At 41.6% G+C, this 138386-nt stretch overlaps 1 protein-coding gene and 2 pseudogenes across 1 annotated transcript; 1 reads left to right on the forward strand and 2 right to left on the reverse strand.

Moving 5' to 3' along the window:
* Positions 1 to 17977: 17977 nt before the first annotated feature.
* On the forward strand, positions 17978 to 18448 carry LOC126956162 (60S ribosomal protein L27a-like; annotated as a pseudogene).
* A 2409-nt stretch (positions 18449 to 20857) lies between these two features.
* On the reverse strand, positions 20858 to 21079 carry LOC126956427 (translation machinery-associated protein 7-like). Its single transcript, XM_050793390.1, has one exon. It carries the CDS (start codon positions 21052 to 21054, stop codon positions 20860 to 20862), a length of 195 nt encoding a protein of 64 aa, XP_050649347.1. The 5' UTR covers positions 21055 to 21079; the 3' UTR covers positions 20858 to 20859.
* An 8651-nt stretch (positions 21080 to 29730) lies between these two features.
* Positions 29731 to 98389, reverse strand: LOC126956163 (zinc finger protein 701-like; annotated as a pseudogene).
* Positions 98390 to 138386: the final 39997 nt, after the last annotated feature.

Raw genomic sequence — 138386 nt, forward strand, 5'->3', positions numbered from 1 at the left:
AAAGGCATTACAAAAGCTTACTGAAATGAAGAAAGTGGGTCTGAGAGTAAGAATGTATCATCTTCAGACTGTGTAGAGGAGAGATCTGGTCACCCCCACGGAGCTGTAGTCTGCATGATATCCAGAGGGAATTCTGTAAGAATGCAGCCACGCTGACTCGTTTACCTATCACCCATGCCTCTCTGCAACTGCAGAGTTGAGCAGTTCCAACAGAGATGGCTTGCAAAATCTGAAAATATGGACTATCCAATCCTTTACAGAAAAAGATTGCTGATCTTTGATAGCTATTAAAGGAGAAAGGTTACTCATCAGGCTACCATGGTCTGCTTAAAATATTTCTGAGGACTCTGTGATGCTCTTCTTCCATTTCATTCCTTTTTTCTTAAGCAAACTCCTGAATGTAATTAGATTTTCTCAACTATGCTCCCCTATTAAGGAAAGAATGTGCAGACTTACTAACAAGAATTTCCAATCATTCTTGACAGTTATATTTCTCACTGTAAATGACTAAATTGACTTTCCAGTACAGTCTCATAAATTCATATAGGGTACTACAGTTTTCAGCAGTCCAGCATCACTTGACATTAGGCTGTCAATGGGGCAGATCTGCAGGGCTAAAAGACCAGGACCTAAACTACTGCGCCCATGGAGTCAAAGCCCCATGAGGTCTGACCTCACATAACAGTTATACTTGCGTCCTTTGGGAGATCAGGAAAGAATTTGTGCAAGGAATGTCTTCGGTATATGCAAACTTGGATTTCTAGGCCTCTTACCACTGACCTCAAGAGAATTTGCAGGAAAATAATTGAGGCTATAAGTGACGAGGAGAGACTAAAAGCTTTTGCTCCCATTCAGGAAATGATGACTTTTGTGCAGTTTGCTAATGAATCTGATTATGGCATGGGGCTTCAGTTGAGAAAATGGACCTCTTTTGATATGACTCACATTATTTTCATAAAATTGCTGGCCAGCTTTTACCTATTGCATATAATCTGTTGAAGAGGAATCTGTTTGCAGAAATTATTGAGAATCATCCGGCAAACAGAAGAGAACTTAGACCAGCTTGCTGTATGAGTAAGGTGGCTTTGTTTGGTGTACAATGTTTCAAAGGATTAATATTAAACTTGTGATTTTTGCTTTGTTTTTAAGGAATACAAAAAATAAACATTTATTTAAAATAAAGATTTCTTGCTCTTACCTTTCAATTTTAAAAAATTTATTGGTCAGGCATGGTGGTTCACACCAGTAATCCCAGCACTTTGGGAGGCCAAGGCGGGCAGATCGCTTGAGCTCACGAATTCAAGACCAGCCTGAACAACATAGTGAAACTCCGTCTCTGCAAAAATACAAAACTTAGCCAGGCATGGTGGTGTATGCCTGTAGTCCCAGCTACTTGGGAGGCTGAGGTGGGAGGATGGCTTGAGCCCAGGAGGTAGAGGTTGCAGTGAGCCAAGATCACGCCACTGCACTTCAGCCTGGTAGAGCCAGACCTTGTCTCAAAAAAGAGAAAAAAAAAAAAAAAAAAAAAAAAGACCAAAATAATACATGAATAAAGATTTAAAACTCAAAAAGCACACAGCTGAGGCAAAAAATATGCTCACCTCCCCCCAGCCTTCCTGATCTCCAGTTCTCACTACCCAGAAGAAACTATTTTCAGCCCTTTTCATGATTTTTTATATCTGCCTTCATAATTCTAAATAACATGCTAAACAAAACTCCTTGCAATACAATAAAATACAGTTTGTATATTTTATTTTTGAAATCATCCCCTCGGAGTCATTCCACACTGATTGTTCCTGGGCTTGCTGCACAGCTGTAACCCCAGAGCTTCCCTTCTGCATTATTTTGGGTCTTCCCACAATCTCCTGCTAGAGGTTTCTGGTTTTCTGGATCCTGTGTCTTCCTCTGGGTGTTTCAGCCTAATTGATGGAGCACATTCTCCTGTTCCTTCATGAGAAAGAAGGAATAGAAGGTAAAATTTTTGTTACCCTGTGTGTTTGAAATTGTCTTCATTATATCCTCATATTTGGTTGATAGTTTGTCTGGGTATAAAATTATGGGTGAAAATTGTCCTCTTAGAGGTGGTGGGCATTGGGACATGGTCCTCTAGTGTCCTGTGTTGCTATGCCATTCTGATTTCTGATCCATTGTATGCTTTTGAAGTCTTCTTTATTTTCTCAGATGTCCTAGACCTTTATCGTGGTATACCTTGGTGTAGATCTTTTTAAAATTCATTGAGCTGGGCAGTCAGTGGTCCTTTTAAATCTAGATGCCCCTGAGGCTCAGTCTGGTAATTTTTTTTCTTTTTACATAGTTTCTGCCCTTCATTTTTTTTCTATTCTCTTTTCCTAGAGACCCTTTTAATTGAAAATTTGGGCTCTCAACGAATACTTTAATAGTTTTGTCTCTTTTGTATTTTCTCTGTCTTTTTGTTCAACTGCCTGAAAATTTTCTTTAATTGTACATTTGATGCCTTCTATTGAGATTTAAATTTCTTCTAACATTTTAAATTTTAAAAACATTCTTATCCTCTGCATGTAAAAAGAAAATTATGACATCCTGTTCTTTCATGTATTGCAGTGTTTTCTCTTCAGTCTCTGAACATTTTTAATTATAACTTTTAAAATGTTTTCTTCTATTCCCTATATTATCTATTTTGTTTGGTTCCTTTTTCACCTTTGTTTTAGTCTCTATGTTTTCTTTTGGAGGCTCCCACAATCTGGTAATCCATTGCTGGAAAGAATGAGACAGGTACTTGTTCTCCCAGTGACAAGAAAGTAAAATGACACAGAAGTACCGTCTCACCATAAACAATTAGAAAACTGAAAGAAAAAAAGAGAAGAAACTTTTTTTGGATATAGGCCAGTGGGAAGCATAGGGCTGTGATCATGGAGAAAAGGGGAGCAAGTGGGCCTCTACCTGGAGATAATGCCTAGACTGAGGTTCACAGAGGGTAATGTGGTTTGGATATTTGTGCCCTCAAAATCCCATGTTTAAATGTGATCCCCAGTGTTGGAGATAGGGCCTAGCAGGAGTTGTTTGGGTCATTGGTGGAGGATCCTTCATGAATGGCTTGGTACCATCCCTTTGGTGATGAGTGAGTTCTCAGTCTATTAGTTCATGCTGAGAGCTAGTGGGTTAAAGGAACCTGGAACCTTCTCCCCTCATTCTTGCTCTCTCTGTCACCATGTGACACATTTGCTTCCTCTTTGTCTTCTGCCAAGAATAAAAGCTTCCTGAGGACTCACCAGAAACTGAGTAGATGTTGGCGCCATGCTTCTTATACAGTCTGCAGAACTCTAAGCCAAATACATCTCTTTCTTTATAAATTACTCAGTCTCAGGTATTCTTTTATAGCAATACAAAACAGACTGATACAGAGGGGAAATCTAAACAGAGACTGTAGTTTGGTGAGGTCAAAGTGGCTAAATTTTTCAGGGCAGAATACCTAAAAGACAGGAATTTCACTGAATTCTGGAAATCTACATGGGGACTCTCTTGAGATTTAGGCTGAAGACCAATCTGTTTATGTATATGGTGAAGTTCCACTAGGCTGGACAAGAACAACCTCCAAGAAGGAAACAACCTCCAAGAGGGAAACCTTCAAGGAACTTTGAGACAAATAATCTCAGATATCACATAGCACTGAAAACCATTCAGGCTCCCGCCAGTTAGAGTAGAGAGGTCTTATGAATACCCAAGACCCCAGGAGGGCTGTGACTTAAAAGTAGAGCTAATTGCTTTAGGGTGACAGGCTCTAGAACTACCTTAAAAGAGAAAAAAACCTCAAAAGGATAAAACTAATCTAGAAGTAACTGAAACTGCCTGCCAGGAAAAGTTCAATACTCTTTAAAGGAATTCAAAGTTCAGCACTTGACAATATAAAATTCACCGTGTTTGGCATTCAGTCAAAAGTCATGAGCCATGTGCAGAAGAAGGAACGTGAGGCCTATGACTAAATGAAAAATACGTCATTAAAAACAGAAAAGAATTGTTAATGATGATGCAAGAACAAATGAAAAATACGTCATTAAAAACAGAAAAGAATTGTTAATGATGATGCAAGAACATGAAAGCAGCTGTTATAAATGTGCTTTCTATGCCCAAGGACATGGACATAATGAGAAGTGAAATGGAAGGTTACAAAAAATCAAATGGGAGATTTTTAGGGATGAAAAGTATCTGAAATGGAGACTTCCAGTTTCCATTCCGCATGTACAGAGCTTGGAAGTTGCCGCTCCATCCTAACAAGTACAAAACTGAACAGGCTGAAAAACCAGCTCTTCCTGGATCTGTAGGAGAGGGGAGGACACAGGGCAAACCACTGTCCTCAAGACTGGAAAGACACAGAGGCCACTGGAAGGAGTCACAGCTTACTGGGCAGAGACTCAAGAGCAGAAACTGCTGTAGGCTCCGGTCTTAGGAGGGAAAACCTGAACTGTAATTGATTAATTTCCGGAGGCTCGGCATGGACAAGTCTGAACGTTAAAAACTCCAGGAGGGGGCCGGGCGTGGTGGCTCACGCCTGTAATCCCAGCACTTTGGGAGGCTGAGGTGGGCGGATCACGAGGTCAGGAGATCGAGACCATCCTGGCTAATAGAGTGAAACCCCGTCTCTACTAAATACAAAAAACTAGCCGGGTCTGGTGGCGGGCGCCTGTAGTCCCAGCTACTCAGGAGGCTGAGGCAGGAGAATGGCGTGAACCCGGGAGGCGGAGCTTGCAGTGAGCCGAGATTGCGCCACTGCACTCCAGCCTGGGCGACAGAGCGAGACTCCGTCTCAAAAAAACAAAAAACAAAAAACAAAAACAAACAAACAAAAAAACTCCAGGAGGACCCAGTCATAGGGAAGTAGCCACACTTTTGTGAGTTTTACCTCCAGGAGCTTGACCATGTTCCAGCAGTAAATACTGGAGGAAAAAAGTCCCTTATGATTCTGGCAAGGGGAGAGGAAAAGGAACTATTTTGAAATATGCCAAAGCATTTTCTTCTTAACAACGCCTGCCCTCAGGAGAAACTATTTATCCAGATCCTTATATGCTGGGGTTCTTTCAGAGCCTAACTGACCTTGGAGAAGGGAAAGACAACTCTGGCCCGCTGTAGCCATCCTGTTCCATCTAACTGGGGAGAGGAACTGAGAAAAACTCAATTACATCTTTCTAACAGATAACAGTTTGTTCAAAATATAGTAGCAACAATGTATTCAATTGCTATTCTTATGTATGTATCTTATGTGTATATACTTGCTTATATGTAAGTAAAATGAATGACAGCAAAGATACAAGGGACAGGAGAGAAGACATAGGATTACAGTTTGAGTATCCCTTATCCAAAATGCTTGAGAACAGAAGTGTTTTGGATTTCAGATTTTTTTCAGATTTTGAAATGTTTGCCTTAAACTTACTGGTTCAGCATCCCAAATATGAAAATCCAAAGTCCAAAATGCCCCCGTGAGCATTTCCTTTGAGTGCCATGTCAGTGTTCAAAAACTTTAAGATTTTGGGGCATTTCTGGTTTCGGATTTTCGGATTTGGGATGCTTATTCTATATTTTGTTATTAAAAGGTACTCATGCTACCTGTGTAGTGTTATTTGAAAGCAGACTTGGATTCATTGTAAATCCTTTTTGCAAACTCCAGGGTAACCACTAGAAAAAGTAAATAAATAAGCGTAACTAAATGCCAAAAAAGGGAGAGAAAATAGAATAATATAAATGTCCGATTAAAATCATATAAAGGGCCAGACACAGTGGCTCATGCCTATAATCCAAGCACTTTGGGAGGCCAAGGCAGGTGAATCACTTGAGATCAGGAGTTCAAGTCCAGCCTGGTCAACATGGCAAAACCTCATCTCTACTAAAAATACAAACATCAGACAGAAATGGTGGTATGCACCTGTAATCCCAGCTACTCAGGAGGCTGAGACAGGAGAATCGCTTGAACCCGGGAGGCGGAGATTGCAATGAGCTGAGATCACACCACTGCACTCCAGCCTGGGCAACAGAGTGAGATGCTGTCTCAATAATAAATAAATAAATAAATAAATAAATAAATAAATAAAATAAATCACAAAAGGACTGACTCTGGGCACTATGGGTCATGCCTATCAGTTAGCCCTGCTCTGCAAGAAGTAATAAAGAAGATAAATAAAATACAATAAAATCACAAAAGGCAGAAAAAGAATAGAAGGCAGAAACAGAAAAAAAGAACAAGGGCAACAAATAGAAAATAATAACAAATATGGTAGATATTAATCCAACTATTTCAACAATTACTTTGAAAACCAGTGGTCTAAATACACCAATTAAAAGACAGATTGTCAAGGTTCGTCAAAAAAACAAGACCCAACTCTATGTTATCTATAAGAAACTGCTTTAAATATAATAGCACATACACACTAAATTTAAGTGAATGGAAAATAGCATATGAAGTTAACACTAATCAAAAGAAAGGAAGAGTAGCTATATTAATTTCAGACAAAACAGACTTCAAAGTAAGAAAAATTATCGGGGATTAAGAAGGGCAAAATGATAAAGGGGTCAGTTCCCCAAGAAGACATAACAATCCTTGACATGTACATACCTAACAACAGAGCATCAAGCTACATGAGGCAAAAACTGAGAGCTGCAATGAGAAATTGATGGACCCACTATCATAGGTGGAGACTTCAACACCCTTCTATCAGCAATGGACAGATCCAGAAGGAAAAAAAAATCAGTTGAGATATAGTTGAACTCTGTTATATATCTATAATGCTCTCAATCAACTAGATGTAATTGACTGTTTCATCCAACAACAGCAGCATATACTTTCTTCTCAAGCTTACATAGAACATTCACCAAGACAGGCTATGTTCTGATCCGTAAAACATACTCTAGTAATTTTTTTTTGAGATTGAGTCTCACTCTGTCACTGTATTAGTCAGGGTTCTCTTAGAGGGACAGAACTAATAGGATATATAGTTATATAGATATACAGATATATGGAAGGGCTGGGATTACAGGTGTGAGCCACTGCACTCAGCCCTTCGTTATCCTTTTAATGTCCATGGGATCTATAGTGATGTCCCTTCCCTCTTCCATTTCTGGTGTTAGTAATGCATGTCCTCTCTTTTTCTTAGTCAGCTTGGCTAGAGGCTTATCAAATTTATTGATCTTTACAAAGAACCAGCTTTTAATTTAATTGATCTGCTCTACTGATTTTCTGTTTTCAATTTCATTGATTTCTGCTCTAATTCTTATTATTTCTTTGGATTTACTTTACTTTTTCTAGTTTCCTAAGGTGGAAACTTAAATTACTGATTTTAGATCTTTCTTCTTTTCTAATATATGCATTCAATGCTATACATTTCCCTCAAAGCACTGCTTTTTCTGTAGCACATAAATTCTGATAAGTTGTGTCTTCATTTTCATTTGGTTCACAAATTTTTAATTTTTTCTTGAGCTTTCTTTGACACGTGTTATTTAGAAGTGTGTTGTTTAATTTCCATGTATTTCGGGATTTTCCAGTTAATTTTCTGTTACTGATTTTTAGTTTAACATTGTGATCTGAAATCAGGCATTGGTGTAAATTCTATTATTTTAAATTTGTTAGGCTGGGCACAGTGGCTCATGCCTGCAATCCCAACACTTTGGGAGGCCAAGGCGGGTGGATCATCTGAGGTCAGGAGTTTGAGACCACCCTGGCCAACATGATGAAACCTCATTTCTACTAAAAATACAAAAATTAGCTGGCATGGTAGCACATGCCTGTAATCCCAACTACTTGGGAGACTGAGGCATAAGAATCGCTAAAAATACAAAATTAGCCAGGCGTGGTGGTGCACACCTTTTCCCAGCTACCTGGGAGGCTAAGGCACAAGAATCAACTGAACCTGGGAGGCAGAGGTTGCAGTGAGCCAAGATCACACCACTGCACTCCAGCCTGGGCAACAGAGTGAGACTCTGTCTCAAACAAACAAACAAACAAACAAATGGATAATGAAGGAATACAATGAACAACTCTAAGCCCACAAACTGGATAATGTAGATTAAATGAAATAATTCCTTGAAAGACACAATCTGCCAAATCTCACACAAGAAGAAATACATAATATAAATAGCCCTATATCTATTAAAGAAATTGAATCAATTAATAACCTTCTAAAATGGAAAGCACTATGCTCAGATGGATTCACTGATAACCTCTACCAAATATTTAAGGAAGAAATTATACTAATTCCTTACAGGCGAACTAAATAAAAGATATTCCATATTAATGTACCAGAAGACCCAATATTGTCCAGATGTCAGTTCTTCCCAACTTAATCTATGCAATCCCAATCAAAATCCTAGCAAATTATTTTGCAGATATCAACAAACTCATTTTAAGGTTTATACAGAGATGCAAAAGACCCAGAATAGCCAACACAATATTGAAAGAGATGAACAAAGGTGAAGGACTGACACTACCTGACTTCAAACCTTACTATGAAGTTATAATAAAGTTAGTATGGTGTTGGCAGAAGGATAGACAAGTAGATCAAATGGAACAGAATCGAGAGCCCAGAAATAGACTCACATAAATATAGTGTACTGATCTCTGGCAAATGAGAAAAGGCAACAGAATAGAGCAACGATAGTCTCTTCAACAAATGGTGCTGAAACAGCTAGACAGCCACATGCACAAAATATATCTAGACATAAACCTTACATTCTTCACAAAATTAACTAAAAATGATCCTAGATCTAAATATAAAACACAAAACTATATAAACTTACAGGAGAAAATCGAGATAACCTTGGGTATGGCAGTGACTTCTTAGATACAACACCAACGGCATGATCCATGACAGAAATAATTAATAAGCTGGATTTCATTAAAATTTATAACTTCTGCTGTATGAAAGAAAATGTCAAGAGAAGGAGAAAACAAACCACAGACTGGGACAAAATATTTCCAAAAGACACCTCTGCTAATGGACTCTTATCCAAAATACACAAAGAGCTCAACAATATGAAAACAAACAACCCAATTTTTAAAATGGGCCAACGACCTTGACATACACCTCACCAAAGAAGAGACATAGATGGAAAACAAGCATATAAAAAGATGCTCCACATCATCTGTCAAAGGGGAAATGCACTACGTATCTACTAGAATGGCCAAAATCCAGAACACTGACAACACCATATGCTGGCAAAGGTGTGGAGCAACAGGAACTCTTACTCGTTGCTGCAATGCTGATGGGAGTGCAACATGGTCCAGCCACATTAAAAGACAGTTTAGCAGTTTCCTACAAAACTAAAAATACTCTTACCATATGATCCAGCATTGTATTCTTTGGCATCTACCCACAGAAGCTAAAAATGTATATCCATGTGAAAAACTGCACGTGGATGTTTATAGCAGCTTTATTCACAAATGCCAAAACCTGGAAGCAACCAAGATGTCCTGCAGTGTGTGAATGAATCAACTGTGGTATATCCAGACAATGGAGTATTATTCAATGCTAAAAAGAAATGAGCTATCAAGCCATGAAAAGATATGGAAGAATCTTAGATGTATATTGCTAAGTGAAAGAAGCCAACCTGAAAAGGCTACATACTGTGTGTTCCCAACTAAATGACACGTTGGAAACGGCAAAACTATGGAGACACGAAAAAGATCAGTGGTTGCCAGGGGCTAGTGGGGAGGGAGGGACAAATAGATGGAGCCCAGAGGATTTTTAGGGAAGTGAAACTATAGTTGGCCCTTTAACAATGAGGGATTGATATACATCGATATTCTTTTCAACAATATGCATAGATTGAAAATACAGTACTTGTGGGATGCAAAGCCTAAGTATATGGACTGCCAACTTTTCATATACGTGGGTTCTGCAGGGCTGACTGTGGGATCGGAGTAAGTGTGGGTTTGGTTATATGCAGACAGTCCTGGAATCAATCCCCCACATATACCAAGAGACGGCTGTACACTGTATGATACTATAATGGTGGAACACATCATACATTTGTCCAAATCCACAGAATATGCAACTCCATGAGTGAACCCAAGAAAAACTATGGATTTGGGGTGATCATGAAGTGCCAATGTTGGTTCATCAATTGCAACAATTGCCCCATTCTGTGGGGAATGTTGATAATAGGGGAGGCTGTGCAAGTGTGGGGTTAGGGGTATATGAAAAGTCTCTGTACCTTCCTTTTAATATTGCTGTAAACCTAAAACTGCTCTAAGAAAATCAAATCATATATATTTTGTTCCATATCTGAAATGAGAAGTACACTGGGTAAGATTCACTGATTAGATAATGCAGAAGAAAAGATCTGTAAACTTGATGATATAGCAATAGAAACTACCTAAAATGAAACGCAGAGAGACAAAAAGACAGAAAACATTGAATAGAGCCCCAGTAAACTGTGTAAAAATAGCAAGCTTTCTAACATACATGTCATGGCAGGGGTGGGGTGTGTGGAGTACAGAAACATATTTGAGAAAAGAATGGCTTTTTTTAAAGTCCCCAATTTGATTAAAACTATGAATACACAGATCCAAGAATCTCAATTGCAAGTAGAAGAAGCATTAAGAAAATCACAAATGGCAAAAAATCAATAATAAAGAGAAAAATCACAAAAGCAGCCAGAGGGGGGAAATTTACATTCAGAAACTGAAGATAAAAATTAAAGTAGACCTCGGCCGGGCACGGTGGCTCACACCTGTAATCCCAGTACTTTGGGAGGCCAAGGTGAGTGGATCACGAGGTCAGGAGTTCAAGACCAGCCAGTTTGAGACCAGCCTGGTCAACATGGTGAAACCCTGTCTCTACTAAAAATATAATAACAACAACAACAAATTAGCCGGTTGTGGTGGTACGTGCCTGTAATCCCAGCTACTAGGGAGGCTGAAGCAGGACAATTGATTAAACCCAGGAGGCAGAGGTTGCAGTGAGCTGAGATCGCGCCACTGCACTCCAGCCTGGGTGACAAAGCGAGACTCTGTCTCAGGAAAGCAAACAAACAAACAAACAAAGTAGACCTCAATAGAAACTACACAATTCATAAGACACTGAAGTGTATCTTCAAAGTAACCTAGGTAGTGGCCATAGTACCCAACAGGTGGTTTTTCAGTCCATATCCCCCTCCCTCCCCACTCTAGTAGTCCCCAGCGTCTATTGTTTCCATTTTTATGTCCGTATGTAGTCAATGTTAAGCTCCCAGTTATAAGTGAGAACATGCAATATTTGGTTTTCTGTCCCTGTGTTAGTTCTCTTAGGGTAATGGCCCCCAGCTGCATCCATGTTGCTGCAAAGGACATGGTTTTGTTCCCTGGTGTTTATGCACCTCGTTTTCTTTATCCATTCTATCATTGATGGACACCTAGGTTGGTTCCATGTCTTTGCTATTGTGAACAGAACTGTGATGAACATATGAATGCATTTTTTTTTTTTTTTTTTTTTGTGGAATGATTTAGTTTCCTTTGGGCATATACTCAGTAATGAGATTGCTGGGTCAAATGGTAGTTCTAAGTCCTTTGAGAAATCTCCAAACTGCTTTCCACAGTGGCTGCACTAATTTACATTCCCACCAACAGTGTATGAGTGTTCCCTTTTCTCCACAGCCTTGCCAGCAACTGTTATTTTTTGGCTTTTTAATAATGGTCATTCTCACTATTCACAATAGCAAAGACTTGGAATCAATCCAAATGTCCATCAGTGACAGACTGGATTATGAAAATGTGGCACATATACACCATGGAATACTATGCAGCCATGAAAAAGGATGAGTTTGTGTCCTTTGTAGGGACATGGATGCAGTTGGAAATCATCATTCTCAGCAAACTATCCAAGAACAGAAAACCAAACACCGCATGTTCTCACTCATAGGTGGGAATTGAACGTTGAGATCACTCGGACACGGGAAGGGGAACATCACACACCGGGGCCTATTGTGGGAAGGGGGGAGGGGGGAGGGAGGGCATTGGGAGTTATACCTGATGTAAATGATGAGTTGAAGGGTGCTGATGAGTTAATGGGTGCAGCACACCAACGTGGCACATGTATACATATGTAACAAACCTGCACATTGTGCACATGTACCCTAGAACTTAAAGTATAATAAAAAAAAAATAAAAATAATGGCCAGTCTGACTGGTGTGAGGTGGTACCTCACTGTGGTTTTGATTTTCATTTCTCTGATGATTAGTGATGATGACCATTTTTTCATGTTTGTTGGCTGCTCGTGTAGCTTTTTTAAACAACCAAAAGCAGAGAGAATTCATTGCCAGCAAGCCTGCAATACAAAACAATGTTAAAGGAAGTTCTTCAAGAGGAAATAAATTGATACCAAATGGAAATTTGAATTTACACGTAAGGATGAAGAATGCCGGCCAACTGTGGTGGCTCGTGTCTCTAATCCCAGAATTTTGGGAGGCTGAGGAGGGAGGATTGCTTGAGGTCATGAATTCAAGACCAGCCTGGCAACATAGCCAGATCCCATCTCTACAAAAAATTTAAAAATTAGCGAGGCATGGTGGCATGCACCTGTAGTCCTAACTATTTAGGAGGCTAAGGCAGGAGGATCCTTGAATCCAGGAGTTCAATGTTACTGTGAGCTATGATTGCACCACTGCACCGCAGCCTAGATGACAGAGTAAGACCCTGTCTCTAAAATAAATAAATAAATGAAAATAAAATGTACAAAAAGGAATGAAGAATGCTGAAAATTATAAATATGTAGGTAATTATAGAAGACTTTTTTTCTTATTTTAAATTTTATTTTGAATATAATTATTTACATTTAAAAAAAAGAAGTATTGCAGGGTTTAAAATACCTGTAAAGTAAAATTTATGACAATACTAACATGCAAAAAAAAAAAAATAAGGATATAGGCAATTTGTATAACACTCTCAACTGATTTGACTAATTGACAACTATAGAACATTCCACCCAACAACAGAATACACATTCTTTTTAAGTGAACATAAAACATTCACCAAAGTAGAACATATTCTGAGCCATAAAACAAGTCTTAATACATAAAAAAGATCAAAATTATACAAAGCATATTATCTGACCACAACACAATTAAACTTAAAACCAATAACAGAAAGATACCTGGAAAAACCCCAAATACTTGGAAATTAAGCAAACATACTTCTAAATAACCCATAAGCCAAGGAAGAAAATCACGAGAGAAATTAGAAAATATTTTGAACCGAACAAAAGTGAAAGCCCCACATAATTACATTTGTGGGATGCAGCTATCGCAGTGATTTAAGATAATTTTTAGCATTAAATGCTGCTTTTAGAAAACAAAAAGGGTCAAAAATTAGTGTTCTAAGTTTCCACCTTAAGAAACTAGAAAAAGAAGGGCAAATTAAACCCAAAGTAAGCAGAAGAAAGGAAATAAGATCAGAAATCAATGAAATAGAAAATGGACAAAGAATAGAGCAAATCAATCAAACTAAAAGTTGGTTCTTTGAAAAGATCAGGAATGAGGCACTTACAAGAAGGTGTTGAGGGATAGGTTTTATTAAAGTAGAGTTTCTCAGGCTTAGTTGTACATTGAAATCACCTGGGGAACATTTAAAACTGCTGAGTTGGGGCTGTACGTCTGACTAATTAAGTCAGAATCTCCAGGCATTAGCACATGTTAAAGCTTTCCAGGTGATTCTAATGTTTGAGCTGAGTTTGAGAACCATCTTTAAGAGATGAGGCAAGGCCCGGTTTCTTCACAGTGGAACACCACCCCACACCCAACTACCCACTTGTCGGGATCTAACTTGGACTGGTCAGAGGCTCCAAAGTCAAATTCCCTCATCTCCTGCATGGATTTTATATGCCTGGCTGCTGGTGCTCCGAGGGTGCAGCAGGAGGAGGAGGATGAAATCTCTTCATTTGGTATGTAGACTTTCACCCAGTTTCAATAGGGTGTCTCAGGCCTGGCTTGGATCCCTAAGTCTTCTCTGATTTGGTTTGTCCACAGAGTGAACCTCCAGTCTCCTGCCAGGATTGGGGAGAGGGCATCATCTGTTGTATAGGTCAAGGAGGAAATCTGGGAGTCTTGCTGCTCCCATTTATTTAAGCTGTCTTGTTTTCAGCCCTTCTCTGCACCCCTGCTTTCAGAGTCCCGGGTTCTGCCATGTTTGGCAGAGTGAGTTACCTTCTTGCTGCCTTCTCCTACGGCAGGCTTGGGGTTCTGTTTCCTTTGGTTTGATAAATCAGTCTGACATGCACATTCTTCTCTTTCCAGCTCCCAATTTTTTTTTCTGTTGATTTTTTTTTGTCTCAGTTGTCTCCATTTCCAATCCCTTAGAACTTGCGGTTTGCCTTCTTTCCCCCTTTACTATCACTTTAGTGGGATTTCATGAGAAAATGGAGATACAAGTAAGTGTCTAATCTGCCACATTTAACCAGAAATTTTCCAGAGCCTTTTTAAAAAATCAGAGCACTTAATAATTATGTTAAAAGAGAAACATTTGACAAATTACATTTAGTAGAGTTTAATTGGGCAAAACATGAATCAGGCAGTTCTCAGCACCAGAACAGTTTCAGAGAAACTGGGGCTCCGACGGAGTTTAATACTCTGTTCGAATAACACTTATAAACAGAAACAGAAATGCGATGTACAGGAAATGGAAGTGAGGTACTGAAGCATGGCTGCTGTGATTGGCCAAGACTCAGCTAGCTGTTACAAAAGCATACTCCTAAGCTGGGTTTTCAGTTTATTACATACTAAGTTTGGTTGCAGTTGTTATGTAAGGACTCAAATATGCCAGTATGGTGGCTTTTCTCAGGCCAAATTTAGTTTAACAATGGTAATCACTTTTAGCTCAGTTACCTTCACAGGAATGCAGAATGAGAGCTGTGCTGGTCTCCGGGATATAAGAGTACAATTACAGCAGACAATAATGGTTTTCCTGCTCATATTTCACAATTTTAATTCTCTAAATAAAATGAAATTGGATTGCAGAACTCCAAATCTAGTGCTTTTAGAATTGATTGCAAAGATTATTTTTTATATATATATATATATAAAGATAGTATTTTGTTAGTAAGAGTTAAACCTGCCTCATTAATACTCATGTGTTTTGTTCTTCCATAATGCTTCTAGTGGTAGCAATCCTACTATGTTGTATTGACCAGAAAAAAAAAAAAAAAAGAATATGTAACTTTCTGTCTTCTCATTAGGAAGTCATAGTAGGCCTGTCGTTTCCTGGATGTCAGAAGCGTGTCTGTACTGGTTCACTCTCAATACTCTTCCCTTGGGTTTTTAACCTTACGTTTGAACCAAGGGAAAAGCTGTTGGTCATTGAAGCCATGGACTTCACACCACAAAGCTACTGGCAAAGCAGTGGATTAAGCACGTACCCGGGATGGAGACCACCTGGGTTCTAGCCTGGGCATTGCCACTCTCTAACCTGATGACCCTGGGCAAGACAGGCCCCCTCTCTGGCCTTCTGGGTTTTGTAGAATAAAGGGGTGATTTGGATAACATCTCTGGATCTTTCTAGCTTGACAAATGTTGTCTATACCAATTCTTACTGAAAATAAATGTCCCCAGAAGGATATAGAAACGTAACCTGCTTTTATAGGGAAATGACCCAGAAGGGCTGGGCTGGGCCTAGCTCTACCTTCACCACCTCTTTCACTGGTGGTGTCCTGAGGGTAGTGATCACTTCTGGCATTTCAATGCTTATATAGAATTGGCCCAAATGTTGCTCCCTCTTCTCAGGTATCCCAGCCTGGGGCTAAAAGTATGTCTTTGTGCTTTTATGCCAGGTTCCAATCCCTGTCAGTTATGGTTTGTGGGTTTATTTCAAACAAAACAAATATAATGATTATATTTGGGCTTGAGGTCATTTTGGGGTTCTGAGATACTCCCCACTCATAACTAAGGCAAGGTCTGGAGCTAGAGGAAATAAACAGCCTTATAGACAAATTACGTGAAGCTGTGCAGATGAGCGGGCACCTGCCTGGCCCGGTTGGTTGTAATGTGCCGGGCATGCACTATATGAAACGGGCCACTTGCAGGGTATTATGGGTTGAATTATATCCCCCAAAAAAGCAATCTTGAAATCCTGACCCCATGTGACCTTATTTGGAAATAGAGTAATTGGATGTAATGAATTATGATGAGGTCCTGCTGGAGTAGTGTGAACTTTTAATCCAATATGACTGGTGTCTTTATAAGAAGATGTTGAGAAAATACAAGAGAAGGAGACACTGTGAAGATGGAAATAGAGACTAGAGTGATGTGGCTGTAAGCCAAGGAATGCCAAGGACTGCTGGCCACCACCAGAAGCTAGGAAGAGGCAGGGGAGGAGTCTATCCAGAGTCTCAGAGGGAGCATGGCCTTGTGAACACCTTGATTTTTGAGACTCTTAGCCTCCAGAGCTGTGACAGAATGTGTCCCTGTTGTCTTCAACTACCCAGTTTGGGTGGCTTACTTTATTATGGCAGCCGTATGAAACTAATACGTAGCCAAGGTCAAGTCACCTTTGGCCATCACTAGCTATCATTCCAATTAAAAAGGCATCAAAGAAATGTTTAAACCTGGTAAGCTTTGAATATAATCAAATGATCATCAATATTTAAACCCTCAAGGTAGCCAATGAATGAAATGAAAAATTTTATACTTTCCAAGATGAATCCCTGCCATCGACCCATCTATATTTAAAACATTGGACTTTGCTTCTTGGGTCTTATTGACATTCTGTCAACAAATGATTAAGTATGTATCAAGTGCCAAGAACTGTGCTAGGTGCTAGAGATACAGATATCAATAGGGAACAATATGTACCCCACTCCCTCCCAGAGTTCACATTCTTGTGAGAAACACGGACATTAAATATACTATTTCAAATAATAAATTGAAAGATTACATCCATGGAAAGGACCACAGTAGACAAGTTCAAGATGCCATGTCTGCACGTGATGGGAAATCTGACTGGCAGTGTAAATGTTAACCCCTGCTTTCCAAAAAGCCTCACTAAGCCAGTCTGATTTGTAGTCTTTGCTCAAATACTCCCACCATGGCTGATGTCAAGCTCTCCTGCCACCACAGCAGGGTTAGCTAGCACAGGATGCACACACAGTAGCAGGCCGCTCCATTCTATTTCCACCACACATTCCATTCTATTTCCATTGTGACCTCAGGAGCATAAATGTAGAATGTAATAAAATAATTAGAACATGAAAAGTTTTGAGTGTTTATTGCATTTGTTTTTATTATAACTTAATTGTAAATATATGCCACTTAATTTATAATGCAATATTTAACAATCGGCTTGCAAAATTCCACCTTTTGCCAGCTGGGAATAAGTTTGGAGCAGAGGGTTAAGGAAGGCTTTCCTGTGGAGGTGACACTTAAAATGATGAATGTATTAGAATTAGTGAAGTAGAGAAGAGAGGAAGACGACCATTGCAGGCAGGGACCATAGCAAGTGAGAAGTTCCTGGGATTTAAGAGAGCCTGGTATACCTGAGAAACTGAAGGCAGAAAAGGTGAGGAAAAATAAGGAAAAATGAGGCCAAAAGGAGGTCGGGGACCAAATCATGCATAGCCTTGTAGTCCATAGCGAGGATTTTGAACTTTATCTTAAATACAGTGGGAAACTATTGAAGGTGTGAAGCAAGGGATCATTATCAGATTTAGGTATTTAAAATATCCTTGTGCTCTGTCCATGGAATAAAACACTCAAAAGTAGATGTAAGATACTTAGAGCACAAGCACCAGAAGAAAAAGATGAATTGGACTTCAACAAAGTGGAAAACTTTTATACATTGTTGGGGCTCAAAAACCGATACCCCAAAGTATGGCGCTTTGACCTGCTGAACTGAGCAAGAAGCCTCAAGGTCTCTCTGACCTTCCCCCTGCCTCCTGCCTCTCGATCCTTCATCTCTCCCTAAGCTCAGGATGAAGTTCTCTAAGTTCTCAAATCTGCCTAAAGCCTGGACTCACCAAGGAAGAAAGCAATTGCTCTTTCATTCAGGCCGCCAACATGCCATCCAGACTGAGGAAGACCTGGCAACTTCGGGGCCACGTGAGCCACGGCCACGGCCGCACAGGGAAGCACCAGAAGCACCCCAGAGGCCATGGTAATGCTGGTGGTCTGCATCACCACAGGCTCAGCTTCGACAAATACCAGCCAGGCTACTTTGGGAAAGTCGGTATGAGGCATTACCACTTAAAGAGGAGCCAGAGCTTCTGCCCACCTGTCAACCTTGACAAACTGTGGACTTTGGTGAGTGAGCAGACACGGGGGAATGCTGCTAAAAACTAGACAGGGGCTGCTCCCATCATTGATGTGGTGCGATCGGGCTACTGCAAAGTTCTGGGAAAGGAAAAGCTCCCAAAGCAGCCTGTCATCGTGAAGGCCAAATTCTTCAGCAGAAGAGCTGAGGAGATTTAAGGTAGTCGGGGGTCCTGTGTCCTGGTGGCTTTAAGCCACATGGAGGGGGAGGTTCATTAAATGCTAACTACTTTTAAAAAAAGAAGAAGAAGAAGAGAGTAATTACTTCCGGTCCCTTCCTTGAGTTTTCATTAACTGAACTCACGTCGCAGAAAGACTGAAATCTGTTAACACACCTGGACAGACTTTTGTCACAAACCATTGTCGGCTCTGTGGGTTCAGCAGACTTTGTCCTTCAGACAGACTTTGTTCTTCAAGCCCATTGAATTCCCCTAAAAATCCGTTACTATCCCCACTAAAATTATCCACGATTCTTTGTCTCCCTTCCCCACTAAGAAGAAGAGAATGTAACTATCCGTGCCCCATTGTGGAGTTGGGCAATCATTCTATGGTTTTTTCCCATGCAGGCTAATAAGTTTGCATATCATTTTCCCTTATTAATCTGCCTTTTTTCAGGTGATTTTTCAGCAGACCTTCAGAGGGCAAAGGGGAAATTTTCCCTTGGCCCCTGTAGCATCAAAGGATACTACCAAGAGACTGAAAAGACAATTCACAGAACAGAGAAAATATTCACCAAATCACACATCTGATAAGGGTCTAATATCCAGAATATATAAAGGACGCTTACAACTAAAAACCAAACAATTCCATTTTAAATGTGCAGGTGGAGGCTGGACGTGGTGGCTCACACCTGTAATCCTCAGCCTTGGGAGGCTGAGGTGGGCGGATCACTTGAGGTCAGGAGTTCAAGACCAGCCTGGCCAACATGGTAAAACGCTGTCTCTACTAAAAATACAAAAATTAGCCAGGCATGGTGGCATACGCCTGTAATCACAACTACTTGGGAGGCTTAGGCAGGAGAGTTGCTTGAACCTGGGAGGTGGAGGTTGCAGTGAGCCAGGATCATGCCACTGCTCTCCAGCCTGGGTGACAGAGTGAGGTGCCATTTTTTTAAAAAGTAAGTAAAATGTGCAGCTGGGTGTGGTGGCTCATACCTGCAATCCCAGCATTTTGAGAGGCTGAGGCAGGAGGATTGTTGAGGCCAGAAGTTCAAGACAGGCCTGGGCAAAAGAGTTAGACCCGATCTCTACAAAAAATTTAAAAATTAGCTGTGCGTGGTGGCATTCACTTGTAGCCCTACCGACTTGGGAAGCTGAGGTGGGAGGATCACTTGAGCCCAGGAGGTTGAGGCTGCAATGAGCTATGATCATACCACTACACTCCAACCTGGGTGACAGAGCCCTGTCTCAAAAAACTAAAAATAAATAAAAATGGACAAAGGGCTCGAATAGACTTTCCTCCAAAGAAAAAGTGTATACAGTGGCCAACAAAGGAAATGATAAGATGCTGAACATCATGGGTCAGGAGGGAAATATAACTTAGAACCACAGTGAGATACCACTTCACGCCCACTAGGGTGACTATAATTAAAAACAATACCAGAAAATAATAAGTGTAGTGAGGATGCAGAAAAATTGGAACCCTCATACGTTGCTGGTGGAAATGTAAAATTATGTAGCTGCTGTGGAAAATTGTTGATTGTTCTTCAATAAGTTAAACACAGATTACCACATGACCCAGCAATTCCTCTCAAGTATATAACCCTGAAAATTTAAAAGAGATGGTCAAACAAAAACATATACACAAATGCTCGTAGCAACATTATTCACAATAGCTAAAAGATAGAAACAACCCAAATGTCCCTCAACTGATGAATACATAAGCAAAATGTGGTATATCCATACAATGGAATATTATTTGGCCACAAAAAGAATAGTACTGATACATGCTACAACATGGATGAACCTTGCAAACATCCTGAATGAAAGAAGTTAGACACAAATGCCACATATTATATGGTTTCATTTTTATGAAATATCCAGAATAGGCAAATCTAGAGACACAAAGCAAATTAGTGCCTTGAGCTGGAGGAAGGGAGGAATAGGAAGTGCTGCTTAATGAATATGGGACTTTCTTTTGGGGTGATGAAAAGATTCTAGAACTAGATAATGATGATGTTTGCATGACATTGTGAATGTGTTAAACGCCACTGAACTGTATACTTCAAAATGGTTAAAATGACCAAGTGTGGCAGCTCACGCCTGTAATCCCATCTCGACAAAAAATAAAATAAAGATTAAAAAGATTGGGAGGCTGAGGCAGGAGAGTCACTTGAACCCGGGAGGCAGAGGTTGCAGTGAGCCGAGATTGTGCCGCTGCACTCCACCCTGAGTGACAGAGTAACACCCTGTCTCAAGAAAAAAAAAGAATTTAATAAGATGGTTAAAATGGTAAATTGTATGTGTATTGTGCCACAGTTTCTTTTTAAGTTTTTTTTTTTTTTTTTTATAAAAGTTTATTCTTAAATGTACAACAGCTCCAAGACAACACTTAATTCCAGCTTTAGGTGGCAAAAGATGTTATGGCAGGGAATATAGACGTTTAAATAAGGATGAAATAAAGGGTACAGCTTACTTTTTGCCAGATTTCTTAATTCCACCTGTGGCCAAGGGCCCCTTCCCCACGGCCTTTGCTTTTAGCTCCTCGAGTTTCTTCTGCTCCTCTTTTTGTTTCTGCTTGAAAGCCTTATCTTCCTCGTCCATCTCCTTGGCCTGCTTTTTAGGCTGTTTCAGTGGCTTCTTCTTGCCACATTCGCGGCCAGACATGGTGCCTGCCGCCCCTTCCCCCGTGCCACAATTTTAAAAAAAATGAATGCAAGGAGCCTGCGAGGAGATATTTGGTAGGCAGAATTGTGGAGACTGGGAGTGAGAAGAGTCAGTCAGTGGTATCCACCAAGTTTCTGACAATAGCAACACATGGGTGGCGATGCTATTTATCAAAATTGGAAATTCCAAAGGTAGAAATGGAAAGACCTAGACTTCCTTTTTGGGCATGTTGTGACTGAATTGCCCGAGAAGCATCTTAGCAGAATTTCAGGAGGCAGTCGGCTACCTGCTATGTCTTCCTCATGCTTGTGACCTCATATTTCCAGATGGCTGCTGCGTTTCTAGGCTTCCTGTCCCTGTGCCATCAGAAAAGAAGGTGTGAGGGAGGAGTGCAGGAGGGCAAGAGAAAAATGTCTTCCCAGAAACTCAGCGTATGTCTCAGTGGTCAGGTGAGTGTCCCCTGGCCACCCTTTGCTGCAGGGAATGGGGTGGGGGAGTAATTTTACTCAGCACCATCCAAGGTAAATAAAGCTGGACACTAAAGTGGTAAGGACAGCTTTTAGCCCATAATATTACAATTGTAGTAGGGAAGAGGGTCCAGTGTGAACTGAACTCAACTCTGATTTGCACAGAAGTAGTGGGTATTTTAAAGGGAGAATGGGCCTGGTGCTGTGGTTCACACCTGTAATCCCAGCACTTTGGGAGGTGCAGGCAGGAGGAGTTGAGACCTTGTCACTACAAAAAAAATAATAATAATAAATTATCCAGGTGTGATGGCACATGGCTGTGGGCAACAAAATGAGACCCTGTCTCGATAAAAAATAAAGGGAAAGTGAGGCAGCAGGGAGGGTCTGAGTGGGGCTCAGTAGAATTAGGGTGAAAAATTACAAGGGTTGGTCAGTGTAAATGCCCATGAGGCAGCTGCATCTGCCACCTGGCATTTATCAAAGTTAGGATGCCACACAGGCTGGGAGACAGAGGCCCCTTCCTTCCTGACGATCATCATTGTAAAGGGATTACCTTCACATGCTTGAGGAAGACACCCCTGAGTTGCAGGTGATACCCAGACATCTCAAAGGGGCAGCGAGAGGATCCTCAATTGTAAGCCCTTTGTAGTAAATGCTCTGAAAGTGGTGGGGCTTATCCTCAGGGGTTGGCAAAAAACAAATAGTGAATTCTCCTCGAAGCCTTTTCTTTTCTCAGGCAGGTACTTTAAGGGGGCCTAGGGTCATCCTAGGGGTGCAGCCTGGAGCTGTTAGAAATGACCCTAGTGTCTGGTCAAGTCTTTTAATATGGAGGGTATGTTCCATTCTCCATAATGGGATTATTACGCATTATATGCCTGTATCAAAATATCTCATGTACTCCATAATATATGCACCAAGGTAAGTGCATAAGTATATGCACCTACTATGCATTAAACATAAAAATACATCTTGCAGTCAAAGATTTTTAAAAAATACATCGCCGGGCACGGTGGCTCACACCTGTAATCCCAGCACTTTGAGAGGCCAAGGCCAGCAGATCACAAGACCATCGTGATCCAGAAGCCAGGAGATCAAGACTATCCTGGCTAACACAGTGAAACCCCATCTCTACTAAAATACAAAAAAAAATTAGCGGGGCATGGTGGCAGGCGCCTGTAATCCCAGCTACTTGGGAGGCTGAGGTGGGAGAATGGCGTGAACCCAGGAGGCGGAGCTTGCAGTGAGCCGAGATCGCTCCACTGCACTCCAGCCTGGGCGGCAGAGCAAGACTCTAAAAAATATATATTTTATATATATATATTTATATATAATTATTTATATATATTTACATATATTATACATATTATTTATATATAATATATATTATTTATATATATAACTCTCTACCTATATTATAGTCCATATAAATATATGTATATGTGTATATATATATAGAGAGAGAGAGAGAGACAGAGTGTGTGTGTGTGAGTGAGTTTTCCAGGTGCAGTGGCTTACACCTGTAATCCCAGCACTTTGGGAGGCTGAAGTGGACAGATTGCTTTGAGCTCAGGAGTTTGAGACCAACCTGGGCAACATGGTGAAACCTTATCTCTCAAAAAAATATAAAAATTAGCTGGGTGTTGGTGGCTCAAGCCTGTATTCCCAGCTTCTCAGGAGGCTGAGGCTGGAGGACCACTTGAGCCTGGGAAGCGGAGGTTGCAGTGAGCTGAAATTGAGCATCTGTATTCCAGCCTAGATGACAGAGTGAGACCCTGTCTCAAATATAAAATACATATATATATGGAGGGTAAAGGGTGGAAATCATTTGCGCCAAGAGTCTGTCATTCTTATAGGCCAAGGCTGAGGCCTAACCAAGAAGAGGGCTCAGAGAGGCCTGGCTAGAGTTTGACCAGGGAAAGGATTTTTGTCAGGTTGTGCCACTGCCACTCCTAAACAAAACTGTTTCTGCTTTATGAAGAAGAAGCTGGAATGGATATCAGAGAGGCAAATATCAGCATCTTTCTTACCGTGTAATTAATGTTGTGAACAATTTCAGCAGAATTTGGACAGGAAATCTTGAAAATAATATCAGGTGGAGATGGAATATCTTCTTGTCTGAGGCTGAGTGATTTCAATTCCTTTCATCTTTCCTCATTGTTCGTTCATATTTGTCAAAAATGTAGTCATTTCAATAACTTTTCCCCAAGTCACTTTCACTTTCCAGCATCCCCTGTGAGCTCAGATTTGGAGTCACCTTTCTTGTAAAGGAAGGATAGTAAGGTAGGTGTGTAAGGTTCTGTAAGGTATGTGTGTTGGTGCTGTGCTCTAGGAAAGCAAAGTGAAATAACCACACAGGTGAGAGACTGAGAAAGACAAGAAACACCTGAGTAATGTAGTTCCTTTAAAATCATCAGGCCCAGCAAAGCATAGGAATGAGGCATCAGTCATGCGCCACTTCCCCACCTCGAGCTGAATAATCGTCTCTTGAAACTGCCTGCTGTGTGGACTCTAAACTGAGTGTCGCCACTTAGCAATGCCATACTCTGAACACCATAACTCATACCCTATAGTTTAACAATGTGTATAGCCAATACTGATGAATGTTATTTCTGGGAACCAATGAAAATTCTGAAAAACAACATTTGTAATCACCTCCTCTCCTGATTTGTCTTTTTTTCTTTAAAAACTCATGTCTGCCCTTTGTTCTCTGGAGCACTCCCCAAAGCAACTTGGAAGAGTTTCTCAGTCTTCAATCCCCACCCTTGGCCCAAATAAACTCTCTACTGTTAGGCAGGAATCTAGACCCAACATGGTGGCGTTACCCGGCATAGCAGGCCTTTTGTTAAAGACTCCCTTCACCCTTGTAGACACCCACAGACTCACATGTGTCAGAGTTCTGGTTGGGCAACCACACTCCCCCATGACCTGCAGCTCACCTGCATTTCACAAGTTCGTAAACAGCTGTTTCAGTTAAACAGTTTCCAAAGACCCCTTCCTCGTGACATTGCAGTTTCAAGACCCCCCAGGACTTGTTTTTGCACAACCAACTTCCCCATCGCTCAAGCTATAAAAGGTCCCTACCCTCCTCCCTCAGTTCGACTTCCTCGGCCCGCACTTTTGGACTGAGGAACCTCGCCCGTGAGTCCTAACAAAGGCTATTCTCACTGCCATTTGCCTTGTGTCTTCGTTCCCAGTTTGGCTCCAGCCTCAGTTTACCTTTACATCTACCTATATTAATTTTCCTCAATTTCTTTCTTTAGGTCAATGCTGTGTTCTGACAAAGATTCTTTGCTTGGAGAAATGTTAGGCTCCTAAACCTTTTAGAATCTATCAGTGTACTTCCTTGGAAAATCCAGTTTTAGCAAAGAGCCAAGCTAAGTCAGTTTCACAAGAATCCCCACCAACATCCACCCTTGATATCTGATCAGGTTCCTCATCCTCCACCATCCCCTAGGTGAGGTCTGATCACCCTGGCCTGTCTTCAGCAAGAATCCTGTTAGGCCTGTCTAGTCAGAATCCTCCTTACCCCTGATGTTCCTTCTTAGTAGTTTTCCATGCACTGGTCCCCACCCTCCTCCTTGGCTATAAATGTCCGCTTGCTCATGCTGTATTCAGAATTGAACTCAATCTTTCTCCCCCACTCCAAAACCTCATTGCAGTGGTCACTATACCTATAGCGAGGGCCTCAGTAAAGTCTTCCTTACTGTGCTTTAATAAGAAGAATTGAATAATCTTTTCTTTAGCAGTTCCTAACTTTTGTTTGACACATAGGATATTAATAGCATGTGGAACCAGGAAGGTTTCAGTTACCCATGACTTGGTGATAATAACATTCTTATTCTATCCCAGCTAGAATTTTCATTGTTTGGCCTCTGCTCAAAGATGGGAACATTTAAGGAATAAAACAACCTTTCAGCTCTTCATGTGTAAACCTAACCTAAACCAAATTTAGTTTTCAGTTATAAAAAACATGCCATTTAAAAAATGTCAACCAACACAAAATGACTGAATTTTTACACTTCACTTTTAAAATGTGAACACCCTTAGAAACATCAGGATTGCTATTCCAGGCACACACACATAGAGGAGTGTTTATTTCACAAAGGCGAGTGTTGACTACTAGAAATAAGTCATATATTTGAGAAGCATTAGGGCAAGTAGTGTCTCAAGAGGCCAGTGTTTAATGTTGGCTTTGTGACTAAGAGAAAATATCCCTTTCTCATCTGCACCCCAAGGCTCTGTTGCCTCATTTATAAAACAACAATTCCTCTAGGTAATTCTACTTGTGAGCATTAAATTCCACTCTGTATTTTTTCTCTTTGCTGTTTTAAGGAAGTAAAATTTAGAAATTAAAAATTGAAAAGGCAGACTGCGATATGGCGCACTGGAAAGAGCCCAGCTTTCAGAGTCAGGACATTGGAACACTGCAGCTCTCATCCTGCAGCTCCTAATAGATCTGCTGTGTCAGTCTGGGCAAGTCCCTCCATGCTTCTGAATTTCTGTTTCCTTATCTGTAAAGAAAAGGTCGGGGGAACGGCGGTGGAGTGGGGCAGGCAGGATAGGCTCTGAATGGCTGATCCTCAAGATCTCTTCAAGCTTGAATATTCTGTGACTTTTATTACATAAGCCAAGGCGTTGTATAGATGTAGTGGGAAGTTATGCTTCCAGCTGCAAGTAACAAAAAACTGACTTACTATGGCTTCATTTACTTTTTTTCATAATCAAAAGATTTAGAGATAGGAAGTCCATTGGTTAAGTGGCTCAGCGATGTCAGGGATAGCATCTTTTTTTTCTTCTTTTAAAAATAGCTTTAAAGAGGTATACTTGATATGGAATAAATGCCACATAGCGTGTGCGATTTGATAACTTGACATTTTTATATGCCCATAAAACCAACCCAACAATCAAGATAGTGAACATGTCCATCACCCCCAAAACTTTCTTGCTTCCCCTTTATAATCTCTCCCTCCTATCTCTTCCTGTACTCCTCAGGTGACCATGGACCTGCTTTCTGTCACTGTAGCCTGATTCGAATTTTCTAGAATTTTCTATAGAGTAGTATGTACTCTTTTCTGTCTAGCTTCTTTCACTTAGCATAGTTATTTTTAGATTGATCCATGTTGTAGTGTGTATCTATAGTTTCTTTTTATTACCAAAGAGTATTTCATTTATGGATATATTATGTTTTGTTTATCCATAAATGTTGCCCACTAATTGAAGGTCATTTAGGTTGTTTCCAGTTTTTATTATAAATAAAGTTACTAAGAACATTTGTGTAAAAGTCTATGTATGGCCATGCACAGTGGTTCATGCCTGTAATCTCAGCTCTTTGGTCCAGGATGCAAGGTGGGTGGATCACTTGAGGTCAGGAGTTTGAGACCAATCTGGCCAACATGACGAAACCCTATCTATACTAAAAAATACAAATATTAGCTGGGCGTGGTTGCAGGCACCTGTAGTCCTAGCTACTCAGTAGGCTGAGGCAGGAGAATAGCTTGAACCTGGGAGGCAGAGGTTGCAGTGAGCCGAGATCATGCCAGTCATTCCAGCCTGGGTGACAGAGCGAGACTTTGTCTCCAAATAAACAAAAACAAAAAAATGCTATGTATGAACTACATTTTCTTTCCTCTTCGGTAAACATCTAGGAGTAGGATGCCTGGGTCGTATGATAAATAAATATTGAATTTGTTTTAATAAAACCCCAGATGTTTTCAGTGTGATTCTACCATGTTACTTTCCTACCAGCAGTGTATGAGAGTTCCAGTTCTTGTACATCCTTGCCAGCACTTGGTATGGTGGTTAAAAAAGAAAGCTTTTAGCCATTCTAAAAATTATATACTGTATAATACTCTAAAAGTTATATACTGTATCTCATCATGGATTTTTATTTGTTTGTTTTTGTTGTTTTGGTTTTGGGTTTTTTAAAGACGGAGTCTTGCTCTGTCACCCAGGCTGCAGTGGTGTGATCTCTGCTCACCACAACCTCCGACTCCCAGGTTCAAGCGATTCTCCTGTCTCAGCCTCCCAAGTAGCTGGGACTACATGCATACACCATCATACCTGGATAATTTTTGTATTTTTAGTAGACACGGGGTTTCACCATGTTGGCCAGGCTGGCCTTGAATTGCTAACCTCATGTGATCCGCCCACCTCTGCCTCCCAAAGTGCTGGGATTACAGGCATAAGCCACTGTGCCCAGTGCATTGTGCTTTTAATTTGCATTTCCTAATGATGTTGAGATTCTCTTTATGTGCTTATTTCAGTACATTTTCTCGGTAAGGTGACTGTCCAAAATTTTGCCCACTTCTTTATTGAGTTGTTTGTTTTCCTATTATCAGGTCTTGAGAGTTATATATTATTTTTAATAGATGTATGACTTGCAAATATTATCTCCCAGTATGAGGCTTATCTATTCATTCTCTTGACTGTATCTTTCAAAAACACAGTTTTTAATTTCGATAAAATTCAGTGTATCAATTATTTCTTTTATGCATCATGCTTTTAGAGGTTTATCTAAGAAATCTTTGTGACCCAGAGTTACAAATGTTTTCTATATCTTCAAATGTTTTCTATATCTTCTAGAATTTTGTAGTTTTAGATTTTACATTTATATCTATGATCCATTTTGAATTAAATTTCGTAGATAGTGTGAGGTATGGACAGTCAGGCCTCTGAGCCCAAGCCAAGCCATTGCATCCCCTGTGACTTGCACATATACGCCCAGATGGCCTGAAATAACTGAAGAATCACAAAAGAAGTGAAAATGCCCTGCCCCGCCTTAACTGATAACATTTCACCACAAAAGAAGTGAAAATGGCCGGTCCTTGCCTTAAGCGATGACATTGTCTTGTGAAAGTCATTTTCCTGGCTCAAAGGCTCCCTCACTGAGCACCTTATGACCCCCACTCCTGCCCACCAGAGAACAACACCTCTTTGGTAGAACAACACCCCTTTGACTGTAATTTTCCTTTACCTACCCAAATCCTATAAAACGGCCCCACCCTTATCTCCCTTCACTGACTCTCTTTTCGGACTCAGCCCGCCTGCACCCAGGTGAAATAAACAGCCATGTTGCTCACACAAAGCCTGTTTGGTGGTCTCTTCACGTGGACGCGCATGCCATGGACCAGATTTCATTTTTTTTTTTTTTCCTACATGGATATACAATCTATCATTCTAGCATCTAGTTTATTTAGAAAACTATCATTCTCCACTGAATTGCTTTGCTTTTGCAATTTTGTGAAAAATCAGTTGTCAATATATGTGTGAGTTTATTTCTGGTCTCTCTGTCCTATTTATTTGTCTAGCTTTGTCAGTATTATCACTCTGTCTTGGTTATTGTAGTGAAAGGAATGAGGCACATCCCCCATATATCTCCCAACTTCCTGAGTCCAGCACAAACACATTCCTCCATATTTCTTTCAAACTTCAGAAAAACATTACCTGGGAGATCTCCGATAAGGAATGCTAAATGTATAATGTTAACCAATTGTAATGCTGTAACCAAGAGAATTACCTTGTTCCCTGTAACTTTACATATCCTGTTTACATCGGGCTATAAAAAGCAAGCACTCGCATTGTTCGAGGCCCTCCTGTATGCTGTGGAATGGAGGGACCAAGTTCGAACTTGCAGTAAAGATCCTTGCCGCTTGGCTTTGACTCTGGACTCTGGTGGTCTTCTTTGGGGAACAAACGGTCTGGGCATAACATCTGGGGGCTCGTCCGGGATTCCCCAAGCCCACCAGACCCCTAGTCAAGGGATCTACTAGGATCGATCTACTGATAGGTGAGCCGGCTCGTCTCCGTTTGTCTGTCTGTGTCTGTTCTGAATCTGAATCTGTGACTCGCGAGGTCTGAAACTGAAGCTGGCGCAGTCCTGGCGGACGTGCTATAGGACAGCCAGTGGAGACCAGTGGGAGACGTCCCCTGGCTCTCGTCTGATCTAGATTGCAATATGAGCTGCCGAGCAGCTAACTCTGACCCGGGCTTCCGGTGTGCGCTTGCGATCTGGGCTGCCGGAGCGTGATCGCAATCCGAGCAGCTAACTCTGACCCGGGCTACCGGTGTGCGCTTGCGATCTGGGCTGCCGGAGCGCGATCGCGATCCGAGCAGCTAACTCTGACCCAGGCTTCCGGTGCGCGCTTGTGATCTGTGCTTCCGGTGCGCGCTTGCGATCTGGGCTGCCCGAGCGCCATCGCGATCCCAGCAGCTAACTCTGACCCGGGCTTCCAGTGCGCGCTTGTGATCTGGGCTGCCGGAGCGCGATCGCGATCCGAGCAGCTAACTCTGACCCGGGCTTCCGGTGCGCGCTTGCGATCTGTGCTTCCGGTGCGCGCTTGCGATCTGTGCTACCGGAGCCGCTTGCGATCTGGGCTTCCGGTGCGCGCTTGCGATCTGTGCTTCCGGTGTGCGCTTGCGATCTGTGCTACCGGAGCCGCTTGCGATCTGGGCTTCCGGTGCGCGCTTGAGATCTGCGCTTCCGGTGTGCGCTTGCGATCTGTGCTACCGGAGCCGCTTGCGATCTGTGCTTCCGGTGTGCCCTTGCGATCTGTGCTACCGGAGCCGCTTGCGATCTGTGCTACCAGAGCCGCTTGCGATCTGTGCTACCAGAGCCGCTTGCGATCTGCGCTTCCGGTGCGCACTTGCGATCTGTGCTACCGGAGCCGCTTGTGATCTGTGCTACCGGAGCCACTTGCGATCTGTGCTACCGGAGCCGCTTGCGATCTGTGCTGCGGGGGATCGCTAGCGCGTTTGCGATCTGGGCAGCAGCTGTCTCTGACCCGGGCTGCCGGGGCGCGCTTGCGACTAGATATCATTAATAAGTCAGATCAGATTTCCTTTACAGGGATTCTAACCCACATTCCTTTACAGGAAGAGACTACAAATTATTACAGGATAGGTAATACCCAGAGCACTCCTCTATCTCTCCTTACAAGTATTTTCAAAGAAGTAAGAGCAAGGGGCCATGATCTTGGTATAGAAATCAGGAAAAGAAAGCTAATTACTCTGTGCCGCTCCGAATGGCCTGCCTTTGATGTGGGGTGGCCACCCGAAGGGACGTTCCGACTTGCTGTCATCACTAAAGTCCAATATTTTCCCACCTGGGCGTGCAGGCCACTTAGATCAAATCCCATATATCCTCATATGGCAGGACCTTGTTGAGAACCCGCCTCCTTGGCTGTCCCCTTTCCAATTAGCCCCTGAACCCTGTAAGGCACTGGTTGCTCGACCACTAAAATCCAAGCAACCAACTGCCCCCCCCATCCTGTTCTACCTGATAGCAGGGACCCACTGTTCACAGAACCCCCTCCATACCCCTCCGGGCCCCAGGCCCCAGCCCCCGGGGCTAAGCTGCGGGAGGGAGCAGGCGGACGGGAGGCGGCCGGCACACACGGGCCTGCTGAAAGGGAAAGTAACTTTGAAGGGGCCGTGGGGCGGACACGAGGGCACACTTCGCGGGCTAGCCCCCCCCCAGCCGCCTGACTCCACAGTGGCTTTACGCCTTCGGGAAATAGGACCCCTAGATGACACAGGAATCCCCAGGCTCCAGTACTGGCCATTCTCCACCAGTGATCTCTATAACTGGAAGACTCAGAGTGCTCGGTTTTCAGACAACCCCAAAGATTTACTGGCTTTACTGGATAGTGTCATGTTCACCCACCAGCCCACTTGGGATGATTGTCAGCAGCTCCTCCGAATCTTGTTCACAATGGAGGAGTGAAAAAGAATACAGATAGAAGCTAGAAAGCTGGCCCCGGGGGACGACGGTCAACCGACTGCCAACCCCGACCTCATAAATGCGACTTTTCCTCTGACCAGGCTGGCGTGGGACTACAACACGGCAGAAGGTAGGGGACGGCTACGCCTTTATCGCCAGACTCTAATGGCGGGTCTCCGGGCAGCTGCTCGCAAGCCCACTAATTTGGCTAAAGTATACTCTGTTCTGCAGGGAAAGACAGAGAGCCCAGCTACCTACTTAGAAAGATTAATGGAAGCTTTTAGACAGTACACCCCCATAGACCCAGAGGTTCCAGGAAGTCAGGCAACTGTTGTAATGTCCCGGAAGCAGACTTTTCTGCAGATCCCCAGGCCACAATCCACCTGACAAGTGAGGGAATTGCTGGGATCAGCGGGATTTTATAGACTATGGATACCTGGGTTCGCAGAACTGGCTAAACCCTTGTATCAGGCAGCACGGGGGCAACAGCCATTTAATTGGACAGACGAAGCCGAGTCGGCTATCCAACAGATCAAAACCGCCCTACTCTCTGCGCCTGCACTGGGACTACCTGATGTCACCAAGCCCTTCCACTTATACGTGGACGAGAGTAAGGGTGTCACCAAGGCGGTAATAACTCAGAACTTAGGCCCCTGGCAGAGGCCGGTTGCCTACCTGTCAAAGAAGTTAGACCCAGTGGCTGCTGGGTGGCCCCCTTGTCTCCGAATGATTGCGGCCACGGCTCTGTTGGTACAAGATGCTGATAAACTTGTCATAAGTCAAGAATTGCGGGTCGTTGCCCCACATGCCATCAAAGGTGTACTCAAACAGCCACCTAATCGATGGATAAGTAACGCCCGGCTCACCCACTACCAAGGACTATTACTAAATCCTATCAGGATAACCTTCCTGCCCCCAACAACCTTAAACCCTGCCTCACTGCTGCCCAACCCTGACCTGGACGCGCCACTCCATGATTGCACAGAGATACTAGCTCAGGTGCACGGAGTTCGAGAGGACCTGCAGGGCTGCCCACTCCCTGACGCTGATCTCGTCTGGTTCACTGATGGGAGCAGCTTCATGCATCAAGGCCAGAGATACGCTGAAGCGGCAGTGACTTCAGAGACTGAGGTAATCTGGGCGGAACCCCTGCCCCCCGGGACATCGGCCCAGAAGGCCGAGCTGATGGCGCTCACCCAAGCTCTTACCTTAGGGGCAGGGAAGAAGCTGACAGTATATACAGACAGCCGATATGCTTTTGCTACGGCGCACATACATGGAGCCATTTACAGGGAGTGAGGGTTACTAATGGCTGAAGGAAAAGAGATAAAAAAACAAGCAAGAGATCCTAGCCCTGTTAACAGCGCTATGGAAGCCAGAAAAGTTAGCCATTGTGCATTGCTCAGGGCATCAGAAACCAACCACTCCAACTGCTCAAGGCAACTTTCTGGCAGACCAAACTGCAAGAAATGTGGCAAAGGCTCCCAGCCAACTCCTTGCACTCCAGCTCCCTGACCTGGGCCCCCAGGACTTGCCATATTTCCCTGATTATTCAGAACAAGATCTCCAGTGGATTGACAAGCTTCCCCTGAAACAGATCCAGAATGGGTGATGGACTGATACTAATGACCAAACCATCCTACCAGAAAAATTAGGACAAGTGTTAGAACACATCCACCGAACCACCCACCTGGGTGCTCGGCAGATGATAGACCTGATCAGACGCTCTAAGCTCAAATTCAGACATACAGCCGAGACGGCCAGCAGCATCGTGACAAGTTGCAAAGTCTGCCAGCTTAACAACGCCTACCCCCAGTCCCAGGCTGCAGCGGGAACAAGGCTTAGGGGAACCAGGCCCGGTATCTACTGGGAAGTAGATTTTACTAAAATAAAGCCAGGAAAGTATGGGTATCGGTACTTACTTGTCTTTGTAGATACTTTTTCAGGGTGGACTGAAGCATTTCCAACCAAAAGAGAAACTGCTCAGGTTATAGTAAAGAAAATTCTGGACGATATCCTCCCCAGGTATGGCTTCCCCGTCCAGATAGGGTCAGATAATAGGCCGGCCTTCGTCGCTAAGGTAAGTCAGGATTTGGCTTCCATCCTTGGGGCAAATTGGAAACTACATTGCGCTTACAGGCCCCAGAGTTCAGGACAGGTAGAAAGGATGAATCGGACCTTAAAAGAGACCTTAACTAAATTGGCTATAGAGACTGGCGCTAATTGGGTGGTCCTTCTCCCCTACGCTCTGTTCTGGGCCCGTAATACCCCTTACAGACTAGGCCTTACCCCTTATGAAATCATGTATGGCAGACCCCCACCCCTGGTTCCCAGTCTAAAAGATGATCTGCTCAAATCTGAAACAGAAAATGTCTCTGAACTCTTATTTTCCCTACAAGCCTTGCAGAAAATTCATCAAGAGATCTGGCCCAAGCTGAAAGAGCTATATGAGACCAGTCCCCCACCGACACCCCATCCAGACCAGCCAGGAGACTGGGTCCTGGTTAAGCAACACCGACAAGAGACCCTAGAACCCAGGTGGAAGGGACCACTCCAGGTACTCCTGACCACACCCACCACCCTGAAGGTAAAAGGCATCGCGTCGTGGATCCACTACACCCACGTCAAGCCAGTGGACCCAACCTCTGACCTTCTGGAACCAATCATGGTAGCAGCTGAAGCACCAGCCACGTGGACTGTGGACAGAGCTAAGAACAACCCCTTAAAACTCACCCTGCACCGGCAATATAGCTCACTGCAGACATGCAGTTAGGTAGTCTAGCCCTAACGTTAGCCGCCCTAGTGGCCGCTGGGGAAAACACCAATTCCAGCCTCTGCAGCGTCACTGCAGTGCCCCCTAATATCACCCTAAGGGCTCCGCCGGGCATATTCTTCTGGTGTAATAGGACATTATCTAAGGACCTATCTAGTCCCTCTGTTACCAACCTACTGTGTCTTCCTGTCACATTAGTTCCCCGGTTGACTCTACTAACTGCTGGCGAGTTCCTAAGGTACACCGGTAACTGGACTAGCACTGCTATTCACCCAGTCCCTAGACCGAGACCTGCACGAGCCATATTTCTCCCCCTCATTGCAGGAATCTCCCTCACCGCATCCCTCATTGCGGCCGGGATGGCAGGGAAAGCCCTAGGTCACACCCTCATGGAAAGCAACAAGTTGTACCAACAATTTGCCGTTGCTATGGAGGAGTCAGCTGAGTCCCTTGCATCCCTTCAGCGGCAGCTCACGTCCCTAGCTCAGGTAACCTTGCAGAACCGGAGGGCCCTAGACCTACTCACTGCTGAAAAAGGTGGTACATGTATGTTTCTAAAAGAAGACTGTTGTTTCTACATAAATGAATCAGGGCTTGTAGAACACCGGGTCCAACAGTTACGCAAGTTAAGCACTGAAGTAAAAACACGGGAGTTTGCTTCAGCTGCAGACCAATGGTGGAATTCCTCTATGTTTTCTCTGTTAGCCCCCTTCCTTGGACCCCTGCTAAGTCTACTATTTCTGCTAACCGTAGGACCTTGTGTTAACAGAATTTTGCAGTTTGTCAGAGAAAGGTTTGACACTGTTCAGCTCATGGTCCTCAGAGCCCAATACCAACCTGTAAACGCTGAAACAGAGTCAGACTTATAAGACCCAAGATTGGCTCTAGAGTTACCTGAAAAGAAGGGGGGAATGAAAGGAATGAGGCACATCCCCCATATATCTCCCAACTTCCTGAGTCCAGCACAAACACATTCCTCCATATTTCTTTCAAACTTCAGAAAAACATCACCTGGGAGATCTCCGATAAGGAATGCTAAATGTATAATGTTAACCAATTGTAATGCTGTAACCAAGAGAATTACCTTGTTCCCTGTAACTTTACATATCCTGTTTACATCGGGCTATAAAAAGCAAGCACTCGCATTGTTCGAGGCCCTCCTGTATGCTGTGGAATGGAGGGACCAAGTTCGAACTTGTAGTAAAGATCCTTGCCGCTTGGCTTTGACTCTGGACTCTGGTGGTCTTCTTTGGGGAACAAACGGTCTGGGCATAACAGTAGTTTTATCACAAGTCTTGAAATCCAGGATGTAAGCCCTACATTATTTTTTTCCTAAAGATGTCTAGCTATTCTTGGTCCTTTGCATTACAATGTGAATTTTTTAATTAGCTTGTCAATTTCCACACACAAAAAAAAGCCTCTTGGGATTTTGGTTTGGATTGTATCAAATCTATAGACTGGGGAGGAATGACATTGTAACAATATTAAGTTTTTAGTTTCATGAAAACATTTTACCTGTTCATTTACGTTTTTAAATTTTCTTTCAATAATGTTTACAACATACAGACATAAAGATTTTTTGTTAGATTTATACTTAGGTATTTCATGTATTTTATGCTATTGTAATTTGTATTTTTTAATGTCAATACCTGATAGTTCTGTGCTAGTGAATAGAAATACAATTGATTTTTTAATGTTGTATAAACGTCCTACAACATTGCCAAACTAACTTATTCATTATAGTAGCTTTTTTGTAGATTCCACTGGATTTTCTGCAGTTTATGCTGTCTATGAATAGACAGTTATACTTCTTTCTTGCCAATCTGGATGCTTTGTATTTCTTTCTCTTCCCTGATTGCCCTAAGTAGCACCTTAAGGACAATACTGAGTAGAAGTGTTGAGAACAGTCATCCTTGTCTTGTTCCTGATCTTAGAAGGAAAGCATTCAGTCTTTCATCATTAGGTACATTGTTAAGTACATTTTGGTAACCGCTTTTTATCAGGTTATGGAAGAGTCTCCCTATTTCCAGTTTGCTGAGAGTTAGTATCAGGATTAATGCTGAATTTGTTAAATGCTTTTTCTGCATCTATTGAGATGATCATATGGAGTTGTTGTTTTTTTGTTTGTTTATATGGAGAAATACATTGATAGATTTTTCAATGTGAAACCAACTTTGTATTCCTATTATCCATTTAGAATTTTTGCATCTATATTAATATGGCACATTAGGCTATAGATTTCTTTTCTTATAATATTTTGGTTTAGTTTTCATATGAGTAATAGTGGCCTCGTAGAATGAGTTGGGAAGTATTTTCCTCATTTTCAATTTCTTAGGAAGAGATTGTATAGTATTAGTATTGTTTCTTCCTTAAATGTTTGGTAGAATTTATGAGTGAAGCCATCTGGAACTTGAGTTTTATTTATTGGAACATGTTTAATGACAAATTCAATTTATTTAATCCATATAGGGCTATACAGGTTGTCTATGTCTTTCTGAGTAAACTTTGGCAATTTGTGTAATTCAGGGTCTTTTTTTCCTTTTCATCTCAGCTGTCAATTTTATTGGCATACAATTATTCATAATATTCCATTATCCTTTTAATATTTCTAGAATCTGTATCCTTTTCAAATTTGTAGGATCTACATGTAGAATCATGTAGAAATGATATCACCTATATAATTTCTGACATTGGCAATTTATATCTCCTTCCTTCCTTCCTTCCTTCCTCCCTTCCTTCCTTCCTCCCTTCCTCCCTTCCTCCCTTCCTTCCTTCCTCCCTTCCTCCCTTCCTTCTTTCTTCTTTCTTTTTTTTGAGATGGAGTCTTGCTCTGTCACCCAGACTGGAGTGCAATGGTGTGATCTCGGCTTACTGCAAGCTCTGCCTCCTGGGTTCAAGTGATTCTCCTGCCTTAGCCTCCCCAGTAGCTGGGATTACAGGTACACACCACCACACCCAGCTAATTTTTGTATTTTCAGTGGTCATGGGGTTTCAGTATGTTGGCCAGGCTGGTCTCAAACTCCTGATCTCAGATGATCTGCCCACCTTGGCCCTCCAAAGTGCTGGGATTACAGGCATGAGCCACTGCACCTGGCCTCTTTTTGTTGTTGTTGTTGTTGTTGTTGTTTGTTTTTGAGACAGGGTCTCACTCTGTCACCCAGGATGGAGTGCAGTGGCATGATCACGACTCACTGCAACCTTGACCTCCTGGGCTCAAGAGATCCTCCCACCTCTCAGCCTCCTGAGCAGCTGGGACTACAGGCACTTGCCACCATGCCTGGCTAATTTTTTGTATTTTTTGTAGAGATGGGGTTTTGCCATGTTGCCTAGGCTGGTCTGGAACTCCTGGGCTCAAGCAATCTGCCCACCTCGGCCTCCCAAACTGCTGGGCTACAGGCATGAGCCACTATGCCCAGCCTCTTTTTCTTTTTTTTTTTTTCCTTATAAGATTTTTCAATTATATTGATCTTCCAAAAAGCTGTTTTTTTATTTCATTGATCTTCTCTATTTTTCTTCTGTCTTCTACTTTATTGACTACTATTGTAGTAGCCAAGGGAAAACTCCCCCTTCATCCTCTGAAAGTTCACTGAAAATCAACTGACAAAAGGCACATTAATTGGAGAAAAGACATACAAATTTATTAACGTGTACACAGTAGTCATACAAATATAAGAACTCAAATGGTCAGATGGTTGGCACTTTTATACCATCTTGAGATTACAAAAAGAATAGGGGCTTAAAGCATGGCAAAACAGGTTATGGTGGCCAGTCAGGTTATAGGAGAGAGAAGAGGAAAGCCCTGGCTAGCAAGGGCAGTCTTGCTAGGCAGATGAAACCTCAGAGATAGCAGCCCTCAGAATGAATAGATGGTAGCCAGTGGGAAATGTTCCCATCAGACCTTTAAAGGTTTCAGACTCTCATTAATATTTCCTAGATCTGGACAAGGGGCCTTCAGAGAAAGCCTGTTTGCATCTGTCATTTGCTTCCTCTACAAATGCAAATCACCTCCCCTGCCCACGAAAGATAGCTCCGCAGGGCTACTTCTGTTTGCAGGCCTTTAGACCAGCCATTTCAAAATATGTTGAAGAAGTCTATTTTGGGGTAAAATATTTTGGTTTATTTCACTAATCTGATCTTTATTATTTCCTTTCTTTTGCTGATTTTGGGTTTTATTGGCTTTTTTCTGTGTTTTGTTTTGTTTTTGAGACAGAGTCTTGCTCTGTTACCCAGGCTGGGGTGCAGTGGCATGGTCTCGGCTCACTGCAACCTCCACCTCCTGGGTTCAAACAATTCTCCTGCCTCAGCCTCCAGAGTAGCTGGGATTACAGGTGCATGCCACCACGCCTGGCTAATTTTTGTATTTTTACTAGAGATGCAGTTTTGCCAAGTTGGCCAGGCTCATCTTGAACTCCTGGCCTCAAGCAATTTACCCATCTTGGCCTCTGAAAGTGCTGGGATTACAGGTGTGAGCCACCATGCCCAGCCTTTTGTTGTTGTTTTGTTTTGTTTTAAGATGGATGTTGAGACCATTGATTTGAGACCATTGATTTTAAGATTTTTCTTCTTTGCTAATACAGTTTAGTGCTATGGTTTTCCCCTTAAGCACTGTTAAAGTGACAATTCATAAAATGTATTATGTTTTTTCCTTCTTACTCTTTTTTAAGTTCAAACCACTCTGTAATTTTCCTTTTGATTTCTTTGATCATAGTTATTTAGTTTCCAAATATTTGGAGATTTTTCAGAGATCTTTCTGTTATTAATTTTTATTTTAATTCCATTATGGTCAGACAACATCCCATAATCCATTTGGGTGGTTCCCTTCCTGGTCTTAGGTGGTTTCCTCACATGCATGTGGTGATCAGTACTTGGCTGAAGTTCAAGGAGGGCCCTCTGCAGATCTCTGGATTGCTGGCCGTGCACAGCAGTTTCTTCTGTGGTACTCTGGCCTGCAAGATTTAGCGGCGTTGTTCTCAGTGGCTTGGCTCTGTCATCTCAACTCAGTCTGCTGGCCTCTGCCTGGATTGCGCCTCCTCCTCCACAGCCTGAAAACTCTTTCAAGGCGGTAATCCAGGGCAATCATAGGGCTCACCTTCCCCACCTCCACACCCCAGCCCTTTTGTATCTCTATTCTTCTTGTCTGATGTCCCAGTGTCTTAAAAAATCTGTCATTTCATATATTCTGTCATCTTTTATGTTCACTTCAAGCAGAAGGATAAATCTAGTCTCACTTTGGCCAGAAAAGAAGTCCCTGAGTGGGCTAGCATCTTAATCCTTCTCTTGAAAATTTCCCTCATGCTTAGGGCCTAATAATCCCAAAATGGCTGCTCTACCACTAAGCATTATATTTACATTTAATGCAGATTTAATGCTAATCATGCTTGTCCATGTCATTATAAATGCAAAATATTTTCCAAAATGTTACCCAACAAACTTACTTATGTAGCTCATTGGCCACAAGGAGGTTACCTGGCCATCCTTATCTGCAAGGAAGTCTGGGAAAACAGGAAACAGTGTTGTCATGATTGGTTTCTGTGTAAGTGTGATTTAACACTGACATATTGCCATCCCAAAAGAACTAGAGAAGGAGGGGGTGGGGGTTATAGGATACTGGAGTTCTGTAACCAAGGCAACCAACCGGGTCCTCTTCAGAAAGTAAGACCAGCTTATCTCTCCAGCTGGATCTTTTTGCCCTGGGTACAGTCCACCCAGGTTTTTCTGACAATTGGCTGCTTTCCAACCTTTCTATATTTGATAAGGGTTTCTGTGTCTTGAGGGCTAGCAATAACATTCTAACACCCTTTAGAAATTATTTCTCACCTTCAGGGAGATCTTTGAAGCTCTAAAATATCAGACCAAAATGAAATCACCAATTAAACTACTAATGTTTAAGCCTCTGTATTTCCATTTTCTGTTATTTGCTTTTAACTAAAGTTAAAAGAGCAGGCCGGGCGCAGTGGCTCACGCCTGTAATCCCAGCACTTTGGGAGGCCGAGGCGGGCAGATCATGAGGTCAGGAGATCGAGACCATCCTGGCTAACACAGTGAAACCCTGTCTCTACTAAAAATACAAAAACATTAGCCGGGTGTGGTGGCAGGCACCTGTAGTCCCAGCTACTCAGGAGGCTGAGGCAGGAGAATGGCGTAAACCCGGGAGGTGGAACTTGCAGTGAGCCGAGATTGTGCCACTGCACTCCTGGGTGACAGAGCAAGACTCCGTCTCAAAATAAAATAAAATAAAATAAAATAATAATAAAGTTAAAAGAGCAAGTGGACTTAGAATCCAAGTGAATTCTACTCCACTAACTTTAAAGGTCAACTCAGTAGAGCACATCTAAGGGTCCATTGCTTTATTGATTCTGCCTAGTTCACTCAGAGGTGATTGGAGAAAATAAAGATCCAGTTGTTTCTAGCATTCTTCCTAGCAGTTGTGGCCGAGAAGTGTGAAGTTTCATGTAGATTGATGGAGCAGTTCAAAAACTGCAAGCCTAACTTCTAGACGCAAAGAGGCATTTTCTTTGGCCAGGGAAGGATCATTTTGTGCAAATGGTTGAAGTTTAAGTTTGGGTCACTGGCAGAGTCTCTAGGCACTTAGGTGTTAACTTTACAGTAGAGGAAAAAGCAATTATTTTTACGCCAACATTTTAAGTCCTAAGATTAACTTTAGAGGTGTCAGGAAAAGGGGAAAGTAGTTCTTATCTTCACCTAGTAAAGACAAACGACCTGCTTTTTAATTTAGTCATGTAAAAATACATTATGTGAAGACAGTCAAATATTCTCTCTTCCCTGGACTGAGACTAATTCTCCATGAGACTTTATTTGTTTCATGAAACAATTGGATAAATTCTCAGAAGAATGAACTGCTCAGGCAAATGTGGCTTGAGAAACCTTCCTGAGTCTGTACCCAAACCTCTCCTAAGGTTTAGGTGATTAGAAAGTCTAAAGATGGGTTGGCTGTGGAAGAGTATTAGAGGAGAGAGGACTAGCTTGTAAGATAGTGTCTGGCTGGAAGAGAGGTAGGATGAGATCTAAGAAGAATTGACAGGCACTCCATTGGGCATTTCTTATATTAGTAAGAATGGGCTAAGTCATGCTGCAGTAACAAGCCCCAAATCTCAAAGGTTTGACACAATAAAAGTTTATTTCCATCTCATGCAATGTCTTTTGTGGGTCAAGGCAACTCTCTAGGGCAGTTGTCCTCTGTGTGGTACCCGAGTTATCCAGGCTGCTTCAATCTTTTGGGTCTTCCATCTCAGCATACAGTCTTGTCTGTGGTTGCCTATGATGGGGAAGAAAGAGTTGGGAGAATCACACTGTCTCACCTGGAAATGATGTGTGTCATTACACTGGCCACGATAACTAGTTACATGGCCCTATCCAACTGCAAAGAAACTGAGAAGTACAGTCTTCCATATGCCTAGGATAGGAGAAGGAACAGATATTGGTAAATATAGTGATATCGAACATACTACTTTAATTCACAAGTCTTGTCTTAAAGACGAATTTATACCAAGTTGTCCCTGAGTTCAGAATGTCTTTCCAGAAGGGGTTCAGGGGCATCTTGTGGCTAAAAGAGGTGTGAAAGGGACTTATTTTTAGCTTAATTTGCATATCAAGAAATAAGTCTTTCTTTAGATTGAATGTTTATTTCAGTCAGCTTTGGGGGATGCTAATGGAGGCTATGTAGAAGTGAGCAAAATCCTCCAATCCCACCTCCCTCCCCTTCCCTGCCTTGGCACTTACAGCATCAGAGTTTCTTTGTAAGTGCTGTAAGTGTGATACAGTGAGCAGTTGCACATTTGGTACCAGCCAAAACCCCAAATGGGCAGGCCACCAATGGGCTACTGGTGGCAGGGAGGCCTGGGAAGCAGTGGCAGGCTCCCTACAACACGGTACCTCAGTCTGTGTTGATATCTTGTTCCAATCGGTTTCCTGTAAACATCAGCAACTTTCACACCTTGCATCACAGTAACGTGTCTTCTGAGAAAAAGCAAGCAGAAAAGCAAAATCAGTCAGATTATTGCTGCAACTCTTGGAGCTTATCTCCTATTATGATTAAGACTGTGCATTTGTGTCTGAACAAGAAAGTGAATAATAAGTATGCATGCAGTTTTATCAGTGGGAATATGCCTGCTAAGCATTTACCTCATTCAGTGAGCTGGGAGAAGGGCAGACAGGAAGACATGCAGTCAAATAATTCACATCCCTTTGACACTAGAAGGCTCTGATCAGTCTAGGGAATCAGAAATCATGCTGTATAAGGGTCAGAGATTGTGAGAGTTTTATCATCTGAAACAGTCACATTGGCCCTTCAGGTGGCATAGACAGCCATTTTCCAATCTGCCAAATATGATAACCCGATGCAGGCATCGTGCTTTGTGTCATCTCAAGGCTCAGCCTGCGTGGCATGCCAAGCTGTAGTATTTTATGAGTCTGCCTAATCGAAACTAACAGCAAATACATTTGTCTTTAGTGGTCCCGATGGTAGTCCCCAGATGTGCAGAGCGTTCCTCCTGCTCTCTGCTGACTCACTCGGGACACCTCTGGTTATGATGCCCAGTCTTGAGAATTCCTCTGTAAATCATCCTGTATTCATTTTATTCTCTTAGCTAATTCTCTGTTACTCTGAAAACTATTGTGGTTAGTAGATAATAATTAACAAGTTTTCTGGCTTATCAATTAATTAATTATTCAAATCAATTCATTATAATTCTTCAAATGTGTCAATCCAGCCATTTATCTATGTTTTCCCCTCTAGTCAACAAATATTTTTTAAACAAAATATGGAAAGTATGCCGTTGGTGACATGGAGGATTTGGGGGGAAAGGGAGTGGTCAAACAGAGCTAGTAAAAGTACCTAAGCTTCTGGGCAGGACACCAACAGCAACCACTTCAGGAGGCGACATTTAAGCAGAAATTGGAATGACAAGAAAAAGCTGGTCACATCAAATACAGAGGAAGAGTGAGCTTGGCAAGTCTAGGGCCTAGAAGTCTAGGGCCTTCACCACTGTAGGAGGTGAAGCTCTAGAGAGAGTGGTGTCAGAGACCAATCACACAGAACTTTGTCAGCCCAGAAAGGCTTTCAAACGACATTGGTGGTTTTAAATCGGGGCACATGATTGAATTCTGGATTTTTCTGATGTGAGCCCATCTCTGGCCTAAAGTTGCTTTCCATTTATAGTGTGACACTAGTGTTAAACAAAAATTATGGGAGGCCATTTTTTAGGCTGAGCTCTAGCACTAGGACCCAACAGACCAGTCCAAACCAAAATGAAGTCACTCATGCTAAATGCCATGTAATCAAACTGAAACTTGAAGGAAATAGATACATCCCCACGGCCCTATTTTTGCTGAAAGCAGGAGATTCCAGTCTACCTGAGTTGCATAATAAGGAAGTCCCCTCTGTTTAACCCTTACCAAAAAAAGTAACCGGAAGTTGACTAATCACCTTTTTTTCTTGTTCTGTTTTCTTGTCCCCACCATTCTGCCATTGCCTGGGATGGGGGTAGCAATGGGAATGGGGGACTCTGATTCCATTCATGAATTACAAACAAAAGCCAAATTCAATCTATAACTAAATTTGTTGGAATTTTGTCTGACACTAGTTCTTCTACTTAAGATCATAATATAAAGTGTCCTTTTAAAGTAAATACATTTAAGGAAACAGAGCAAGGCCTTATAAAAATATTAAGTAAATAATACAGAGATAACTGAACCGTAAAGGTAGAAACACTGCCCTCAGGCAGAGCAAAATGAAAGAATCTTTTGGGGTCCCAAACTGCTTAGGAGATCGTATGCCCAGTGCTTTGCAAGCATTTGAGAAGCCAACAAGCTAGAGAAGAAGGCAGATGGTGTTCTGAAAGACCCAAGGTGTCAACATAAAGTTAACACAGAATATTCCTTATGCCCTGGGTCACCTGACTGATGGCCAGGAAGCATCAAGGCTTCCTGTATCTTACACACACACCATTCAGAATGCTGGTTGTCTCTTTCTAACTCTACACTTTAATTTACCTTTTAAGTTGCTCTTGATAATTATTTTAAACAGATTTCCCCAGAACAAAATATTAGGGGATAGGGAGAAGGGGATGCACAGTGTAATTTCTTCTCAGCCTTATACCCTGTTAAGAATGGCCTCAAGATTACAGAAACATAACTCTGACAATTTAATATCCACTGACACACAGAAATACAATGCCAAGAATTACATTTGTTTAAATGCCAAGTTTTCCTTAAGATTTATTTTAAAATCTACATTTCTGAAAATATCTGCACTTCTGAAATCAGATTCAGTCTCACAACATATGTTAAAGAAGAAAAAAAATCTTACCAGGATATACAGAAACCTGATTTTTTAAAATATGCCTTGAAATTATGATATAAATTTAAAAGAAGTAAGAATCTCAATCTCATTGTTAAAATGAGTCATAGCATTTGGTATTTCTATCATGCATGTGATAGAAAAGTGCTAATAATGCTTTTCTGACTTGACACCAATCTTACAAGTATACAGGTAAGGACACAGATGTCAATGTATTAGTACCAAGGTAGCAAATTATTAAGACAGTTATCTAAGTCTGTTCCTGCTGCTATAACAGAATACCTTAAACTGGGTAATTTATAAACTATAGAAATTTATTTCTCACAGTTCTAGAGGCTGGGAAGTCCAAGATCAAGGCACCAGCAGATTCAGTGTCTGGTAAGGGCTTCTCTGTGCTTCACGGGTGCCACCCCACTGCTGTGTCTTCATATGGCAGAAGGAGAAAAAAGGGTCAAACTCCCCCCAGCACTTTCATAAGGACACTAATGTCATTCTTGAGTGGAGAGCACCCATGACCTAATTACCTGCCAAAGGCTCCACATTTAATACCATCATTTTGTGGTTAGGTTTCAGTATGTGAATTTTCGAGGGACAGAGACATTCAAACCATAACAACAAACAATCAGACTTGCAGGTTTCCTTTGGAGATTATTTTTTTACAGGACATGGCAAACCTTTCTAAAGTCTTTAGAGTCTTACAAGATTCCTTTATTCAAATCATGCCTTCAAGGTCCAATTACAATTATACACCTTCATACAAGTCTTCATGTTGCACAGGACAACAAGAATAAGGGTTCTTGCAAGGTTTTACATTCTAATTCCTTATCAATACTGATTCTGTTAACTGATCTATGGCATAGATGATCCTCTCCCACTGAAGCTTCAGGGGAGAGAGACACCTTCATCTTTTTATGAGCCTCTTTTTGTTCATTATGAGATGTTGCATTTTAAAAGCCACGTCCCAGAATTTCATCAGTTGGCTTTCAAAACAATAGTCAGGCCTGTAGAGCCCAATTGTATTTTCTCCAAAATATTTTATTGTCTCTAAAAACAGGGACAGGGATAAAAAGAATTTTACTGAATACGATTAAATAGAAGTATAGAGCATTAACCATTCATAGTACTGGTAGCACAGGTGCAAAAGACCCCAGAAGCACAAGAACTGGTTAAGCAAATCAGGGAGCTGGTGTTTTGTGGAACAAAAAGTGATTCAAAGGAATCTTTAGACTGAATGTGAATAGATTTAAACTCAAACCTTGTTTATAGTACAAAAGAAAAAAAAATTGAATTTGTGTGTTTGTGTGCATATACTATTGACATTTACTAAGACAAAAAGGTTCTTTTAATATAGTTTTCTTTTTTCTCAAAAAGTTGTTATGAAACCAATAATGTATCTTCAATTGAAGGAATCTCAGAACTAAAGGAATGTGGCACTTCTGTTGTCAAGGAACTATGTGTTAACATGCTGGTCCTGGCTCTGAAAGTGTGTTGCCAGCTCTCAAGTTAGACAAGGGAAAATAAATCAATATGGCCTGATGAAATGGCAGAACATAGAAATAGTTACCATAAACACTAAATCAATTCATTGACTTTATTAGAATTGTCTCAGGGCAGGGCATTGCCTTTCTGATAAATTTTTATTAAAGGAATATTTTTCAAGTAATATAGTGCACTGTAGAATCTTTGAGTCTAAAAGGGCTGAGGATGATTCTAATTCAGGTGTCCCCTCTATATAAAGCTCCTGAGGATTGTGATAAAAATCTACAGAGACACTAGTTCTTTATAAGTTTCTTAATAGAATATGTAGGGCAGGTTGCATTTCAGTTCAGAAAAAAATAACTAAGGTCCAAGGCCTCTAGATGGGTTTTGATTAGGTTGACTGAATCACAAAGATCTAAAATAAAAGCAGTTTAAAGAAGGCAAATATTTATTCACATACTGTTCTGGCAGTTTGGTTCCATGAAGCCCTCAGACACTCAAATTCCTTCCAACCCAGAGTCTCACCATCTTCTGGGTATAGTCCTTTTCCTTATGGCAAAAAAAAAAAAAAAAAAAAAAAAAAAGAAAGAAAGAAAAAAATTGGTAGTTAGAGCTCCAGCTGTCATATCTGCATTCCAGGTGGTAGGGTATAAGACAGGCAAAGAAGAAATGAGCAAAGTGCACATTGTAGTAGCTGTTGCTTGAAGAGCCTTCTCAGAAGTTGCCAAAAGATATTTCAAGATACATGTATTGACCGGGATTTAGTCACATGGTTATGCCGAGTTGCAAGGGACCATGCAATACTTTTATTCTGGGGCACTACAGTCCAGCTAAAAGTTGGAACTCTGTTAATATGGAAGAAGAGAAGGATGGATAGTGAAGGGAAAACCGTATTCTCTGCAAACTTCTTAGCTACCTCTATTAAAACCGGTGGTTGTTTGATAATTTTAAAAGTCAGTTAAAGCAGGGAATCACAAAAAAATACATTACATATTAATGATATTTACCTTAAATATTCCTTTTAACTTCTAACAAATCAGACTACATTCATTCATCACTTTCTTTGAGTATGAGGCTGATATTTGTAGTCTTGCATTCTCTAAGTGGACATCATTTTAACTTCCTTAAAGAGAAGCAGGAACTTAGAGAATCTTAAATGCTCTAAGGAGTAAAGTGTTTCTACCATCCCCCAAATCTATAGTTCTACACCTAATTCTATGGAATCTTTTTAATTATTTTGATATGGGTTTTTTGTTGTTGTTGTTGAATTTGTTTTTTTGTTCTTCTTAAACAATTGACTTAGCTTCCATAAAAATAGCTCCCTTTCACACTCCCATTTTTCCCAATTAAGTGATATTTCTAAGGTGGATGTTAAAATGGAACATTTCCATCATCTCAATTTTTTCTTTTTTTTTTTTTGAGATAGAGTCTCGCTCTGTCATCCAGGCTGGAGTGCAGTGACTTGATCTCGGCTCACTGCAACTGCCACCTCCGGGGTTTAAGCAATTCTCCTGCCCCAGCCTCCCGAGTAGCTGGGATTACAGGTACCCACCACCATGCCCAGCTAATTTTTGTATTTTCAGTAGAGATGGGGTTTTGCCATGTTGGCCAGGTTTGTCTCGAACTCTTGACCTCAGGTGATCCGCCTTGGCCTCCCAAAGTGCTGGGATTACAGGCGTGAGTCACGGTGTCCAGCCTCCATTATCTCAATTCTGACTGACACCCACAGACTAAGCACAAAGTTTACTAAGCACCCACACATTCTAAAGAGACGACCCAGATTATCCTTATAGAACTTGCTAAGGAATATGACCAAAAATTTCCAACATTATTTATCTTGCCACCAATTCCCAGGCCACATAAGAGATAGGGAAGAGCAATGAAAAAGGCTGATAAAAGGAATTTCTTTGAAGTTGGGGTCAGGGAGATCTTTACATGAATTGCCAGAAGAGCATAATGTGGATCCTTAGAGTTGAAAGTCACCAGGACTAGAAGCTGGATTGTACCTAGAAGGGTTTAAAGGTAAGAGGCTTCCTCTGGCTGCAGAGGAGGAGACGGTAGTACAGTAAGAACACCATTGTGCTTCTAGCAACGTTGGGCAAGGATGTGTATTTCCCACAGGCCAGTGTGGACCCTGAAGACAGCTGGACTTGATCATTTTGAAAGGACTCTGTCCAAGAGATCTGCCTGCCAGGGCAATGTACTCCTCAGAAGTTAAGAGCTCAGGGGATGGCTGACGTGGTGGCTCACACCTGTAATCTCAGCACTTTGGGAGGCCGAAGCCAGTGGATCACATGAGGTCAGGAGCTCGAGACCAGCCTGACCAACATGTTGAAACCTCATCTCTACTAAAAATGCAAAATTAGCGGGGTATGGTGGCACATGCCTGTAATCCCAGCTACTTGGGAGGCTGAGGCAGAAGAATCTCTTGAACTTGGGAGGCGGAGGTTGCAGTGAGCTGAGATCGCATCACTGCACTCCAGCCTGGGCAACAAGAGTGAGACTCTATCTCAAAAAAAAAAAAAAAAAAAAGCGCTGAGGGGAGAGGATAGTTATAACAGCCAACCAGAAGGGCATTTCCTGCATGGAGTAATGGTGAAGGGGAAGATCCATGTAGTGTTAGCGATGGTGGGTGGATTCTGAAGGACCCACAAAAGTGCCCCACGAGAGAAAGAGCAAACTTCAGGGCATGTGCCACTCAAGGGCACTGGTGCCACATTACAAAGTCACTGGTCACATATGTTCCTTTCTCTTTCGCCGCCCACTTTCATCCCTGAATATCTGGACACAGCAGTGCCTGAGGGAGGAGGCATTAAGAGTAAGATGAAGGGATAACAACCAACCAACCAGGCCCCCCGTGGGATTCTGAGCCTGAGTCAGGCCCAACTTGGAGGAGGAGGTGAAGCTTTGATATTAAACTGGGCGGCACCTTTTAACAACTAAAAGTGGGGCCATTTATTAAGATCTGAAATTGAATGGAAATGCTATGGGATCTGCTGGAGAGATCACCCAATGGCAGGATGGAAAATTCAATGCAGCACATTTGAGAAAGAATAAAGTTGATATTTTTTTAAAGTTCACATACCTCCAACTTCTTAATATATTAGGTACATATTTAATGAAATTACATAATTTTAAGACTTGGTACAACAGGCACAAACAGGTTTGGAAACAGACATAACTGACTCCTGGTAAGTGTACAATTAAATAAGTGGGAAAAGAGCAGCTCATGTGTTGTAGAGAGAGGCAAGGACATTCATCAACTTGGTTAACAGAGGGGAGAGATAGCATCTAGTGAGTACCTTAAATAGAGGCCTGTGAATATTACCATTTCCTTCTTTGAACACCTATCTTTATAAGAGTAAAACCCACTTAGGGATGATACATGAAAAAAAAAAAATCCAACATATAAATGAATACAATGAAATATACTTTAAAAAGGACTTAAGAGATCATTTCAAGTATTAGAGTTGGGTAATAACTGAATAACTCTCATTTATCCTCTTCTTTTGTGTGGTTGAAATTCACTCTGTAACCAAAAGCGGGTCCAGTTGATTGCTGCTTACAGAGTCCAATTAACAAGAATTGAGGTCTGCTAGAAAGTGCCTTTATTCCAGAGTTTAGCTGAGGGGAAGAGTTACAGGCTCCTGCCTCAAGGGTGTGCTTCCCCTTTCAGGGCAGAAAGCAGAGGCTTTAAGGGAGAACCTGGCATGGATGGCACAGAGGGGAGGAGACAAGGAAGTGACTTGTTGGATGTCTTATCTAATAGGTAGTCTGGCTGGCACCATCGCAGGCAGAGCTAGGTAGCAGACTGACCACAGACCCCGGCAAGCTGGTTGGGAAAGTCCCCTGGGAGCAGAATTTATGTTGTAAATTAGCTGTTGCCTTGAGGCTATCTTCTGGTAGGGGAGAATCCTGAAGGGTGCCTGGTTTGGTTCAACATTTGGTTCTTAGAATTTCTAAACTAACGTATAGTTAGGTAAGCTCGTAAGGAGTGTCTGGTGGAGAGAAGGTAAAGGTTATGGTTGCATTCCTAAAGAGCTAAGTAAGAGGTGAACACACAGGGAAAAAGAGAAAAAAGATAAATTTTTAGGAAAATGGGGTGCATAATAAGATTTTTTTTTTTAAAGTTATCTATTGCAATCATTATTGACGCCTCTTGGGTCACTAACTCCTTTTAAGAATTTGATATCAGCTCTAGGCCCTCTCCATAGAAAATTTTAGATAGGGCTACTCACGAAAATCTTGCATACGGCTTCAGGGAATTCATGAAATTCTTGAAGGTCATCCGGAGATCCCACAAGAATCCATTTTCTAGTCCATCCACTTTAGCTCCCAATGAGGAAACTAAGTTCCTGGAGGTGAGATGATTTGCCAAAGGTGATGGGAGGAGTCAGTGGCCCCAGAGCTGCTGTCTGCCTCTGTCATTCACATTTATATTATCCTCTTAGAGAGGAGGGGACATCCCAGAATGCAGCACAGTGCCATCAACGAGGAATCTCTATAGGGACAATCAAGTGTTTGATCCGTCTGCCCTTCTGGATTTTCTGATTTCTTTAAATGAAGCCTCCATTCACCTAGTCACCCAGATGTGAAGCCCCATTTCCCCCTTCTTCTTCCTCACCCTCCATATCCAGTCACCAAATCCTGTGACTCCCACTCTGTGTGACCTCTCACCTCTGGTCCCTCCTTGCCTTTCCTCCCCATCCTCACAGCTCTGCCTGCACTGTGGCAACTACCTTCTAATTAGCTTCCTTCTCCCATGTCTCAGGCCTCAACCCATCCATATAGACCCACCAGATTAATCACTCAAAAACATGCCTCTTACCCATGCTTCTGTCCTCAAAAACCTCATGATCCATTTCCCAAATGAGGCCACTGTGGCCCAGATCAATGACATATCTAAGCCAAACCTACACAGCTAGGAAATGGAACCCCCTGCCCCCGGAACCCTGGAAATTCAGGCCTCTCATTTAAATTCAATGCCCTCAAAGGGTAGACCCTAGATAAGCAGCATCAGAACCAACAGGGCAGTTTGGCAAAAATGCAATTTTCCAGGCCCCTTGCCAGATGACTCAATCAGAATCTCCAGAGAATCTGTATTTTCAGCAAGCTCGGAAGGTAATTCTAAGAATCAAGCTTGGGGATTACGTCTTGATTCACTGGTTATCTAGTACTGCACATATTAGTAAGATTTGGTTTAGACATTCTTGCTACTTTGGTTTACTTGTATATATCATTTCTCAGAATAAGTAGTCTGCATTGTGGCTGTAAACCCTGAAAACCAAAGTGGCTGGTGTTTCTTTGGCAGGTTGGTGGCATGGACTAGGACTGCATGACAATATTTATTCTTCATCCAATTATACTTAGCAAGAAAATAAAGCTATAACTAATGTTTCAGCACTACCTCTGCAGAGTTGCTGAATCCACAACTGAATGATAAGATTTTCCCTTACTATAATTCTCCCCATGAATCAGTGCAAACATCCCTGAATCTCTTTCTGCTGAGGTTTTTATATGCTAGAGTTATCTTTCCTTTTCTCCAATTTCAGACCCTTCAAATGAAGGGCAAGCTTGCAGCATCCTCCACAGACCTCCAGAGACCATGAATTTCAGATCTAAAAAGTTCAGAGTTTCAGAGGAAGCTCAAGCATTTAGAAAAGCTAAGATAAGAAAAATGCACAAACTAAAGAGAGTGGGTGTAAGTTAAAAGGATGAATGTACACAGGTGGTCTGAGTTTTCTACTTGAGAACAAATGTCCCCAGAGATGTTTGGTACATTGTAGGTTCTCCAGGCAGGCTGGTTGATCCCAGCTGATCTGAACAACCTGCTTCTTCAGATAAACTCTAGATCTCCTAGCCACGGTGAATATCTAGTGAAGATCCCAGCAACTTCCTTACTATATGCCAGACCTTTGGTCCTCAGTCGTGGAGGACAAAGCTCTTGGTAAAATAAGAGGCAGAGGTCTGGAGGAGCCCAGCCTGCCAACAAACAGTTCAGTTAAAATCAGTTCAACAATCAACTACAAATGGCATGAGAAAATGTTGGGGGGTGATGGAAATGTTCTATGTTTTGATGTGGTTATACACTTCACCCATTTGTCAAAATGCATTGAACTGTGCACCTAAAGGGAATGAATTTTTTATGCATATAAGTTATGCCTCAGTAGAACTGACTTTATATATATATTTAAAACAATTTGAATGCTTATAAGATTAAAAAAATACTTAGAAGACATATAGAGATACTTGAGTGAAGTAAAACATAATCAAAAGAGCACATTTTCATTTAAACTTTATGTAGTAACTTCAACATATTTTTATTCATGTAAGTGTAAGAAAAACACGCTAATCCAGAAATTCCTAATTATTATACTATTTTGTTTTCTTTCTTGTTTAGTGTCTGTCTTGCTCAGTAAATTTTCAGTTCTGTTAGGACAGGGACCATGTTTATGTTTTCACTAAAATAGCTCCCACCACTTGCTACATTTACACACTACTTAAAACACAGAGTTCAATACATATTGGATGGAACCTAATGAAACCGCAGCTTTGGTGGATAAAAATTAAGTATAAGCCATTTCATACAGTCCAGTCTAATATGTGTGGAATAAATAAACTTTCTCAGATAAAAAGTAGAGGGGCACAAATAACAAATGTCTGGGCGTGACTCCATAAGGTGAATTTGTAAAGGCATAGAAACACATTCCCTCAGTGTACCTGTGTATTGGTCCACTGCCAGTATTATAAATCCTGCCTTGGCACATTTCTAACTTGTTTCACCCAGAGTTTTCATAGACTGGAAGGGACCTGCAAGAATTCCTTTCTTGTTTATTGTCACACCGAAGTCTCATATTACTGGAGTTTTAGAAGTTTATCCCAACACAGATTTCATCGTCTCTAATAGCAATATAAGTTCATTTTCTATCATTCTATCATGACTGAAAATTGGAAAGCTGGCCGGCATTCTACACTTTCTATGAAATGTAGAAGGAAGTATTTAACATCTGTCATGAGCCAGGATTGTGGTAGGGACTATCAGGCATGTGAAGATGAATAAGGCATAATATCTGCTCTCCAGGAGCTCACTGTCTAGTAGGAGAGGTAATATTTGATGCAAATTTATCTTTCCAGGCAGAAAGAGGAAGAAGGTGATAAATTCCTCAAATAAGGCTTAAAGTATTACGGGATATCTTTATGGGAGAAGATAATTAGACTCTTACAGACAATAGGAAATCCATACACATTGAAGATTGTGTGTGTGCGTGTGCTTTGGCAGAAAACAGCAAAGGATGCCTTTATAATTTATAGTCCAAGCAGGCCTTTCTTCCTGAAGAAGGCACTGCAAAATCCAAAAACAGTAAGTAGAAAAAATTAACACAAAAAAATGAAAACTTCTTTATAATGAAAGGCATCATCACAAAGTAAAAGGAAAGGTGACAACTTTCTGACCAGCAATTTCACTTCTCAGGAATCTATCCTACAAATACACTCCACTGCACAGATAAAAAATGAAATAAGCAAAAACTGATTTGTTTTGTTTATAATGATAAAATAATTGTAAACAACCCAAGTGCTCAGCATCCACCCGAGTACCATGCAGCTGAAAACAGAGTGAAGAAGATCCCTATGGACTGATATGGAGCAATTACCTGGATATCAGTAGTTTATATTAAGTCAATATTAAGTGAAAAAAATATTATCAGAACATTTGTTTCTCTTTTGTGAATTTATTTTTTGTTTGTAGATTTTGTATTCTTAATTTTTAAACATTTAAACAATATGAAAATACCTGATAAAGCAGAAATCACCTGAAACCTTGCCCACTCCAAGATAAACACCTTTATGCATCAATTTTATATACATATATGAAAAAATATAAATACAAGAATGGGGTGATGTTATGAGTACCGAAAACAGAAAATTTCTATTGGACATGGTAAGTGTAATTCCACTTATTGGATAAGTGAATACACAGGGTATTACGGGAGTGAAGAACTGGGTTGAGGGTGGGTCAAGAAGCACTTTCTTAGAGGAGTTCCTGAAACATTCTAGATCTTTTTGTAGATCTTTTTCTAGATCTTTTTCCTATCCCTCTTTTTTGGGTAGATTTGCAGCGTTTCTTAAAATTTTTTCATTTTTGTGGGTACATAGTAGGTGTATATATTTATGGAGTACATGAGATATTTTAATACAGACATACAACGCAAAATAATCACATCAGGGTGAATGGGGTATCCATCTCCTCAAGCATTTATTCTTTCTTTTTGGTACAAACAATCCAATTACACTCTTTTATCTATTTTTAAATTTAAAATAAATTATTGTTGACTATGGTCACCCTATGGTGCTATCAAATACTAGATTGTATTTATTCTATCTAATTGTATATTTGTCCCCTTTTACCATCCCCGTTCCCCACCATCCCACTATTCTTCCCAGGTTCTGGTAACCATCATTCTACTCTCTATCTTCATGAGCTCAATTATTTTAAATTTGAGCACCCACGAATAAGTGAGAACATGCGATGTTTGTCTTTCTGTGCCTAGCTAATTTCTCTTAACGTAATGACCTCCAGTGCCATCCATACTGTTGCAAATGACAGAATCTCATTCCTTTTTATGGCAGTACTCCATTGTGTATGTGTACCACATTTTCTTTATCCATTCATCTCTTGATGGATACTTAGGTTTCTTCCAGATTTTTTATCATGTGCTACATTTTATGTTTTAAAAATAAAGGGGAGAAAGACTATACAGGCATTTTTGCTTATATCTACACAATGAAGCACAGAAAAATGGTTTCATGTAAGGGAGAGGGAGGGACAGGTGGAGGGACAGAGGTGGAAATGCAACTTCTGTGTGTTTACCTTTCGGTATAGGTTTGACTTTTGAATCTTGTAAAATGTATTATCTACCCTTACATTTTAATAAAATAAAAAGATAACACTCTAGAGAAACTACGTAGAGGATTAATAGCCATATAAATAAAAAGCCTACACAAATCAATAAGAAATTTCTATCTAATAGAAAGATGGCAAAGGTCATAGATAATTTATAGAAGAAAAACAAATGTGCAATAAACATAATGATCTCATTCTCAGCAAAAACCAAAGAAATTCTAATTAAAACAATAAGATATTTTTACGTAACTGATTATCTTTTTTTTTTTTTTTTTAGACGGAGTCTCGCTCTGTCGCCCAGGCTGGAGTGCAGTGGCCTCATCTCAGCTCACTGCAAGCTCCGCCTCCCGGGTCTACGCCATTCTCCTGCCTCAGCCTCCCGAGTAGCTGGGACTACAGGCGCCCGCCACCTCGCCCGGCTAGTTTTTTGTATTTTTTAGTAGAGACGGGGTTTCACCGTATTAGCCAGGCTAGTCTCGATTTCCTGACATTGTGATCCGCCCGTCTCGGCCTCCCAAAGTGCTGGGATTACAGGCTTGAGCCACCGCGCCCGGCCTGTAACTGATTATCTTAAATTTAAAAGATAATATCAGTGAAGAGTAAGAGGGTGAGGAAACAGGAACCTTCCTATAAAATGGTTGGTCTGAATATAAACTGGTAGAACCTTACAGGAATACTTGAAAAATTCCAAATCTAGGAATTTATGCTGAATACTCACTTACAATGAATACCAAGAAAATATACTGCAATGATGTTAATTGCTGTAGTGGCTGTAGTAGCAGAAAAATAGAAACAAATGTCCATTATATTATGATATAGACATAAAATGAAGCACTAGGCAGTCATTATAAGAATCAAGTCGCAGGCTGAGCGTGGTGGCTCACGCCTGTAATCCCAGCACTTTGGGAAGCCGAGGCAGGCAAATCACCTGAGGTCACGATTCAAAACCAGCCTGACCAACATGGAGAAACACCGTCTCTACTAAAAATACAAAATTAGACCAGCGTGGAGGCGCATGCCTGTAATCCCAGCTACTCGGGAGGCTGAGGCAGGAGAATTGCTTGAACCCAGGAGGCAGAGGTTGCAAGTGAGCCGAGATCATGCCATTGCACTCCAGCGTGGGCAACAAAAGCAAAACTCCATCTCAAAAGAAATAAACAGAGAATCAAGTTGTTCTATATGTACTGATTTAGGAGTATATTTAAGATGTATTATCAAGTGTATAAAGCAAATTGCAGTAAATTATGATCATATTTTTGTAAACTGAGAGATTAAAAATTTTATTATGGGCCAGGCATGGTGGCTCACACCTATAATTCCAGCACTTTGAGAGGCTGAAGCGGGAGGATTGCTTGATTCTGTAGTCCCAGCTACTTGGGAAGCTGAGGTGGGAGAATCACTCGAACCCAGGAGCTCAAGGCTGCAGTAAACCGACTACACCAGTGCACTCAAGCTGAGTGAAAGAGTGAGACCCTGTCCCAAAAACAACAACAAAATGTTATTATATATGTGTATATATGTATATGTAGATATGGAATCTACATATATGGCAAAATCAAGAATAATATGCACCAAACACTAATAATGGTTATTTCTAGGATGTGTAGCCTATATTTATCATTTGAATTTTTTTAACAGTAAGCTTGTGCTCCTTTTAACACCTAAAAAGAATTTGTTTTCATATTTTTTATTTATGTATTGTTTTGAGATAGAGTCTTATCTGTCACCAAGACTGGAGTGCACTGGTGCAATCTCAGCTCACTGCAACTTCTGCCTCCTGGGTTTTTGCCTCAGCCTCCCAAGTAACTGGGACTACAGGCGTGCGCCACCATGTCTGGGTAATTTTTGTATTTTAGTAAAGACAGGGTTTCACCATGTTGGTCAAACTGGTCTTGAACTGATGACCTCAGGTGATCCACCCACCTCAGTCTCCCAAAGTGCTGGGATAACAGGCGTGAACCACCGCACCCAGCTAAAAAGAAGTTTTTAAAACTCCAATTGGAAAGATAGAATTGACTTCATGGAGAAGCTGCATTTCATGCCGTCAAAAACTCTCTGAGCTGAAGGAAACCTCAAAAGTCAACTAATTTGGTGCTTTCCAAATGCTAGTCTCTATTCTAATTGCATCAGAAGCACTGGGGAAACTTGTTTTAAAGTACAGATTCCTAATCCCCATTTTCCAGAGATTCTGATGCAGAATTTCTGGAGTGAGGCCTAGAAACCTATAATTTTACAGTAGTTTCCAGGAGATTCTGATACCAAGCCAGGCATAAGAATCACTTAATTCAACCTCTCACCCAATGCAGTAACCCTCCTCTGGGCAATAGATGTTCAATACACCCATGAGAACTGTCTAGACAGAGGCCAGGTGGGGTGGCTCACACCTGTAATCCCAGCACTCTGGGAGGCTGAGGACATAGGATTTCTTGAGGCCAGGAGTTTGAGACCAGTCTGGGCAACATAGAAAGACCCCATCTCTACAAAGCATTTTAAGAAGTAGCTGGGCATGGTGGCATGCACCTGTAGTCCCAGCTTACTCTGGAGGCTGAGGCAGGAAGACTGCTTGGGCCCAGGATGTGGTGAGCTATGATCAAGCCAATCCTCCAGCCTGGGAAACAGAGGGGAACCCTATCTCTGAAATAACCAACCAACCAAAGAACCTTCTAGAGAGAAGACTCCGAGTTTTATTGATCAGATATAGGTGGGAATCCCTTTCCCCTGCAAGAGCTAGATAAGATTGGTTCAAATCCTAACAATTTCATAGAATGTTAAAGTTCTGCTCAAGTCACCCAGACTAAATATTTTTTCCCCAAAAGCTTTCCCCACAGATACTTCCCAGGCTTATCCCCTCACCTCATCGAGTTTCCCGCTCAAGCATCATTTCAGAAAGACCTTCCCTGACCAACTGCCACTCAATTGCTTTCCTCAGCTCTGTTTTTCCTCACAAGACTACTGTGAGTTGACACATTGTATACTTATTTGTGCTAGTATATTGTCTGTCTCTACACCAGAATGTGCCCTCCACCCCAAGAGTAGGCATTTCATCTACTTTATTCACTGTCCTATCCCCAGTGACTACAATGGCACCTAGCACAGAGGTCTGAATACTCAAAAATATAGATTGATAAATGAATGAATGAAGAATGAAGAGATGTTTCTGTTTTTGCAAAGCCGTTCCATCATCTCTGACCCTTCTCCTAGCTTCCCACTTCTTACCAGCTTCCCTCTCCCCTCTCTTACTTTTCTGTTCACTATTCTCTCTCAGGAACACAACAAATTCCCCTCCTTGCCTCTTGATAGGAATTTCCCTGACCTCCTCTAATCCTATAAAGTCTGACAACATTCCTGCTCCAGCAATCTCTCCAACACAAATTAGAGTTATCAAGGCATTTTCCGCAATCACAAACCATATTCTCCATAACAAATTCTATGTCAGAGATTTTTAAATGATGTTTATATTCATCCAAAATCCTACTCTCCATAATTTCCACTTGATGGCCTTAGTTTGGCCCTCAGGAGCAGAAGAAAACGTTTGTGGTGGCTTGACGTGGCCACCTGGTTTCTGGTTCTATATCATATGGTTCTTTGTGTAACATGTTTTCCAGAACTTTTCTTCATCCCCCTGATGCTCTTTACGTGGAATCCCTCCAGTTTTCAACGCCCTCCTTAGAATGCAGCACATCCACATGAACACACTCCAGAGAACAGTGGGGTTATTACTTTCAAAGATGTGGCTATGATATTCCTATTAATGGAGTGACTGACTTGGAGCAAAAACGTGTCTCTCTTTTTCTTGACCTGAGTTCCAGGTGGTTGGGATTTTAGCAACATGCATATATTTTGTGGGGAAAAGAAAGAGAGATCAGCCTGTTACTGTGTCTACATAGAAAGAAGTAGACATAAGAGACTCCATTTTGTTCTGTATTTGAGATGTTGTTAATCTGTGACCCTACCCTCAACCTTGTCCTTGACTCAAGGTTTAAAGGATTTTGGGCTGTGCAGGGTGTGCTTTGTTAAACAAGTACCTGAAGGCAGCTTGCTGGGTCTAGAGCAATGCTGCTCTTTATGCACTAAAAAGATTTATGGAGATGTTTACATATGCATATCAAGACACAGCACTTTTCCTTAAACTTATTCAGGTCACTTAAACTTATTCAGGTCACTTTATTCATATGTCTTACTGCTGACTTTCTCCCTATAATGATCCTATTATCCTGCCACTTCCTTTTCTTGAAGATGGTAAAGATAATTATCAATAAATACTAAGGGAACTCAGAGACGGGTGCTGGCGCGTGTCCTCTGTATGCTGAGCGCCGGTCCCCTGGGCCCACTTTTTCTTTCTCTATACTTTGTCACTGTGTCTCATTTCTTTTCTGAAGTCTCTCGTTCCACCTAACGAGAAACGCCCACAGGTGTGGAGGGGCAGGCCACCCCTTCATATTTGTCAAAGATTAAACAACAGGTCAGATAAGGGTAACGAGATAATCTTATCTTTTCCCTCAGATGACCAATAGTTCAAATTCTAAACTCAGTTCTCAACTATGCAATTATGGCCCTCTGGGAAATTCAGGCTTCATTTTCCAGATCCAGGAGCTACCTGTTCCTCTAAAGATTGTATTTTTAAAGGAAGCTAACACCCCCTCAAACAAAGAATCTCTGTGTTATTAAACTTTCCAATGAAGCCTCTGCTAAGCACATACTCCAAATATGTTAGCAGTTGTTTTCAATGATTTCATAGGGTAACTATACTGTTCTCCTCCAAAAATAACTTACTCCTTTCTAAGTCAGGCTCCCCTCTCCGTTTTTTCCTTGAAGCAAGTTTGAGATGCCCAACATTGTATTAACTTTGTTTAGGATCCACCATAGTCAAGTAGTGGACATCTGCGAAGGCTGTTTGGAGCAAAAAACCTGGACTCATGCATCTTTCTGAAACATGGTCTTTGTAGTGGACACACACTGGGCTGGCTTCTGACTCAGCATCATCCTGGCTGTGCATTCAAGCCTGGTCAGGGCCGGGTGTCCAAGAGTAGAAGACATTGACCCAGATTGGGCTCATCAGAATTTGAATAGAATACACAGAAGACAGGCAGAGTTGAGGCATCTAATGCTGGTGACATGGAAGAGTCTAGGAGCTGGAAGAGTCTAGGAGCTCCAACTGCTGCCTGGGATCCTGCCCTTTCCTCATCCTACCCTTTCTACTATTTAGAATCCTCCCATAAATCTGTTTTGTATTATGTTGGCTAAAGTTGAATGTTACTCAGTGTTTTAAACTTGGGAGGAGTCTCCAGGGTATTATCATAGAACTCTATCACTAGCCTGGTGTTCCTTGTCACCTTTGTTCAGAGCCTTAGATCAAACATTAACACTTATCATCACCTGAAGCCTGAGCTCTGCATTTCTTTTCTTTTCTTTCTTTCTTTTTTTTTTTTTTTTTGAGACAAAGTCTCACTCTGTTACCCAGGCTGCAGTGCAGTGGTGCAATCTCTGCTCACTGCAACTTCTGCCTCCCAAGTTCAAGTGATTCTCCTGCCTTAGCCATCCAAGTAGCTGGGTTTACAAGCGTGTGTCAACACACCTGACTAATTTTTGTACTTTCAGTAGAGTGGGGGTTTTACCATGTTGGTCAGGCTGATCTCGAACTCCTGACCTCAAGTGATCCACCTGCCTCTGCCTCCCAAAGGGCTGGGATTAAAGGCATGAGCCACCAGGCCCGTCCAGAGCTCTGCATTTCTAACAGTTCCCACGTGCTATCTATGCTGCTGGTCTGCAGACTACATTTTGAATAGCAAGGCCTTAGAATACATAGAAGCTATGGTTATCAAATCTGCAGCTGCCACCAAGTTTAAAAGAAAAGCTATCACGGAATTACTGAATCTGGGCATTTACATCCCAAATTAAGATTAGATTAGAAATGGCAGGACTAATAATAGCTAACATTTATTGTAATACATACTGGCCACTAGACTATGTTCTTCTGTATTCTCAAGGCATCATCCTAGCAAGCCTTGAGATGAGCGGTATTATTATCCCATTTTAGAAATGAGTCAAGTAAGGATGTGTCCAAGACCATGGTTAGTAGGAAGTTTAGGCAAGGTGAAACACAAGCCGTCAGATTCCAGAGCCCTTGATACCATCACACAGCAATGCCGTTCTGAGGTATTCAGGCTGAAGCCAAAGAACTGCATGTTTGAACATGTACAGCATGATATAGAGAGCCCTTCTGCCTCAGGCAGGTTGGATTAGATGACTTCCAACCTCCCACTTAACCAAGAGCCTGGCCTTTCCAAGTGGAACACCTCCATTCCTCTTGTCTCCTCTCCCATCAACTGATACTGAAATGGAGAAAATGATGTGTGTATTGTGTGTGTGTGTCTATGTGTTGGTATGGAAAGCGAGAATTACAAGGGATACGCTTATGTGATTTTGGAGGCTGACAAGTTCCAAGATCTGCAGTCAGCAAGCTGGAGACCCAGCAGACCTGATGGTACAGTTCCAGGCTGAAGGCCAGTAAGCTCAAGACCCAGGAAGAGCTCATGTTTCAGTTCAAGTCCAAAGGCAAGGAAAAAAATGGTGCCCCAGCTCAAAGGCAGTCAAGTAGGAAGAACTCCCTCTTAACAGTGAAGAATCAGCCTTTTGTTCTATTTAGGCCTTTAGTGGATTAAATGAGGCCCAATCACATTTGGGGGACAATCACATTTACGCTATCTATTGATTTAAATGTTAAACACATTCAAAAACACCCTCACAGAAACACTCAGAATACTGTTTCACTAAATATCTGGCCATCCCATGGCTCAGTCAAGTTATCACATAAAATTCACCATCCTCCACACTTTCTCTCAAGGATCTCCCCAGCTGACATTTTCTCTTGCTTGTCATGGGCTGAAATGGCCAATTTCACCTGGGACTGGCCCCACTTGACACAGACTACAAACTGGGATTTCCCCCTACCTGCAAATTCCAATCAGCTTTTTAATCAATAAATGGAATTCCCTCAGTAAAGGATTATTCTGGTTACTCTTCTTTAGAGTTAAATGGATTATCTAGAAGCCTCTAGATAACATCTCCATCTTCAAAATATAAGCATTTATGATTCTGAAAAAAAAAAAAGTATCAGTCTTTTGAAAATTATGTTGATGAGTTCAACTCTCCATCATTGTAAGGAGCATTGTGTAAAGGGACTGTGCATGCTCACATCTGAATCACTCACTTGGAGTCACTAGAAAGATTGAAACAAAAGCGTAAATAAGCAATAGATAAATAAGCAAATAATCTCTCTCACATCCACATGCAAACCTCTCTTAAATAGCACTGGAGATGGCATCTGAAACTGAAGAGAAAATTATATCCAGTGAGGCAGAGAAGTCATTTTACAGTAACTCTTTCTTGTTAGCAAAGTTTAGTGGATAATATTTAAGTAACAAGAGCAAGAAGTGAGTCACCATAATCATTATTTTTTTATGCTTGTGGAATGCCATCAGGCATCTTTGTTCCAGAAAACTATGCATAAACACATTTCTCAAGCAAATAATTTACAGTGAGATAAGGCAGAAAAGGCAGAGATAGCAGGGTACAATCTATGGAATTTTGTTAATTCAGTACAGTGAAATTACTCATTTTTTTCTTTTCTTTTCTTTTTTTTTTTTTTGAAACAGGGTCTAGCTCTGTCACCCAGGCTGGAGTGCAGTGGTGCGATCTCAGCTTACTGCAGCCCCAACCTCCTTAGTTCAAGTGATCTTCCCATCTCAACCTCCCCAAGCAACTGGGACTACAGGCACGCGCCACACCTGGCTAATTTTTCACAATTTTTTTGTAGAAACGGTAGTCTTGCTCTGATGCTCAGGCTGATCTTGAACTCCTGGGCTCAAGCTATCTGCCAGCCTTGGCTTTTCAAAGTGCTGGAATTACAGACATGAACCATTGCACCCAGCCAAATTACTCTTAATATTATTAGCTGACTTATTTGCACAGAAGTATGAGTAATTTTTGTCCCAAATACATTGTGTAATTACTATCTCTGTCTTGTGATATTTAATCTTCTTGGAAATGCCATGATTCAACAGACCAAAGGAAGTCAGCTTTCGGGACAGAGCAGGAAGCTGCCAGGGCCTGGTTCTCTCTGACCCCAAGCTGGCCATCACCATGACTAAAGTCACACTTCAAGGATGCTGATGCTATGAAGATCTGCCTCCTTGATAACTCCATAGGTGGCAGACAGACACAGAAGGTGGCTATTGGGGCACTGTTTGGCCTCAAGCAACTGCTCAGGAATGGAGTCCAAAGTTGGTGGTTCAAAGGCTTCCCACTACCTTCACCATAAAGAACAAGTCGTAAGTATGGCTGGGCCTCCTCCAGCCCTTGTCTACTTTGAGTCCCAGGATGTGCAGTGCTCCTTTTCCTTCACAGGGCCTCCCCCCATGCTGTTCTTATCCCCCATTACATGTTCTCCTCTCCTCTTTCCTCTTCTGTCACTGAGTCACAGGCTTCCCTGACCTAATCAGGCAATTTCCCCTTTCCATATTCCATCTTCTCACAGTATCTTGTTCCCCTGCCTCACAGCTCTTGTTGCAGCTGTAAGTTTATGTGAGTGTAAATTACATCCTCGCGTTGGTGTCTCATGGGAATCGTAGGCCCCGTAAGAGCAGGGGTTCCCATTTGGTTTTGATCGCCACTGTGTCCTCGGTGAGGATGTGGCACATGGTATGTCCTCAATTATGAATATTTGTTGAATGAATGATTGCAAGAATGAATGATAGTGAGGGTGAGGGATGTTGGGCCTCAGGCTTTTTCCCAGAGCTAGGGAAGGGCATGATCACCATAAGTTCCATACCCTTGTAGTTCTGTTTTTGGCTCAGTCCTACGCATGCATTGTATATTATCATGGGACTGGTGAAAGGAAGGGAGTGGTCCACATCACAACTTAAAAGCTCAGCCCTCAGGTCAGACCCTCCTGGTGTAAAATGTTTCAAACAACCTTGGGCAAGTTACTTTAACTCTGCTTCCTCAGTTTTCCATATGAAAATAGGGTCGGGGCCAGCACAGTGGCTTACGCCTGTAATCCCAGCACTTTGGGAGGCAGAGGCGGGTGGATCACGAGGTCAGGAGCTCGAGATCATCCTGCTTAACACAGTGAAACCCCGTCTCTACTAAAAATACAAAAAAACTAGCCAGGCGTGGTGGCGGCTGCCTGTAGTCCCAGCTACTTAGGAGGCTGAGGCAGGAGAATGGCATGAACCTGGGAGGTGGAGCTTGCAGTGAGCCAAGATCGCGCCACTGCACTCCAGCCTGGGTGACAGAGCGAGACTCTGTCTCAAAAAAAAAAAGAAAATAGGGTCAGGAATAGTACCTGACCCCACTTCCTCTGCAATTACATGAGATCGTGCAGGAACATATTTATATATAGTAAATGCTCAGTAAGTGTTAGCTGACATTATTAGAGGAAAGACTCCAAATCCTCAAAAACTCCCCACCACCTTGATCACGATAAATCAGGTAGGTACATGGAACTTAACCTGGAAGCAAGAAGACATGTTAGAATATCTGATAGCTTATCATACGAGTTTTTTGGTACCAGTAATTCTATGGGAGTTGGTGAAGAGTGAGATTTAAGAATGAAGCATTTGTAGCAAGTAATCACATGAAATGGACATTTGACCTTGGGTTAAAAAGCAGGGACAATATGTTTACAACACCTCCAACATAAACTTTCAAGGGAAAAATATGGCATAGCCAGGATACAGAAGCCTTTGGGAGAGGTCCCTACTCGGTTCCTTCCACCGGCCATTTCCCTGGGGCTCTTAGGATGCCGGGATCCAGGCCACCTCACCTATCTTCTTTGCTAAATGGTTCTTGCTCCCTATGAAGGTGCCCTCCCTGAGGAATGGTCAGTTCAGCTGAAGTCCAGTGCTGGGTTGTTGAAGCAGTCCCTGAATTTTTATTTGATTTCTATTAGGGACAGTTTTAGCCTGAGGCCCCTAGCTGTGAAGTCACAGCCCTTTGGGGAGTCTCACCCACCCTGATTAGTGGGCTGCTGAAGAACCACATTTGTTCTGAGTCCCTGGATTGTTCCCATCCCCTTGAACCTAAATGATTTGGTTGCCTTTTTTTTTTTTAAACTATGAGTTAACAAGAGGGCCTGTGTTAAATATAGCCAATGACAGAAATAGAAGTCATTCTTATCACTCATTCTGGTGAACAGGCAAGATTCCAACCACTTTATTTGTGCAAGTACAAACAGGATTGATGTGATAATCAAGATAGAATGAAAAAAACAGGATGACTGATTATTGGGATAGGTCCAAAATGCTGGCTTGCCTTCAAATAGGCCCCCTACTTAGTTCATGTTAAAATACAAATTCCCAAGGAAGGAAAATGCTTAATAATAGGAAATCACATTTAGTGAGCCATTCCCATTTGCCAGCCTCTGTGCTGGGAGCTTTACATGAATGATCTCATGTAAATATCACTACAGACCCAGGACTACTGTCATTTTACAGATAAGGAAACGCACAGAGGGCTTCCATCTGTATGGTGAAGGTTACTCAGTGGTCAGAGGGGCAGCCAGGGTGGGAACCTGGGCAGCCAGGCTCCAAAGTCCATCCTCTTTACTACCACCCTGAACAATCTCCCAGGTGCTTCTATAAGATTCATTCATCCTTTAAAGCTTTATGCCTGATGCTGTGGATAAAACAAAACTTAAACACAAAATATGCAGAGCCAACCAACAAGTAGAGAGGTGAAGACCGAGGCAGAATATTAATAACAAGCTTTTAAATAGGACTATGTTCTAGGCAGTATTCTAAGCACTTTGTGTATATTAATTCATTTCATCCTCAAAGTTTGTGGTGGATATTGTTGTTAACAAATAAACTGAGGCACAATGAAATTTTAAAGAGTTCAGTTGAGCAAACTACAATTTGCAAGTCAGGCAGTTCCAAACCAGAGGTGGTTGGGGAGATCCACCAAGAGAACACAACGGGGAGGCTTTTAGAGGACACGCACAGAAGTAAAGCAAAAAAGATATTTTATTGGTTACAGTTATGCAGTTGCTTTATTTGGTCTATCTTGTTGGAAAGCTTAGTTATATAAGTTCATTGGCTGCTTCTGATTGGTTGAGCTTACATTGTGTTTTTCTTTAATATAGGCACCTACAAGAAATAGCTCAAGGTAGGTTTTGCTTATGTTTGCAATTCAAGCAAACCCAAGCTCCTAAAGGGATGAAAATGTTGAGCAGAGCAGAAATAAAGACAGTGAAGGTGCTCTGGTACAGATGTGGTCACTCAGCCTACTCAGCACGTAGCAATCTTTTGGGTGTGCTTGTTCAGCCAATGGCAAATTCACCCAGCATTTTTTTCATCCTTTCTACAGTGCTTCATTTTAAATTCTTTCATTCAACAAATGATCACTGGGCACCTGCACTGTGCCAGGCCCAGGAAAGCCCACTGGGATGGAATGATGGAATAAGTTAAGGTACTCATGAGGACCCGTGAAGAAACAGAGGACAGGCATTCACACTAGACTAGGGAGGTCAAAAATGGCTGGCTCAGTAGTCTTGAAGGATGGGTGAAAAACTGCCAAGCAGACAAAAGAAAAGACATTTTAGTCAGGGGGATAACCAATCCAAAGACCCAGAGTTGTGAAGGAGTGTTGTATCAAGAGAGCTACATGGGCTGGGTAAGGTAGCTCACACCTGCAATCCCAGCAGTTTGGGAGGCCCCAATGGGAGGACTGTTTGAGGCAAGGAGTTTGAGACCACCCTGGACAACATAGTGAAACCCCTGCCTCTATGAAACATAAAATAAATAAAAATAGAACTACATGGAACTGAGTGTGGTTGGAGCATTGGTGATAAGCATGATATATAGGAAGAGAGAAAGAGATTGGGTGAGAAGGTAGGGAAGGTAGGCACGGGCTAGATCATGAGGATGCTTAAGTGATGAACTAAAGAAATTTACATTTTTCCAGCAGACCACAGAAAGCCACTGGAAAAGTTAAACCAGGATGGTGAAATGATCTGATTTGCACTTTAGAACTTTGGTGGCTGCAGTGCAAAGGATGATTGGAAGTACAGGTCCAGATAGAGGCATTCCAAGGCTTTCTAGTGACCAGGGATGGGGATGTGAAGCCCTCAGGAAGGCCAAAGGAGTTCAGAGAAGACCATGTCTCGTGTTTTGCTGAAATCAGTTTCTTCTGTGTCTGGCATTTCTGTTGTTCCAATTATTTTCCCCTATTTAATTTTGTTCCTAAATGTATTACACTTAGATGCAATCTTAGCGTCACTAAAAGTGGCACAGTCAGGCATTAAATGTGTCAGAATATGATGCAGGAGGAAGTACCTGGCACCACCCATGAAAACTCTTGGCTGGATCACTCTCTTAGTCCAACCAGCAGCCACAGGAAATGTGGGGACTAGAGGAACAAGCAACCATAAGGAAGCAATTAGCCAAAATTGGAATGTGGGACATTCTACAGGACAAATGATCAGCTTCTTCAATAAATTGCTGGCATGAAAGAGAAAGAGAGGGTAACCATTATGGAATAAAAAAAGATTTAAAGTAATAGCAACATAATGCCATGTTTGAACCCTCATTCAAGGAAACAAACTGTAAAAGCCATCTTTCTCCATTGGGGAAACTTGAATATGGACTTGGTGTCAGATGATATTGAGGAATTATTAGGATTTTTGTTAAATGTGATGATGCAGTAGTTATGTTTTCAAAAATATGTTGGGCTATTTCAGGTGAAAGGACATGGTCTCTGAAATAAATACAATGAAAGAAATTTTATTTAATTAAAATGAAAGAAGATTGGCAAAACACTGATAATTTTTGGAGCCACTGAGTACTTAAATTATATTACTAGTCCATATGTTTGAAATTTTCCATAATATGGTCGGGCACAGTTGCTCATGCTTATAATCCCAGCACTCTGGGAGGCTGAGGCGGGCAGATCACAAGGTCAGGAGATCAAGACCATCCTGGCTAACACAGTGAAACCCCGTCTCTACTAAAAATATAAAAAATTAGCCAGGCGTGGTGGCGGGCACCTGTAGTCCCAGCTACTCAGGAGACTGAGGCAGGAGAATGACGTGAACCCGGGAGGTGGAGCTTGCAGTGAGGCAAGATCGTGCCACTGCACTCCAGTCTGGGCGACAGAGAGAGACTCTATCTCAAAAAAAAAAAAAAAATTTTTCCATAATATAAAGCGTGTGTGTGTGTGTGTGTTTATGTATGTATGTAGTTCACTCTGCTCATTTTTTCACTATAAAATTAACATAAGCACTTTAAGGGAAACAAATATATATATATATATAAAAGGATTAATTACATTCCTACCACTCCTCTAATGCAACTACAGTCAGTATCCAGTAAATTTCCTTACATATGTTTTTCCTATGCACAGAATGTTTTTTTACATAGTTGGTGATAATTTTGTATTTCAAATTTTATTCTTATTTTTTCACATCTTTCATTTTACCAGCTGGGCTTTATAACAGTGACATGCTGGCTCTTGGGAGCTGACTGTGAACACTTTTACTTCCTCCCAGCTCTGCATCCAATGCTGTCACATTGGTAGTTTGTAATTAATCATAGTGGAAATATTTAAACCATGAAAATCAGTAAACATTACAAGTCAGAGCTTTTTTCCTAAAGAGCTGGTTGTTAAACATTTACCAGCACATGGCTATTTATAACCATCTTTTTTTTTTTTTTTTTTGAGATGTAGTCTCACTCTGTCACCTAGGCTGGAGTACAGCGGCATGATCTCAACTCACTGCAACCTCCGCCTCCCGGGTTCAAGCAATTCTCCTGCCTCAGCCTCCTGAGTAGCTGGGACTACAGGCACACGCCACCATGTCCAGCTAATTTTTTTATATTTTTAGTAGAGATGGGGTTTCACCATGTTGGCCTGGCTGGTTTCAAACTTCTGACCTCAGGTGATCCACCCGTCTCGGCCTCCCAGAGTGCTAGGATTACAGGTGTGAGCCACTGCGCCCGGCCTAAAACTGTAATTTTTAAAAGTGACCTATTCTAATAGCCCATGGAGTGACATAGTGAATTTTAGTTCTTACTGCATGCCAGGTACTGAGTACTTGACTCACATTAACTCACTTAATACTAACCATGGACCCTATGAGGTAGGTGCTATTATCATCTGCATTTTACAGATAAAGAAATGGAGACAGAAAGAAGTGAAGTAAATTCGCACAGCTAAATGGTAGCAAACTCAGATAGTCTTACTGCAGAATCTTAGCCACCACGGTGCTGTGCTGCTTTGTACCCCTGCTCCAGTCAACGACTGGGCAGCCACCCTCAGAGGCCAACACCACTGCTCCATGTATCATCCAGCAAGTGCAGAGAACTGCAAGGCCAGTATCCATCATCCCCTTTCTGCAACCTGAGGGCATGACTTGAGTCCAGCCCCCAGTAGCAGTTTGGCTCAAGTGGAATTTACATTATCCTTATGGAATGCTGCTCTTCAACATAGCAAATGCACCTGCCTGTTCTGCCTGCTGCTTAGCAGTCATAGCCTTTCTAGGGTCACTTTCAGAGTTGAGGTGTGTTTGGGGAGGATGGCGGCACACTCCAAGCCGCAAGAACTGTTATGACTTCAGAGGCCAGGTGAGCTTTTGTTTTTTATCAGGGACAAGGACTTCATGGGGGACTTCTTCCTGCTTCCTCCTGTTTGCAATGTTTTATGGTCCTGCTTGAGAGAGGAGTACTAGGCAGGATTCTATTTTTGGTGTAGCTGTTCAGTTACTGAGTGATGACGGGGGGAGTCATTTGACCTCAGCAATGATCCTTTTGCAGAGTAGAGGCATCATAAGACCAGAGAGTTTTCAGAGCATTCAGAAGCTCTTGCAGGCAAGATGCTGTGTATGCAATTTAGCTGACAGCCTACTCTCCTCTCTCGGGGACCAGATTTCACCTGGGTGGGGCTAGGAGCACCCAAAATTCCTAGTTCTGCATTCTCATATCACAGTGACAAGTAAGTGGTAGAAACAGCAATGGGGTTGTAACTAAAATGTCTTTGACGCTTGTCAGCCCAGCTTTGGATAAAGAGCTGACATTAATCCAAGAATAGACTGTTTCATCAAGAAGCAGGAGAGAAGAAAGGTTGTCTTAGAGGGAGTGGGGATTTTATTATTAAATGACTAAAATCATCAGTGAAACAGAAAAAGTTTACATTCTCTACATGCAAAGCTTTGCAACACCACAGGGACTCAATCAATATTTATTGAATAAATGTCATTTTCACTCTAAGACCAAGGGAGAGGGTCTTGTTCTGTCCAGTTTAGGATTTCCCCTGATCTTTCAAATTCTCTAACCCATTAAAGTACCAAATAGGGATCTGAGCAGAATTGGAACACAGCAGCAAATCTTAGGCCTTTTTCGGAGAGTGCTCCTGAGGAAGGACCTCAGGATGGGTAAACACAGGAGACAGAGGGAGGAAGAAAAAGAAAGACTCCAAAGGGTTTGAAAGGAGCTATTTACACTTAGGATGTGCTCCCCTCTCTGGACTCAGATTCACTTGAATGTTTTTGATGCAAGGGAAAGAAGAACTGAATGCTTCTGCGATACCAGATTACTCCTTGGAATTGGAGGTGTGGTGAGGACTAAGACTCTGTGCCCCTACCCAGAGAGAAGTTAAGGAGAAGAGATAGATTTGGGGCTTAAAAGGCAGCTCCCTGGGCTCCCCTGTAGCACACTACTAGTTAATAGAAAGAAGATATAGGTGAAAAGCCCGGAATATAAGGTCTATATTGCCATGACTTGTTCTTTAGATGTTTAAATCATGTCTGATCTCTCCAGGTAGATCCATACCCTATTCTTTGAAATTTCCTATAGCACTAACAACACATTTGGGCATTTTCTGGAGCCTCCTTTTCCCAGCCTGTGCTCTCAAGTGATGAGGAAAAATTATGAAGACAATACCTTTGCATTTGCCTTTTCTTTTTTGATGAATGACTTTAAAAGACCAAACTTGAGTTCACCTACAGTACAGTGATGAATTTTACACTTACGTGTGTGAACTTTGCCATCTTGTTCTCACATTGGCTCAGGCACCCCAGGTCTCTCAGAATGTCTACCAAATGATTCTCTTGGGCAGCATGATGGCTGACACATGGCTAGCATTTAGTGGGGGACTCTGAGCGGAATCCTAGGTCATCAATTAGTAATGATTGGCAGGGCTGATGTTTGACTACAGCTAATGGCCCTGAGTTCTCCAGGACTCAATGACTCATTCTCACTCTGACCTTTGCACTCTAGCAAACATGTTTTGTGTTTAATGGCAGTATTTCTACAAGTCATCCAGAACTCACGCCCTGCCCATTTTATACATACATTTTTTTCATTGATAAATACTATTTGTACATATTTATGGGGCATATGTAATATTTTGAACATGCATATGATGTGTAATGATCAAATCAGGGTCTTTACGGTATCCATCACCTCAAACATTTATCATTTCTTTGTATTGGGAACATTTCAACTCTTCTCTTCTAGCTATTTAGAAATATACACTGTTGTTAGCTATAGACACCCTGTTCATTTTAATAGCAAACTGGGTTATGTTCCAAACCACAGGGTGTCTTCTCGCCTCCATATCATTGTAGTTTTTGCTGTGATTTAATTACACAGCAAGATTTGATCTCAGTTGAATTAACTGAGAACCTCTGACTCCAGGCTTGGCCCAGGGAGATGGACCATCCAACCCCTCAAGCCTAAGGTAGTTTTTAGTCAGGGTTCCAAGGAAACCCAGTCAAAAGAGGCATAATCTTTCAGCTGCTACTGGAACAGAGAGTGAAGTGTCAGAAGCATCCTGGAAGGAGTGTACTCTTTTCTCAAGAGGACATGTGATGAGTCTTTAAAGTATTAATGTTGTACCCCGCAGGTCAATGGGTCAAACCACTTCCATTAGCTGGGCAGTGTAAGTTTGGCATCAGAGCATAAGGTTCTGATTGAATGCAATGATTTTTCCCTCTCTTATATCCCTTTGGACTGGTGAGTATTACCACCTGGTGGTGGAATCCCTTCACCACTTCCTCTTTGTTCTGGTCTCCAAGGGCTCAGTGTTTCAATCTGCTATTGTGACATTCATGCATTTTTAACCTCAAGTATGGAGTGCACTGATACACTGAGCGCCCTCCCCGACCACTGCCTGCCAACACACTTGAAACAAGTTTCAAAACTACACTCTGATAGTTCTCATTTTATATCTCTACTCTTCCTCCTCTTTTGATGAATTTTCAAAACCAGTCAAGACAACAGTATTTTCTGACTTACAAATAGATCACCTCTCATGGCTGCTATCTACCCCCACTCGTTCTTTGTGATGTTTTCATCGTCTTCTAGGTCTTACTCCTTCTTGTGCAAAGTTTTTGATTTGTCAATTACTTTGAAATAATTTGGAATTGTCATATATATATATATATATATATATATATATATATTCCTCAAAGGATTTCTCAAAATATCACAGTATTTGATATCATCTCTGCCACTTCATTTCTTTTCTCTGCCTGAAAGCTATTACCATATAGAAAACATTCTGAAAAGATAGTCACCAAAATGCAAATTCTATCCTTTCTGGAAAGTGGAATTGCAAGTAATTTTTTTAAATCTATATTTTCTAATACCTACATATTTTTGTATAAAAATAATATGTTTTAAAATGACCATCACCATATTTAAGAGGTATTAGAGCTCAGAGCATGATACCCCAAAGTCTGGTACTTTGGCATACTGGATACTCTGAACTGAAGGAGGCTGGGAGGGCCTCGGAAGTTAAGGTGTTAAAATATGATATTCTGGCACGTTGACTGTTTAAGTTAAAGACACCTGAAAAACAGCAGATGCCGGAAGATCACTTTGACCTTCATGCTGTTTCTTAAGAGCTGAAGATGAAATTCTAGTGTGGAAGACACTCTCCCTATACTAGGAGGAAAGACAGCATCCTTATCTTCAAGGATGAAAAGTTAAAACCAAGAGAATACTGCAGACTTTGACAGAATAACTCTTATCTTTTAAAGCCTCTCCACACAAGTTAGTTGCTTCTTCACAACTTATAATTCCTTGTCCAATTCAGTATATAAGTAACTCACTCTAACTGCTTCTTTGGGTCTTCATTTATCTATGAGGGCTCCCCTGCCATGTAAAACTTATATTAAATAAATTTGTATGCTTTTCACCTGTTAATCTGTATGACATTAATTTAATTCTCAGACCCAGCCAAGACCCTAAGAGGGTGGAGGTGGAATTTTTCCATCCCTAGAAGAGCAAAAAATTCTCTCTGACCTTCTCCCATCTTCCTTCACTTTCCCTCATTTCTCTCCTGAAGTCAGTCATAGAAAGTAGAACTCCTTTCCCTCAAAGCAAGAAATTACTGTCTGACTTTCTCCCTTCTCCCCTAAAGGCTGCCGAATGACGGGTGTTCTGCCCTCAACCCCCAAAGGAAGAAATGCTCCAGATTGGCGAGGAAGAATCTGCACAAACAGGGCTTAGTTCCCTCTCAGTTCGTTTTCATTCAATCGTTTGTCCAATCGCGTTTCTACATGCCTGTCCCTTCTCCGTCAAAGAAAAACAGAAATCTACACAGTTTTCCTTGGATCTTTGGGTCTTCATTTCAAAAGCTCCCATGTCACATAAAATTTGTTAAGCAAATGTGCTGTGCTTCTCTCTTGCTCACCTGCCTTTTGTTGTAGAAGTATCTGCCAGGATCCTGGCGATGGGTAGTAAAAAGGGATTACCTTTTCACCCCTACAGAGGCTGCTAGAGCTTGTAAAAATGCTGGGAAATACTTTCGCAGAGTCCTACTAATGTTTTCAATTCTTTTCCTAAGTTATTCTCATTCTTTTTGAAAGATACTTAACTTTTTCTATGGTTTGTTACTGTGGGTTTATAATTACATTTATTTTTTCCTTTTCCAAAAAATAAAACGAGTGTGATTTAAATAATAAAGTTTTTCTTATTAAATATTCTCAAATTGAGTGAACTAGATATGGGTTAGTGTTTACAAATGAATTCACAAGCAAAGGAAGTTTGAACAGATAGAACTCAGTTATCTGCCTTTGAAAGACATCACTGTTGTGCAGTGTTTTTTTTTTATTTTCTTTTATCATCCTTTTCTTCTTCTCTCACAGGTATCTTTCCATTCCCTTAAGGTGTATATGCACACATATGTAATCAGTTTGTTAGTGTCAATCATCAAGAATCAGTTCATCAACTGGCCAACAAGTGATAGGAAACTGTTGCTCATAGTTCTTATATTTTGGTAACAAATTATGTCTATCTTCGCTGGAGGCTTCATAATTCAGCAAAGTTGTCAAGCCTCAAGGCGTAAATTGAGTTTGTGTTTATTCTTTGTCATATCTAGACTAATTGACTGATTTTTAGTTGTATATTGGCAGTGAAATTTTTTATTAAGTATAATCTATATGGACTTTGTGTTCCACTTGACTGTTACCCATTTCAATTTTTAGATTACTGTTGGTTATTGTATGTGTCATGCGTGCCTGTGTGAAGAGACCACCAAACAGGCTTTGTGTGAGCAATAAAGCTTTTTAATCACCTGGGTGCAAGCGGGCTGAGTCCAAAAAGAGAGTCAGCAAAAGGAGATAAGGGTGGGGCCGTTTTATAGGATTTGGGTAGGTAAAGGAAAATTAGTCAAAGGGGGGTTGTTCTCTGGCCCGCAGGAATGAAAGTCACAAGGTACTCAGTGGGGGAGCTTTTTGAGCCAGGATGAGCCAGGAAAAGGACTTTCACAAGGTAATATCATCACTTAAGGCAAGGACCGGCCATTTTCACTTCTTTTGTGGTGAAATGTCATCAGTTAAGGTGGGGCAGGGCATTTTCACTTCTTTTGTGATTCTTCAGTTACTTCAGGCTAACTGGGTGTATACCTGCAAGTCACAGGGGATGCGATGGCTTGGCTTGGGCTCAGAGGCCTGACAGTTTGTATATTTCTTTGTTATTCTGTCAAAATAAAGGCATCGGCCAGGTGCAGTGGCTCACGCCTGTAATCCCAGCACTTTGGGAGGCCGAGGCGGGCAGATCCCTTGAGGCCAGGAGTTCGAGAGCAGCCTGGCCAAAATGTTGAAACCCCATCTCTACTAAAAATTAAAAAATTAGCTGGGCAAGGTGGCACATGCCTGTAATCCCAGCTGCTCGGGAGGCTGAAGCATGAGAATTGCTTGAACGCAGGAGGTGCAGTTTGCAGTGAGCCGAGATCATGCCACTGCACTCTAGCCTGTGTGACAGAGTAAGACTCCGTCTCTAAATAAAGACATAAATAAAGGCATGGACTACAACCTGTGGACAATTACTAGATCAAGTTAATTTTTCAACCTTCAAATATATCCTCTTTATATAATTTGTGACCCTGCCTTGAAGATTTCCTAAGGCAGGAAGTATGTGGACCTAAGAAAGGACTAGGTAAAGGCACAGAGTTGTACCTTTCATAGTGTGCCAAGTCTTCCTTCACTCACTCCCTTGGAATGCTGAGCACTCTACTGTTACCTTGAAAGCCTTTGAAGCTCTCCATACTCACCTCCGGTGTAGAAGGCAGTTAATTGAGCCTGTAGAGAGCCAGTCGGTGAAAATTATCTTATGCTCCACCTTTGCCAGCCTCTGAATTTATTGGTTGAAATGTTGAACAAAATTTAGTAACAGAAGCAGAATGTGAATGACTATCTCCCCCAACAGAATTTTTAAGTAAGCAGACCTCTCCACTTATTAGAACCCCTACCCCAGAGCTCCCTCCAGTGCAACTCCTTTCTGTGGCTGGGTGCTCAGCAGCATCGTGCTGTTTCCTGTGCCTCACCTCTGTATTCTTGTCTAATTCTGAAGCTTTCAGGGCTGTTGCCCTTTTCCTGCATGTTTAACTGTTCCATTTCTATTCCCTCAGAGTTAAATGTATGTGAAGGTGATCTTGAGATCTGAGTTGACCACCCACTTAAGAGCCAAGGGTGTGATATGGCAGCTATAGAAGTTCTGAAGAAGTATACCATGCTTGGCTGGGCACGGTGGCTCACACCTGTAATCCCAGCACTTTGGGAGGCCAAGGCAAGTGGATCGCCTGAGGTCAGGAGTTCAAGACCAGCCTGACCAACTTGGAGAAACCCCTTGTCTACTAAAAGTACAAAAATTAGCCCAGCGTGGTGGCACATACCTGTAATCCCAGCTACTCAGGAAGCTGAGGCAGGAGAATCACTTGAACCTGGGAGGTGGAGGTTGCAGTGAACCGAGATGGCACCATTGCACTCCAGCCTGGGCAACAGGAGTGAAACTCCATCTCCAAAAAAAAAGAAGTATACCATGCTTGGGTTATATGGCTGCCCTCGCTGTGCACAAATTACCCACCTCCCAACTAAGTTATGACTTTGGAGGAAGCCTGACAATCAAAATTGGCTTGTATTAGGCAAGCACATGTACCCAAAATAATCAAGAGAAGGGTTATAGTGGCTGGCAAATTCTGAAGGATTCTTTTCTGTTCATTTCCTAATTCCTCCAAATCATTCCACATCTTGACTGGGGGCTGCGTGCACCGGTAATTAGATCGGAACAAAACAAGATAGGGATTTTCACAGTGCATTTATATACAATGTCTGTAATCTATAGATAACAGAACCAGTTAGGTCAGGGGTCGATCTTTAACTACCAGGCCCAGGTTGCGGTGCTGGCCTGTCTGCCTGTGGATTTCATTTCTGCCTTTTAGTTTTTACTTCTTCTTTCTTTGGAGGCAGAAATTGGGCATAAGATAATATGAGGGGTGGTCTCCTCCCTTATTCCCCCCTTTTGAGACTCTCACTCATTTTATTATTGGGAGTTCTCACTTTTATTTTCACTACCCATGCCTTCTTGCAAGACAGATCAATAGTGATTTATATAGTACATTTGTGCTGAGGCATTTTGGCGAACTAAGGTAGCAATGAAGCTTTTAATCATTTGAGGAACTACAGATGTCAAACAAGGGAGCAGTAGGCAGGTTCCTATTATTATTATAACTCCTATTATAAGAGTTTTAAATCCTTCTAGCACTGGGAACCATTTTCCAAACATGGCCCCAGGATCAAATCCATGCCACACTTGCATGGACACATGTGCCAGTTTTGTCATATCTCTAACTATGTCTTCAACTACTTGCCCTTGGTCATCAATGTGTAGACAGCAATTAGTAAGGTTAAATTTTCCCTTCTTCAGCTGCTAGCAAGTAGTCAAGAGCCAATCTATTTTGATAGATAGCATTTCTCATCTGAGTTTCTTGCCAGGCCAGAATAGTCAAGGCTGTGCTGGTTTTATTAGTGATTATTTCTAAGACAGATTGTAACTGTATGATTCGGTTGATCATGTAAATGTGGGTCCAGTTTCCCCATGAGCCATCTTGTGCCCGAGTAGCAGGCCCATAATATTGTATGATTCTCTCAGGGGCCCATTCATCATCTTTCCAATTTCCTATAGTTATGCTTCTCTTTTTATGAGAAGCATAGACAGGGAAGCCCAGGAGTTCAACTGTTTTTATGGGCAGTAGGAAGAAAGATGGCTTAATAGTGCCAATAACACAACTACCTGCCCACTGGTCAGGTAATTTGACATAAGCTCTATGCCCGCATATCCAATACAACTCAGTGGGGGCTGTCCAGTCCCGGTGGGACTCCGGGTGGGTCCACACGGTTTGCAACTTTGAGAATTTGCTAAACGGATTCCTCTCTGTTTGATTGGAACTCCACCAAGTGACTGTTTTTGTGGTACCATTATACAGTTTCTGTCCCAGACAACTAAGTCATCCTACAGGGTGAGTGAATTCTTTTCCTTCTCTAGCTATGCAATATTGTCTAATAATTGAGGCTTTTAGGACCCAGGAATTATCAGGGTGATTCTTTTGAGCTGGGAATTCATCAGGAACTGGGTCTGTAGGCACTAATTCTTAGGCTTCCAATGGCCACTGATCTCCTATTATAGTTCCTCTACATACATAACATGAAGTGACATTGAGAGACTGGGCTACATGGTCGGCTAATTGCAAAAACAAATTTCTTGTTTTTCCTGGAATTTCTGGTACTGGTACATTTAGTTCATCATAGAAAGTTTGAAACAGTGGCTCAGGAGAGCGTTTGTAAACTTCTCCTCGAACCAAGATATTTACTCGAGGATCCAGTCTGGCCCCATCAATTCCGATGGTCACACACTTCTCTTCTTTCCAGCAAGGATCAAGGGGATTGGTTATTACTAGCTCTAAGGGGTTACATTGTCCCTTAGTACAGGAAGGGCCATTTTTTCGTTTCTGAAGGTGGACTGGATCCTTTTCATCTTTCTTTTCTTGTTGTTGTTGTTGTTGTTGTTGTTGTTGTTGTTGAGATGGATTCTCGCTCTGTCGCCCAAGCTGGAGTGCAGTGGCCGGATCTCAGCTCACTGCAAGCTCCACCTCCCAGGTTCATGCTATTCTCCTGCCTCAGCCTCCCGAGTAGCTGGGGCTATAGGTGCCCGCCACCTCGCCCAGCTAGTTTTTTGTATTTTTTTAGTAGAGACGGGGTTTCACCATGTTAGCCAGGATGGTCTCGATCTCCTGATCTAGTGATCCGCCCGTCTTGGCCTCCCAAAGTGCTGGGATTACAGGCTTGAGCCACGACGCCCGGCCCATTCTTTTCTTTTATCCAAGTGGCCTAAATGACACAAGACCAGTATTTACATTTATTTCCACACAGTCCTAATTTATGACAGATGTACTTATTTTCTGCCATATAGCCTCTTTTCTAATTAAGAGAACCACACCTTATTCCTAACTTACTACTATTAATGACAGCACAGGCATCAAATTTTAAGGTGATTTGTTTGGGCACCCTTTTTTTTTTTTTTTTGGCTAACACTTTACTCATATCATTTATGAACTCCCACCAGTCCTTAGTCCTTAATCTTATTTTAAGAATTGTGGTCATGGGAGGCTCAGATGGGTCATAACACACATCAGGTTGGTCATTTCCTGGGCTACATACCTTGTATAGAATAACATTATACAAACAAGTTCTTTTTAGAGTTCCAGTACACTTATAATAACTGTAAAATAATAGGACCTTAGCAACCTTTTGTCCTACCTCAGTGACTTGATGTATACACTGGGAACAGCCCTCAGTCTGAGGAAGGTCAGTTGAAGTCCTTACTGTACAAGTCCAAATTTTAAGGAAAATGAGTCCTGTAATGAGTTTCCTCATGCTTCAGCCGTGCATGGACCAGTCAGCTTCTGGGTGTGACTGGAGCAGGGCTTGTCGTCGTCTTCAGAGTCACTTTGCAGGGGTTGGCAAAGCTGCTCCCGTCCTTGTACCACTTACAGTCTACTAATGTTTAAGGATGGTCTCAGAAGTTGGGCCTGCTAGAATAAACTGAGTCTAACACCTCTACACAGTTATGTTCAACTGGGCTCTCTGATACTGAGAACAAGGTGGTGGGGTTTAGGGTTTTGCAAACTTCAGTGGTTATGTGGGGATTTTCACACAGCAAGCTTTGGTACTTGGTTATTCTAGCATTTGTTAACCATTGATGTTCTTTGGTATTTATTAAAGTTACCACAGCATGAGGGGCTTTATATTCAGGTTTTGCCTAATGGTTAGTTTATCTGCTTCTTGTGCTAACAGGGCCTTTGCTGCTAGGGCCCTTAGACCTGGGGGCCAGCCTTTTTTAACTCTGTCTAGTTGTTTTGAGAGATAGGCCACTGGCCTTGGCCAGGCCCCACAGTCTGGGTTAAAACTCCAACTGCCATTTTTTCTCTTTCTGACACATAGAGTGTAAAGAGTTTTGTCAGGTCAGGTAGCCTCAGGGCTGGGGCCGACATGAGTTTTTCTTTTAACTCATGAAAAGCTCATTGCTGTTGGTTGTAATAGATGTAGTTTATATAATCTACATTTTTATTAACCATCACCTACTAAAATATTGACTCAAATCCTGCAACTATTTGATTTCAAGCTTTAAATTGATCTGGTATTCCTCGTGGGACTCCAATTGCATCTAAATAGACATGAGAGTTGAAAAACCCGTAAGGGGCTTCTCTCGCTTTATGATATCTTATTATTATTTTTCCCTTCTGGTTGATGAAATGCCAGGGTGAAAGGGATAGCCAATTGGACTAAAGTACAAGTGCCACTCCAGTTATTCAGCAGAGTGCCTAGTAAAGGTCCACCACAATACCCCACCACACATCTGCTCAAGGATGAACAAGGGCTGACTGATTGATAAGCTCTTGAAAATTCTTAAGCTCACTGCATCCTTTCAGGTCTCCAAGGAATGCTAAGTTTCCTCCCTGCTGTGAGAGACATGAAGTGAACTTAGTGTTGGGAGATGGAAGCTGGATGGCCTTCAGGGGCTGACCTGCAGGGACTTTGGGATATAGCAGAGAGAGCTTGGCATGACTTATTACTCCAGGCTGTAGAGTCCTGGAAAAGAGCTATCATGCAGCCTACACCTGGTCGACTGGAGGACCACCTTAGTGGAAGGGGGACAATCCGGGCCTCTGGCCTGCCATGTGCACAAGCATAACAATTGCTTTTGTTTAATGTGCAGATGGAATATTTGATCCATTTTAACCAGGCGTTTGCATCTTGGTATCCTGTCTTAATTGCTAAAGTTTTTTTAAGTCTTTAACTTCTATGATCCTCTAGTAAAATGAATGTATGGTTTTAGGGAAATTACAAAATCAGTTGTGGCAGTCCATCCTTGCTCTTTAGTGGTCCACAGAACGTTGGACCAACTATGGCACGAATGCTCTACATCAGGGGGCAACACTCCTGGTTGGCACTGGGGTCTTTATCAAAATCTCCCCAGATTAAATGGTCCTAGTTTACTAATGCCCAGCCTGAGGAGAGTCAGGAGGGACAGAAGTACTTTTCTGAAGTAGAAAGCTGTCTTTGACTTGGCAAGTCCTCACAGGGTATAACAAGGCAAGCATTAAATGCAATAGTTTGAGGTGAAATTGACTTGGTTATATCAATAACTAGATGGTCAGCAATAGAACGAGGACAGAAGAAAGAGTAATAGAATAGATTAAAAGAGTTAAATTTTTCTTAGCTTTAGTTTGGTAGGGTTTTCCCCTGGGACTATGGCCCATGACTCTGGAGGGGGTGGTGCTTTCTTGACTCGGGTGTGATGAGCCCATCCTTTTTTTGCTGTATGAACAGCAGTCTTGGTGGTTAGCAGCACAAGGTAAGGTCCTTCCCAGGCTGGCTCAAGTTTTTCTTCTTTCCACCTTTCGATGAGAATGTGATCTTCAGGCTGGTGCTGGTTTGCTGGAAATTCTAGGGGTAGTACATGCATTAAAAGACTTTTAGGGTTTTTTTTGGTTTTATTTTGTTTTTTGTTTTTTTTTTGCGAGAAAGGAAAGTTGAAGATAAACCAAGTATATAATTTTTAGAGCCTTTTTACTGATGAATTTCCTTTAGCACCTATTTTTATTAGTTTTAAACCAAGGAAAGCCAAATACCATTTTACATTTAACAGTGCTTCTCATATGATTTCTATACCACATAAGCTAAATTTTATCTTTATATTTGTGTGTTATTAATGTTAAACCTAATTTTAACAAAACCTTGTGGACATATTTATTTAATTTTTGATGTTTGACCACAAGGTAAGATTTTATAGACTCTTTTTAACCTTTTACAATTTTTGCTAAAGAGCAGGTTGGTGCTTTAAGAAAAACCTGTTATGCTTTTATTTTAATGTCCAGTTCACAGAAAAACTGGATGATACTTCTTTAACTTTAGCTAATATGTTTACACACAGAATGTTCTTTACAATTAACATTTTAAACCTTGCTTAAACCTTCAAAACAGTAATTTTTAACTTTTTAATGTAGGTAAAAATATACATTCTTATGCCTCCTTATAATCCTTTTACCAATGGTATATTTTGCTTTCCTTACACACCTTGCACAAAAACTGTTTTTTTTTTTCTTTCAATAGTTTTACATTCAGGAGGCCTAGTTACTTTTAAATTATACAATATTTTTTGCATAAATTCTTTTTTTAACATACTTTTTTTTTTTTTTTTGACACAGAGTCTCGCTCTATCGTCCAGGCTGGAGTGCAGTGGCGCTATCTCGGCTCACTGCAAGCTCCGCCTCCCGTGTTCCCACCATTCTCCTGCCTCAGCCTCCCTAGAAGCTGGGACTGCAGGCACCTGCCACCACGCCTGGCTAATTTTTACTTTTTTGTATTTTCAGTAGAGACGAGGTTTCACTGTGTTAGCCAGGATGGTCTTGATCTCCTGACCTCGTGATCTGCCCACCTCAGCCTCCCAAAGTACTGGGATTACAGGCATGAGCCACCACGCCCAGCCAACACACATTTTTTTATAACCTTTTTTTTTTTTCTTTCACAACTTTTACAGGCAATTTTTTTTATATGCCTTAACTTTCTGACTTATTACAAACATTTCTTTCTTTAAACAACCAGTTAATTTATTTCAGGACAAGAATTTACCATATAACACTCTTTTTATATAAATTCCCCCCCCCCTTTTTTTTTTTTTTTTTTTTGAAGATGATAACCATTCTTTTTCTTTTCCAAAGCGAACCTTTTTTTATGTCTGTGGACTAGACTGTCTAAGGCCACAAGAATAGAATTACTATAATACATGTTACACTGTTAACTTTTAGCAAACTTTACTTTTGTTGAAAACCTTGTAAGTTTGGGATTTTAATTATCTTTTGCTATCAATAAGACCTTGTTTTGTCCAAATTAGCATTGGTATGATGACTTTTAAAGGAATAGGATACACTTTTTTTTTTTTCTTAACTACTTATATATCTCTCTCTTTCTTTCTTTCTCTCTTTGACTTTCCTTTTGCCTCTGTCTCTTCCTCTCTCTCTGCCTCTTTCTCTCTCTCTCTCTCTCCTTGACACCCTCTTTGTCTGTCTCTTCCTCTCTGTCTCTTCCTCTCTCTCTCTTTGCCTCTGCCAGCCGCTTATGCTGCTGTTCTCTCAACCACTGTGTGTTGGGGGCAGGAGATCTAAAACAAGCTGGTCTGGGTTTCCTGGCTTACAGGTTACCTTGTGCCATACCTTTGAAACAAGGGACCTGTCCACTCTTCCTTCTAATGGCCAACCTACCTCTAATGCTGGCCAGTCTATCTTACACAAAGTTTTTTTTTTTTTTTTTAATTTATTTATTATTATTATACTTTAAGTTGTAGGGTACATGTGCATAACGTGAAGGTTTGTTACATATGTATACTTGTGCCATGTTGGTGTGCTGCACCCATCAACTCGTCATTTACATCAGGTATAACTCCCAATGCAATCCCTCCCCCCTCCCCGCTCCCCATGACAGGCCCCTGTGTGTGATGTTCCCCTTCCTGAGTCCAAGTGATCTCATTGTTCAGTTCCCACCTATGAGTGAGAACATGCGGTGTTTGGTTTTCTGTTCTTGTGATAGATTGCTAAGAATGATGGTTTCCAGCTGCATCCATGTCCCTACAAAGGACACAAACTCATCCTTTTTGATGGCTGCATAGTATTCCATGGTGTATATGTGCCACATTTTCTTAATCCAATCTGTCACTGATGGACATTTGGGTTGATTCCAAGTCTTTGCTATTGTGAATAGTGCTGCAATAAACATACGAGTGCATGTGTCTTTATAGCAGCATAATTTATAATCCTTTGGGTATATACCCAGTAATGGGATGGCTGGGTCATATGGTACATCTAGTTCTAGATCCTTGAGGAATCGCCATACTGTTTTCCATAATGTTTGAACTAGTTTACAATCCCACCAACAGTGTAAAAGTGTTCCTATTTCTCCACATCCTCTCCAGCACCTGCTGTTTCCTGACTTTTGAATGATCGCCATTCTAACTGGTGTGAGATGGTATCTCATTGTGGTTTTGATTTGCATTTCTCTGATGGCCAGTGATGATGAGCATTTTTTCATGTCTTACACAAAGTTTTAAGTGTTCCTGGTGTCATAGTACTCCATAGTCTCCCTTAAATCCTTTTTTTGAAAATTTTCCACATAGTTCCTAGTGGGGTGGGCTTACTTTGTTCCTCACCCGTGTTTCCTCTAGACAAAACACCACGCTCACACCACACGCACACCACAAAACAAAGAACAGGTAAAAAGGGCACACACACACTTTTGTAGTTTACACCAAACCAAAATCAAAACCAAAATCAGAGTATCCAGAAATCCAAGCCAGGTCAAAACCAAAACCAAAGTATCAAGCAATCCAAGTCAAGTCAAAAACAAAAACCAAAGTGCCAGTACAGGCACGCCGTGGGTGATCAGGCCACGCTTCCACTCAAATGGAGTGGGCAAGTTCCCAAGACCAGTCCTGTCAAGCAATTCAATCCAAATCAAAACCAAAACCAAAGTGCCGATAAAGGCACGCCTTGGGTGATCAGGCCACGCTTCCACTCAAACAGAGTGGGCAAGTTTCAAAGACTAGTCTTACCAAGTTTTAGATGTCCAGACTCCAAGTGCCTGTTCCTTCCCAGTGTTCAGCCACTGCGTTGATCCTCCACAGGGGCCTGCCACACACTGCTCTGGCAAGGAGTCCCACCGGGGCAAATGCCTACCTGGGAGCGCTCCCAGGATCCGCGTTGCTTGGGCTGGTCTGAGTACTCTGCAGGATGTTCCACAGGGCAGGCTTAAGCCGCCTAAGGAGCTGCCTCAACCATCCACCATTCACCTCGCTTCCCGGTCAGGGAACCAAGAAATGTAGCAGGACAAGCAGCAGACAAAACTCCTCAGACACCGAGTTAAAGAAGGAAGGGGTTTATTTGGCCAGGGGCATTGGCAAGACTTCAGTCTCAAGAGCCGAGCTCCCTGAGTGAGCAATTCCTGTCCCTTTTAAGGGCTCACAACTCTAAGGGGGTGCATGTGAGAGGGTCGTGATTGATTGAGCAAGCAGGGGGTACGTGACTGGGGGCTGCGTGCACCAGTAATTAGATCAGAACAAAACAAGATAGGGATTTTCACAGTGCATTTCTATACAATGTCTGTAATCTATAGATAACAGAACCAGTTAGGTCAGGGGTCGATCTTTAACTACCAGGCCCAGGTTGCGGCGCCGGGCTGTCTGCCTGTGGATTTCATTTCTGCCTTTTAGTTTTTACTTCTTCTTTCTTTGGAGGCAGAAATTGGGCATAAGACAATATGAGGGGTGGTCTCCTTCCTTATTAATATCAGCTGCAGTCACTGCTTTAAATTTAATTTTTCAGTTATAAGTGGATGGTTCGGCCGGGCACAGTGGCTCAAGCCTGTAATCCCAGCACTTTGGGAGGCCGAGACAGACGGGTCACAAGGTCAGGAGATTGAGACCATCCTGGCTAACACAGTGAAACCCCGTCTCTACTAAAAAATACAGAAAACTAGCCGGGCGAGGTGGCGGGCGCCTGTAGTCCCAGCTACTGGGGAGGCTGAGGCAGGAGAATGGCATAAACCTGAGAGGCAGAGCTTGCGGTGAGCTGAGATCCGGCCACTGCACTCCAGCCTGGGCGACACAGGGAGACTCCATCTCAAAAATAAATAAATAAATAAATAAGTGAATGGTTCTTACATTTATGTTTCCAGCACAGAACTCTACTTTGAACTCCAGACCTCTGTGTCTATTGCTTACATATCTCAAATTTATTACAGCTGCATGAGCTTCTAATAGCCCTCTGAACCAGTTGCTCCTACAGTCTTCTCTTTCTTAGCTAGTGGCAACACCACACCTCTCACTGCACAGACCAACAACCTTGGTGTCATTCTGATGTTTTTCTTCTCCCATACCTTGGATTGGGTCTACCAGCAAATACCATCAATTCTACCTTCAAAATATATGTCCTAAATGTGATTATCCCCACTGCCATGCCCTAATCCAAGTCTTCATCATTTCTTGCCTGGATTACTGCATCATTTTTAATTTAATTTAATTTTTTTATTTGTATAAATTTAAGGAGTACAAGTATAATTTTGCTACATGAATATATTGCATAGTGGTGAAGTCTGGGCTTTTAGTGTATCAGTCACCCAAATAATGTACATCATGCCCATTAACTAATTCCTCATCATTCACCTGCCTCCCAGCCCTCCATTCTCCCAAGTCTCCGGTGTCTATCATTTCATACTTTATGTGCATGTGTACACATTATTTAACTTCCACTTGTGAGAACATGCAACATTTGTCTTTGTCTTATTTGTTTCACTTAAGATAATGGTCTTCAGTTCCATCCATATTGCAACAAAAGATATTATTTCATTCTTTTTAAATAGCTGAATAGTATTCCGTTGGGTATAGATACCACATTTTCTTTGTCCAATCATCTGTCGATGGACACTTAGTTTGCTCTATATCTTTGGTATTGTGAATAGTGCTGCAATAAACATATGAGTGCAGGTATCTTTTTGATAGAATGATTTCTTTTCTTTTGTGTAGATACCCAGTAGTGGGATTACTGGATTGAATAGTTCTATTTTTAGTTCTTTGAAAAATCTCCATATTGTTTTCCATAGAGGTTGTAATAATTTGCATTCCTATCAACAGTGTACAAGTGTTCCCTTTTCTCCCCATCCTCACCAACACGTTGTTTTTGTCTTTGTTAGCAGCCATTCTGACTGGTGCAAGATGGTATCTCATTGTGGTTTTAATTTGCATGTCTCTAATTATGAGTGATATTGAGCATTTTTTCATATGTTATTAGCCATTTGTATATCTTCTTTTGAAAAATGTCTTTTCATGTCCTTTGTCCACTTTTTAATAAGGCTATTTGTTTTGTTGTCGTTGTTGAGTTGTTTGAGTACCTTGTAAATTCTGGATATTCATCCTTTGTTGGAAGCATAGTTTGAAAATATTTTATGCCATTCTGCAGGTTGTATGTTTATTCTGTTGATTATTTCTTTTGCTGTGCATAGTTCTTTGTTTAAGTCCCATTTGTCTATTTTTGGTTTTGTTTCTTGTGCTTTTGAAATCTTAATCACGAATTCTTTGCCTAGATCAATGCCCAGAAGAATTTTCCCTAGGTTTTCTTCTAGTATTTTTATAGTTTTAGCTCTTACATGAGCCTTTGAGCCATCTGGAATTGACTTTTTTATATAGTGAGAGATAGGGATCTAGTTTCATTCTTCTGTATATGGCTATCCAATTTTCCCAACACTATTTTTTGATTGCTCTGGCTATTTGGGTTCTTTTATTTTTATTCATTATGAATCTCATGATTTTTTTTTTAATTTTATGAAAAATGACAGTATTTTTATTGGAATTACATTGAATCTATAGATTGCTTTGGGCAGTATACTCATTTTAATGATATTAATTCTTCCAATCCATGAACATGGGAGGTTTTTCCATTTGTTTGTGCCATCTAAAATTTCTTTCCTCTGTGTTTTGTAGGTTTTTTTGTAGAGGTATTTCACCTCCTTGGTTAAATATATTCCTATGGTGGTTTTTTTTTTTTTGCTGTTATTTGTTTTGTTTTGTTTTGTTTTAGCTATTGTAAAAGGCATTGCCTTCTTGATTTGGTTATCAGCTTGATCATTACTGGTATATAGAAATGCTACTAATTTTTGCAGTTTGATTTTGTATCATAAAACTTTACCTAATTTATTTATAAAATCTAAGAGTTTTTTGTTGGAGTCTTTGGGGTTTTCTAGAAATAGGCTCATATCAATGAACAGGAATAATTTGACTTCCTCTTTTCTAACTTGCATGACTTTTATTTTTTTCTCTTGCCTGATTTCTCTGGCTAGGACTTTGAATACTATGTTGAATAGGAATGGTGAAAGTGGGCATTATTTTCTTGTTCCAGCTCTTAGAGGGAATGCATTCAACTTTTTCCCATTCAGTATGATGTTGGCTGTGGGTTTGTCATATATGGCTTTTATTATTTTGAGGTATGTTCCTTCTATGCTTAGTCTGAAGGCTTTTATCATGAAGGAATTTCAGCAAATGCTTTTTCTGCATCTATTGAGATGATCATGTGTGGTTTTTGTGCTTCTCTTTATGTGATGAGTCACATTTATTAATTTACTTATGTTAAAACAACCTTGCCTCCCTAGTATAAAACCACTTGATCATGGTATATTATCTTTTTCATGTGCTGTTGGATTTGGTTTGCTAGTATTTTGTTGGAGATTTTTGCATCTATATTTACCAGAAATATTGGTCTTTAGTTTTTTTTTTTTTTTTCCTTATGACCTTGTCTAGTTTTGGTATTGAAATGGTACTGGCCTCATCGAATGAGTTAGGAAAAATTTCCTCTTTGGTTTTTTAAAACCAAAAGCAAGCAGAGGCTGGGCACAGTGGCTCATGCCTATAATCCCAGCACTTTGGGAGGCTGAGGCAGGCGGATCACGAGGTCAGTAGTTCGAGACCAGCATGACCAACATGGTGAAACCCCGTCTCTACTAAATTACAAAAATTAGCTGGGTGTGGTGGCACAGGCCTATAATCCCAGCTACTCAGGAGGCTGAGGCAGGAGAATTGCTTGAACCTGGGAGGAAGAGGTTGCAGTGAGCACTCCTGCCTGGGTGACAGAGCAAGACACAGTCAAAAAAATAAATAAATAAAATAAATAAACAAATAAATAAATAAATAAACCCACCACCAAAAGCAAGCAGGAATAGCTATACTTACATCACATAAAACAGACTTTAGGACCAGGCACAGTGGCTTACACTTGTAATCCCAGCACTTTGGGAGGCCAAGGCAGGTGGATCACTTGAGGTCAGGAGTTCAAGACCAGCCTGGCCAACGTGGTGAAACCATGTCTGTATTAAACATACAAAAACTAGCTGGGCATGGTTGCAGGTGCCTGTAATCCCAGCTCCTTGGGAAGCTGAGGCAGGAGAATCACTTAAACCTATAAGGTGGAGGTTGTAGTGAGCCAAGATTGTACCACTGCACTCCATCCTGGGTGATGGAGCAAGACTCTATCTCAAAACAAAACAAAACAAAACACACACACACACACACACACACTTTAAATCAAAAACAGTTTAATAAAAACACACAAAGAAGGTCAATATATAATGATAAAGGAATGAATTCAGCAAGAGGATATAACAATCTTAAATATATATGCACCCAACACCAAAGCACCCAGGGTCATAAAACAAATATTAGCAGACACACAGAAAGAGATAGACAGCAATACAGTAGTGGAGGACTTCATTACCACAGTCATAGCACTAGACAGGTCATCGAGACTGAAAAATAACCAAAAAAATGGACTTAATTGTTCTTTTGACCAAATTGACTTAGAATGTTATAGACTAATTTGCACACCAACTGTAGAATATGTGTTCTTGTCAGCAAGTGGAACGTTCTCCAAGACAGACCATATTTTAGACCACAAAACAAGTCTCAACAAATTTTTAAAAATCAAAATCATAACAAGTATCTTGGCAAGCTACAGCAAAATAAAACTAGAAATCAATAACGAGGAATTCTTGAAACTACACAATACCTGGAAATTAAACAACATGTTCCTGAATTATCATTGGGTCAATGAATAAATTAAGATGTAAATTTAAAACTTTTTTGAAATGAGTTAAAACAGAAACACAACATACCGAAACCTCTGGGATACAGCAAAAACAATGCTAAGAGGGAATCTTATAGCATTAAATGCCTACATCAAAAAAATAGAAAGATCAAAAATTAACAACTTCATGTTGCATCTCAAGGAACCAGAAAAACAAGAACAAACCAAACCCAAATTTGCCAGTAGAAAAGAAATCACAAAGATCAGAGCCAAAGTAAATGAAATAGAGACACTAGTGTTATTCCCCAATAACCCTGACTCTATCTCAGCATTTACTTATTGGAAGACCCAAATTGACAGCAAGTTAGTCTGTAGATTAAATGATACATCTAGCAGAGTGCCCACCGAAGAATTAAATTTTGTATAAGTTAATCTTGCCATCTTCCGACAAAATAATAGAAATGCAAATAATCCCAAACAGTGAATGATCTGACGCTACCTAGATTTAGGTCTCAGATCCTGACTGTACACATTAACATAGGATTAGTTAGCTTTTTCTAAGTGTGCCAGCACATCAGAGGTGCTCAGGGAATGCATTGTGAGGGACATGGATTTCTAACCCCATCAGTAAAATGGAAATGCCAAAATATCACTTTATCTCCTTCTGGTAATTTGATTGACTAATTCGATGTTAAATTCTGGTATCCTGACAAACGTAGCATTAGCCACTTACTGGGATGATTTCCAGTGCTTGAGGCAGGAATGCCTTATTTCTGATTTAGCAAGTAATGTGACCAGTGCATAAACACTTATTAAGGGGTAATGCAGCATTTAATCAATGAGGGGAAATTTCCCCTGAGAGTGCATAGAGGAGATAACCCAGAGCACAGAGGAGTGTAAGAATCTAGAAGGGACCTGACACACTGCGCCAAAGCTGCATGGGGTTTATTGGATCCCAGCTCATCCCGGCTCCCTGCAGTGTTGGCAAATTGAAGCCCTCCGGAAGGCATCTTTGGTTTAACCAGCTGGAATTGTTTTGCTCTTTCTGATTTCCACCGAGGATGAGAGGAGTGGGCAGAAATCAATTGAATTTGTTTTGTGGTAAGAGTTTCTACCAGGAAATGACTGCTTTGGGTTCCCACCAGCTTCAGTAGGAGGGTTAATTAAATCATTATCCTGCTGGCTGGCATTTAGTCAGTGGACGTCTTTAATCCACAAGGCAGTTTCTAAAGTGTTCAGTTGAAAACAAAGATGCTGTCTACCCCAGTCTCTAATGGAGCCCCAACCAGGGTCATTAACCGTCAACACTGACAGATACCGGGTCAGCTTCAGAGGAGCTTGCATTAGCTATGCCATTTCCTTTGGAGCTTGACTGGGAGTCATTGACTTTTTTCACCTCATTTCCCTTAGCACTGAAGCAGTTCCGTTGGTAATAGCTGGCTCAGGAAACCCGGGGAGCTGCCTAGTGGTGATAGCCATGCCTTGTTTTCCAGAAGCACAAGCCACAAATGGACATATGCCATCTACTAGTTGTACTATTGCTGATTTGTATTTATTACATCTCAGAGTAAGTAACAGGCTATGCAGAGCCCTCTAGTGTTTGACTCCACAGAAATGGTGTTGATCTGTCAAAGTTTCTTTACTTATCAGTATGAAACAGTATTGTGTAAGTTCATTGCTCCACAAGGCCATTATGAAAAGAGGCAATAACAACATGGTATGCCGGACTTGATATGCCCAATGCCTCTTGCTTTGCAAGAAAAGACTAGATGGCGAGGTCGCTAGTAGACACAGAGGTTCTCGCCAGGATTTTTAATGGCCAATTGTATAAATAATTAAGTGAAGAAGAGTAGAGAGTATCTTAGCGTATTCATTTCCTGCTGCCACTGTAACAAATTACCACAAATTTAGTGCCTTAAAGCAATACAAATTAACATCCAGTTCTAGAAGTCAGAAATCTGACTGGATCTCACCGGACTAAAAGGTGTCAGCATGGCTGTGTTGCTTCTAGGGGTCTAGGGGGCATCTGTTTCCTTGCCTTTTCCAGCTTCTAGAGGCTTCCTGCATTCCTTAGCTTATGACCCCCAGTCAGCAATCCTCTGCTGCTATAGTCACATCTTCTCTGACTCTCCTGCCTCCTTCCTTCCCTCCTAAGGACCCTTGTGATAATATTGGGCCCACTAGATAATCCAAAATAATCTCCTCCAATACAAATCTCTTAATTTAATCACATCTGCAAAGTCCCTTTTGCCATGTAAGGAACCATATTCCCAGGTCCCAGGGAAAAAGACATGGATGGCTGTGGAAAGTCATTGTTCTGCCTACCACACCTATTAAGGTAATTGCTGTTTTCTCCTCTCAAGATTAGAGTTGTTTCAAGTTCCTTTTGCCATGGGAAGACAAAATAGCAATGTAGATATAGTCCCTGAGAGACACAGAATCTCATCTTCCATTGTCAAATGCAGTTTCAATTACTCAGGCAACGACCATTTTCAAGGACCATAAAAGATAATGGCACCTCCTGGCTGAACAGATGGCCTCTTAGCACATTTCTGAGTTAGATGTGATAACAGTTTCATGGCTGGGAAGTGAGTGGGGCAGGAGATGGGGCTGTTGGAAGGGTAAGATGATCTCTGAATTGAATCCTCTGTCTTAATGTCCCCTGAGTTTCTGGGTTATCTGGAAAACCCTCCTAGGAGAAGTCAAGAAGCCTCAAAAAGCAAGAACACTCTCTTCTTTAACTGCACTCTCCACCCTGAAGAGTTGAGATGTGACAGAATGAAAAGAGCATGAGCTTTGGAGTCAGACAGAAAGGAATTTCAATCTCTGTGTGACCTGCAGCATGTTTCTTAACCTGTCTGGGCCTTATTGTCCTCACCTGTAAAATGAAAATAATATCTACCTCTTAGGGCTCATATAAACATCAGAAACAATGTATGTAAAGTTCAAAGGATGCTGTTGGGCTTGTGGTAGGTGCTCAAAAATAGTAAGTACTATTATTATAGTAGTCATCGTTGTTGTTGAGGATCTGTTGTTACAACAGGAAGTAGAGATTGGAGTCAGAAGTCTGCCAGGAAAATTTTAACTGGTTGGTATTTCTCACATTAATAACGCCACTAGACATTTGACCAAAGCAGGTAAGACAACTTGAGGGCAAGGATGATAAACAAAAATGACTCACTCTCTCTACATTTCCACCCCCGATTTCCTGTGCTCTCCCTATCCAAACACTCCTCTGGAAGAAGTCTTGATAGTACCTTCTTAGGCTGTATGGAAAAGAATTGAACACAGTAATATCCCCAGCCTTGAAGATGTTCAGATTTACCCAGTGGGAAACAGTTTCATTCCTCAAATTATTTGGTGAATTAATCTAATTTTATTCCCATCCATCAAATTTTCAGGTTGGAAGAGGTCCCATCTGCTCTTCCAGTGTTGAGAACTAACTGATATAGCGTCATATTGGTGGAGCTCAAAATGTCACTGGCAATGCTGATGGGAGATCATGACTTTAGATCTATAGCCACATGGGCTTACCTTCAACCCAGCCCACTCCGTTCCTGGAATAGCTGGACAAGTCAAAGACTCTCCTAAAGAGTGGGCCCTTTAGTCTGGCCAAAAAATAGATTAGAGTAGAATGTCTGCCTCCTGAGGATTAACCTGCTCCAAAATAAGCCCAAAGAAGCTAACTGACCATACTTAATTCCTTCCACTAAATTTACCAACCAGAAACTCCTCTTCCTCCCAAGGGCAAGAATGGGTGGAGGTGATGAAATAGGCTAGGAAAGTTATAGTAGCAGAAATTCCTTTCTCTGTATCCAAACCTGAGTCCAGGATCACTCACAATGGGGGAAGCCAGCTGCCATGTCATGAGACTCTCAAGAAACCCTATGGAGAGGTCCTTGTGGTAAGGAATTGCAGCGTCCTGCTAACAACCAGCACTAGCTTGCCAGGCATATGTGTGAGCCACTTTGGAAACAGATCTTAGTCCCAGCCAAGCCTTCAAATGCCAGAGCCTATTGTGAGGCATAGGGTTTGTCAGGCAGATCAGATCTGCATTTGACAAGCAGCAAATCAATGAACTAGATACCTGCACAGCTGAAAGTGGAGGAAGAAGATACAATTGATGTGTTCGGCAGCAATAATGGAGGCATCTATTTAAAAAAGAGTACTTTCTAGCCAGGCATGGTGGCGCGTGCCTGTAATCCCACCTACTCGGGAGGCTGAGGCAGGAAAATCACTTGAACCCGGGAGGTAGAGGTTGCAGTGAGCTGAGATCATGCCATTGCATTCCAACCTGGGCAACAAGAATGAAACTCCATCTCAAAAAAAAAAGTACCTGCTACTTGAATCTAGAACTGTTCTACACAGACAAAGACACGTTCTTAGTTGGAAAACTACAATTTGGTTCCAGGATACCCTAACAACTAGAGTTTAGTTTTCTTTATTCTTTCATTTTCTCTTTCCACATTAATTTGTATGTCTGTGTACAAGTACACTGCTTTTGTTCTGGGGTTTATTAAATTGTTTTTACTAAATAGCCAGTGGTATGTTTTGATTGGCATCAGATGGAAGTGGGGTGGGGGAAAACTGTTCTTGTTAAAATGCTCCTTTTCTCCATTAATGGCATGGCAATTTAACTTTAATTTTTTTTAATGAAAAGTCTCACATATTTATTACTGAACCCAGACAACCAATGTGTTCATAACTGATTCAGAGAGAAAAAATATATTCCCAATAAAACATGTCCAACTCTCCAGGTAATGGTGAAATTTTCAGCTTGATATGGTAATGTGATTATGATGCTCACACAACATAAATATGTGTGTCATCTCATGTGCAATTACTAATAGACGCAGCTTAGTTCTTCTCCAACGTCTCCTTTTAGAGTTGTACCTGATTTTATTATCCGAATCCACTGGGGAATGGGACAATTTTACTTTTATTTCTTGGCCATGAGTCGCTTAATCCTGAAAGTCTTGTGAGAAGATCTGGTGAGAAGCAGAGTCAAGTACACACCACGATGGCAGAGAAAAAAAGAGAAGGGGCTTGACACCTTCTTTTTTCTTTTGAGACAAAGTTTTGTTCTTGTTGCCCAGGCTGGAGTGCAATGGTGCCATCTTGGCTCACTGCAACCTGCTGCCTCCTGGGTTCAAGCGATTCTCCGGCCTCAGACTCCTGAAGAACTGGGATTACACGTGCCTGCCACCATACTCGACCAATTTTTGTATTTTTAGCAGAGACGAGATTTCACCATGTTAACCAGCCTGTTCTCAAACTCCTGACTTGTTTCTGCTATTAGCTGTCAGTCCTCTTCATTGCGGTATGAACAAGATTAATTTTTGTGTGTGTGAAACTGATGTGGATGGTCCGCCTGCCGCTCCATGCATCAATTTCAACACTGTCTTGTCCCAACTCAAAATGAGTTCTCCATTTGCAAACTGTTGATTTCTTTTGGGCATCGTCTCCACAACCTTTTCATAAAGCATCAATGATTTCATTATTCCTCTACCCAAACTTTACCATAAGTATTCTTTTTTTGAGACAGTATCTTGCTCTGTCACCCATACTGGAGTGCAGTGGCATGATCACAGCTCACTGCAGCCTCGACCTCCCAGGTTCAGGACATCTTCCCACTGCAGACTCCACAGTAGCTGGCCCTGCAGGCATGTGCCACCATGCCCAGCTAATTTTTGTATTCTTTGTAGAGAAGGGGTTTCACCATTTTGCCCAGGCTGGTCTTGAATCCCTGGGCTCACGGGACCCACCTGCCTTGGCCTCTGAAAGTGCTGGGATTACAGGCCTGAGCCACTGCATCTGGTCTCATTATAAATTTGATGTTTCTGCTTGTTTCAATTTTAGCAGACTTTATATTGCTTTGATGGCGTCTCTTTTCAGACTCATGTCTTACCCTTCTGAGTGCCTCAAACTAGAGTCTGTTCAGATATAACAGATTTGTAGCAATTTATTTTGGTGCAAAATGTGTGGAATTCATGCACAATTTTCTCATAATACGTATTTTTCTATGAGCTTCTTGAAGACCCCTTGTACTGGAAAACGGTATTCAAAAGGATATATAAAAGGATGGTAGTAGATATGCAAGTGCCACTTACTTCTGGGATGCAAGGATGATTCAACATATTCAAGCAAATCAATATGATATACCACTTGAAGAGAATGAAAGATGAAAACACATCATCTCAATAGATGGAGAAAAAGCATTTCACAAAATTCAACTTACAGTCATCATAGAAATCCTAAACAAAATAGATAGAGAAGGAAATTTACCTCAACAATAGAAATAACCAAGCAGGCAAAATGGAATGCTTTTCCTGTAGGATCTCACATGATGCAAGAATGCTTTCACTGTTTCTATTCAATAAGTACTGGCTGTCCTAGCGAGAGTAATTAAATAGCAAAAGAAGTAAAACTCATCCAAATCAGAAAGAAAGAAGTAAAATTATATTTGCTTGTAGATGACATGATATTCTGTGTAGAAAATCACAATCAGCCAAAATACTACTGGAACTAATAAACACATTCAGTGTGTTTGCAGAATAAATTATCAGCACCAAAAATTAGTTGAATTTCCATATATAACAATAAACAATTTTAAATGAAAATTTAAAAACACTTCCGTTTGCTACAGAACTTAAATAAACACTTAGGCATAAATGTAAAAAGCTGAGAATTTCCTACCTTGAAATCTACAAACATTGATCAAAATGATTAAAAACATATATAGAGATACAACCCATGTTGATGGTTTGGAAAAATTAATATTGTTAAATGATTGTATAACCCAATGTGATTTAGATTTAACACAATACCCATAAAAATCCCCATCAGTTTTTGTTAAACAAAAAACAGGCTGGGAAAAGTGGCTCATGTCTTTTGGCCAGGCTGGTCTCAAAGTCCTGACCTCAAGTGATCTACCCACCTTGGCCTCCCAAATGCTGGGATTACAGGCGTGAGCCACTGCGCCTGGCCCAATCCTCTTAACATAAACACCTTAATGTCAATTAATGCTTGAACTCAATGTTTTAAGTCAACTCAAACTCAAGTCAATGCTGAATTGACTCTAAATTAGTCAATTAATCCTTGCTATACTCATTGCATTTGGAACTATTACCTCAAAAATGAATTCTCTGATATTCTGCAAGTAATGACCTCAGACTGAAGACCTTACCACACATATGACATTTGTAAGATTTCTGCCCATTATGGATTCTCTGATATCTACTGTGGTGTGAATGTGAAGTAAAGCTTTTGCCACAATCATCACATTCGTGAGGTTTCTCTCCTGTATGAGATCACCAATGTGGCTCAAGCCTGTAATCCCAGCACTTTGGGAGGCCGAGACGGGCGGATCACAAGGTCAGGAGATCGAGACCATCCTGGCTAACACGGTGAAACCCCGTCTCTACTAAAAAATACAAAAAACTAGCCAGGCATGGTGGCGGGCGCCTATAGTCCCAGCTACTCGGGTGGCTGAGGCAGGAGAATAGCGTGAACTGAAAAGGCGGAGCTTGCAGTGAGCTGAGATCCAGCCACTGCACTCCAGCCTGGGCGACAGAGCAAGACTCCGTCTCAAAAAAAAAAAAAAAAAAAAAAAAAAGAGAGAGAGATCACCAATGAACTGCAAGGTATGAACGATGTCTGAAAAATATGCCACGTTTATTACACTTGTAAGACCTCTCTTCATTATGGATTCTCCAGTGTTTTGCAATGGTTGTAGCATTACTGAAGACTTTGTGACAATCATTACATTAGTAAAGTTTCCCTACACCATGGATTGCTTGATGGTGAGTAAGTGTTGACTGCCCATTAAAGGCTTTGTCATACTTATTACACTTGTACAGTTCCCCTCCAGTGTGAATTCCAGTATGTTGTACCAGGTGTGAATCACACCCAAAATCCTTGTCACAAACCTTACATTTCTATGGTTTCTCTCCAGTATGAACTCTTCTATGTATTTCAAGAAGTGGTTTGAAATTGAAAACCTTGTCACATTCTTCACATTTGTAAGGTTTCTTTCCAGTATGAAGTCTATGATGACATGCAAAGTTTGATTGTTGCCTAAAAACCTCGCCACATTAATACACTTGAAATATTTCTTTCCAGTATAAAGCCTATGATGACATTCAAGGTTTGATTTTCTATTAAAAACCTTGCCACATTCATTACACTTGTAAGGTTTCTTTACAGTATGAAGTCTATGATGACATGCAACGTTTGATTTGTGATTAAAAACCTTGCCACATTCATTACACTTGCAAGGTTTCTCTCCAGTATGAATTGCCTTGTGAACTAAGAGGGCTGAATTGTGACCAAAGGTCTTGCCACACTCATTACACTTGTAAGGTTTCTCACCAGTGTGACATCTATGGCATGCAAGGTATTGCTTCTGGTTAAAGACCTTGCCACATACATTACATTTATATTGTTTCCTCTCCTAAATGGATTTTCTGATGTTTTTTTAAGAGTGAGCTACAATTAAAGGCTTTGCCACGCTCATTACATTGGAAAGATTTTTCTCTCATGTGTACTTCCCATTTTTTTGTAAGTAATGAAGAATGGAGGGAATTATTCCCATACTTATTTGAAATACGGTTTTGGGGCCTACAAGAAATTCTTTGGGATGCTGCAACTGAGAAAGCATCGTTGATAGACTTCTCAACTTGATTACCAATTTTCCCTTTGGGCTGAAATAGGTGCAGTTCAGTCAGATGCGAATGAAAGCTTGATCCAAGCTGATCTTTAATAAGCTTGTTTCCAGCATGCCTTTGATCATATCGGCCTGTACTACCCGTCAACTTTTTTATTTCTGTCATGGGTGCTTCACGGCCATTTCTTTTATCTTCTTGCCACTGAAACACAAAGTCATGAATATCTTTCTCAATTTCCTGAAAGCAAAAATCTCCAATGTGATGACTTACATGTCTTTGCAGTGCGCCTGTGCGGAGCACTTCTGTGTTGCCTTGCCCTGTTGATGACAACTTCTTCATCATGCATTTGGAAGAGATATCCAGGGAGATCAGGTTCCTATAATTCTCCAACATCACATCTCTGTATAAAGTCCTCTGAGCAGGGTTCAGGCATTTCTACTCCTCCTGAGAGAATTCTATGGCCACATCCCTGAATGTCAATAGACCCTGAGGAAGAGCCATCCCTGACCCCTTTGCTTTCCTCTTCCTCTTCCGGGTTTCTTCCTCATTTACCAAGAGTCTTTAGAAGTCAGTTCACTGCAGTGTGACCTTCACTCCACGGGATTCGCTTCCTGGTCCAATTTAATTTTAATCTTTACATGCTTTGTATTTTTAATGAAGAAAGTGAGGAATTATTATTATTATTATTATTATTATTTTTGATATAGAGTCTCACTCTGTCACTCAGGCTGCAGTGCAGTGGTGTGATCTCTACTCACTGCAATTTCTACCTCTCAGTTTCAAGCAATTCCTGTGCCTCGGCCTCTCGAGTAGCTGAGACTACAGGCATGGGCTATCATGCCCAGCTAAGTTTTGCACTTTTAGTAGAGAGATGGGGTTTCGCCATGTTGGCCAGGCTGGTCTTGAACTCCTGACCTCAAGTGATCTGCCCACTTTGGCCTCCCAAAGTGCTGGGATTACAAGTGTGAGCCACCATGCCCAGCCTGAAAGTGAGGAATTTAGAATAAGCTCTGACTCCTGTAGAACCATAGTACCTTAAATCCTAAAGATGAAAACTCAAAGAGTAGAAATAATAATAAATTATCCTGATTCTTGTGATTTAGGTTTTTGTGTGTCACTTGCTTGGGCAGTTAACCCATCATCTTCAAGAAAACTGATAGCAAATGTCCATATAATGTTGAAGGTCTAAACCCTGAAACAAATGAAAAACAAACAGCAATGACAATGAACCTGATATCAAGAAAGATGCTGGGCCCAGTGAGATGGCTCATGCCTGTAATCCCAGCACTTTGGGAGACTGAGACAGGAGGATTGCTTGAGCCCAGGAGTTTCAGATCATCCTGTGCTACATGGCAAAATCTCAAATCTCAAATAATAATAATAATAATAATTTATTTTATATAATATATATTTATATAATAATTATATATATAATTATATACATATATATGGAGAACCCACCCCCAATATTTCAACATAGGTTCTTTCTATTTTTCATAAGTGTTGGCCGGCTGAGGAATAAAGAGAGACAGTATAAAGAGAGGAATTTTACAGCTGGGTCACCAGAGGTGACATCACATATTGGTAGGACTGTGATGCCCACCTGAGTCTCAGACCAGCAAGTTTTTATTAAGGGTTTCAAAAGGGGAGGGGATGTAAGAACACAGAGTAGGTACAAAGATCACATGCTTCAAAGAGCAAAAAGCAGAATCACTGATAAGGCTCTAACAAAGATCACATGCTTCTGAGGGAACAGGGCAAAGGGCAAAAGCAAAACCACTGATAAGGGTCCAACAAAGATCACAGGGCAAAGGGCAAAAGCAGAACCACTGATAAGGGTCTATGTTCAGTGGTGCGCATATTGTCTTGATAAACATCTTAAACAACAGAAAACAGGGTTCAAGAGCAGAGAACGAGTGTGACCACAAATTTACTAGGGTGGAGTTTTCCCAACCCTAGTAAGCCTGAGGGTTCTGCAGAAGACCAGGGCGTATCTCAGTCCTTATCTCAACAGCACAAGACAGACATCCCCAGAGCGGCTGTTCATAGACCTCCCCCTAGGAATGCATTCTTTTCCCAGGGTACTAATATTAATATTCGTTGCTAGGAAAAGAATTTAGCGATATGTTTCCTACTTGCACGTCCATTTATAGGCCTTCTGCAAGAAGAAAAATATGGCTCTTTTTGCCCAGCCCCACAGGCAGTCAGACCTTATGGTTGTCTTCCCTTGTTCCATAAAAATCGCTATTATTCTGTTCTTTTTCAAGGTGCACTGATTTCATTGTTCAAACACGCATGAGTTACAATCAATTTTTACAGTTAACACAATTATCACAGTGATCCTGAGGTGACGTACAACCTCAGCTTACGAAGATAACAGGATTAAGAGATTAAAGACAGACATAAGAAATTATAAAAGTATTATTTGAGAACTGATAAATGTCCATATTAAGATGAAATCTTCACAATTTATGTTCCTCTGCCATGGCTCCAGCCAGTCCCACCATTCAGGGTCCCTGACTTCCCGTAAAAAAAAAATACAAAAATTAGCCTGGTGTGGTAGCATGCACCTGTAGTCCCAGCTACTGGGGAGGCTGAGGTGGGAGGTTCGCATGAGCCCGGGAGGTCAAGGCTGCAGTGAGCCATGATTGCACCATTGCACTCTAGCCTGGGAGACAGAGTTAGATCCTGTCAAGAAAAAAAAAGGGAAGGGAAGGGAAGGGGAAGGGGAAGGGGAAGGGGAAAAGGAAAGGAAAGAAAAGAGAAGGAAAGGAAAGGAAAGGAGAAAAGAGAAAACAGAAAGAAAAAGAAAAGAGGGAGGGAGGGAGGGAGGGAAGGAGCAGGGGAGGGAGGGAAGGAAAGAAAAGGAGGAGGAGGAGGAGAAGGAGGAGGAAGAAGAAAGAAGGAAGAAGGAGAAGCAGAAGAAGCCACAACTGTGAAGGCCTCCTAACATTATAACTGAAGGGACCCTTTGTGAACCAGAGAAATAGGCAAAGACAAAACAGAATATACAGAAAGGAAAGAAAACAAACAAGAGAAAAAGACAGTTAAGAAAATAGCTCCTAACTGATTATATGCTACATGCTAAACAAACATTCCTAACATCTCTTTGGAAAACAATCTGACTTCAAGCCAGCCACAAAGTGCCAATGTTGTTTAGTAAGAATGTCATCCATTAGCTCAGATGGGAGGATGAGGTACTAAAGCTTTGATAGCTACAGATGGAGTTTATGTATTACCGTATCACCAACATACCAAGAATGTGGTCAAGCAAACGAAAGGTGATTAGACTAGAAAACATCAACAAATGGCTTAAATACATTTTTTATAATTTATTTTATTTTATTTATTTATTTATTTATGAGATGGAGTCTCGCTCTGTCTCCCAGGCTGGAGTGCAGTGACAGGATCTCAGCTCACTGCAAGCTCCGCCTCCCAGGTTCATGCCATTATCCTGCCTCAGCCTCCCAAGTACCTGGGACTACAGGTGCCCCCCACCACACCCGGCTGATTTTTTTTTTGTATTTTTTTAGTAGAGACAGGGTTTCACCATCTTCCACATGTTTCTACCAAAGAAGGAAGACAATTGCTATAGAACCAATAATAACAACCAATCTTGGATGTCACAAGTCTATCTTTCAAAACTTGAGAAAATTTTGTTGCTTCATATAGAAGCATGCTCTAGCTTCTTTAGCAGAAGCTAAACTCTATTTCATTTAATTCCTCCAGAATTTGTATGCACAGCAAAGCAACTTGGGTACTGTGGTTCAGGAAGATGCCATCACATTTTGTTTATGAATTCTCAAGCCTCACAATGTTAGGAATGACAGTTGGAGAGGTAATTTCCACGAGTTAGAGCTTCCAGTGCGCGAACCATTTCAGTGGATGTGAGTGCAGTGTTTATCTGCCTTTTCTCATAAAGTCATATAAATGTAAATTTCATGGTTTCCTGTATTTCCCCTGCATCAAGTCAAGTAGTGCATATTAACTACTTGATGAGTTCCTCCCCTCACCAGAGGAAAAAAAACAAAATCCTGGCTCATTTCCCTAGTGAACCCTGGCTCATAATATTTAGGCCTATATTCTGGGGCTACCCAGAGCAACTGTAATCACATGTAACGCTTCATAAAAGCAACATGCAGCCACCCTCAAGTCTGTCTGAGTCAGCAGTCTGAAGAGACTTCAGGCCTCCCAGAGCACCTCTATTAATTAAAAGGATGGGTTTCAGCACCTCACTTGGTTACCCAGGGAAGAAAGAATGTTGGAGGAGAAATGCCTTGTAGGACAGGAATCTCCTCCTGGACACACGGTGGTAGTGGACACACACACCCCCTCAGGAGACGAGACACTTGGGCCCTCCTGACTCTTCCAGGTGGTGCAGGGTTCTAGCCTCCTGGAGGGCCCCACCTTTCCCACAGCCCTATGCCCCCTCTTCTGAGGGAGTAGGAGAAAAAGAACAATTTCCTCTCCCTCCCTTTCTCTGTCTGTCTCTCTCTGTCCTCCTCCTCTTCTTTTTTTTTTTTCTCTCTCTCTCTATGCACACATACACACATACGCACACACCAGATTGTGAGTTAAGACGCTGATAGCCTCCTCCAGGCTATACGCATTTTGAGGCTCTGTAAAAGCTGGTTAAGAGGAGACCCAATACAAATGAATCCAGAAATGTGCGAGTGGGAAATCAATTGACCTGCAAGTAATAAGCTACAATTCACTTACATGTTCACACTGCTGAGCATGGAAAGTGAAGTATCTGGGATAATGAATGCCCCTTATCCTGTCCATATAATTCTGTACCAACACTGGTATCATTTCGGCAACACTCAGTGTTAGATTTTTATTCATGATGGTTTTCGTCCCCAGTAATATACACAGATCTTATTTTATATCTTAGAGCTTCAAAAGAAAACATATTGAGACAAGCTTCTTCATGGCTAGTCATCTAACATGCTCTCCTTTATTTCTAAGGAAACAAAGTACATATTTTCTCCAATGCTACTGAAATTTCAACTCCCGTTATTTTCTTTTAGGGCTTTGGGGAGTCAGTGTTAGTCAAATACTAATGATAGTCAAAAGAGCTAGAATTTGTTATATAATTTTCCATTTAGCCGGGCGCGGTGGCTCACGCCTGTAATCCCAGCACTTTGGGAGGCCGAGGCGGGCGGATCACAAGGTCAGGAGATCGAGACCACGGTGAAACCCCGTCTCTACTAAAAATTACAAAAAATTAGCTGGGCGCGGTTGTGGGTGCCTGTAGTCCCAGCTACTCGGGAGGCTAAGGCAGGAGAATGGCGTGAACCCGGGAGGCGGAGCTTGCAGTGAGCCGAGATCGCGCCACTGCACTCCAGCCTGGGCTGGGCGACAGACAGAGCGAGACTCCGTCTCAAAAAAAAAAAAAAAAAAAAAAAAAAAATCCATTTACAGAAATGCAAATGATATTTAAAATCAGAATAATTTCAGAACTAGTACATTGCTTTCTTGAAATAATCTGTTCAAAACCTCATAGTTCAAATCATATACAAACGCAAATTTACTGGCATATATGAGTATCTAACATGAAATTTTTTAAATGTTGGAACCTTCAGATTCCAGAGAGATAAAATATTCTGTAAAATGCTCAACCTCTTGGAATTGTCTTCAGTCAGGTCTGTGGTTCACATATATAAACTCACTCAGCTGGGATGGCATAGATATTATTGTCTTGGTTGCCCCAGACAATATGATCCCAATGTACTTTGAGGGTCTTTAGGGCTTGTCCCCAGAATATTGTTTTTAAGACCTTATTTCAGTTGGCTAACAACTGAAAAATAGAATTTGTGGAACGGCTTCTTGTCAAAATCACATCAATTTCTCCTTAATTTTTGTCCTAGACCAAAGTGTTATACAGATACAAATTTCCTAGGGAAATGCTTATAGTAGGCATTAGTTGGTTAAGATTTCAAACTCTGAGCTATCTCATCATTTTCCAACATATGCTCAAAGTGGAAAATATGGCCCTTTACTTCTTCACATTTAGAAGTGATACTTTGAATTATGTAGAAGATAAACTGATGGCATTCCATATGCTCTGAGAGAGAGTTCAGGGTCAATCAGCAGTTGCTAAGTTGCCACTGAAGGACAAACATTGCCCTCAGGAAAGCAGAGACAACTCCATGGATGAGAGATACTGGCTGTGTTAGGCCATTCTTGCATTGCTAGAAGTGCCTGAGACTGGGCCAGGCGCGGTGGTTCATGCCTATAATCCCAGAACTTTGAGAGGCCAAGGCAGGCAGATCATGAGGTGACGAGCTCAAGATCAGCCTGACCAACATGGTGAAATCCCTCTCTACTGCACAGGTTGCAGTGAGCTGAGATTACACTACTGCCCTCCAGCCTGGGCGACAGAGCCAGACTCCATCAAAAAAAAAAAAAAAAAAGTGACAATTAGGAGCATTTAGTAAAATTGGTCTTCAATATTTATTAAGACTTGTATAGGTCATAGGTAAGTGTATTCATAAATAAACTAAGCAAACTGTGATAAATAAGGCCAGGAATGCCTTTTATATAGTTACACAGGAAAAGTAAACCTAAAGGTATTAGGAATCATCTCTCATAGCTAAACCCTGACAAACAGAAATTACTTTTAGTGTGCACCATCTAGAGTTGAAAAAAAGAATTCCCAATTTACCCTACAAAGCTTTCAGATTTTTCTCTTTTTTTTGCTCATGAGGTTGCTAGCTGTCTTACAAATATTTGATTTTTTAAAAAATCTTGCAAGAGTAGAAATTCAGTATACCACCTTAGCCACTTGATGTCTACTTTGCATCTGTTAAAAAGGGTTGGGGACAAAGTTGCACTCAATGACAACAAAACACTACCATCAACGTAAATACCTCAAAATGAACTTCTGATTAGAAGGATTTTTTGGCTGGGAGTGGTGGCTCAGGCCTAGAATCCCAGCAGCACTTTGGGAGGCCTAGGTGGGAGGATTGCTGAGGCCAGGAGTTGGAGACTAGCCTGGCTAACAGAGAGAGACCTCACCTGTACAAAAATTACAAAATTAGCTGAGCATAGTGGCACACTCCTGTAATCCTAGCTACTTGGGAGGCTGAGATAGGAGAACTGCCTGCGCCCAGAAGTCCAAAGTTGCAGTGAGCCATGATCACACCACTGTACTCCAGCCTGGGTAACAAAGTGAGAGCCTGCCTCAAGAAAAAAAAAAAAAATTCTAGCATGGTCGTCGTGGTGCTTAGATTGTAATTGTAACGCTTCTGTCATTATTAGTCATTTTATTATGTAATTTTTAGTTAAAATAATTTTTTCCCTAAATTATTTTGGCTCACTCTGAAAGAATTGAAGCTTATACATTTTGAGCATTCTTGTGTATATGTGTTTGAACATCCTTGTCTGAGCAAGCACCCTTATTGTAGGTTGTGGGGAAAAGAAAGATATCAGACTGTTACTGTGTCTATATAGAAAGAAGTAGACATAAGAGACTCCATTTTGTTCTGTATTTGAGATGCTGTTAATCTGTGACCCTACCCCCAAACTTGTCCTTGCAAGAGACATGTGCTGTGGTGACTCAAGGTTTAATGGATTTTGGGCTGTGCAGGGTGTGCTTTGGTAAACAAGTGCCTAAAGGCAGGATGCTTGTGAAAAGTCATCACCATTCTCTTTTTTTTTTTTTTTTTTGAGATGGAGTCTCGCTCTGTCGCCCAGGCTGGAGTGCAGTGGCCGGATCTCAGCTCACTGCAAACTCCGCCTCCCGGTTCACGCCATTCTCCTGCCTCAGCCTCCCGAGTAGCTGGGACTACAGGCGCCCACCACCTCGCCCGGCTAGTTTTTTGTATTTTTTTAGCAGAGACGGGGTTTCACCGTGTTAGCCAGGATGGTCTCGATCTCCTGACCTCGTGATCCGCCCGTCTCGGCCTCCCAAAGTGCTGGGATTACAGGCTTGAGCCACCGCGCCCGGTCATTCTCTTAATCTCAAGTACCCAGGGACACGTACACTGCCAAAAGTCACAGGGACCTCTGCCTAGGTAAGCTAGGTATTGTCCAAGGTTTCTCCCCATGTGATAGTCTGAAATATGGCCTCATGGGAAGGGAAAGACCTAAGTGTCCCCCAGCCTGACACCTGTTAAGGGTCTGTGCTGAGGAGGACTAGTATTAGAGGAAAGAAGGCCTCTTGGCAATTGAGATAGAGAAAAGCATCTGTCTCCTGCCCGTCCCTGGGCAATGGAACATCTCGGTGTAAGACCCGATTGTACGTTCTGTTTACTAAGAAAGGAGAAAACCGCCTTAGGGCGAAAGGTGGGACTTGCTAGCGCAATGCTGCTCTTTATGCACTAAAAAGGTTTATGGAGATGTTTGCATATGCATATCAAGGCACAGCACTTTTCCTTAAACTTATGTCACAGAGAACTTTATTCATATGTCTTACTGCTGACCTTCTCCCTACGATGATCCTATTATCCTGCCACTTCCCTTTTTCTAAGATGGTAAAGATTATGATCAATAAATACTGAAGGAACTCAGAGACCAGTGCTGGTGCGGGTCCCCTGGGCCCACTTTTTCTTTCTCTATACTTTGTCTCTGTGTCTCATTTCTTTTCTCAAGTCTCTCGTTCCACCTAATGAGAAACACCCACAGGTGTGGAGGGGCAGGTCACCCCTTCAGTAGGTAAAACTTTCACTATAGTAGTTTTTTTGTTGCTTGGTTGGTTGGTTGGTTGGTTTTTTTGAGATGGAGTCTTGCTCTTGTCACCCAGGCTGGAGTGCAATGGCGCGATCTCGGCTCACTGCAACCTCCGCCTCCTGTGTTCAAGTGATTCTCCTGCCTCAGCCTCCCAAGTAGCTGGGATTACAGGGGCCCACCACCATGCCCAGCTACTTTTATTGTATTTTTAGTAGAGATGGGGTTTCACCATGTTGGCCAGGCTGGTCTCAAACTCCTGACCTCAGGTGACCCGCCCACCTCAGCCTCCCAAAGTGCTGGGATTAGAGGTGTGAGCCACCATGCCCAGGCATGGTAGGATTTTAATTATAACCTATATATGCATCCTCCAAGTTATTTTGTGCAAGATCTAACTGTGTGCTGTCTACAACAGACTCATTTTGGATCTAAGGGGCACACATAGGCTAAAAGTGAAATGGTGAAAAAATGATATTTCATGCAAACAGGAACCTAAAGAGAGTAGGGTGGCCATAATTGTATCAGACTAAATAGACTTTAAAACAAAAACTTGCCTATTTCCGTGGAGTATCTTTATCCACCCTTAAAAAAAAAAATCCATTCAACCAATCCATGTCTTTTAATTGGCATGTTTAATCTGTTAAAGTAATTACTGAGCCAGGCACAGTGGCTCATGCCTATAGTGCCGGCCACTTGGGAGGCTGAGACAGGAGGATCACTTAAGCCCAGGAGTTTAAGGATGCAGTGTGCTATGATCTGCACTCCAGCCTGGGCAGCAGAGCAAGACTCGTTTCTAAAATTAAGTAATAACAAAAGTATCCATAGACAGATGAACAGATAAGCAACATGTGGTATATTCACACAATAAAATATTGTTTAGCCATATCAAGATTGACATTGTGATATACACTACAATGTGAACCTTGAAAACATTATGCTAAGTATAATACGCCAGACAAAATGGCAAGGACTGTATGATTCCACCTCTATAAGGTATCTAGAACAAGTGAATTCATAGAAAAAGAAAATAGAATAGTAGTTTCCAGGGGCGGGGTGGGGACAGGGAGATGGAGATTATTGCTTAATGGTTACAGAGTTTCTGTTTCAGGAAATAAAGTTTCAGAAATAGTGGTGATAGTTACACACATGGTGAATATACTTAATGCTACTGAATTGGACACTCAAAAATGGTTAAAATGGTAAGCCTCATGTTCTGTATAATTTATCACAATTTTATTTATTTATTCATTCATTTATTTATTTATTTATTTATTTATTCATTCATTCATTCATTCGTAGATGGAGTCTCACTCTGTCACCCAGGCTGGAGTGCAGTAGCGCGATCTCCTCTCATGGCAACCTCCGTCTCCCGGGTTCAAGCAATTCTCCTGCTTCAGCCTCCTGAGTAGCTGGGAATACAGGTGTGTGCCATCACTCCCAGCTAATTTTTGTATTTTTAGTAGAAACGAGGTTTCACCACGTTGGTCAGGCTGGTCTCAAACTCCTGACCTCCTGATCCACCCACCTCGGCTTTCCAAAGTGCTGGGATTACAGGTGTGAGCCATCACACCCGACCAATTTACCACAATTTTAACAAGACAGCAGGAATTCAGATGGTTCAGGGAGGAGCTGATGCCCTCGGGAGAGCTGACATCTTCAGCCCTCACTCCACAGTTCTCTGGGCTCCTACCCTTGTTTCATTTCCCTCACTTTTACCGACTCAGCCACATGTGTTTTTTAAAATTGTATTTTATGTAGCATTTATATTTTTACAGCAGAAATAGTTTTCAAAATATCTATCATATTGCCAGAAATGTAAATATTCCCAACTTTTTTTTAGTTCTGCTGAAGTCTTATTACGTGTTTTTTTTTTTTAAGTCTACTAGATATACTGTTATATTTTGTTAAAATCCCATGGCATTAGAGAGTGTGTATATAGTACATTCCCACTTGTGTTTTAGTAAAGGGGGTCAGAGACAGATTTGGACTCACTATTTTTATGCAAATAATATACTAGTGGAGTACATCAGTAACTGCTAACAGTTTCTTCTGGAGAGAGAGAAAAGAGACCTAGGGAACAGTGGTTTTTGGATTATTTTACTGTATGTGTGTGTGTGTGTGTGTGTGTGTGTAGTTTTCACTTAAAAAAAAAAAACAAAAAAACTATTTTTGGCCAGGCACAGTGGCTCACACCTATAATCCTGGCACTTTGGGATGCTGAGCTGAACAGATCACCTGAGGTCAGGAGTTCAAGACCAGCCTGACCAACATGGTGAAAGCCCAGCTCTACTAAAAATACAAAAATTAGCTGGGCATGGTGGTGAGCCTCTGCTAAGCTACTCAGGAGGCTGAGGCAGGTGAATCACCTGAAACCAGGAGGCAGAGGTTGCAGTAAGCAGAGATCACACCATTGCATTCCAGCCTGAGCAACAGAGTGAGACTCCGTCTCAAAAAAACAAAAAGAAAAAGAAAACTAATCGTTTGAAAAGGACTCCAACTTCCAGTTTTCCACAGAAAATACATTAAATACTGTACATTTTATGTGAGCTTTTGAGATTGCTTTTAAAAAAGAGAAAAAACGTACATTTTGTTACAAGTTACATTTTGTTATAAGTTACAACAAAAATTTACATTTTGTTACAACCATGCTGCTTTAGGTTTATACAACTTTCTCTTTTAAGGAACTCATGAACCTGCTGAATTCTAACCTGCAAGCCTCAGGGAGGTGAGCTTGAAAGGGTTACCAAATCATGGGCAAAGGTGGCCATGAGTGCCCTGCACTGCACGTCTTCATCTCCAATTCTCCCTCAGGTAGCTTTTTCTAAGAGATAAGCTTGCATCCTCATGAGAGAGGAAATGGCTGACCTCATCACACTTCTCGTATCCTCTTTGGTGGAAATAAGATATTTCCCCTGAAAGGATGTATCTGAAACTAAACTGATAGCAACAAATACATTTTCAGTTTAAAATAATGATCTTTTTTTCTAAATAAAAATTAATATGCCGGGCGAGGTGGCTCACGCCTGTAATCTCAGCACTTTGGGAGGCCAACGCAGGTGGATTGCTTTGAGCTCAAGAGTTGGAGACCAGCCTGGGCAACATGGCAAAACCCAGTTTCTACAAAAAAAATACAAAAGTTAGCCAGGCATTGGTGGCTCAAGCCTGTAGCCCCAGCTACTTGGGAGGCTGAGGAAGGAGGTTTGCTTGAGCCCAGGAGGCCAGAGGTTGCAATGAGCCGAGATTCCGCCACTGCATTCCAGCCTGGACAACAGAGTGAGACTCTCTCAAAACAAAACAAAACAAAAACAAGTGAAAGTTTATCAGAATGAAAAAAAAAATATGTATTTGAGTGAGTCTAAACTGTAAAGCCTGAGATAGAACTATCTCCAAAAAATACAATGAGAAAAACTAGTTTTAGAACAATATCTATATATAGTAGAGCTCTAAGTTTAAAAACATAAAATCCAAACTAATGTTTTATAATAAGACTATGTCTATATTACTTGTTTAATTTTTTGATGGAATATTTATTGTCTAAATTTTGGTAAATGCAGAGAAGTTGAAGGAAGGAAATTGAAAATGGCTCAATACATTTCCCCACAAAAATAATGCCTGTTAACATTCTGGTAGATTTCCTTCCAGCTTCTTTCTTTCTTCTTTCATATCTTTCCTCCTTCCTTCCCTTTCTTCCTTCCAACCTTGCTTCCTTCTCTTTCTTTCCTTTCTTCCACCTGTCATGTATACATATAAATTACAGTTGTAATTGATCTATGTTCTGCTTTACTCCCTTTGCATATAAGTATTCTGCCATGTCAGCCGGGCACGGTGGCTCACACCTGTAATCCCAGCACTTTGGGAGACCAAGGAGGGCAGATCACAAGGTCAGGAGTTCGAGACCAGCCTAGCCAACATAGTGAAACCCTGTTTCTACTAAAAATACAAAAAATTAGCTGGGTGTGGTGGCGGGTGCCTGTAATTCCAGCTACTCAGGAGGCTGAGGCAGGAGAATCACTTGAACGTGAGAGGCGGATGTTGCAGTGAGCCAAGATACCACTGTTGCACTCCAGCTATGGCAACAAGAATGAAACTCCATCTCAAAAGAATAAAAAGTATTTTTCCCTGTCAATAAATATTAATTGAAACCACAATTTTAAGTAAATAATATCAGTTTATATGAATATATAATTTACTGAACTATCTTTTTTTTTTCTTTTTTTTCTTTTTTGCTTGTTTTTTCTACTATATAACTTGATGAAAATCCTAATATGTGAAGCCTATCTGTATTTTCCATCTTTCCTACTGGAAAATTTCCTCGAAGTGGAATTACTGGGTCAGGAAGTGTGAACATTTTAAAGAAAGTGTAAGGCCTAATTTTTTTCCAAAAGTGGTTGTACTAATTGTTGTGTCCATATCCACTCCCACGAAACATACAGGAATGCCTGTTTTCCTCATCTTGACACTGGGAATAGTCCTTTTTAAAATTCTTTAACACACGCACACCCTTTAATTTAAATTTATTTTTCTTTTAGAGATGAGGTCTTGCCCTGTTGCCCAGGCTGGAGTGCAGTGGCATGATCATAGCTCACTGCAGCCTCAAACTCCTGGGCTTGAGCAATCCTCCTGCCTCATCCTTCAAAGTAGCTGAGACCACAGATGCATGCCACCACCACCACACCAGGTTTGTTTTGTGTTTTCTTCATTTGTTTGTTTGTACAGACAGGGTCTCACTTTGTTGCCCAGGCTGGTGTTAAATCCCTGGTCTTGGATCTTCCTGCTTTGGGCTCCCTAAGTACCGGGATTAGAGCCATCATGCCCCACCTAAATCTCTTTACAAGAGACATTGAAAAATTTTAGACATTTATCAAATGTTTGTATTTTTACATTTTTAACATTTAACATGTTAAAAATATTTCCAAATAGGGCCAGGCGCGATGGCTCAGGCCTGTAATCCCAGCACTTTGGGAGGCCAAGGGGGGCAGATCACAAGGTCAGGAGATCGAGACCGTCCTGGCTAACATGGTGAAACCCCATCTCTACTAAAAATACAAAAAATTAGCCTGGTGTGGTGGCGGGCGCCTGTAGTGCCAGCTACTCGGGAGGCTGAGGCAGGAGAATGGCGTGAACCTGGGAGGCGGAGCTTGCAGTGAGCTGAGATCGTGCCACTGCACTCCAGCCTGGGCGACAGAGTGAGACTCCGTCTCAAAAAAAAAAAAAAAAAAAAATATATATATATATATATATATATATCCAAATAATAATAATTATTTCACTTTGAAGTGTGTGTGTGTGTGTGTGTGCATGTGTGTGTGTGCGTGCATGCATGCGTGTGTGTCTATTTCTAGGTGCTGAGAGATGAAGTATACAGAGTTACCACAAGAGGGCCCTAGCACACAAATTATATTGAAATCTTAAGACTTCTTGAACTTAATTCCCAACAAGCCAGGATCTCCATAACTGGATAGGTTCATTAATTCTGAATTTTAAGGGCTCCCAACAATTGGCAACAATGTGCTGAAGAGAACAAGGGACCGTAGCTCAGCAATTCAGAAAGTGAGGTTTAAGCAGTGGTTTATTCCTCTGCACGCCACCCTGGCCCTCCTTCCTTTCCCCACCACGACCTCCTGTAACTTGATTCTTGTCAGATATCCTCACTCTGAAATTTCAAAAGAAATAATCACTTTATGTCTGGGATACCCTTCAGTCATTCATTTGATTGTTTATCAAATGTTTATTACTCTACATAGTTAATCATTGAATGATGGTTTTTATTTTCTTTTAACTATCAAAAAAAAAAAAAAAAAATTAGCTGCTATGTGCCACTGTCCTAGGTACTGAGAATATAATGATAAGCAAAACCAGACACTGTCCCTAGCCTTACAGAGCTCACACCTGTGACATCCATGCTAGCACATATAAGCAGACTTTCAGAAAATTCCCTAACAGACGGCTTTGCCTTGGTAGGAGACATCATGCGCAGCCCACAAGGGATGTGTCTGCTGCTCTAAGGTCCAGAATATTGTCTCTGTGACCCATGACTACATCCTACTGTGTCGTGAGTATTAAGCCATCTAGCTATGTATAACATAAGGCTTTTAAAATTGCTTTCTAAAAAACTTCACAGTGTAATATACCTACACTGTAAAGAGTTCAGATCATATGGAAAAGGAAGTAACCGAATGAAAATCACCCATAGTCACAATCTTCAGAGATAGTTCTTTTTAACAGAACTCTTTTTTATAAACAAATCATTATATATCTACATATTCGACATGTATTGACTACTCACTATGTAGAAAGCATATCCCAAAGCTATGTCTTATTTTACTTAGGTTGCCAATAACAAAAATCATAGGCTGGGTGGCTAAAACAGTAGCAAGTTATTTTCTCATTGTTCTGCAGGCTGGAAGTCCGAGGTCAAGGTTCTGGTCAATTTGGTTTCTGCTGATGGGTCTTTTCCTGCCACCTTCTCACTGTGTCCTCATACGGCCTCTCCTCGGTATGTGAATGGAGAGAGCCAGAGAAAAAGTTCTTCTTAGTGTCTCTTGTTATAAAGACACTAAGCCTATTGAATCAGAGCCCTCTCTTAAGACCTCACTTAACCTAAATTATTTTGTTACTCTAAATCCTGAAAGTTAGGCTTCAGTATATGAATTTGGGGGTAGGGGGACACAAAACATTCAGTTCATAACAGGCTGCAAAGTCTTTGCAAATGAACAAGGCACAATCTTTGCCCACTTCTCACTTATGCAAGAGTCCATGGTGCAAACTATATTTCTGCCTCTTTGTGTTTTGTTTACCTTATTATCTTTTGCAATTTCCACCAGTGCCAGATAGACAAGGTTAGGAAAGGAAGGGAGAGTCAAGAAAATTTTACTTTCCTCTCAGTTCGGAAAATATTCTCTAGAAAAAGAGGTTGATGCTCTCAGCTACTCCAAATATTCTTAAAAGGTAACGGTGAAGCATTTGCCATGTCTCCTTCTCCAGTGTCCTGGCTGTCCTCTGGGGCTTCCCACAAGGGTTGGGGTTGTTCAGTACATGTCATGGGCCCCTCTTTATACTGATCTACTCTAGAAAGGAGCAATAATTCCAAATTCCCCTACTTTAGGGCAAGGGCAGGACTTGGAATGAGTTTCCCAGTGGAGCCTGCCACTCACTGGCTCCTTTGTGGGAATCAGCACAATGGAGAAGACTAAGTTTTATGGACTGAATTGTGCCCCTCCCCCCAAAAAATCATGTTGGAGTCCTAACCCACAGTATATCAGGATAGGACTATACTGAAGATATGATGATTAAATTAAAACAAGGTGATTAAATTAGGATGAGGTCATATGGGTGGGCCCTAATCCAAAGTGCATGTGTCCTTATAAAAAGAGGACATCTGGACACACAAGGAGACACCAAGGATGTGCGCATACAGAGGAAAGGTCACACGAGAACACAACAAGAAGGCAGTCATCTACAAGCCAAGGAAAGAGACAGAAGAAACCAACCCTGCTGACACTTTGACATTGGACTTCCAGTCTCCACAACTATGAGAAAATGAATTTCTGTTGTTTAAGCCACCCAGTCGGTGGTACTTTGTTATGGCAGCTCTAGAAAACCAATGCCCCAAGCCATAGTGAGGAGTCAAAAACCCTCCTGTCTCATCTGTGTAACTTCATATCTAATTTGCAGTGAGTGAAAGTAAAGGTGAGAAAGATGGATGTGACTAGGTCACTTAGTCCATTTTTGTTACTATAACAGAATACCACAAACTACATAATTTATAAACAGTAGAACTTTATTTGGTTCATGATTCTAGGGCCTGGGAAGTCCAAGATCAAGGGGCTGCATTTGATGAGGGCCTTCTTACTGCATCATCCCATTAGCAGGAAGTGGAAGGGCAAAAGAGCATGTGCTAGAGACAGCAAGCAAGCAAGATTGCTGAACTCACTTTTATAACAAACCCACTCTTGTCATGACTCACCCACTCCTGAGATGGCGACATTAATCCATACATGAGGCCAGAAGGCCTCAAGATCTAGTCACCCCTTAGGAAGGCCCCAACACTACTGCATTGGAGCTTATATTTTATGTTCTCAACACATGGACTTTGCGGGACACGTTCCAATCACAGAAGCCGCTAATGAAACTGAACATAGGGCTGGATTTATTCATTCAGAAAACATTTCCTAATGACTCACACTGTTGTGAGTAGCATTGAGTGAAATATAGTCTCTACTCTTGGGCAGCTCGTGACCCAGAAAACCAATTATCAGAATGTGGCATGAGAAGTGCCACCTAAGATAGAGATAAACTGGAGAAACTATAGAAGAAGAGAAGAGGAGACCAGAAAGACTTGTGAGAAGAAATTACACTGCCGTTGAAGTCTGAAAGAAAACTAGGATCCAGTTTGGAAGGAAAGAGAAACAGGAATCTAGGAAAAAACAAACAAATAAACAAACAAATATGTACAGAGCTGTGTGGACTTGTGACAGCATCATAAATTTAGAGACTTGCAGGTATGTCTGGAGCAATGGGCCTGAAGGAGAGAGAAGGGGGATAATTTTAGAAAGAGTCAGGGGCCAAATCCTGAAGGGCCTTGTGTGCAGATACTATCGTTGACCTAGCCCTTATTCATTCTCCCCATCTTCCTCGTAGTAAAAAACAAAACAGCCACTAGAAAAAAATCCACTGCTTAGTATTTATATTTCCTATGTTCCCTTGCTGTTAAGGTAGCTGTGACAACAGTCCTGGCAAAAGTGCAAGTCTACTGGGAATTTCTAGGAATGTTCTACTTTCCTAATCAGAAATCACCTTCCCTTCTCACCTCATCTTCCTACCTGGAATGCAGTTGCTACTGTGTTTGGGTTTTTCTGTTACCTGCAGCCAAACACAATCCTGATATGACTGGTTTTACAGAAATTCAGGTAAGGAAGCTGTGAGAATGTGATCACCCACTCTGGACAGAGGTAGTGCGATGAATTCTTCACAGCTAGAAGTCAGGAAACTTCCTGTCTTGTCTGTATAACTTCATGCAGTGAAACTAGAGGTGACAGAGTCAATTCACAAATTATTAAGAAATTCACAGATTATTAAGAAAGCAGAATCAATAGGATTTGATGATTAATTGGATGTGACCTATTGGGAATTATCATCAAGAGATGACTTTTCTCTCCTTCTAAATTCCTGAACTACAAATTCCACCATTCTCCTACTTATTTTTTCCAACCCAATGTTTTTCCTTTCTCCCAGCATTTTCCATTCCCCATTTCAAGAAGCTGACCAATTTTTAATGTGTCTTTGTTCACATTACAAAGTTGTGTAATTGGATCTGAAAGAGATGTTGCACAAGACAGCCCACTCTCCTGGCTTTTATTTTGAAAAATCTGTATTTGTTTTGGGAGTGTGCTGGTCATTTTCTAGGGACAGGAGACTGACCACTCACTGCCTTCAAGCAAGGAAACAAACCCAGTGAGAGAAGCTAGAGGGATTTGCTGAGACTAAAACAGGGAATATAGCCTCCTCTGGTGTTCCCAGCCTCAGTGAGAGGCCCCACCGGGTGGTTCAAGCTGCTAACCTATGACTCAGTCCTCTCCAGTATTTCCTCCCACATTTAGCCCATCACCTACTCCTTTCTATTTTATTCTCTGAATATCTCCTGTGTCCCTTCATTTCTTTCAAACTCCACTGCCACAATCACCCAACCATACTCCATAAAATGATCTTTTCAAATTTGGAGTACTTTAAAAAGTATACAAATATTTTAATGGCCTCCTTTTGCTCTTAAAATAGACCAAACTGTGGCTCATGCCTGTAATCTCAGCACTTTGGGAGGCCGAGGTGGGTAGATCACCTGTGGTCAGGAGTTTGAGACCAGCCTGGCCAACATGGCAAAACCCCATCTCTACTAAAAAATACAAAAATTAGCTGGGTGTGGTGGCGGGCGCCTGTAGTCCCAGCTACTCGGGAGGCCGAGGTGGGAGAATCGCTTGAACCCGGGAGGCGAAGGTTGCAGTGAGCTGAGATTGTGCCATTGCATTCCAGCCTGGGAGATAGAGTAAGACTCTGTCTCAAAAAAAAAAAAGACCAAAGTGCTTAACATGTCCTCCGGTGACTGACCTCTGTCTAGTTCTCCAGCCTCGCCTCTCTATTCTCTGCCCGAACTCCAGCCATGGTGACCTTGCAGCAACCGGAAAGCTCTTTCCCTCCTCACAGAATTTCCCCTCGCTGCCCTTCTCCCACCTGGTGAGATCTACTTAACTGCCACACCCTTCTGTGCAGACACCACACACATACACACACCTTGGCCACCTTCATTCATTCTTCAGGTTCCAGCCCAAATGTCATTTCTTTAGAGAAGCCCTCCCTGACCCCCCACCCTACTCCCCTAAATCAGGGACCCTGCTTTAAGTCATGGGTTTCTTTTTCTTTTTCTTTTTCTTTTTTTTTCTGAGACAGGGTCTCACTTTGTTGCCCAGGATGGAGTACAGCGGCACAATCACTGCTCAATGCAACCTCAACCTCCTGGGCTCAAGCAATCCTCCCACCTCAGCCTCCCGAGTAGCTGGGACTATAGGCACACACCACCATGCCTGGCTAATTTTTGTATTTTTTGTAGAGGGGTTTTGCCTTGGTGCCTAGGCTGATCTCAAACTCCTCTGCTCAAGCAATCTGCCCGCCTTGGCCTCCTAATGTGTTAGGATTTACAGGCATGAACCAGCAAACCCGAACTATGGGTATCTTTTACGGTATGTTTTCATGATATCTTTGTGTGATTATGTGATTGTTCTGTCCCCTACTATCTATCATAAACTCCACATGAGTAGGACTGCATGCATTATTTTCTCTCCAGGGTCTGGTAGTGCAGACCTTACTGCACAGGTTAGGTACCTGGGCAGTAAGTCCCTGATGGAGATTTGTTGAATATGCAAAAATAAGAGAAGGAAAAGAGAGAGTCTAGAATGATTACAGGCTTCTGGTGCAAGCAACCAGGTGAATTATGAAATTAGATTCAGTTCAATTCATTTTAATTCTTTTATGAAATAAAGCACAAGAATATGTGCATGCATGATACAGAGAGTTGAAAGAGGTACATCCCCCTCTGGCACTCTAAGGATTCCCACTGGCTTCTCTGTGGATGGAAATGGCCATTCTATTATAACATGCAGCACACCCAGGCAGAAATAAACTGTGAAGGCAGAATTCTGAAAGGGCAGGCTGAATTTGCTCATTTGGGGAGCTTAATCTAGACTATATCTAGATAGAATGATTCCTAGAAAGGTTACCTTGAGATTTTATGAAGATGACCAAAAACTTATTAATACTTACAAACATGATATGGACTTTGGGTAACAATGATGTGTCAGTGTAAGCACATCAATTCTAATAAATTGTAACAAATTGTAAAACTCTGGTGCCAGATGTCAGTAGTGGGGATAGCTGAAGAGGGGTTGCAGGGGGTTATAGGGGCTCTCTGTCTTTTTTGCTCAATTTTGCTGTGAACCTAAAACTGTTCTTTTAAAAAAAAATTAAAAACCAATGTGTTAAAACTAATTTACACAAAAAGACAAAAATCATGATTCTCATTCGGCAAAAAAAAAAAAAAAAAAATGAACATGTTAAAGATTTTGCTTTACTCAGAATTTAGGCATCAGTCTAGTATTAAAACTGGTTCATGCTGGCTGGGCGCAGTGCCTTACGCCTGTAATCCCAGCACTTTGGGAGGCCAAGGCAGGTGGATCATGAGGTCAGGAGTTCAAGACCAGCCTGACCAATATGATGAAACCCCGTCTCTACTAAAAAAAAAAAAAAAAAAAAAAAAATACAAAAATTAGCTGGGCGTGGTGGTGCACGCCTTTAATCCCAGCTACTCAGGAGGCTAAGGCAGGAGAATCACTTGAACCTGGGAGGCAGATGTTGCAGTGAGCCGAGATCACGCCATTGCACTACAGCCTGGGCAACAGAGTGAGACTCTGTCTCAAAAAAAATAAAAAAAATAAAAAGAAAAAACTGGTTCATGTGCTCGCTTTGGCAGCACATAAACTAAAATTAAAATCGGTTCAAAGGAGAAGTCAGGCTGGGTGCTGTGGCTCACATCTGTAGTCCTAGCACTTTAGGATGCAGCAGTAGGAGAATCACTTGAGGCCCGGAGTTTGAGTCCAGCCTGGGCAACATAGTGAGACCCTATCTCTTCTAATAAAAAATAAAAAGGCCAGGTGCAGTGGCTCACACCTGTAATCCCAGCACTTTGGGAGGCTAAGGTGGGCGGATCACAGGGTCAGGAGTTCGAGAACAGCCTGGCCAAGATGGTGAAACCCCATCTCTACTAAAAATACAAAAATTAGCCAGGCACGGTGGCAGACGCGTGTAGTCCCAGCTAATTACTTGGGAGGCTGAGGAGACAGAATCGCTTGAACCTGGGAGGCGGAGGTTGTAGTAAGTCGAGATTGTGCCACTACACTCCAGCCTGGGCAACAGAGCAAGACTCTCTCAAAAAAAAAAAATAAATAAAAAATAAACTTAAAAAAGGAAAAGTCAAAGAGCAGACACATTTATGTAGCTGGAATATTGCAATGAATGTGCAAATGCAGGCAACACTCACTTCCTCCACAGTGTACTTCTGCTGGACAGGACAGAATTTGCATGTCTATAGACAAGAAACATTTTGCATTTGTATCTGCTACCTATAAGGTACAGTGTTGTACAACAGCTCCCAAGGAATTAGAATCTGCCTTGTAGAAAGATATGCTATAATTTGCCATTGAAGCACACGTCTTCCTGTACACATACCTACAACAAAGCATTAAGGCTGGATGGCCCCAAGGTAAGGAGAATCCACTGTGTCTGCACAGACTTTGTGTAGACTAATCAGGATGGTTTCCTGGGCATCCCTCAGAACTTCTATCTGACATGATCTGATAGATGTAGGAAAATTGAATACTGCCCTGACATTTCTGCCAAAGCATTGTATTTATTCCCTGGACAGCAGCAAGGCACTGACTTCTTTGTTCTGGACTTATTTATTTTTTTAAACAGTTTTTCTGGGGGTATAATTTACATACCATAAAACTCACTTGTTTTGATTTGCTGGCAAGATGGCTGAATTGGAACAGCTCCAGTCTGCAGCTCCCAGCTAGACCAGCGCAGAAGGCAGATGATTTCTGCATTTCCAACTGAGGTACCCGGTTCATCTCATCTCAGTGGGACTGGTTGGACAGTGGGTGCAGCCCATGGAGGGAGAGTTGAAGTAGGTTGGGGCGTCACCTCACCTGGGAAGCGCAAGGGGTCAGGGGATTTCCCTCCCCCAGCCAACGGAAGCCGCGAGAGACTGTACTGAGAGGAACAGTGCACTACAGCCCAGACAATGCGCTTTTTCCATGGTCATCACAACTGCAGACCAGGAGATGCCCTCCAGTGCCTATGCCACCAAGGCCCTGCATTTCAAGCACAAAACTGGGTGGCCATTTGGGCAGACACCAAGCTAGCTATAGGAGTTTTTTGTTTTGTTTTTTCCCCCATACCCCAGTGCAACATGGAATGCCATCAAGACAGAACCATTCACTCACTTAGAAAGGGGGCAGAAGCCAGGGACCCAAGAGGTCTGGCTTGGCAGGTTTCACCCCCATGGAGCCCAGCAAGCTAAGATCCACTGGCTTGAAATTCTCACTGCTAGCACAGCAGTCTGAGGTTGACCTGGGATGCTTGAGCTTCGTAGGGGGAGGGGCATCCACCATTGCTGAGGCTTGAGTGGGCGGTTTTACCCTCACAGTGTAAACAAAGCCGCTGGGAAGTTTGAACTGGGCAGAGCCCACCACAGCTCAGCAAGGCGGCTGAGAGCAGACTGCCTCTCTAGATTCCTCCTCTCTGGGCAGGGCATCTCTGAAAAAAAGCCAGCAGCCCCAGTCAGGGACTTATAGATAAAACCCCCATCTCCCTGGGACAGAGCACCTGGGGGAAGGGGCAGCTGTGGGCACAGCTTCAGCGGACTTAAAGGTTCCTGCCTGACAGCTCTGAAGAGAGCAGCAGATCTCCCAGCACAGCATTTGAGCTCTGATAAGGGACAGGCTGCCTCCTCAAGTGGGTCCTTGACCCCCATGTATCCTGACTGGGAGACACCTCCCAGGAGGGGCCTATAGACACCTCATACAGGAGAGCTCTGGCTGGCATCTGGAAGGTGCCCCTCTTGGACGAAGCTTCCAGAGGAAAGATCAGGCAGCAATCTTAGCTGTTCTGCAGCCTCTGATGGTGATACCCAGGCAAACAGAGTCTGGAGTGCACCTCCAGCAAACTCCAGCAGACCTGCAGCAGAGGGGCCTGACTGTTAGAAGGAAAACTAACAAACAGAAAGGAATAGTATCAACATCAACAAAAAGGATATCCACTCAGAGACCCCATCTGAAGGTCACCAACATCAAAGACCAAAGGTAGATAAATCCACGAAGATGGGGAGAAACCAGTGCAAGAAGGCTGAAAATTCCAAAAACCAGAATGCCTCTTCTCCTCCAAATAATCACACAACCCCTTGCCAGCAAGGGAACAAAACTGTATGGAGAATGAGTTTGATGAATTGACAGAAGTAGGCTTCAGAAGGTGGGTAATAACAAACTCCTTTGAGCTAAAGGAGCATGTTCTAACCCAATGCAAGGAAGCTAAGAACCTTGAAAAAAGGTTAGATGTATTGCTAACTAGAATACCCAGATTAGAGAAGAACATAAATGACCTGATAGAGCTGAAAAACACAGCACGAGAACTTCATGAAGCATACACAAGTATCAATAACCAAATCAATCAAATGGAAGAAAGGATCTCAGACATTGAAGATCAGCTCAATGAAATAAAGTGAGAAGACAAGATTAGAGAAGAAAGAGTGAAAAGAAACACACAAGCCTCCAATAAATATGGGACTATGTGAAAAGACCAAATCTACATTTGATTGGTGTACCTGAAAGTGATGAGGAGAATGGAAACAAGTTGGAAAACACTCTTGAGGATATTATCCAGGAGAACTTCCCCAACCTAGCAAGGCAGGCCAACATTCAAGTTCAGAAAATACAGAGGACACCACAAAGATACTCCTAGAGAAGAGCAACTCCAAGACAAATAATCATCAGATTCACTAAGGTTGAAATGAAGGAAAAAATGTTAAGGGCAGCCAGAGAGAAAAGTCGGGTTACCCACAAAGGGAAGCCCATCAGACTAACAGCGGATCTCTAGACAGAAACCCTGCAAAAGAGAGTGGGGGCCAATATTCAACATTCTTAAAGAAAAGAATTTTCAACCCAGAATTTCATATCCAGCCAAACTAACCTTCACAAGCAAAGGAGAAATAAAATCCTTTACAGACAAGCAAATGCTGAGGGATTTTGTTACCACCAGGCCTGCCTGGTGCTCCTAAAGGAAACTCCTAAAGGAAGCACTAAACATGGAAAGGAACAACCGGTACTAGCCACTGCAAAAACGTGCCAAATTGGAAAGACCATTGATGCTATGAAGAAACTGCATCAACTAATGGGGAAAATAACCAGGTAATATCAAAATGATAGGATCAAATTCACACATAACAATATTAACTTAAATGTAAATGGGTTAATGCCTCAATTAAAAGATAGAGACTGGCAAATAGGATAAAGAGTCAAGACCCGTTGGGCGTGGTGGCTCACTCCTGTAATCCCAGCGCTTCGGGAGGCTGAGGCAGGTGGATCACCTGAGGTCGAGAGTTCAAGACCAGCCTGACCAAAGTGGAGAAACTCCGTCTCTACTAAAAATACAAAATTAGCTGGGGTGGTGGTGCATGCCTGTAATCCCAGCTACTTGGGAGGCTGAGGCAGAAGAATCGTTTGAACCTGGGAAGTGGAGGTTGCGGTGAGCCGAGATTGCACCATTGCACTCCAGCCTGGGCAAAAAGAGTGAAACTCCGTCTCAAAAAAAAAAAAAAAAAAGAGTCAAGACCCATCGGTGTGCTGTATTCAGGAGAACCATCTCACATGCAAAGATACACACGATTCAAAATAAAGGTATGGAGGAATATTTACCAAGCAAATGGAAAGCAAAAAAAAGCAGGGGTTACAATCCTAGTCTCTGATAAAACAGACTTTAAACCAACAAGGATCAAAAGAGACAAAGAAGGGCATTATATAATGGTAAAGGTATCAATGCAACAAGAAGAGCTAACTATCCTAAATATATATTCGCCCAGTACAGGAGCACCCAGATTCATAAAGCAAGTTCTTAGAGACCTACAAAGAGTCTTAGACTCCCACACAATAATAGTGGGAGATTTTAACACCCGACTGTCAATATTAGACAGATTAATGAGACAGAAAATGAACAAGGATATCCAGGACTTGAACTCAGCTCTGGACCAAGCGGACCTAATAGACATCTACAGAACTCTCCATCCCAAATCAACAGAATGTACATTCTTCTCAGCACCACATCACACTTATTCTAAAATTGACTTCATAACTGGAAGTAAAACCCTCCTCAGCAAATGCAAAAGAAGGGAAATCATAACAAACAGTCTCTCAGACCACAGTGCCATCAAAATAGAACTCAGGATTAAGAAATTCACTCAGGGCCGGGCACAGTGGCTCACGCCTGTAATCCCAGCACTTTGGGAGGCTGAGGCGGGCGGATCACAAGGTCAGGAGATTGAGATCATCCTGGCTAACACAGTGAAACCCCATCTCTACTAAAAATAGAAAAATTAGCCGGGCGTGTAGCGGGCACCTGTAGTCCCAGCTACTCGGGAGGCTGAGTCAGGAGAATGGCGTGAACCCAGGAGGCAGAGCTTGCAATGAGCCGAGATCGTGCCACTGCACTCCAGCCTGGGCCACAGAGGCAGACACCATTTCATAAAAAAAAAAAAAGAAACCAATGACATCAAAGACACAATGTACCAGAATCTCTGGGACACATTTAAAGCAGTATGTAGAAGGAAATTTATAGCACTAAATGCCCACAAGAGAAAGTATGAAAGATCTAAAATCAGCACCATAAAATCACAATTAAAAGAACTAGAGAAGCAAGAGCAAACAAATTCAAAAGCTAGCAGAAGACAAGAAATAACTAAGATCAGAGCAGAACTGAAGGAGATAGAGACATGAAAAACCCTTCAAAATATCAATGAATCCAGGAGCTGGTTTTTCAAAAAGATCAACAAAATAGATAGATCGTTAGACTATTAAAGAAGAAAACAGAGAAGAATCAAATAGACGCAATAAAAAATGATAAAGGGGATGTCACCACTGATTCCACAGAAATACAAACTACCATCAGAGAATACTATAAACACCTCTACGCAAATAAACTAGAAAATCTAGAAAAAATAGATAAATTCCTGGACACATACACCCTCCCAAGTCTAAACCAGGAAGAAATCGAATCCCTGAATAAACTGATAACAAGTTCTGAAATTGAGGCAGTAATTAATAGCCTACCAACAAAAAAAGTCCAGGACCAGACAGATTCACAGCATGAATTCTACCAGATACAAAGAGGAGTTGGTACCGTTCCTTCTGAAACTATTCCAAACAATACAAAAAAGGGGAGTCCTCCTTAACTCATTTTATGAGGCCAGCATCATACTGATACCAAAACCTGGCAGAGACAAAACAAAAAAAGAAAATTTCAGGTCAATATCCCTGATGAACATCAATGCGGACATCCTCAAAAAATTACTAGCAAACCAAATCCAGGAGCACATCAAAAAGCTTATCCACCATGATCAAGTTGGCTTTGTATCTGGGATGCAAATCTGGTCCAACTTATGCAAATCAATAAATGTAATCCATCACATAAACAGAACCAATGACAAAAACCACATGATTATCTCAATAGATTAAGAAAAGGCCTTCAACAAAATTCAATAGCCCTTCATGCTAAAAACTCTCAATAAACTAGGTATTGATGGAAGGTATCTCAAAATAATAAGAGCTATTTGTGACAAACCCACGGCCAATATCATACTGAATGGGCAAAAACTGAAAGCATTCCCTTAGAAAACTGGCACAAGACAAGGATGCCCTCTCTCACCACTCCTATTCAACATAATGTTGGAAGTTCTGGCCAGGACAATCAGGCAAGAGAAAGAAATAAAGGGGATTCAATTAGGAAGACAGGAAGTCAAATTATCTCTGTTTGCAGATGACATGATTGTATATTTAGAAAACCCCGTCATCTAAACCCAAAATCTCCTTAAGCTGATAAGCAACCTCAGCAAAGTCTCAGGATACAAAATCAATGTGCAAAAATCACAAGAGTTCCTATACACCAATAACAGAGAGCCAAATTATGAGTGAACTCCCATTCACAATTGCTACAAAGAGAATAAAATACCTAGGAATACAACTTACAAGGGATGTAACTCTTCCCTTGTAAGATGTGAAGCAACTCTTCAAGGAGAATTACAAACCACTGCTCAAGGAAATAAGACAGGACACAAATAAATGGAAAAACATTCCATGCTCATGGATAGGAAGAATCAATATCAAAATGGCCATACTGCCCAATGTAATTTATAGATTCAATGCTATCCCCAACAAGCTACCAATGACTTTCTTCACAGAATTAGAGAAAACTACTTTAAACTTCATATGGAACTAAAAAAGAGCCTGCATAGCCAAGACAACCCTAAGCAAAAAGAACAAAGCTAGAGGCATCATGCTACCTGACTTCAAACTATACTACAAGGCTACAGTAACAAAAACAGCATGGTACTGGTACCAAAACAGATATCTAGACCAATGCAATGGAACAGAGGCCTTAGAAAAAACACCACACATCTACAACCATCTGATCTTTGACAAACCTGACAAAACTAAGCAATAGGGAAAGGATTCCCTATCTAATAAATGGTGTTGGGAAAACAGGCTAGCCATATGCAGAAACCTGAAACTGGATCCCTTCCTTACACCTCATACAAAAATTAACTCAGGATGGATTAGAGACTTAAATGTAAGGCCTAAAACCATAAAAACCTTAGAAGAAAACCTGGGCAATACCATTCAGGACATAGGCACGGGCAAGAACTTCATGACTAAGACACCAAAAGCAATGGCAACAAAAGCCAAAATTGACAAATAGGTTCTAATTAAAGAGCTTCTGCACAGCAAAAGAAACTATCATCAGAGTGAACAGGCAGCCTACAGAATGGGAGAAAATTTTTGCAATCTATTCATCTGATAAAGGGCTAATATCCAGAATCAACAAAGAACTTAAACAAATTTACAAGAAGAAAACAACCCCATCAAAAAGTGAGCAAAGGATATGAACAGACACTTCTTTAAAGAAGACGTTTATGCAGCCAACAAATATATGAAAAAAAGCTCATCATCACTGGACATTAGAGAAATGCAAATCAAAACCACAGTGAGATACCATCTCACTTCAGTTACAATGGTAATCATTAAAAAGTCAGGAAACAACAAATGATGGAGAGGATGTGGAAAAATAGGAATGCTTTTACACTGTTGGTGGGAGTGTAAATTAGTTTAACCATTGTAGAAGACAGTGTGGTGATTCCTCAAGGATCTAGAACTAGAAATACCACTTCACCCAGCAATCCTATTACTGGGTATATACCCAAAGGATTATAAATTATTCTATAAAGACACATGCACACATATGTTTATTGCGGCACTGTTCACAATAGCAAAGACTTGGAATCAACCCAAATGCCTATCAATGATAGACTGGATAAAGAAAATGTGGCACATATACACTATGGAATACTACGCAGCCATAAAAAAGGATGAGTTCATGTCCTTTGCAGGGACACCGATGAAGGTGGAAACCATCATTCTCAGCAAACTGACACAAGAACAGAAAACCAAACACCACATGTTCTCACTCATAAGTGAGAGTTGAGCAATGAGAACACATGGACACGGGGGTGGGCATCACACACAGGGGCCTGCTGAGGATGGGGGACTAGGGGCTGGATAGCGTTAGGATAAATGCCTAATGTAGATGATGGGTTGATGGGTGCAGCAAACCACCATGGCATGTGTATAGCTATGTAACAAACCTGCACGTTCTGCACAGGTACCCCAGAACTTAAAGTATAATTTAAAAAAAAATTCTAAAAAAAAAAACCTCACCTGTTTTAAGTGTACAATTCAATGATGGTTAACAAACTTACAGACTCTGTTCATCACTGCAATCCAGTTTTAGAATATTTAGGAATATTTGTATAATCCTAAAGAGAACAATCATACCCATTTGCAGTCAACCCCTGTTCCCACTGCAGCCCCAAGGCCAACACAAATGTACTCTTTTTTCTCCATAGATTTGTCTTTTCTGAACATTTCTGTAAAAGTGATCATACAGTGTGTGGTCTTTTGTGCCTGGTTCCTTTCACTCATAATTATTTTCAGGTTCATCTATGTTTTAGCATTTATAAATAGTTTTGTCCTTTTGTTCCTGAATAAGTGTTCCATTGTATGGGTAGAACACATTCTGTTTCTCTATTCATCATTGGATGGATATGTGGGCGGTTTCCACTTTGTAGTTATTACGTATAATGCTCCTATGAACATTCATGTACAGATTTTTGTGTAGAAATATGTTTTCATTTCACTGGGGTAAATACCTAACAATGAAATTGCTGGATCATATGGTAAACATATTGCTTGAAAATGTTGGTTGTATTTTTATCCAGGTATGGGGAGGCTGACAGATCAGGAGATGACTGCTCTTGAAAAGGTAGACTGAAACAGTTCCCAGACAGGAGAGAGTGTGCTCCACCATGCCAGGCCACATGGGGGAGCAGCAGCGTCAGTCGGGGCAGTGGGAGCAAGAGCCCTTATTCTGGTTTCCCCAGGAACAGGTGAGGCCAGGTAAGCAGGTTTAAGACTGGCCAATTTGAACTGAACTCTGGGGCATAGGGAATATCTGTAATTATCTGGCACCCAGTCCTGAGGTGATTAGGGCAGGGGAATAATGGCAAGATGTGTGAGAGCTCAGTTGAGGAGGTAATTAGGAAATAAGCTTAGGATTCATTGGTTTGCACACGCAATGTGAGTTGTTTGCTATTTCCAGGTGTTGGCTAGCCCTGGGAGGTGCAGTCTCCACAGGGTCTGTAAGGCCCCCGATGTCAAAACATCAGAATAAAAAGCCATGCTTGGTACACATGTTTAACTTTTTGAGAAACTGGCAAACTGTTATCCAAAGTAGCTGCAACATTTTACTTCGTCTCAACCATGAAGGAAGGTTCCATTTTCTCTACATCTTCACAAACAGTAGTTATTGTCTGTCTTTTCAACGAAAGCCATTCTAGTAGGTTTGAAATGGTAGCTCATTGTGGTTTTAATTTGCAAATTTGTATTTCCCTAATAACTGATGATGTTAAGCATCTTTTCTTTTCCTTTCTTTTCTTTTCTTTTTTTTTTTTTTTTGAGATGGAGTCTCACTCTGTTGCCCAGGCTGGAGTGCAGCAGCGCAATCTCAGCTCACTGCAACCTCCATCTCCCGAGTTCAAGCAATTCTGCCTCAGCCTCCTGAGTAGCTGGGATTCAGACATGCACCACCAGGCCTGGCCAAGCATCTTTTCATATGCTTTTTAGCCATTCCTATATCTTCTTTAGTAATGTCTGCTGAAAAATTTGCCCATTTTTTTAAACCAGGTTGTTTGTCTTCTTGTTATTGAGTTTTAAGAATTCATTATATGACTGGGTGTGGTGGCTCATGTCTGTAATCCCAACACTTAGGAGGTTGAGGCGGGCAGATTACTTGAGGTCAGGAGTTCAAGACCAGTATGGCCAACATGGTGAAACCCTGTCTCTACTAAAAGCACAAAAATTAGCCAAGGGTCCTGGCATGAGCCTGTAGTTCCAGCTACTCAGGAGGCTGAGGCAGGAGAATCACTTGAACCCAGGAGGCAGAGGTTGCAGTGAGCCAAGATCACACCACTGCACTCCAGCTTCGATGACAGAGCGAGACTCTGTCTCAAAAAAAAAAAAAAGAGTTCATTGTATATCCTGCGATCAGGTATATGATTTATTTTCTCACAGCATAACAGCTAGGTTCCAAGAAAGAGCATTGTAAGAGGCAGAAAGTAGAAGTTATCAGTCCTTGCAGGGCCTGGGTTTAATGACCAGAATGTCCCTTCTGTCACATTCTCTTGATCAGGGCCAGTTACAAGGTCAGCCCAGAGGAGAGAGGAGGAGAAGGAAACTCCTTTTCTTGTTATCAGGAGCAGAATGCACATACACGAAGAACATGCGTTGATGGTGGCCGTGTTTGGAGACTGGCTGCTGCTACCCTTTCAAGTACTTAAAAATTCTAATATTTGTAAGACAGTAAACATATAAGTATGATGGATGTTAAGTTGTTTTAAATGGTCCAATATAATTTTTAAACTTTTCTTTTTTTTTTTTTTTTTGAGATAGAGCGTTGCTCTGCCGCCCAGGCTGGAGTGCAATGGTGCAATCTTGGCTCACTGCAACCTCCACCTCCCGGGTTCAAGCGTTTCTCCTGCCTCAGCCTCACATGTAGCTGGATTACAGGTGTGCACTAGCATGCCCAGCTAATTTTTGTATTTTTAGTAGAGACGGGGTTTCACCCTGTTGGCCAGGCTGGTCTTGAACTCCTGACCTAAGGTGCTCCACCTACCTCAGCCTCCCAAAGTGCTGGGATTACAGGCGCGAGCCACTACGCCCGGCTCCAAATGTATTAAAACTCTCTTACAACTCAACTCAAAATTCCAAATCTAAATCAATTATTCATTCATTCTAAATTGGAACCACAAAGCTGGTCTCTTAGATCCTTCAATTTGCCACATTTCCTTAAACATTACAGGAATTTTAAATACCAAACATATACAGATCATTCTTTATAGCGGACAGACTGTAAGGGAAGTGCCCGTGATTCCTCATCTCTTGGTATTCATGCTTTGCCACACTTCCTGCCCTTGAGTGTTGGCAGGACTGGTGATGGGATGTCACTCCCTTGATCAGGTTGTGTTATATGGAAAAGATGATGGGATGTCACTCCTGTGATTATGTTATGTTATATGAGACTCTGTTTCAGCAGACAGCAGTGAAATGCTCTTTGCGGACCTGATGGAATAAGCAGGCATGTTGGAGAAGCCTGTGTGGTAAGGAACTGCGGACTCTTCTAGGAACCTGTGGATGCCTCTAGAACCTGATACAGGCCTCCAGCCAACAGCCAGCAAAAAGCCAGGGTCCTCAGCTGCACACCAGCAAGGAATTGATTTCTGCTAACAATCTGAATAAGGTGGGAAGTGGATTTTCCCTCAGTTGAGCATCTAGATCAAAATACAATCGGTACCTCCAGCACAGCTTTATAAGGGCCTGAGCAGAAGACGCGGCCTAGACTCCTCATCCACAGAAACTATGCAATAATACACAGATGCTGTCTTAAGCCACTGGGTTTGTGGTAATTAGTTATACAACAATAAAAAACTAATAATGCATTTTTAATCTTAACATAAGTATATTAATATTATAGATGTAATATAGTTTTTTTTTTTTTTGAGACGGAGTCTAGCTCTGTCCCAGGCTGGAGTGCAGTGGCAGGATCTTGGCTCACTGCAATCTCCGCCTCCCAGGTTCAAGCTATTCTCCTGCCTCAGTCTCCCGAATAGCTGGGATTATTACAGGTGTGTGCCACCATGCCTGGCTAATTTTTATATTTTTAGTAGAGACGGCGTTTCACCATGTTGGCCAGGCTGGTCTCGAACACCTGACCTCGTGATCCACCCACCTCAGCCTCCCAAAGTGCTGGGATTACAGGTATGAGCCACCACGCCTGGCAATATACTTTATTTTTTGATGCTAAATTATAACTTTTCCAGAGTGAAATGATATCCATAAAACAATTATACCTAGCTGAGCGCAGTGGCTCACGCCTGTAATCCTGGCACTTTGGGAGGCCAAGGTAGGTGGATCCAGTCAGGAGTTCGAGACCAGTCTTACCAATATGGTGAAACCCTGTCTCTACTAAAAATACAAAAGTTAGCCAGGCGTGGTGGCATGTGCTGGTAGTCCCAGCTACTGAGGAGGCTGAGACAGGAGAATGGCTTGAATCTGGGAAGCGGAGTTTGCAGTGAGCCGAGATCGCGCCACTGCATTCCAGCCTGGGCGACAGAGTGAGAGTCTATCTCAAATAATAATAATAAAATTTTAAAAAATTAAAAAAATAAACACAATTATACCTAAGCACACTCAGGTCCTTATCTCAGCCTACTGAAGTTATATATCAACCAGAGAGATTTTTTTTAGCTGAGACTCAGAATTTGATTTTTTCAGAAATCACTACTGAGACATTATGAGTCCTATAAATAGGGCTTTCTACTTTAAAAGGACTGGTCGTGGGCTTACACATTCTCAGGATTAAAGTCACACATTAGCTCTTCTTCTGTGTGATTTGAATCTGCTATTTCATCTTAACTTGACTTCACATAGGTTATAACTTGTTATTTGCTCCTTGTTTAGATGTTACATTTGTGGCTTTCTTAAGATTCTGTAATTGTCTTTCTGCATGACTCAAAAGTTATTTTAATGACATTGCATAGGATTCTTCCCACATGTATATTATTCTTATTACACCTCTTTGAACTTGATCATTCAGTATCTTTTCCTTTTTTTCTTCCTATTTTTTAGGTCACAATTCATATTAACATTTAAATGGCATCTGGATGCTGCATATCGCATATTAGAAACAAAAAAAAATTGATAAAAAAAATCCCAACATGAAGAAATAGGACAAAACAAGGAGAAAAATTAACTTGATGGAAGCAAATAAGAACAAAAGAAAACAAAACCTACAAGCAAATAATACCTTTGGGAAAATAACAGAAGTTTTTGCATCCATAAACCAAGGATATGGTGCCTCACACCTGTAATCCCAGCACTTTAGGAGGCCAAGGCAGCCAGATCACTTGAAGCCAGGAGTTCGAGAGCAGTCTGGCCATCTTAGTGAAACCCTGTCCCTACTAAAAATACAAAAATTAGCTGGGCATAGTGGCAGGTGCTTGTAGTCCAGCTACTCGGGAGGCTGAGGCAGGAGAATCAATTGAACCCAGGAGGCAGAGGTTGCAGTGAGCCGAGATCACACCACTGCACTCCAGCCTTGGTGACAGAGACTCAGTCTAAAATAAATAAATAAATAAATAAATAAATAAATAAATAAATAAAGCCAAGAAAGAACACTTGGAAATTTAAAATTAGGGAAGCTGAAATTGAACATTTTAGTCTAAGAGCTGGGAAGCCATTTATCTTCCAGTAAATGGGGGAAAAAATAGAGAAAAAGAAACAGAACAGGGTTGGGCGCAGTGGCTCATGCCTGTAATCCCAGCACTTTGGGAGGCTGAGATGGGCAGATTGCTTGAGTTCAGGAGTTCGAGACCAGCCTGGCCAGCATGGTGAAACCCTGTCTCTACTAAAAATACAAAAATTAGCCAGGCGTGGTTGCGCACATATGTAATCCCAGCACTCGGTAAGCTGAGGCAGGAGAATCACTTGAACCTGGGAGGCGGAGGTTGTAGTAAGCCAAGATCATGCCACTGCACTCTGGCCTGGGCAACAGAGCGAGACTCCATATCCAAAGAATAAAAAATAAAAAACAGAACAAAAAGGAGATGGATGTAGAGGATCAATCCAGAAGATCAAGAATTATAGAAAAAGAAAAGAAAAAAGGGAAAGTCAGAAATATTTTCAAGGCAAAATGCAAGAAAATTTCCCAGAAGGATGCAGAGTCTTCCCATTGAAAGGCCCTTCTAAGTGTCTAACATCGTGAATATTTCAGGACATCAGGGATAAAAAGGCAATTGTAAAACTCTGCAGAGTAACCAATTGTATTATCGTTACTTTTTCGCAAAGAACAGGCCTTTTTATAGTGACATATCATGATGGATCTTATTCAAAACAACAGGATGGGGCAGGGCTTGTCTGCAGGAGTTTAAGTGATACAAGACTGACCATGTATTCATGTTTGAACCTGTGTGATCAAAACATGGGAATTCATTAAACTATTCTATATCTGTATATGTTTGAAATTTGCCATAATAAAAAGTAAAACAAAAGGAAACAAAAACGTAAGTGCTGTTAGTATTTTAGTCTACCTACATAACACTGGAGAACGTTTTGGAATTATGCCTGGAGGACAGAATTTAGAGTCCTGGCTCTGTCCCTTCCTAACCACAACTTTAGACAAGGCGCATCACTTCTCTGAATGTCAGGTACCTTCTTTGTATTACAGGGATATTAAACTAGGGGACACTGAGGGTCCCTCCCAGCTCCACTGGTCCGTAATACAGTCAATTTGAATACCGTCAACTGAGACTACCATTATTTTCTAAGAAAGTGCTCTCACCTCTAAAATAACAAAATAACGCAAAGCAGAGTGCCGTAAGACTTCTCAACACCACTGGATAGTGGAAGATAGTGGAGTAATGACCTTAAAATTACCCAGCAAAACCATGAATCAAGTATGTGGGTTAACCAAACCAAGGAAAAGAATTCACTGGATCCAGAAAACGGAGCCCCAACAGAAGAAAAACAGTTTGGTAGAGAAGATCTCAGGGTGACAGCTTGTGCACTAGGGCTTTGTAGCACCCCGTCCAGGCTGCAGCAATGGGAGAGGCACAGTGGGAGGGAGGGCTCCAAGAAAATATGGAAACAATCAATTACCTAATATACTTCAGCATGGTGGGGGGAAAAACCCTCAAAATTTGACAGAGCAGATGGACAACTTCAAGAAACATTAAAGATAGGTACACGGAATACACAATGTCTTAAATTATTAATTCCAGAAAAAATAAAAATTTGTACAAGATAAAATATACAACGAATAGGATCATCACCAAACCATAGTTACATTGACATTACATATTTATGTATTACACGGACTACTGATTTATCCAGGTTTTTTTTTTTTTTTTTTTTTTTTTTTTTTTTTTTGAGACGGAGTCGTGCGCTGTCGCCCAGGCTGGAGTGCAGGGGCGGGATCTTGGCTCTCTGCAAGCTCCGCCTCCCGGGTTCACGCCATTCTCCTGCCTCAGCCTCCCGAGTAGCTGGGACTACAGGCGCCCACCACCTCGCCCGGCTAGTTTTTTTGTATTTTTGTAGTAGAGACGGGGTTTCACTGTGTTAGCCAGGATGGTCTGGATCTCCTGACCTCGTGATCCGCCCGTCTCGGCCTCCCAAAGTGCTGGGATTACAGGCTTGAGCCACCGCGCCTGGCCTATCCAGGATTTTTTTAAACTGTGGGAAAAGAGGAGGAGAAGTAGAGGGTATTATTATAATAGACAAAGTGATCCATCCACCTAATAGAAAATTAGTAGTTTCAAGTTGATAAGTCAAGAAATAATATAAGTATACTACTTAGAAATATGAAAGTAAATGTCAGGGTTTTTGGGTTTTTTTTTTTTTTTTTTTTTTTTTTTTTTTTTAAGCCAAGTTAGTTCAAAATAGTTGCCTCCAGGAATAGAGGACAGATATTTTCATTAAGGCCTCTCAGCACTATTTTGAGCACCTAGCATATGCCAGGCATATAACTCCCTCTCCCCAAGACCCCACTCATCAGAGCCAGCCCTCTCCCAAGGAGACATATGGTGATCCTTTTGATCGCCTCCCCCAGGACCCTGCCCCATCCATTAGTGCTTCTTTCAGTTTCATCTTCAGTCAATCTCTCCCTCTCTACTGGCTTCTTTCCCTTTGCTTATAACTGTGTCCAAGAACTTCCAGCTTGGCAACTGACTAGCCAAATTTGGCTTCATTCCCTGGATTCTGATCTCATTTCTTGGCACAGAGTATTGTTGGAATGCTATCTACTGCTAATGAGCCCTCTTTGGGCACAGCTCCAGGACCTCCCACATATGGGTACTTGTTGGGTACTCTGTATACCACAGCTTAGGGCATATAAAGCCAGCCCTACCTGCAGCAATGGGCATTAGGAGTCAGAAGTACAATAACTGTGAAAATAACTTGAAACGATAGAGAAAGAAGAAGGAAGAGTCAAGCGTAACACCAAAGGATGGCAGGGCCATTATTGACATTGGAATCTCAGGAGCAGAGGCATTTGGTGAGGGAGGTAAGTAAGATGATAAATTTAGCTTTAAACCAATTGCATGTGAAGCTTATAGAAATGGTAGTAATCAGGACAAAGCGGGCAAATCAATCACAAACCAGGAAGAGTGAAATACAATAGGAAAGGGGTTAATGGATACTAGATTCATATTCTGGCTCTGCCAGTTACTAACTGAATGACTATTGGCAAGTTCCTTAACTTCTCTGTGCCTCAGTTTCCTCATCTAAATAATGGGGATTGTATACTGAATAGAAAGCAGGCATGATAAATTTGAGGTATCACCAGGGAAAAGCCACTTCGATCAGAAAGAACAATCTGACTACAGTGTGAAGAGTACATTACAGATATCAAAAGTGCAGTTCAGTATCCTGGTTGCAATAGGGCAGAAGACCAAGGATGATGGGCTTAAGGGGTACTTGAGGGAGGGACAACTAGAGAATAGAGAAAAACGGATGATTTAGAGGGTGTATGGGCGATAGAGGTAGTAGGATAATGTGATTTATGGGATTGGGATTTGTGTAACAGAAGTGTATTTGTGCTCCACTTTTGTGCTTTCGGATCTCTTTACCAATTTCATGCCATGTTTTCACTTCTGACAGCCAATATCTGCAAGGAGATCCAGAAATGCCTGGGGTTTACACCTCCCTGGCAAGGGCCCTCAAATGACTCCTGGTTCAGAAGTTTAAAGTCTCCAGCTTCCTTGCCCCAGTCCAGACTGCTCTGAGGTCTGACTGTCTCCAGAATTCCTCTGTGGGATTGAGCCTACCTTACCCTCTATGGGACTTTGTTTGCTATTGAACACTTGCTTGGCTTCCTTCCTTCCTTGTATCTTTTCCCTGATTCCTTATTGTTTTTTTTCCTCGAAACACTTCCTAATAAATTGCTTTCACATGAGTCTTCATCTTAGGGTCTGCTTCTGGGGAGTCCATCCTGAGTGTAGTCGTCAATAATGCTGCTTATTAATTTTTCTATTGGGCATCTGGTAGTGTTATACTTCCTGACCTCCTGTGGTTGGGTGGTTGAGCCAGCTATTAACAGCTCTAGCAGAGATAGTATGTGTCACTTCTAGGCTAAGCATCTAATTGCCAAGATGAAACCCTTTGGGACTTTTTTCTGACTCTTGTGGTGACCCAAAATGTTGTAGATTGTGACTGCTCTGTCATCCTGGTTTGGAGAGTGGAGCAGAGTTGGTTTGAGAGTGGAGCAGAGCACCTGCTCTAACTCAGTAGCTAGGATGAGAAATAAACTTCTGTTGTGTTAAGCCATTGAGAGTAGTGGCTGTTTGTTACTGCAGCATAACCCGGAAAATCCTGACAGACACAGAGGGAGAGAAAAAGAGAAGGATTAAGGCTGACTAAGAATTCTTGGCTGGGTGTCATGGCTCACACCTGTAATCCCAGCATTTTGGGAGGCTGATGTGGTGCATTACCTGAGGTCAGGAGTTTGAGACCAGCCTGGCCAACATCTCTACTAAACCCCATCTCTACTAAAATTACAAAAATTAGCCAGGCATGGTGGCAGGTGCCTGTAATCCCACCTACTCAGGAGGCTGAGGCAGGAGAATCACTTGAATCTGGGAGGCGGAGGTTGCCGTGAGCTGAGATCGCGCCATTGCACTCACTCCAGACTGAGGGACAAGAGCGAGACTTTGTCTCAAAAAAAAAAAAAAAAAAAAAAATCTGACTTGGACTATCAGATGTATGGTATTAACATTCTTTGGGGTTGGGAAAAACAGAGGAAGAAGAGAGATGGGTTTTGTTTGTTCATTTGTTTTTAGGTGGGGAATTAGGTGCAGTTTTAGACATTTTGAGTTTGAGATTCTTGTAGACATCCTAATTGAGATGTTGAGAGGACAGTAAGTGATTCCGAATCTCTGAAGAGTGATCAGGTCTGGTGATCACTCAGATCACCCAGACAGACATCTGGGACATAACATAAGACAGAAAAATAGGGATAGAAAATCAGGACCAGGGGGAAAGTAGAACCCATATGTGCTAATGACAAACATTAACACAGAAGCTCTGATTGAAATTGAAATTGGGAGATGAGCTTCCTGGCCAGGAAAACAGGGTAAGTGTATTCTATTATATGGGTCTCACTATTGGAAGGAAATAAATATATCAGGTACTTTAAAAAACTTTTCAGGGGCCAGGCACAGTGGCTCACGCCTGTAATCCCAGCACTTTGGGAGGCCAAGGCGGGTGGATCACCTGAGGTCAGGAATTCGAGACCAGCCTGGCCAACATGGTGAAACCCTGTCTCTACTAAAAATACAAAAATTAACTGGGCATGGTGGCATGCACCTGTAATCCCAGCTACTTGGGAGGCTGAGGCAGGAGAATAGCTTGAACCCGGGAGGCGGAGGTTGCAGTGAGCCGGGTTTGTGCCACTGCACTCCAGCCTGGATGACAGAGCGAGACTCCATCTCAAAAAAAAAAAAAAAAAAAAAACAAAATTGTAATCCTCAGTATTTGAGGTGGGGCCTGGTGGAAGAGGTGATCCCCAGCGTTGGAGGTAGGGCCTGGTGGGAGGTGATTGGAGGATCGTGGCGGGGGAAATTTTGCATGAATGGCTTAGCACCATTCCCTTGCTACTGTCCTTGCAACAGTGAGTGAGTTCTTATGAGATGCGGTTGTTTAAAAGTGTGTAGCACCTCCCCCTTTACTCTCTTGCTTCTGCTTCTGCCATGTAAGATGCCTGCTCTTGTTGTGCTTTCTGCCAGGAGTAAAAGCTCCCTGAGGCCTCTCCAGAAGTGGATGTTGCGTGCTGCTTGCACAGCCTGCCGAACCATGAGCCAATTAATCCTCTTTTCTTTATAAATTCCCCAGTCTCAGATTTTCTTTATAGCAATGCGAGAATGGACTAATACAGTAATCTTCCTGGAATATAAATTATTTGGGCTAGATTTCTGATATAAATTGAATGACAGAAAATTCCATATATATTCTCTGAGGAGGGTTTGGCGTGCAAGCATTTTTCTTCGTAAATCCCAAGAAGGTGGCAAAGTAGACAACTAATCATGAAAACTAACATTCTTAACATTTATGGCTGAGCAGAAACCACTGGAGCGCTGGAGACAAATCCCAGGGGTATCTAGGCAAAGCAAGACTTCTCTTCAGGAAGGAGCTTTGGAACTTCCACAGCATTTATTTCAGGTATCAAAGTTGTCCTGTGAAGTTTCATGGCTTATAGCCCATCTTGATCTCTCTGTGTTTGGACAGGGTTGCTCTGTATCTGCCAACAATTCCACTGAATAGTGACTGCTACCACTTTTGTAGCCATGAAACTTTCCCAACAAGTATTATAATGTCTTCAATAGAGCAGAAGGAAATAATCCACCACTGAGGGTTCTGGAAGTGATTTTCATCACTAAGAGTGACACTGCAAGTTGACTACGATACATAGCTAATGTGATGTGTAAGGTTTTCTTTCACAGAACAGCAAATCAACTCAGCTCACTGAACAGACATGGTCTTTGTTAAAGTATTTATATATTTGTTGAAGTCTAGTGAGATTTACAGGAGTAAAAGAAGAATAATTCTGGTATGTATGTAAAATATCAGCATTTGAAAAGATGGGGGCATTTGCAATGCTGGGAAAAAAATGGGGGAAAAAATCACACAAACAAAAAGGTGGGGCATGGTGGCCCAGCTACTCAGGAGGTCAAGGCAGGCGGTATCACGTGAGCCCAGGGATTCAAGCCCAGCCTGGGGAACATAGCAAGACCCTGTCTCTATAAAAACATTTTTTAAAATTAGCCAAGTGTGGTGGTGTGTGCCTGTAGTCCTACCTAAGTAGAAGGCTATGGCAGGGAGGTCACTTGAGCCAAAGAGTTTGAGGCTGCTATGAGCT

Source organism: Macaca thibetana, chromosome 6 (genome assembly GCF_024542745.1).
Source record: "Macaca thibetana thibetana isolate TM-01 chromosome 6, ASM2454274v1, whole genome shotgun sequence".
Taxonomy (NCBI): Eukaryota; Metazoa; Chordata; class Mammalia; order Primates; family Cercopithecidae; genus Macaca; species Macaca thibetana.

Coding starts and splice junctions, on each gene's coding strand:
- LOC126956427 (XM_050793390.1), bottom strand. CDS start 21,054: ATGTCTGGCCGCGAATGTGGCAAGAAGAAGCCACTGAAACAGCCTAAA.